The sequence below is a fragment of the Glycine soja genome, chromosome 11 (genome assembly GCF_004193775.1).
Source record: "Glycine soja cultivar W05 chromosome 11, ASM419377v2, whole genome shotgun sequence".
In the NCBI taxonomy this organism is placed as follows: domain Eukaryota; kingdom Viridiplantae; phylum Streptophyta; class Magnoliopsida; order Fabales; family Fabaceae; genus Glycine; species Glycine soja.
In genome coordinates this window covers 11,954,776-12,098,954 of record NC_041012.1, presented here as the reverse complement: position 1 = coordinate 12,098,954, position 144,179 = coordinate 11,954,776, and the positions used below count along the sequence as shown (strand labels likewise).

Sequence of the window (144,179 nt, the reverse complement as noted above, 5' to 3'; positions counted from 1 at the left end):
ATGCGTCTAAGAATGTTTTCTTTTGCTCAATTTGCCTTCAAATATTTCAACATATCACTTTATGGTCCTTTGATCAAGTCGTGTGGTTCATGTCCCCATAGTCAATATTGCAACCTAGGACTATAACACCCTAAATTCGGGATTACATACAAATAATATTTAATCTTATTTTCATTTCGTAAATGTGTCACTTTTATTTTAATTACTCAATTACTGTCAATTAGAAAAGGTAGATTGAAGTTTTACATAATTTTTCAAAATCTTTCTACTGATTAACTTCTAAAGTTGATATCTCATAGTAAATATAATGTATCATTTAAATTTTCAAAAAGAAAAGCTTAGTGTTGTCTCGCTTAGAAGCATACATTTAAAACAAGCAAACATAATGAAATAAAAGAGACAAATATGGTTTACAAAATATACGTTAAGTAAAATGTGTTATAACATCGATGTTTCCCTGAATAGGGTAATAGTTACAATACAACCCCAAAATAATAAAAAACACATATAGTAATAAAGTGAGATAACTAAATTTGCATATGCCAAAAGTTTTGAAGCCTAGTTCTACTTATATCAAAATACATAAAGAATAACAGATCCTAGACTTAGAGCAATTATCTCTAATCCTAATCATGCATGTCAACTAAACCTCAAAAGGAAAGCAATGGTGACAAGGACAATGAAAGTGAAGAAGACGATATCTCCATGATCTCCACAGGTGTTGTCGTCTGATCCTAAAAAATAAAAGATAAGGGTTGTCGCAACATGCCCTTTTGCGGGCAAGCGAGGCGAGGCTCATGGGTGCGTTTTCCAAAGGAGGAAAGATGCGCGGATTCGCCACCAACGTTTATTTGTGAAAAACGTCGGAAAAACCGAAGGAAACCGGTCAAAACGAAAATTCTAAGTTCGGGAGTTGTATTTACGCTTGAGGAAGGTATTAGCACCTCTCACGTTTGTCTCAAAGGACAACAACCTATTTTTAGAATTGTGAAATTGTGTTATTTTACCTTTTATTTCTTTTTTATTTTTGAGGTCCACAAAAGCGGGGCTCTTGCTCCTACGTACCCTCCATCGAAGAGGAAATCAGACCTACGTAGTTCTTCCTTAAGAGTGAATCAAGCGATTCTTTTTACTTGAAAGGTGATCATTTTAAGGCGTTGGACCTTAAAAATGATCCATTTACTTGGTAAAAAACTGAGATAATAAACTTTCAAATCCTTTTTTAGTGACTTTTTTGTGGACGAGCTTGACTAGGCGGGTTGATTTTAGCCTTAGTTTCACTTTAGTTATTAGTCAATTCAATTAAGAATGAGAAATCCCAAAGAGAAAACGTCCGATTGATTTTTTCGCTTCATTTTACTAAAAGGTATTTTTTGATTATTATATTATTATTTTACCTCTTTTTTGATTTCCAACGTGGTTACGGCACGACCGAACGACCGGAATTCATTTTAACAGAAATTAACGGATATTACAAATCAAATGATCGGTGGAAAATTATTTTATTTTTTGATTAGGAGAGAAATGACTTAAATAAATGACTGAAGCACGTCAAAAGGGGGTATGGAAAGTAAATGAAAACGAGAATAAAAGTTCATGAAACAAATGGGGACCACCACGGGTACATAGAATGAATTGAAAAGCTCGGTTTGGGGTACTTACCAGTTGAAGACTGAAGAAAACGAAGAACGAACGATGAATGTCGAAGAACGGTTGAAAATCTTCGCGTAATTACCCACGGAAATGTTACGGAAACGTTACGGAAGCGCCTCGGCTTGGATTTTCTTCACGGAAACAATTTTCCTCAGCAAATTTAAGAGAATACGAAGTGCCAAGAAGGCTGAACCCCTTCCCTCTTCATCCCTCCCCCTCTTTATAGCAAAATAGGGGAGGAGCTTGCCACCCAGCTCGCCCAGGCGAGCCAGGTTGCTTCCTCCATAAGCAACCGCCTTCTGGAGGAAGAATCTGGAAGGCCCATGTGGGCCTGGTTGCTATTTACACCCCTTTTTTACTAAATGCACCCCCTTTGCTTTTTTTTGTGATTCTTTTTCCGTAACGTTACGAAACTTTACAAATTTTGTAACGATACTCATTTTCTTTCCGTAAGGCTACAGAACCTTATGAATCATATATTTACTCTTTTTTAGCTTTCGAAGAAGTTACGAAAACTCACGGATTGCGTAACAATACTTCCTTTTGATTTCCGTCACATTACGGAATTTAACGGATCGCATAACCATGCTTCCTTTTGATTTTCGGCGCGTCTCGGGACTTCACATATTGTGTAACAAAGGGTGCTAAGTACTTCGAAGCGGTCAATCAAAGGTTGCATGCCATCAAGCAATAGTCCCCGGATGAAATTAGGGTATGACAGTTGCCCCTCTTTACTTACCTTTTATCGGAGATAAGAGGAAAGTAAAGATAAAAACACTGATTTCGTCTGTCTTTACCTTTTCCGTGATTAGTCTATGACGACTCTCGTCTTTACTTCTTCTTTTTTCTGCACAACACAAAACAAAATACAAACAACAACAAAAAACAACAATAACATAATATACGTATATACACATGTTTGGCGAAGGAACCAATCGGGAAAATAACAAAAACCACATTTCCCAGTCACCGGAGGCTCCGCACTTGACGGTGGAGGACACATGAACAGCGCTAGGCAATCAACTCATGGGTCTCCGAACAAAAAGGGAGAATGGAGAATTGCACTAGGCAATCACTTCGCGTGGCTCCAGACTCATTGGTGGAGGATGCATGAACAAAAATCAATTCATGGGGCTCCGAATAAAAGGGGAGAATGGAGAATTGCACTAGGCAATCACTACGCGTGGCTCCAGACTCACGGGTGGAGGATGCATGAATGACAATCAATTCATGGGGCTACGAAAAAAGTGGAGAATGGAGAATTGCACTAGGCAATCACTACACATGGCTCCAGACTTACGGGTGGAGGATGCATGAACGACAATCAATTCATGGGGCTCCGAATAAAAATGGAGAATGGAGAATTGCACTAGGCAATCACTACGCGTGGCTCCAGACTCATGGGTGGAGGATGCATGAACGACAATCAATTCGTGGGGCTCCGAATAAAAGTGGAGAATGGAGAATTGCACTAGGCAATCACTATGCGTGGCTCCAGACTCATGGGTGGAGGATGCATGAATGACAATCAATTCATGGGGCTCCGAAAAAAAGTGGAGAATGGATAATTGCACTAGGTAATCACTACGCATGGCTCCAGACTCACGGGTGGAGGATGCATGAACGACAATCAATTCATGGGGCTCCGAATAAAAGTGGAGAATGGAGAATTGCACTAAGCAATCACTACGCGTGGCTCCAGACTCACGGGTGGAGGATGCATGAACGACAATCAATTCATGGGGCTCCGAATAAAAGTGGAGAATGGAGAATTGCACTAGGCAATCACTACGCATGGCTCCAGACTCATGGGTGGAGGATGCATGAACGACAATCAATTCATGGGGCTCCGAATAAAAGTGGAGAATGGAGAATTGCACTAGGCAATCACTACGCGTGGCTCCAGACTCATGGGTGGAGGATGTATGAATGACAATCAATTCATGGGGCTCCGAAAAAAAGTGGAGAATGGAGAATTGCACTAGGCAATCACTACGCATGGCTCCAGACTCACGGGTGGAGGATGCATGAACGACAATCAATTCATGGGGCTCTGAATAAAAGTGGAGAATGGAGAATTGCACTAGGCAATCACTACGCGTGGCTCCAGACTCATGGGTGGAGGATGCATGAACGACAATCAATTCATGGGACTCCGAATAAAAGTATTGGCAGGACCGAATGGTCCACCAGGTTTTTTCCACCGAAGAAGGCAAACATGCTTTCTGCAAAGAAAAAAAATAAATCATTCGCGAGAGCACCATATCTTAGAGAAACAATATACTCATGCCAAGGGTAATCTTCCTTGTAACCGAAATTGAAGGGCAGGATGTCAACATTTAGCTTTTAAATGAACATTCAGGGGGAAACATCGGGTTAAGCTGAAACTGGGAATAAATCACTCATAGTGTATAAAAAGCTCACACAGGCAAGTGTTTTACCCTAATCCCAAACCATAACTGCACCATGACTTTATTTTGCACACGATTTCCTATCGAATCAAAGATCAACACGTACGATCAAGGATTAATAGGATTTTCTCGAGGGTAGTGTTTTTGGAGAGGAAGCTGGGTGTTTCGGTCTTTTCCTCTTTGTTTATGTGGGGTGGGATATCGCCAGTCGAGAATGACTTTGAGTGGGAATCCGAAAGGAAGAACCACCAAAAAATGGGTTTTCCTTTGCCGGCAGTTATTTACCTTGCCGAAAATTTATCTGGTCTAAAGATTTTCTGCTATCTTTCTTTCATTGATCGGGAATTACTCTGTTTTCCTCCGATCTTTTCCTTTTTACTTTCTTCCTATCTTTGATCGGGAATCCTTCTTTTCCTTTTTTTTTTCATTATTTTCTTTTCTTCCTTTCATTTTTTCCTTTTTCATTCCTTCCCGTGGGAAATCGGGTTTTAGTATTCTATTTGCTCTCCCTTGAGGAGATTCCATTGTCCTTTGCTTCGGGGGAAAGGATAAGGATTCTTTTTTGTAGGCCATGGTTCAAAATAGTCTAAGGTTGTGTCTCAATGGGGTCTTTTATCGTGGGAGCCCGATCTTGATATCTGGGGCAAAACAAATTCGTGTGTCAAGGTGTCGGTCTCGGGCCGAACTTCCATATTATTCCACAAGGCACGTGCAACAACGATGATTTGGAAACCACGTGCAAAATTAGTCATGGCCACAGCCAGGTGGGCACTCAAGCATCCCGTTCATGGCATTGTGATACTACGGTTGGGAATTTACACAAACAGACCCAACGTTTCCCAATTATGTTCTTTCATCAGTTCAACGAATTCATCCCTTCTTATCTCGCTTATTCAGGAAAATAAACTCTTAGCGTCAGTCCCTTGTTTCCAAAAGATACGTTTGCTCTCTACGAATGATTTATTCTTCCTAACCATAACATGTCGACCTTCGAGGTCTTTCTTTCTTTTTCCTTTTTGTTTCATTTTTATATTCACAAAATTATACACCCATTGCTATTTGTGAGAAAACTTTTCTTTGTACACTTTCATTCCTATACATGACGAACCCTTTTTTGTATACACATTAGAACCCTTTTTCTTTATGTCACACAATCTATATACAAACCCTATTCATGTTCGAAGATTTTTTCGTTTTTTCCGACATACACTTGTTGTTCATACAAAAGCTTCCTTATATACACTCGTTGCTCACACACACAAGAATTCATTTCCACGCATCATTTACACACAAAAATCCTTTTATACATATTTTCCTTTTAAAAGCATTTTTTCTTTTTCTTTATATACGTAGACATTTTATTCACAACGCTTCTTTCTTTTTATCATGATTTTGGTTCATTTTATTTTTATTTTGGACGACGTTCCTAAAAAATGAAAAATTCTACGTGATTCCGGAATTTCAGCAGACACTATTGACAACAACGAAGTAAATACTAACGGAACAGTTCAAACGAAATGTATGCACAAAACAAAAGTCAATCAAGACGAAACAAACGTTAGTCTCTCAGTTAAACAAAAATAAAATGATATGTAACAGATAAAAGAGGAAACATAAAAGAGAATATGGATCTAGGGATCTCCCAATCATGTGGCTCCGCTCCCTCCCAAGAAATCAAGCAAATCGGTCATCTCCTCGTCCTCGCGGGCCTCATCTGCCTCGCCAGGAGCCTCTGTGGGTGCCTCCCCTGCCTCTGCAGCCTGGGCCTCAGGTCAATCTCCAGGCCATGCGACCTCTGCCCTGAACTGATCCGGAGTAGGGCATGGAAAAGAAGCAAAACCCTGGCTCTGCAGGCTGAGGCTAAGCTGATATAGGGAGTCATGGGTCTGCACGTGCGCCCTGTGGTTGGCCGCCTGCTGGCGAACCAAATGCCGTAAATACCGCTCCGTGTCAAATGACTCGGCTGGGTCAGCCTGAGGAGGTGGCGACGGTGCATCTGGGGCCTGAGGGTCGCCACCCTGTGCCTGTCTAGCTGTGCAGTATTTCTCTATGAAAGTGCGGGTGATCGACGGTCGGATCACCTTACTGGGCGCGACAGGAACCCCGAATGACTGGCAGAGACCCGTGATCAATGCCGGAAAACCCAAGGCCCTGTTAGACTTATCTGGGTCTAAAGGGTGCCTAGTAGGTGGCATACCTGCAAATAGATAAATGGCATCAACGATCAACTGAGCCACATGAATGCTCATCCGTGTCAGAATGGCATACACCAGTTGACACCTCGGCAGGGGGAGGTCGGAATTATGATCGCTGGGCTGGATGTTGCTGAGCAGCAACGTCATCCATATCTGGGTCAGGGTAGTCATGTTGGTGCGCATGATACGCACCCGTCTCCCAGCAGCAGTCTGGGCAAAATCCTGCCCCGGTATACACAGCAACTGGGCGATGGCCTCCTCATCAAACCCATCGGCCCGATTCCTCCTCTGGCCATACTTGCACTCCTGGCCCTCCTCCAGCACTAAAGGGTATCCCAGGAACTGGCTGAGGGCATCAGCATCGAAAGGGATCCACTGACCCCTTAACCAAGATCGCATATCCCGCACACCCTCCTGTGTAGGCCAAGCATTGGCATAAAATTCCAGGACTATGTCTGGGTCGAACTTGGCCATGGGGGTAACCAGCGATGCCCACCGCCGGCGAACTATCTCTTACTGGAAGTCGGTATACTCATCGTCCCTGAGCTGGACGCGTCTCTCCTGGTGGAATGACCATCCTTTGATGGCCTCGAAACGTTGCTGATGCTCAGCGCTCCGGAAGCGATGGCTGTCATACTCAGGAGCGGCACTGGTCCCTTCAGCCGCTTTGTCCTTCCTGGATCTCTTTGCAAGAAGCTTTCTCGGAGCCATTTCCTACGAGGACAAACATTTTGGGAAGTTAGTCTTACAAGATAATGCTTATCTTAACACAAAAATGACATGCTAATCCTTCCAATTTAGAACGAACACATGCACACGTTTAATGTAACACATTCATGCACATGCATATGTGTAAAATATCCTATTATTTATGTCAACGTACAAGGATATCCAACACATTCTAGTTACCACACAATATATACATCTTTGAAAAGAACACACATTGTCGTGCTCAAGGCATTGTGTCAAAATTTACACTTAAACACATCCTAAATATTTTGCTATCATAAACTAACTACACATATTTGAAGTATTTATCATACAAATTTTGTTGTTTCACTCACATTTATTTATATGCACATTGGAAAGCTACTTACGTCATGCACATACTTGCATTTGAAAAGGAAATTCCAGGCCATCATATATTCATTTAGGAAGCGTCCTAGGCCCCTTTTGACATGGGTACACTTTCTAAAAGGCTCCTAATGCTACCTATCCTCAAATACGCATATGTTGAAAGACATTTTTCTGCTACTCATTCCCACTTTGCCAGGAAATTTTATGCCATATATTCACATATATACACACCATTGAAAGGTGTTTTCCATGCTACCTATATTTACACACATATTTACATACCATCGAAAGGTATTTTCCATGCTACCTAGGTGCAAAGTACCCCTCATGGGGCAGCCCAAATTCGGGTAAAAACTCTCACAAGCATATCCTAACTTTCATGCCTTTCTACTTTTAAAACCAAAATTCAGATTTTTAGATATAAACTATGTTTCCTTGCATCGAAACTAAAAGCTTGGGTTGTTAAGCTTGGAACTGCATGTGGGCATCTATTTCAAATCCTCTATGCTGTCCCTATGTACATAAAACAGTCCCACAACCCCAATCTTACAAAACTACATTCATATGTCATTGGGGCATTTCACCGAGCACTTGGTGGGCGCGTGTTTAGGCATAAATTGCAAGAGAATGGGGGCAATGTGGCATGCCCCATTGTTTCAGAATACCACATAGGCCTAAGGTCATCCCCTACAACCCCTCAACTCTAACAAATCAAGCATAAAAAACCCCAAAACTGCCCCACAAATATGAGCACATTCTTACAACTTAGAGCTCCAAAAGATGAACAAAATACACCAATGGAAAGCAAAAAACTCAAGGATTGAATACTTACTAGTTAGAGTGAGTAGGAATATGAAAAAATGAAACAAAACGCGACCAAAAGTGGCTTGGAAGACCAAAAAACACAAGCTTCGTGAGGTCTCTTTTTTTGAATGAGGGGGGGGGGGGAGTTTCTTGGTGCAGAAAACGTCCCCCACCCTCATTTTTTATAATCTGGTGCAGGGATTGCTCGCCCAGGCAAGCTAACCTGCAAATTTTTTTTTTTTTAAGGGAACCATAACCATGGCCCCCCCTTTTTTTTACAGTTTAACATTTGCCTACTCGAACCTACTTAAATTAGAAACAGGCATCGATTACTTATTTAACATAAACAATAGTAATAAATACTGTGAATTCAAAGGATACTGGGCTGCCTTGCAGCAACGTTCTCTGCTTGTCCAGCGCCGGGAAGGGACGAAGATTGGTCGGTCGTGACCCTATCCTCCATTTGCACCCGTCTCTAAGTACCTACAAGTGGGAAACAAACAATGCGCGTCCAATCGTGACCGGGTCATCGTCTTACTTTGGTTGATTTCTGCCGTCAACTTTGTCTCGACCTCTGACTATGGCCTAAGACGATTCTGCACCTGTTACTACAAGATATGCATGTGTACATGCATGCATGAATGTTTTTTAATGCAATGATTTTCTTAGTGAAGGCTGGTTAGGTTCAATTTTAATCTAAGCGCTTGGGGCACCCCATGAACCGAGTGAAGAGGGCTCAAGTTATTAACACAAGGTTTAAAACCAAAGGGAGGACTGAAGCCTCACCCATCTTCTCTTCTTTTAAAGAAACGAGACAATTACAATGAAAGGGAATCCCTGGAGGAAACCAAGAAGCACCAAAAACTCATAAGTAAAAGAACATGCAACGGTCCTCTCAATTGCCCCAGACTTCAAGCGTAATATCGCTTAACGACATCGGAGTTCACGGGCGAGGGTAGCTCCTCGCCATCCATGTCGGTGAGTATCAGAGCACCCCCAGAAAAAGCCCTTCTCACAATGAAAGGTCCTTCATAATTTGGGGCCCACTTGCCTCGATTATCCTTAACAGCGTGGGACATCTTCTTCAGCACAAGGTCCCCCTCGTTGAACTTGCACGGGCGCACCTTCTTATCGAACGCGTTCTTTATCCTTTGTTGATATAGGCGCCCATGGCTCATGGCTGTCAATCGCTTACCTTCAATAAGGTTGAGTTGGTCGTAGCGTGCTTGAGCTCATTCTGACTCTTTTAGGCCTGGTTCCGCTATTATCCTCTGAGAAGGAACCTCTACCTCAAATGGGAGTACCGCTTCCATCCCATAAACCAAGGAATACGGCATTGCCCCAGTAGAAGTTCGTACCGAGGTTCTATATCCGTGCAGGGCAAAAGGAAACATCTCATGCCAATCTTTGTATAACACCGTCATCTTCTGAACAATCTTCTTAATATTCTTATTCGCGGCCTCTACAGCCCCATTCATCTTTGGCCGATAAGGGGTGGAATTATGATGCTGGATCTTGAAATCCTCGCACATTTCTTGCATCATTTTGTTGTTCAGATTGGTGCCATTGTCAGTAATGATCTTCCTAGGGAGTCCGTATCGACAAATCAGCTCCCTCTTTATGAATCTGACCACCACACTTCTCGTGACATTAGTATAAGAAGCCGCTTCGACCCATTTGGTGAAGTAATCTATCGCCACAAGAATGAAGCGGTGACCATTCGACGCTTTGGGTTCGTTGGCTCCAATGACATCTATTCCCCACATGGAAAAGAGCCAAGGGGCGGACATAACATTCAGAGGATGCGGCGGAACATTGACATTGTCCGCGTCTGCCTGACATTTATGACACTTCCTTACATGGGTGCAACAATCGCTCTCCATAGTGAGCCAGTAATAACCATCCCTGAGGATCTTCCTGGCCATAGCATGCCCATTGGCATGTGTCCCAAATGAACCCTCGTGGATTTCCTCAATCATGAAGTTCGCCTCTTTGGCGTCTACGCATCGTAGGAGGGTCATGTCGTGGTTTCGTTTGTACAGGATGGTACCACTTACAAAGAAGCCAGTAGCCAATCTCCTTAACGTTCTTTTGTCATTGTCGGAAATCCCTGGTGGATATTCTTTGTTCTCAACATATTGCTTGATATCGAAGTACCACGGTTTCTCATCCCGCTCTTCCTCTATCGCACAACAATACGCTGGCCTGCCCTGAGATCTGAATTTGATGTACGACAGATCCCCATGTGGGGCAAGTTGAAACATGGATGCCAGGGTGGTTAATGCATCGGCCATTTGATTCTCTTCCCGAGGTATATGGTGGAAAGAAATGTCATCAAAGAACTCAACTAACTTCAAGATGTGAGTTTGATAGGGTATCAGCTTCGGATCCCTAGTTTCCCATTCTCCTTTCAACTGGCGTATCACCAAAGCCGAGTCTCTGTACACTTTGAGCAGCTTTACATCAAAATCAATGGCCGCTTGAACCCCAAGAGCGCATGCTTCATATTCGGCCATATTGTTGGTACAATCGAAACCTAGCCTGGCCGTGAAAGGAATACACTGATCATCCGGGGATACAACGACTGCCCCTACTCCATGACCCAAAGCATTAGATGCCCCATCAAAGCAAACAATCCATTTGTCTATGTCCTCGTGCGTCCGATTCTCTTCGAACAGGGCCATGATATCTTCATCTGGGAACTCAGGGTGCATCGGCCGATAATCCTGGAGGGGTTGCTGGGCCAAATAATCTGCCAAGGCGCTTCCCTTTACCGCCTTCTGGGTGACGTACACGATATCGAATTCAGATAGTAGTACCTGCCACCTAGCGATTCGTCCCGTGAGGGCCGGTTTCTCAAAGATGTATTTCACGGGATCCATTTTGGAAATAAGCCACGTGGTATGGCTGAGCATGTACTGCCTAAGCCGATGTGATGCCCATACTAGAGCACAACACGTCCTTTCCAGCATTGAGTAATTCATCTCACATGCGGTAAACTTCTTGCTTAGATAGTAAATGGCTTGTTCCTTTTTCCCAGAATCATCGTGCTGACCCAACACGCACCCCATAGACTCGTCCAACACGGTCATGTACAGGAAAAGAGGTCTTCCTGTTACATGTGGCATGAGCACCGGGGGGTTTGCGAGACTCTGTTTGATCTTCTCGAAGGCCTTTTGGCAGTCGCTGTTCCATAGGGCCGCCTGGTTCTTATGTAATAGCTTGAAAATGGGCTCACATGTAGAGGTAAGTTGCGAGATAAATCTCGTGATATAATTCAACCTGCCCAAGAAACCTCGAACCTGCTTCTCCGTGCGTGGTTCCGGCATTTCAAGAATGGCCTTCACTTTCTCGGGATCTTTCTCTATCCCTTTCTGACTTACGATAAATCCCAGCAACTTCCCCGACTTTACCCCGAAGGTGCACTTGGTTGGGTTTAGCTTCAGTTGGTATTTCCGCAACCTTCCGAACAGCTTACGTAGATTGACGAGGTGTTCGTCCTCAGTCCAAGATTTGGCAATCATGTCATCTACGTAGACCTTTATTTCCTTATGCATCATGTCATGGAACAACGCCACCATGTCACGTTGATAGGTTGCCCCAACATTTTTGAGCCCGAAGGCCATCACTTTATAGCAGAACGTCCCCCATAGGGTGACGAAAGTGGTCTTCTATACATCTTCGGGTGCCATCTTTATTTGATTATACCTCGAGAAACCGTCCATAAACGAGAAAAGGGCGAACTTAGCTGTATTATCTACCAATATATCAATGTGTGGCAGAGGAAAATTGTCTTTAGGACTGGCTCGGTTTAAGTCTCGATAGTCTACACACATTCGCACCTTGCCGTCCTTTTTCGGGACCGGGACAATGTTGGCCACCCACTCCGGGTATTGCGCCACAGCTAAGAAACCCGCATCGAATTGCTTTCTTACTTCTTCTTTGATCTTCAAAGACATCTCGGGTCTCATCCTTCGTAGCTTTTGCTTAACTGGGGAAGACCCAGGATTCAACGGCAACTTATGCTGCACAATGTCGGAGTCCAGACCGGGCATATCTTGGTATGACCACGCAAAGACGTCTTGATATTCTTCAAGAAGGGTTATCAAGCCTTGGCGGATAGGTGCGGTCATACTGGTTCCCACTTTTACTTCTTTCTTTTCCTCTTCGATCCCTAAGTTCACCAGTTCGGTTTCTTCTTGGTGAGGCTTCATTTCGCGTTCTTCCTGAGCGATCAACCTCTCCAACTCTGGTGAAAGGACGTCCTCTTCCTCTTCTTCGTTCATCATTTGGCTTACATCTCGGTCGAAATCAATCGTCAAACCCTCGTCGTTAGGATCCTCAAAGAATCGACCCTCATATCTATACCAATCAAGACAAAAGAAACAAAAACATGCAAAATGATACGAGAAAAGGTGGGACTGCAAGAACATATGAAACAAGATCTCTTTGTTTATTTAATAAGGTATGTTTCACAAAACAAGAGAGAAAGGAAACTATAGCCTCTAATTACATTGAATCAGTGGTATAGACCTCTAACTGGCTTATCACGCGCCAGTTCCCCACTTGGGAATCGGGATGGCATGGCCGCACGAAACTTGGCGGGTCTTGAGGGCACTCCTCTCCAATTGCTGCCACCTCTTCGTCGAACATGATTCCGGCACTGGTGAAACATTGGCTAACACGGCCGGGCCATGTCCTATCCGCCCGGAATCTTGACGGCGCATTCCTCCTTCCCGGCATGCCGGGTTCATACCCCAATCCATACTTGTATGGATTTCCCCTAATATCGACCACGTCGGCATTCCCGAGGCCGTCCTTGCCTAGACCCATTCCGGGCTCATATCCATGCTTGAGCATTACCCGTGCCACCATTATGGCCGCGTTGGAGAGAGAAGGTAGCAACGAACTTGGTTCCACAAAGGCGCAGCTCACCACCTCGAAGGATTGGAAAGTTGTTTCCAATGATTCTTCTGCCGCTTCTACGTATGGTGCGGAGGAGGGGTAGCTCACCAACATATCCTCTTCACCCAACACTATCACTAAAAGTCCACCCACCGCGAACTTCAATTTTTGGTGAGGCGTCGAAGGGACAACTCCCAGCGCATGAATCCAAGGTCTCCCCAAGAGACAGCTATAGGCAGGATTTATGTCCATCACTTGAAACACCACATTGCAAGTGTGGGGGCCTATCTGAATGGGAATGTCGATTTCCCCCATCACTTCCCGCCGAGTACCATCAAAGGCTCGTACCACCATCGAACTTGGTTTTAAACGTGACGCACTAAAAGGAAGCTTTTCCAAGGTGTTCTTCGACATCACATTTAAACTCGATCCATTGTCGATGAGTACCTTCGCAACGACATGGTCCATACATCTCACCGACACATGTAGAGCCTTGTTGTGTCCTCTCCCCTCAACGGGAATCTCTTCTTCCGCAAACGCGATATAATTATTGGTGGTTATATGATTAACGATGCCTTCAAAACCCTCCACCGAGATATCATGTGCTACATGGGCATCATTGAGGACCTTTATCAACAGCGCACGATGAGGCTCGGAGTTTATGAGTAGTTCAAGCAAAGAGATCCTTGCTGGAGTTTTATTCAATTGCTCGACTACTTTAAACTCGCTTTGTTGGATGAGGCGAAGGAATTCATGAGCCTCTTCCAAAGTCATTGTCTTTCATTGAAGACCCTCTTTCTTTTCAACCCTTTTTGCCATTAGAGGATCCACTTCCTTTGAGGGGGTGGCTATGTCTGTGGGCTCTCGGACCATGGGCGCTTTCCCCTTGGAGGGCAATTCTGCCGAGTGAGGGGGAGCGAACACCCGACCACTACGGGTTACGCCACTGAGGCCGGTGATGTTGGTCACCTTGGCTGACAGGGAGTCAACTTCGGTTGCAACTCTTTCTCCAAATGCGGGAGGGGTATACTTCCACGGAACGGCCTTATTGCTTTGATATGCAAACGACGTCGGCTTGGGCGCTGTCCAGGGGTATATGGGCGTGGAGCCGGTCCCTTTCCTAGTAAAACATATTACTAGGGCTTTGGGGGTTGGGGGAACCTTCTTTTCTTCCGACTGCATGCAAATCTGTGGTTCTTCCCTCCCTCCTTTGGACACTTCAAGCTGCCCCCAGTCCATGAGCCGTTGAAGCAATTCTTCCACCGCGGGACAAGTTTCCATATCGTGTGACTCCCCGAGGTGAAACAAACATTCGTCCCTTTCGTCTCCGCCACGGGAGACCATGCACGCCGCTTGCAGTGATTGGTAGATGAAGCGTCTAGAAGTAGCCACCTCTTCTAACCTCTTTGCCCGCGATGGCCCATCCTCTTCGATGGCGTTTACGCTAGCCCCTCCATGACTGGATAGTGGGTTGGTTTTAACATTGGGGCCCTCCTCTTGGAATGATAGTTAGCCGACATTAATTAGGTGTTGCACCTTATACTTAAACGGGATGCAGGAGTCAATGTTGTGTTCGGGAGCTCCACTATGGTATACACACTTGGCATCCGAGTTGTACCACTTGGGGTATGGTGGCTGGAAAACCTTCCCGGGTATGGCCACCACTAAATGATTCTCCAATAATGAAGGCCACAACTCGGAGTACACCATGGGAATAGGAGAGAAATCATCTTTCGGGGGTGGGCGCCGTGCATTATTATAGCTCGTGCCAGGAGCTGTATTATTGACTGGCCGGGGAGTGGCTGGAGCTGTGTGTTGGGCCGGCATTCTTTCTGCTGCGGGTGGTCCTTTCACTTAAGTTGGGAGGGAACTCCCGGCTCGGATTGAAAAATTTGGGGGGTTGGGCTGGTATGAGCTTTGGATATTTTGGGGTGCTTTCATCCACGTTGGGGCGGTGATGACCGCGTGGGTATCTCCTTTCTTTTTCCTCGCGCCCACCACTGGGGCTCTTCTGTTGTTGTTGGGGGCCACGTTGGAGGCATATTCGAACTTGCCTTTTCTTAGTCCGGATTCAATTCTTTCTCCGGCGAAGACGAGATCTGCAAAGTTAGCTGGCATGTATCCTATCAGCTTTTCATAGTAGAACGTAGGCAACGTATCTACCATGATTGTGATCATCTCCCTCTCCATCATGGGCGGGACGACTTGGGCTGCGAGATCTCTCCACCTTTGGGCATATTCTTTAATGGACTCATGTTCTCGCTTGGTCATACTCTGAAGCTGGTTCCGATCGGGAGCCATATCCGTATTGTATTGGTACTGCCTAATGAAGGCAGTTGCCAAATCCTTCCACGACCGGATCTGTGATGCTTCCAGATTGGTATACCATGCCACTGCTGCTCCGGCCAAGCTGTCTTGAAAGAAATGTATCAACAGCTTTTCATCCGCAGAATACGCCTCCATCTTTCGGCAATACATTCGAAGATGCCCTTTTGGACATGTCGTCCCTTTATACTTATCAAAATCTGGTACTTTTAACTTGGGAGGGATGACGATGTCAGGTACCAGACATAGGTTTGCTAAATCCGAGAACGGGTAATTGCCGAGGCCCTCTATCGCTCTTAGCCTCTCTTCAAGTGAATCGATCTTTCCCTTATCTTCTGCGAAGGGAACGGATTCTTTTACGGGTGCGGGTGAAGACGGGACATGGCGGACTATGTTTGGTTGGGGTAATTCATGGGGGGGCGGATCCTTGAGGGGAAGCAGAGGGCCTAGATGGGCATCTCCTTCGTCATCTTCTTACAGGGGATAGTCGGCATAAGGAGGGAGTTTGAAAGACAAGTGGCCTCAGATATCTTAAGAAGGGGGGGTTGAATTAAGATATTCCAAATTACTTCCCCAATTAATTATCTATTTCACTTTCTATTCAAGTTATAAATTCCCTTAACAATGAACTTCTTAAATATTAATTCAAATAAAAACAATTTGAATATGAATATAAAGCAATAATAAACAAAGGAGTTTAAGGGAAGAGAAAGTGCAAACTCAGATTTATACTGGTTCGGCCACACCCTTGTGCCTACGTCCAGTCCCCAAGCAACCCGCTTGAGAGTTCCACTATCTTGTAAATTCCTTTTACAAGTTCTAAACACACAAGGACAATCCTTCCTTTGTGTCTAGAATTTCTTTACAACAAGAGACCCTCGGTCTCTTAATCCCTTAGAGAATTAAAAGGAGAAGAAGAATGAATCTCTCTAGAAAGAGATAGATTTTACAGGTTGAGCACTCAAATAATTCCTTAATGAATTGCAATTGAATTGGCCAAGGAATTCTTAAGAGGATAAAATGATTTTTCTCTTTAAGAGGATAAACACTTTTGTTCTGAAAAACACTGAGCAAATTCGTGTTATAAGTCACATATATATAGACCATTTGTGGTCATGAAAAAAAAACCCTTTGAAAAGTTGTGACTCTTAAAAAGATTTTTCTGAAAATCTTGTCTGATAATCGATTACAGGAATTGTGTAATCGATTACAGCTTTTAAAATTTGAATTAAAACGTTTATTAACTACTGGTATTCAATTACCAAAATTGTGTAATCGATTACACAGTCTAAAATTTAAATTCAAATTTTAGTAGCTGTTGTAAAACATATTTGGCCACTGGCAATCGATTACATCCTCTGGTAATCGATTACCAGAGAGTAAATCCTTTGAAAAACACTTTTTAATTTAAATTACTTGGCCAAACCTTTTGCTAATTCAATTAGGAATTCCCTTCCTAATATACTAGTGATCATCTTGATGTTGTGACTTGTAATCTTGAAGTATTGTCTTGAATTTAATCTTGAAAAAGCCCATTTGCATCAATTGCATCATATCATCATGATCATCATCAAAACACCAAAGGCAATTGCATCTACAGAGTTGCCCCTCGAAGGTAAGAGATCTTCCGGAGCGACACGGGGAGTGAAGTCCGGAGGCAAGCCATAAGGGTAAGCTTGCGGACTATACCTCCGACCGAACACCGTTGTGTTTCTATCTCGGCCCAAGTTTATTGCGGGCTGTAGCACTGATTCCGCTTCCCTAACTGCATTAGAGGCGGTCGCCGTGGCATTATCCTCTATAGTTTTCTGGAGTTTTAGCATGGCCTCCGTGATAGAAGCCATTTGATCTTTTAAGGCTGATAGGTCGGCCTTCATCTGTTTTTGCACGCCCTCTTCATTATCCATTTTTCTGGATCGAGTGTTATAGGGGTGCCTTTGCGCTTTCTTAGTTATGGTGAATTCCCTAAAGAAACAAACAACGGTGAGTATGCCACCAAAACATGAATATGCAAATGAATGATCGGAGCACTTGGATCCACCTCAAGGTTTTTTAGATAACGTGATGAGTTCAGAACTTCTCGTTTTATAAAAAGAACAAAGCTTTCATCTAGCCAAGATTATACAAAACTGTTACAACAGAACCTAACGGTTTCTAATTATATGGGCCATCAAATCTATCATGTGTTGACAGTATTTGATTAGCCCATGAATTTCCTCAGGGGCTGTACACACTTCGGCGATGGCTTTTACTTTGGCTAGTAGTCTCGGGAGGTCTTGACTTCCATTCAAGGTCAAAGCGAACCTATCCATCCACATAGTCGCTTCTTGATGCAATGCATCAATCACCCTCCCTCTTGCTTCCTTTTCGGCGTACACTTGTTCGAGATCCTCTACTAGCTTTTGTTCATAGGTCATAGACTGGTTTAACTCTTCCTTGTAATGCCCTATGATAGCTAGCATGCTTTGCTCCGTGACTTCCAAGTGTTGAGCCAAACTCCTCTTGGATCTTGCGCAAGCAGCTAACTCTTATTTTAAGGTCATGCCATGCACCCGTGACTGGTCTCTTTCCTCTCTCCGGAGCTTGAGCTCATTGTTGCTACCCCACAAAGCTCCTCAGAATTTATCTCGGCCATGTTCCTCCTTGCGGGCCCTTTTGGTTTCTTGTTCAAGGGCTCTTGCAGTGGCCGCGTTTTCCTCTGGTAACTCGGTGCACTCTTTCCGGATGTTGGTAGCGGCAGACTTGAACTTTTCTTTGGCGAGTCTTGCCTTCCCTAGCTCTAATTTTAGAGCTTGGACTTCTTCATCTTCCTCTGGAGCTTCAAAGTTCTCCTCATTGATAACTTTCAACTTGGAGAGCCAATCTAACCCTCGCTTATGAACTCTTAGCCATCCATGATAACCACTGATGACGCCATTACGGATGCCCCTAAGCTCTTTGTCTTTCCTCAACGGACTTCTCCACGCCTTGTGGACTCTTTGTATAACCTTGAGACTTTGCGCGCCAAAATCTCTCACAAGGAAAGGCGAGAGACTCTCTTCTGTCGGCGCTCCCCTCATGGGGTATCCTAGCTGTCTTATGGCAAGTGCGGGATTATAGTTAATACAACCCCTCGTCCCTATCAACGGAACGTTAAGGTAGTCCCCACACGAGAAAAGAACTCCCACCTTTCCTTCCTTCCATCGAGGAAACCAATTGATCGCGCTGCCTCCTATCCCAGCCAAGTGTTGGTCCCAATCGACTCTTCTTTTTTCGACGCATGAGCGATAACTTTGAAGTGGACACAGATGTCTTATGTCTTGTTGGAATAGGTGCGAAACCAACCACACACAGAGAGCGGGTAAGCAACAAACAATCCGTGCGATGTTCTTCTCGCACCTTCGGTCAAAGGTATCCGCGCCAAGATAGCCACCACTGGGCTCTCCTTGCTATGGTGATAGGCAAGGAAAGCATCGATCGCGGCTAAATCCACCAAGCCGTCCACGTTCGGAAAGAGGACAACCCCAAAAATCAGCAAAGCTAGCATATCCGCAAACGGGACCCACTTCTCTTGGCTTGCCATATCCCTTGCTTTGCCTTCCAAGTATTTCCGCGGCAGGATGCCGTTCCGAGTTTGCTTCATGCGATCCAACTCTTTTTCCGAATCCCCGACCACAACTGCAATCTTACTCAAGGAGGGAAGAAAACCGAAGAAAAGGTACGGTTTTCTTCCCCCAAGAGGGCATCCTAATATCTCCTCAAACTCTTCAACAGTCGGTACCATTTGGAAGTCCCCAAACGTGAAGCATCTCAACGGCTGGTCATAGTATTGGGCGAGGGATACAACAGCTTCCGTAAATACCTCCACTGCGGTCAAATCTAGAATCTTTCCGTACACTTTGCGGAAGGCTTGCCTTTTGAGAGGTCTCATCAATCGTCCCAATTCCTTGAGGCTGGTGACATCTAGACCCTTAACCTTGACTTGATAAAATCTTTTTCCGTTTTGATTTTTCCCCATCATTTACCTAAAAAAGGGGTGGATCAAGACTCTAATATGAATGATGCAATGCGTATGCATGAAACGGAAAGAAAACAAAACAAAGGGGTAATTTACATATACGAGACCGCAAAGATCCATCTTTTTAATGCTACATTTTAGGCATCATGGCGCCTCAACGTAAGTATTAAAAAGTTACGTATTACTCTAAAGAAACAAAATATCACTAGCAAAACTAAAATTTAGTGCTATTTGTAAAAAAATGCATGAGAACAAATGGCACTGAGCGTGTTTGCTCTTTGCCCCTATTTGGGAACCTATAGGACAATATCTAGGGGTCTCTAATAACTACTCCCAACAATTCATAACTCACATGACTGTTTTCTAGAGGTATCATCACTCAAGATAATAATATTGTGGAGGTATGGAATACCAGCGACAACATATTATAAAGAGAGAAAGCTCTAGACGAGGTTTCACTATTATCAAGCAAGTCGGAGACCTAGCATGATGATAGATTCACCTCCACTCCTTAGATTCCCATGAACCCGGGTATAGGGCCCCTTTTTTTACTCAAACCCATGGGTGCTTAGAATGCAGTGTAAAGAATGTGAAATAGACGACAGTTATTTACATTTTACATAGTTCAACAAATGCACACACAAAGTTTCATAATTCCACAATTCCTTAAAATAGGCCTAACTCACAAAAAAGTCCCCAGTGGAGTCGCCAACTGTCGCAACATGCCCTTTTGCGGGCGAGCGAGGCGAGGCTCACGGGTGCGCTTTCCAAAGGAGGAAAGATGCGTGGAGTCGTCACCAACGTTTATTTGTGGAAAACGTCGGAAAAACCGAAGGAAACCGGTCAAAACGAAAATTCTAAGTTCGGGAGTTGTATTTACGCTTGAGGAAGGTATTAGCACCTCTCACGTTTGTCTCAAAGGACAACAGCCTATTTTTAGAATTGTGAAATTGTGTTATTTTACCTTTTATTTCTTTTTTATTTTTGAGGTCGACAAAAGCGGGGCTCTTGCTCCTACGTACCCTCCATCGAAGAGGAAATCAGACCTACGTAGTTCTTCCTTAAGAGTGAATCAAGCGATTCTTTTTACTTGAAAGGTGATCATTTTAAGGCGTTGGACCTTAAAAATGATCCATTTACTTGGTAAAAAACTGAGATAATAAACTTTCAAATCCTTTTTTAGTGACTTTTTTGTGGACGAGCTTGACTAGGCGGGTTGATTTTAGCCTTAGTTTCACTTTAGTTATTAGTCAATTCAATTAAGAATGAGAAATCCCAAAGAGAAAACGTCCGATTGATTTTTTCGCTTCATTTTACTAAAAGGTATTTTTTTATTATTATATTATTATTTTACCTCTTTTTTTATTTCCAACGTGGTTACGGCACGACCGAACGGCCGGAATTCATTTTAACAGAAATTAACGGATATTACAAATCAAATGATCGGTGGAAATTTATTTTATTTTTTGATTAAGCGAGAAATGACTTAAATAAATGACTGAAGCACGTCAAAAGGGGGTACGGAAAGTAAATGAAAACGAGAATAAAAGTTCATGAAACAAATGGGGACCACCACGGGTACATAGAATGAATTGAAAAGCTCGGTTTGGGGTACTTACCAGTTGAAGACTGAAGAAAACGAAGAACGAACGATGAATGTCGAAGAACGGTTGAAAATCTTCGTGTAATTACCCACGGAAATGTTACGGAAACGTTACGGAAGCGTCTCGGCTTGGATTTTCTTCACGGAAACAATTTTCCTCAGCAAATTTAAGAGAATACGAAGTGCCAAGAAGGCTGAACCCCTTCCCTCTTCATCTCTCCCCCTATTTATAGCAAAATAGGGGAGGAGCTTGCCACCCAGCTCGCCCAGGCGAGCCAGGTTGCTTCCTCCAGAAGCAACCGCCTTATGGAGGAAGAATCTGGAAGGCCCATGTGGGCCTGGTTGCTATTTACACCCTTTTTTTACTAAATGCACCCCCTTTGCTTTTTTTGTGATTCTTTTTCCGTAACGTTACGAAACTTTACGAATTTTGTAACGATACTCATTTTCTTTCCATAAGGCTACGGAACCTTATGAATCATATATTTACTCTTTTTTAGCTTTCGAAGAAGTTACGGAAACTCACGGATTGCGTAACAATACTTCCTTTTGATTTCCGTCACATTACGGAATTTAACGGATCGCATAACCATGCTTCCTTTTGATTTCCGGCGCGTCTCGGGACTTCACATATTGTGCAACAAAGGGTGCTAAGTACTTCAAAGCGGTCAATCAAAGATTGTATGCCATCAAGCAATAGTCCCCGGACGAAATTAGGGTATGACAAGGGTGAATCTTCAAGCTTCATCAAATGAAACAAAGAAAGACTTAAGAAGTCACATAATTCTACTAACCACCATGATGTGGTTGTTTATCAATTCTCACTCACATCCTACTCATTTCCATTTCTAATTTTGTAATCAGTTATCATTGGTCAGCTGTCATTGGAACTTCCAGAACTCAGTGGTCATACAACATTTTAGTCAGGATGACTTTTGGGAGTACCCCTCACCATAGTACAATGGCAGGCTCTCACCAACATGGTTATGCCTCACATTTGTCGGGATTTTCAAGTTAGCATTATGGAAAACACAACCACAAATGCACCACCACATTCCCAAGAAAGAACAAGTCAGCCAGCAAACCTCAGTACCAATCTGTGTGGTCACCCAAAAACTCTGAGGACTAATTCCTCAATGACTTTCCCCATGGGGATTCGTCTTTTATAAGTTTGTGTGGGCTTCTCTACCAAAGGTACTTGACGATGGTCCTAAAACAACACATGTCCCTGATATATCACATGGAAATTCAATTGTTTCCACTATCATAGTGGTTAACTTTACGACCCTGTCCCTCACAAGTATATAGTTCATTACAAATGAAGCTTCCACACGACCCCTTCACACTTATCCTTTCTTTGTCACTATGAAGTTTCACTGCTCCAAGTACCAAACATCGATGAACTAGCACATGAGCATTGAGACCTCGTCTCTAGTTACATAATCACTTCATTCTAAGGACACTTGCCTCCCCCACCACACTAGGTGAACAATGTTATTCAATCTCCGTTTAACAAGCTCTAACATTCTCACAGACAGAATGCTCCACATGACTCTCTTGATCTCATATTTTTAGCATTTTAGTGTGCACTCGTGTTTCCTTAAACGCATATAAAAAACACAACAGTTTACGTCACAAAATGTGACCACTAAAATCACACAATCATTCTCATTGTATAACAATTTCATTAAGTTTTATGTACATCTCACCCTCTCAAGTCTTATGATCATCTATACTTACCATTGGTTCCTCCAAACAAGGGTCCTAAATCCATTCTATGTCCAAAGCACAAACAAAGAGTTCATTTATGTGAAAATTTATTATTAAAATTAATAGCTTATAACCTAGGTATTTCCACATTCTATTTGAAGTTTTTTTGTCGATTATCGCCAAAAATCACTATTAATACTAGAACGTCGACACAAGTCCACTTATAGTGTTTGACATTAATGAGTTATACAAGTATTGATAGTTTTGTAAAAAAAAATCAAGTTTAATTAAAAAAAAACATAATTATCGAAGTCTAAACCCTTATGGTGCAAAAAACTCACTATTAACAATGACTAAACTATTTGTAGTACAGTAGTTTTGGTCAACTGTAAAAAAACCCCCCACGATAATACGAATGACTTATTCCACTATAATTTGTTATATGTTGTTGCACATGTCCACTTATACTCATCACTTATTAATGGTTAAGCCCTCTATATTTCTTGACGCCCGAATTACTAACGACTAAACTCAATATATATATATATATATATATATATATATATATATATATATATATATATATATATATATATATATATATATATATATATATAACAATTGAATTATAGTGGGTTTAGCCCAGGGACGGATCTAGGACTTCTCTTGAGGCACCCCGTGATCATTTTTTTTTTTAATTTGGTAAGGTAATGCTAAAAATATTAGGTAGTTATTTTATATAAAATTTAATTAAGTATGTAAATAATATAAGTGTTATGATATTTATCTTTTTTATATATTAATAAAATATTCTATTCTATTACAATATTTGTTGTAAAGATAATTGTATTTTTTTTTTGTTTTTTCTAGATAAAATATTTGAGTATTATTTATTTTTATTTCAAATAGTTTTCCTTTTATAATATGATATTATTGTTGTTATTTTAAAAGTCATAAATAGTTGTAGTTTGTAATCAAATGATTTTATCGACCTTTATCAATGGGTCAAACTTACAATATATACAAGATTAACAACTTAAATTTTTTATACAAAAACAAAATCATCTTTCTGTCACTATTTTCCTATATTTTATTTATTTCTTTTGTCTCGTATTTGTTCTTAAATATAACTATTGTAATCCATTGTGCATTTGATTCCATGATCCAAATCCTCTTGCAAATATAAATCTTATGAATGCAAATTAGGTATCGATTTGCACTAAAAATTTGCTTTTAAAGTTGTAGTCTTGGTGATGACAACTATTTTTCTTCTTCTATTTTCCAACTATTTGAAAGTTAATTTCAATGGTTGTTTGCTACTATTGTCCTAAAAGATAATTTAGTAAGTAACATAACTTATTCAAATTTATTAGAATATAATTAATAGATTTTTTTGTAAAAAAATATGATTAACATAAATACCGTCTTTTATTATAAATTCATTAAATTTCTTGATGACAAGTGAAATTGGCGATTATTATTTGTAATTTTAGGTCTTTAGGAATATGTTTAATATCTTCTATGTAAATGTATTTCTATTATATATTCGTAACTCATTTCAAAAAAATGTATAAATATTTTTTGAATTTTAATGCTTGATTCCCCCCGCCCGCCCCCCAATGAAATCCTGGTCTGCCTCTCCAAATTTATCGTGAAGATGACAAATAAAAAAAAATAAAAAACATAGTTTTGAAACCTAAGTGATCCAACCAATCGAATAAAAAATTGATTGTATAATCTGGTAGAGTTGTAGTTTGGATTGAAAATGTCACTAACATCATCAACCTAGTTTCTAACCACATTAAACCTCTCATAGTCTAGGTCTTTATTTTAATTATTACATCACATAGACCATGGCATCTCACCACATACACACAAGTAGCATAACATATCACACTCATTAGAATTCTCATAAGATATCATCATAACCCCCCGAATTAACAATAACAATCCGACAGAGAATTAATTAACATAAAACATTGAAGAATGTCATTAAGAACAAAGGAAGAAGTATAATTGGATAGTTACATCATAACCCCTGATCTAGGAGAGACTAGCTGCTCATGGTTAAAGCAAAACTAGAAAGCCTAGAAGAAATTAGCATAAACATACAAGTAGAGAAGAAACGATGAACACGATTGTTCCTCACGGTGTTGTCCACCCCTCAGAAACACTCAAAACACTCTCAAAGCTCTCAAAACTAAATAATGAATTTCCAATCTCCTAAGTATAGACTCCAGCTTCTTATTTATAGACTTCTAAAGATATTTACATTAATTAGACACAATATAGATAGATATTCTGATATGATCTCTAAAGATAATTACATTGATTAGACACACTATAGATAGATATTCTAATATGATTTCTAAAGATAATTACTTTAATTAGGTGCATTATAGATAAATATTATGATTAGATCCCTAAAGATAATTATTTTAATTAGACTTCTAAAGATAATTTCCTTAATTAAGCTTATTATGGCCATGGTGATATCCACCACTGTTATTATCGAAATCCTGATGCTGAAGCTTGAGATGTTTGAAATGACGAGGGCCCTCATGGTTGATCACAACCCTTGTGATTGACGAAGGCCCTCTTGGTTGACCACGACCATTGTCAGAAGTTGTGACATTGTGGGACATTGCAAACTAATCAGACTTTTATGATGTTGACCACGTCCATTATCAAGTGAAAATAACATAAGATCTTCATGATATTGTGCATTTTCCAACTTTTCCACTTGATTGAGCAGTTGTACTTCTGCAAGGTAAAAACTAATGTCCAAACATGAGTTTTGACTAGAAAATACATGAAATAGCACAAAAACTCACATAAAATATCACTCAAATTATGGTTTATTAACCTCTTCAAATTGAAGCATTGCTTGTCCTCAAGCAATTATTCTAACTCCTAATTAAACAAATTCTTTCAAGTCATAACTCATGCATAAAAAATCCCTATTTATTCAAAAGTAAAACTCACACATAAGGGTATAAGAGATTAACTTAGGAATCCATTAGGCTTTTAATTAACATGCAAACAATCTCAGAGAGCTTCAAGTTCACTCTGCTCACTATATCCTAGTGTTTGGGAAAATGAAATATTACACTCATTATCACAATTCAATAACACATTCACAACTTTGTAAATTAATCAACTCAACTGAAATAAATCCCAAAAAATTAAGAACAAGTGAGACATAATGGGTTGTAATGGGACCAGACATGTAATGTAAAGTCGTACTGAAAGAAACAGGCTAATCAAAGGGTTCCACTCAATCATATGAAAACACTCAAACAACATGGGAACTTTCGCATATTTTTGCACCTTTCTTTTGATTTTTTTTTTCGTTTTTCCTTCTCTCTCTTATTTCTTTGGGGGATTACTCTATTTTTCTTTTTATTTGCAAGCTTTTATCTCAATTTTTTCTTTTCTTCTTTCTTTTTATTTGTGAATCCCTTTTTTATTATTTTTTTTCTTTATTTCACTTAAGAGAATGAGTTGAGATTTACTTACTAGCATAACCTGCAAAATACATTCATTCTCCCTCTTTTTCCTCACATAATCAGAGTTTAAGGGACCAAAAGAATTAATCATTTGGGCTAAAAAATGGAAAACTAAGGGAAAGAGTCATCAAAAGAATCACAGGTCTCAAGAAAGCCTACTAATGTCATCCTTTCAGAAAAATTCAGAATTCATCCACGGATATGAATGTCAAAACATAGAATAGAATAATGTTACTGAAAGGATCAAATCATACACTCTTCAAGAGAATTAAGGCTCAAAACTCCCACCTCTGAGGGTAGCTCTTAAGAACAGTTCATAGTCATGCATATTAAGGTTCCTTCTAGAAGAAAATCCCAAATTTTAACCCGATTTGTTTTTACAAGGGAATAACTGAAAACACAAAATTCTAAATCCAAGATTTTTTTTTTCAAACAATGATGGAATCAGAATAATCCAAAAAACCACATATATCATATAAGCTTAGAGTTGGGGAGCAATTATACCCCTCCTCACACTTTATGCATGCAATGCCCTCAATGCATAAAACAAAATAAAAGACAGCCTAAAATAAAACACTAAAAATAAAAATGAAATACTAAAAATAGCCTAAAATGAAAGAAAATGCATCCTAATATGAAACTAAAAAGAAATTAAGGAAAAAGAAAATAAACTTACCTGAGAAAAGGTATTTGCGACACAAAGTTGTTGACAAAGACCCCAATTGTGAAAATCCACCACGGCCATAGTGAGATGATGATAGTCGTGATGCCAAGAGATAGTATCAAAAGAAAAGAAAATAATTTTTATACCACAATCGTGGTAAATTTACCACAACCATGCTCAACACTGACACTAGTTGCTTGAGCTATGGTCATTTTACCATGGTCGTGCTCGATTTTGACAATAAATGCATAGGCAATGGTCAAATGACAGTGGTCAATTCTGATGCTAAAATGCATGGTCCATGGTAAAATGACCATGGCCCTTGTACTAACAAGCAGTTTGACTTAACAAATGAAAGAAAATTATGTGAAAAAACTTAAATAAATGGACGCAAGTCATGGTTTGCCTCCCAGATAATGCTTGTTTAACGTCACGAGCCTAACGAATGAAAAAGGGAAGAAAATCAATCAACCTCGAACAAGGTGATTTCATCTTTTTTCACTGATCCTCTAGTATAATCATCCACTCCATAGCAATGAGCTTGAGTGGTGATGTTATTTTCCTTTTTCTTACTCTGTCCAGAGTCTTTTGGAATAACTTTCTTCCTTGGAGGGTTAAGAAAGACATATTTGAGATTGGAGGGGATAGGCTTCAACTCTTATTCAGGAGGTTCCTCAATGGAGGGCTTTTCCTTTGGACCATTTCCATACTCTAACCTCTCAAAATAAGATGTCCTAGGGCTAGGATGAGTTTGTAGCAGTGTTACTGTCTCCTCCATGTCTAGGTTTAGCTCCCTGTCTTGGTCCTCATCCGTGAGAACTGTCTCTGGAGGGTCAGGCATCCCCAGACTTGGGAATGCATCCTTTACTAGCTTATCAGATGTATCAACAAACTTAATATAATTGCAAGAAGCAAATAAGGTAGGTAGTTTCAATGTATTAGATAATTTAAAAACCATTTTCTCCCCCCTGATCTAAGGGTGAGTCTACCAAGCCTGTACTAAGGAAAGTTCGCCCCAATATGGTAGGGACATCCTCATCTGCCTCCATGTCTAAAATTACAAAATTGGTTGGAAAGATGAACTTTTCCACCTTAACCAACACATCTTCAATCACCCCTCTAAGATACACAACTGAACGTCAGCAAGATGAATGGTGATGTTAGAAGGTTCTAAGCCTGTTATGCCCAATTTCTTACAGATAAAATAAGGCATCAAATTTATACTTGCCCCCAAATCACATAGAGATTTATCAAAATAAGATCTCCCTATTTAACAAGGAATGATGAATCTACTAGGGTCTTTCATCTTAGGGTGAAGTTTCCTAAGGACCTCGGTGGAATACTTCTCATTTAGGCCGATAGTACCAAAGTTTTCCAATTTTCCTTTGTTTGATAAATTTTATTTTAAATGTTTGGGATAAGATGACATATGTGAGATAGCCTCTACAAATGGGAGGTTGATGTGCACTTTCTTCATAACTTCTAAAAAATTTCTAAATTGCACATTTACTGATCATTCTTGACTCTTTAAGGAAAGGGTATACTTACCTTAGGAGACATCAATATCTCCTTCTTTTTATCTTCTTCCTTGTCATGCACCTGGTTCCCATCAGTAGGGGTCTTATCCTTCTTAGGTGCTTGGTTCTCTTCAATGAGGATGTCATTTATAGCTTTTAGAGAGGTGTCATCCTTCTCTATAGAATCCCCTTGCTTCTAGTCATTATCGCACTTACATCCTCATTCTTAGGGTTAAGTTCAAATTGTGCAAGACGGTTGCCCGATTGTCTTTATGACAAGAGAGATTGCATAGTGGTCATTTGGGACTCTATCTACTTCATTTATTTATCATTCTTAGCCATATACTGAAGCATGATTTCTTGGAAGGTGGGTTGTCTCTCTTCTTGTCTAGGCCACTGATTTTGCATGGGTGGAGGCCTATACATCCCTTGATTCTGATTTTTCCTGAAGTCTTGTCCTTGACTGTAATTGCTAGGGTACTTATTATAGAAATTATTTCCTCCCCCAAAAAATTTGATTTTGTCCGTGGCTGCAGCTAATTCATCACCCACCGTGCATTCTCATGTCCGTGTACAATCCCACATTTCTCACAGGTTGGGAAATGAGGTGTGTTGATGGGCATTTGAGCATGGGAACACATGACGCCAATGCTTGCATCTGTCTTCCCAACTCAGTTTAGGATTCATCTTTCTCTATTTGGTTGACGCCCCCTTTCATGATTTTTGGGACCTAGTTTGCATACACTAAACAGAGGAGAAGATCAAATGCAATGAAAAATAAAAAAATAAAAATAAAGCAAAAATTGAAGAAAAATAAATAAATAATAAAATAATTTTTATGAACAAAACTGTTTGGCTTAACAAAATTAAACTACCTGGGAACTCCACAACCAGTCCTCGACAACGATGCCAGAAACTTGATGCGTAAAATATATTTGCACAAGGACAAGTGTATCCTACGCAGTAGTAACAATGGACCTAAGCTTGGATATCATACCCAAGGAACTAGTTGTGTTCCCCAATAGCTAAAATTATTAAACTAAATAGTTGGAAGGAATATTAAAAGGAAGTAGAATTATTTTTTATTTTTGTTTTTATAAGAAAGTAAGTAAAATCAGATAAACGAGAAATTTGAGTCATATTAAAAGCGACTGAGGATTCTGATTCACTAGTAGCAAATTTCCCCCAGCCTATTCCTATGAAATTCCTACCACCAAGTTAATTGCTAATTCTTAAAGTCAATACTCCAATGATCATGAATATGTCAATTGAAGGCAAAGGATAAAATAAAGCCAAGAGTTGACTAATTTAAAGATAAACCAATCTATTGGAGATTACTCAAATAGTTTGATCATGCATTTTGGTATAAAACATTCACTACCTAGATCCACCAAATACACGTGGATGATCATCATTGTATATTCGATTAAGTTAAGATTGATGAAGTCTAAATTAACAATAACAATAAGGTAGAGAATTAATTAACATAAAACATTGAGGAATTTCATTAAGAACAAGGGAAGGAGTACAATTGGATAGTTACATCATAACCTCTGAACTAGGAGAGACTAGTTGCTCATGGTAAAAGCAAAACTAGAAAGCCTAGAAGAAATTAGCATAGACATACAAGTAAGGAAGGAAAAATGATCATGATTGTTCCTCACGATGTTGTCCACGCCTCAAAAACTCTTAAAACACTCTCAAAGCTTTAAAAAACGTACACTAAATAATGAATTTCCAATCTCGTAAGTATAGACTTCAACTTCTTATTGGTAGACTCATAAAGATAGTTACTTTAATTAGGCACATTATAGATATATATTTTGATATGATCTTTAAAGATAATTACTTTAATTAGGCACACTATAGATAAATATTCTAATATGATCTCTAAAGATAATTACTTTAATGAGGTGCACTATAGATAAATATTTTGATTAGATCCCTAAAGATAATTACTTTAATTAGACTCCTAAAGATAGTTTCCTTAATTAAGATCGCTATGGCCATGGTAATATCCACCATTATCATTATTGAAATCCTGATGTTGAAGCTTGAGATGTTGTGAAATGATGAAGGCCTTCATGATTGACCACAATCATTGTCAAAAGTTGTGATGTTTTGGGATGTTGCAAACTGATCATGACCCTCCTAATGTTGACCATGACTATGGTCAATGTACCACAAACATTATCAAGTGAAAATAGCATCAGATCTTTATGAAATTGTACATTTTTCAACTTTTCGACTTCACTGAGCGATTGTACTTCTGCAAGGTAAAAACTAATGTCCAAACGTGAGTTCTACCAAGAAAATACATGAAATGGCACAAAAACTCACATAAAATATCACTCAAATTATGGTTTATCACGGAATAAAATAAAGGTCTAGTGTTCCAATACCTTGCAAATTCCAACAATCCCACATAACACAAGTGTGACTATAGTGGCACCCCTTCACCACTACAAAGAGTTTAAGCAAATTTCAAGGTAAACACCTTCATAGAGTGTAGGCATATAATTTGGAGTCACGAAGCTTCAAAGGACCTTCCTGAGGAAGATATGAAGGATGAAGAAGACCATTTTGAGCCTCAGAATGAAGTGGCAACAACTAATGAAGGTGATCAATCTGCTCAGAATGAGGATGGTGAAGCTCAGAATGCAGAAGCTCAAATAAGGAAATACACCTTTTGAGGGTGTGGAGGCCGCTGATATTCAGAATACTGAAATAGCTTAACAAGCTCTAAAAGGTCCAAATGTTGAGACAATTGTTGATGGTTTGGCCAAGCTGAGGATTGCTAATTCCTGCTTTGAGAAAGAGGAAGATGAGAAAGAAGAAGAGCCTTTTGAGAAGGTAGAAAAGTTTGAAGCTATTATAGTGATTGCTCAGAATGAACCAAAGGTTGCAAATGGTGAGAAAATCCTTATTGGGCCAGTGAAGGATTCCTTCTTCAACACTGAAAACATGAAGAAATTCTTCAACTCTCCTCTTTTTGACACCTCTGTGAAGAATTCTTGTGGCCTTGCTCCCCTTTATGGTGAACCCTCAGCCATTTCCATTATATTTCCTTCTTTCCCCTATGAGACAACTACTACAAAACTTTCTAAGGTTGGGGAGGAGGTTCCTCGTGTTTATACTCCCTCTCTTCCACCTACTAATGAACACTTTGCTAGGTCAATAGAAAGTAAGTTGAAATCAATGGAGAAGCAAGTCAAAAAAATCAGTTTTGTCCAGAATTTGTTTTTCTCCAATGTTGATCAACTTCGAAAGACTCTTAATTAGTTCTTTGAGAGATTCCTCCACTTTGAGGAATTGGTTTCTGACAAGGCCAAACTTGCCTTGATTTCTGAAGTTTCCCCCATGTAGCACGAGCCCCTACCACCACCAAGAGCAACCACTATGTCTTCCTCTTCCTCATCCTTAGAAAATTCCTCTCCTAACAAGCATGACTAATGGTCACCCTTTATTCATCCCTATTTGTTTTTTGCTTGATGACAAAGGGGAAGAAGTTTAGGACAGAGTGGTTGGGGAATAGATCAATTTTTATACGACCATGTGCTTATTTATATATTTTTTGTTGGTTGATGATATCTATCGAAATCTCCTTTGTATGATCCTATTGATTAGTGAAAAACTATTTGAATGGTTATACCTTTCTGTGTATTTGTTTCAATTTCTACATTATGATTATGTGTTGTTTAAATTTTTTAATCATTCTCATAATGCATAAATTGAAGGGGAGCTTCCCCACTAATTGGTAAGAAACAAAATTGATGCATACTCTTGGGGAGAGTTAAAACTGAAAGATTCAAAAAGGTATTGTCACTCTTCAAATTTGTTCCTAAGGGTTTGTCATCATCAAAACAAGGGAGATTGTTGAATCCACATCCCTAGTTTTAATTATGAAAACCCATTAGCAATGTAAATTATAAGGATGATGAATTTTATGGGATGACTAACATTATGCTTAAGTGTTTTAGTGTTAAACTTTTTAAAAAGTAGATATGTACATGTATTCTAAGGTTCTTAGAAAGGTTGTCTCAAACTGATTGTCAAGAGTAAAGGACATAGAAGATCCCTTGAAGCACATCTCCATGATGAAGAATGCTTCCTTCTGAATACTTTATCTTTGAAAAAATGCAAGATAACAAGATCTTACATAGAAGTTGTATCAAAGATTACAAAAAGAGCATCCAACATCAGAATGAAGTTGCATTAGAGTCGATGAAGATCTTAAGTTTGAAGTTTGAACTTTAGAATGGTTCAAACAACACTTCAAGGATAATATCATGTCTTCCATATTTTGCCACACATCAAAAGACTATGGTTGATAGCATCACTTTCCATATGCTGCCATACACATTAATGACACATTAGAAAGTGAATGCTAATTGCATTAGAAGATACAACCAAGTTGAAAGTTGAAACTTTACATGAGAAGATATGATGTGGAACATCGAAATGGAAGACTGAAAATATTATGCAATCTAACCTTGGACAAAACACTAACACACTAGCAGTACCTTCACTTTCTTTTTATAAAACAATCTACTTCATAATGCTTTATGATGTGAAGATGTGTTACTTCATAAAGCCATATGAGTTGAACTTCATCACAAGGATCTACTTCCATATGGATCCTTTCTCAGCTAACATTAGAATCACTAATTCATTGTACCTTTAGAATGCTCATCAAAAAAGATTCCTCGAAATAAGAACCTCAGAATAAACCTACAAGCTATCATAGGTTGACAATTGTCTTCTTTTTTTTTTTTTTTTTGCTTCCTCTAGAAGTTTGTCAATTGAGTAGGCTCCACTTCAATGGTCTTCTTTGAAGCTTTAAGAGATCAACAAGGAGGATCCTAAAGCTAAGTTAAAGCCTTCCAAGTGAGAAAAACTTGAGTCAATATCTCTATGTGAGAATTCTACTATTATTGCTTCAACCCTCTCAATAGAGAGTGATCGACTTCTGTAAAAGCTTGTGAACTAATATAGATCATAGATAGAAGTGAGATGTTGAAATTTCTTGAGTGGAAACCCTCTTGTGAGGAGAAATATGTATTTATGCAATCAAAACATAGAAATCCTTTGTTGTTGAAAGTCCAAAATTGATTGGCAAAGGTTGTAACCAATGGTGTTATCGGTCTAGCAATGGCTAGGTGTGAAGTCTAATGGGATTGCTGACAAGTTGTTGAAATCCAGTGATTTGCTGATCTAACAGTTACTGATTTTGTTAGTAAAATTTCATTTTGAAGAGTGAGGACTGGACATAGTCCAAGGTTGGGGTGAACCAATATAAAAATCACTATGCATCATCTTCCTTCTCCCTCTACATTGTTTTTGTGTTTAACTTCTCTGTTGGTTGTTAAGTAATCACTAAGGCAAAAAACCTTTTTATAAAGCTTCCTAAAACTAAACATTTTTATCAAATCTTTTATAACTTGATAACTCTTTCTAAATAGAGCTCTAAACTGTGAAAACTTTTTTTTCATAAACTACTTGCATTTTCATTCTGAACTCAGAATAATTCTTCATTCTGAACTACCTCTTTTTGAACTCTTGAAAATACTCTTTATATTCATATAAGATAAAAAAAAAAGTTTTTGAAAACACAATTCAACTCTTCTTTTGTAGTATATTTGTCACTTCAGTCTCAACTTTCTTTGGGGGCATGGTTGCTTCAAGAAATTTTGTGGCTGCTGCAATTACCTTACACCTTCATGTGACAATATAAAGGATGTGCCGGGAGGATGCGGTCATGGGGAGGATGAGCAATTTCGAGAGTTAGTCGCGAACTTCATTTTTTGGATTCAGAATGAGTCTGAATAAGTTGTGGTCTTTAGTTTATGGGCTGTATTTGTATATACTAAAATATATAGCAGGTGATAAACTTCGAAAAGTTACATGGTTAGGGAGAGCTATGCCTTTTGCTAGGTGCTTTTTTGATTCGCTATAACAGACGCTTCATGGAATCACGTTTTTTGATTCGCAGTAATAATGATTTGGCTTTAAGATTGTGTTTAATATTCTTAGTGCTGGATGTAATAAATGAATTCATTGTATGACGTGATATCAAAATTGTAATCTCAACCTCACATAAAATTATCAAAATTCTTGAACAAAAATCACGTTATGAACCCACTGAAAATAATAATAAAAAATAGTAGTATTATATTCTAACACATTCTTTTTAAAACTCCTCATATGCTAAAATTTATTAAAAATTAAGAAATTTATAAATTTATTTTTTTTATCTAATTAACTCCAGTCATGATTTCTTAGATTTTTTGTTTTTAATTCTTATAAATTATGTTTGTTTTATTTTTAGTCTTTAAGACACTTTAAATAACACTTTAAATAATAAAAAAATATTATTTAAAGTACCTTAAAGACTAAAAATAAAATAAACATAATTTACAAGAAAAAAAAAACAAAAATAATTTTGTAAGCATAAAAAAAATACTAAATTACTCGGAATTAAACTTAGAAAATGTATTACACAAGCAACGTGGTACATCAAAATTCAACGTTGTCTAATTTGTGGTGCGACACAGATTAACAGGCAAAACAAATAAATATGATGGAACAGAGTTTTCACACAATTTGGGAATGAAATTCGATAGTGAGAAAAATGTAGAGAAATGGCATTATAGCCCATACAAAGCTTCCAAGTACTGATAATGGTGGAATTCTGTGCTTACTTTATTTTATTCCTTGTATCTGGTATGGAAAGACACATAATGAAGAAAGTAAGCTACTCTTCTTTACCCTTCTTGTTTTCACCAGCTTTCAGAAACCGTGAAAACCAATATGCAGAAGACTTGGGGTGCCTGCTGAGCCCATTTTTATAATCTACATAGACCAATCCAAAGCGTTTTGTATAACCTTGAGCCCATTCAAAGTTGTCTAGTAATGACCACGCAAAGTATCCCCTTACATCTGCTCCATCCCTGTGCATTCAAATCATACACAACTAATTAGGTATGTTTGGACTCATTCTCATTCTGTCTTCAAGGTCAAACGTTTTTCTTGTTTAAATATATTTTTTATTCTTGCCATTTCACATTTTTTTCATTTGTCTCTATAATTATTTTTTTTTGTTTTAATTCTTATAAAATGTATTTACTTTGTTTTTAAATCTTAAAGTATTCTTTAAATAATATTTTTTCATTATTCAAAGTACGCTTTACTATTCAAATCCTATTTAAAACACTTTAAGGATGAAACAAATTTTATTAAAACTAAAACAAAAACAAAAACAAAAATTTAGAGAGACAAAAATGAAAAAAAAAACACTAAATTAAAAGTATCAAAATATATTCAAGCCTTTTACTTTTTACCCGTTGTTGCGCTGGTGCTAAGTTGCATGAATAAAGGTACAGTACCGGATACTTGTAAATTATATGATATTTTTCAAAATCTAGGATACGAGTATGTTAATAATTTCTTTTAAAAAATACATATATAAAAAATAGAAATTTATATAAACATGACTAAATTCTACAAATGATAAAAAAAAATAATACAAGCATAATTTATATCTCAAAAACAAAATGGAGACTAAATTCTTTAACATGGCAAAACAAATTGTTAAAAATAGTATAATTCAAATGTAATTGTCCAATTTTGTAAGTATGTGAAATGCATTAGAGGTTAGCCATAATAGTTGGGTTGTTAACTAACTATGGTTAAGCCTTAGTGTATAAAAACAGCATGTAAACCCTAGTCATATGTGTGTGATTTTTGTGGCCTAATTCCTGTTTTCCAGAAGTTACTATTTTCTGTTATTCACTCTCTTTCTCCCTTGTTCAATCTTTTCCAAAATACTACCAAGAAATCTTGATCCTTTCCAACAATTGGCACCAGAGCTACACGATCCACGATGGCGTACAGCGGGGAACAATGGCGATGTTGAAGAACAACGACCAAATCCCAGCGAAGCTACCAATCTTCGATGGAACCAACTATGAGAGGTGAACGGCGCAAATGAAGGTGGTATTCAGATATCAAGGCATGCTTGATATCATAAGCACCGACGTCACACCATTAGAGATGAATCCCACGGAGGCACACAGGGTAACTCACCGTGAACAGATCAAGAAAGATGATAAAGCGATCTTTCTAATTCATCAATGTGTGGATTCAAATGTCCTGGAGAAAATCATTGACCATGAGACGACCAATGAAGCATGGGATGTGTTGGCTACAACTTACGCCAGTGACAAGCAAACCAAGAAGGTGAGATTGATGGCACTCCGGCGTCAACTAGGTTTGCTTCAGATGGAATCAAACGAAACGGTGGCGCAATTCATAAACAGGTTGGTGATTCTTGCAAACCAAATGAAGAGTTGTGGTGAGGTGGTGACCGATTCGATGAAGGTTGCAAAGGTACTCACTGGCTTAACACCAAACTTTGATCATATTATCTCTGCAATTGAACAATCAAAGGACCTAAAAACGTTGAAATTGGAGCAATTACTGGATTCTTTTGAAGCACATGAGTTAAAGATGAAGAATAGAGAAGGTATCAAGAAAGAGGAGAAGGATTTCGAGAAAGCCTTATTTGCTAAAAATCAGAAGAAAGGTGGTGGTGATTCTTGGAAGAATAAGAAAGGGAAAGGCAAGTGGAAGTATAACAAACAAGAAAACAAGGGTTCTACAAGTGAGAATCAAGAGAAAGAAGGAGAAAACAATGGAAAGAGAAAGAAGAAATCAAAGGAGCATATTCAGTACTATAATTATCAAAAGTATGGCCATTATGCAGATGAGTGCAATAATCCTAAAGTGCCTAGGAAGAGGGGTGAAGAAGCACAACTCGCGCGTGACTCTAATGATGAAGAAGCAATGATGTTAATGGCCACTGTTAACAGTGAAACAGGCAATGAGGAATGGTGGTATTTGGACACTGGTTGTTCAAACCATATGACAGGACATAAAGATTGGTTCTGTGAAATTGATGAAACAGTGAAAAGAAGCATCAAATTTGGTGATGGCAGGTCAGTAATGGCTAAAGGAATTGGCAAGGTGGCCATAAGAAGAGTAGATGGGAGCAAGGTGATTATCAGTGATGTCCTATATGTTCCTAACATGGAAAGCAATCTGCTAAGCTTGGGACAATTGCTAGAGAAAGGATTCTCAATGCATATGGAAGGAGAACACATGGAAGTAGCTGATTCTAATGGGAATGTGTCTTGAAAGTTGTTATGTCTAAGAACAGAACATTCAAGGTGGGTGTGAGCACCATTGAGCAGAAGTGTTTGACTGCTCAAAGCAATGACAGTATGTGGAAGTTGCATAGAAGACTTGGACATTTGAACTTCAACAACCTAAACAAGTTGCAGAAGAAGAACATGGTTGTGGGACTACCTTCAATTGAAGTACCAAGGCAAGTGTGTGGTAGATGCTGTGAAGGAAAACAACCAAGTAAGGCTTACAATGCAGCAGTTCCAACTAGGGCCAAAGAGAAGCTTGCAGTGATTCACTCTGATGTGTGTGGCCCATTTGAAATCAAATCTCATGGAAGTAACTTGTATTTTGTTTCTTTTATAGATGATTTTACAAAGAAAATGTGGGTTTACCTGTTACAAAGAAAGAGTGAAGTATTTGTAACATTTAAATCATTCAAGTTACTAGTTGAAAAGCAATCTGGTTGTTCAATTAAGATGCTTAGAACTGATGGTGGAGGAGAGTACACTTCACTTGAATTTGAGAATTTCTCCAAGGAAGAAGGAATAATTCATGAGGTAATGGCTCCATACACTCCTCAACACAATGGAACTGTTGAGAGAAGGAATAGAACAATGCTGAATATGGTTAGATGCATGCTGAGAGAGAAGCATCTTCCACATGATTTAAGGGCAGAGGCAGTATCCACAACTGCTCACATCTTGAATAGATGTCCTACGAAGAGGCTTGACAGTTTGACACCAGAAGAAGCTTGGAGTGAACTCAAGCCTAGTGTGAAACACTTCAAGGTATTTAGCTCACTCTGTTATAGGCATGTTCCTAAACAGAATAGAAGAAAACTAGACTCAAGGGCTCAAACTATGATCTTGGTAGGTTATCACAGTACTGGGGCCTATAAACTTTTTGATCCCTTGAGCAAGACAATTGTGATAAGTAATGATGTGATTGTGGATGAGACAAAGGAATGGAACTGGAACATTGGTATGGAAAGACAAACCAATGAAACACTAGAAGTTGAACTGGGAGGAGAAGAAATACAGGATGAAGTTCAGATTGACAATGAGCAATGTGAATGATGAGCAAAATGTGAATGATGGACTAGATGTGATTGGGGTTGTACCTTTGAGAAGGTCACTAAGACAGATATCTCCACCAGTGAGATTTCAAGACTATGATGTCTTTCCTGATGCTGCTATCAATATTAATGGTGAATTGATGAACTTAGTGCTCTTAGCAGAAGCAAAACTAGTTTCACTTGAAGAGGCACTAGCTAGTCCACATTGGAGAAAGACCATGGAAGAAGAACTGAGATCAATTTAGAAAAACAACACTTGGAAAATGGTGAATTTACCAAGTAATAAGAAAGCCATAGAAGTGAGGTTGGTTTTCAAAACCAAAGTCAAGCCATCTGGTGAAATTGCCAAGTATAAGGCAAGGCTAGTTGCAAAAGGTTTCTTGCAAAAGTCTGGTCTTGATTTCAATTAAGTATATGCCCCTGTAGCTAGAATTGAAATTGTGAGACTCATAGTTGCAATTGCTAGCATGAGGAAATGGACAGTGAGTCAGCTAGATGTGAAGTATGCTTTTCTCAATGGTCCATTAGAAGAAGAAGTATACACAAGGCAACCACCTGGCTATGAGAAGATAGGCATGAAAGATAGGGTAATGAAGCTGAACAAAGCCCTATATGGCTTAAAGCAAGCTCCACGAGCTTGGAATAAGAGGATTGATGGATTTCTGCAGAAGCAAAAGTTTCTGAAATGCACCACTGAACATAGAGTGTACTTGAAGGACTGTGGAGTAACTGGTGTAGTGATGCTATGCTTGTATGTGGATGATCTTCTTGTCACTAGTGATAGCAAACAAGAGATTGACAGGTTTAAGAAGGAAATGATGGATGAGTTTGAAATGTCTAATATAGGCAAAATAGCTTATTTCCTAGGTATGGAATTTGTGACAACTAAGAGTGGCATATTCCTTCACCAAAAGAAATATGCAACTGATATATTGAAAAGGTTCAATATGCTTGATTGCAATTCTGCTACTACTCCTTGTGAACCAGGAATAAAACTGTCTACTGGTGAAGACACAAACTTGGTTGATTCAACACTATATAGGCAACTCATTGGCTCATTGAGATATTTGTGTAATTCTAGGCCAGATATCACCTATGGAGTTGGCTTGGTTAGTAGATTCATGAAGAAACCTTGCAAGGATCATCTACTTGCAGCTAAGAGAATTCTTAGATATGTGAAGGGCACACTAGAATGTGGAATTATGTTTCCTGTAGCAAAATAAAATTCTGAGATAGAAATTGTTGGCTACACAGATGCAGATTGGAGTGGAGATGTCGGTGATAGAAAGAGCACATTCGGGTACATGTTCATGCTTGGAAATGCTCCTATATCATGGTGTTCAAAAAAACAAGAGGTGGTGGCATTATCTAGTTGTGAAGCTGCTTTTGGGGCAAGCCAAGCCCTTTGGCTAGGAATGTTACTGGAAGAGCTTAACATCAAGTGCAGTAATGTAATGAAGCTCAGGATTGATAACAAATCAGCCATACACCTTGCTAAGCATCCAATAGCTCATGGACGCAATAAGCATATAGAGGTAAAATATCATTTTCTTCGTGACCAAGTTAACAAGAACAAACTAGCACTTGAGCATTGCAGAACTGAGGAGCAGTTTGCAGATATGCTAACCAAAGCTTTGAAGCCTAAAAGACTTGAAGAAATGAAGAACAAAATTGGGATGCACAAATTGACAGATTTGAATTAAGGTGGTGTGTTAAAAATAGTGTAATTCAAATGTAATTGTCCAATTTTGTTAGTCTGTGAAATGTATTAGAGGTTAGCCATAATAGTTGAGTTGTTAACTAACTATGGTTAAGCCTTACTTAGTGTATCAAAACAGCATGTAAACCCTGGTCATATGTGTGTGATTTTTGGGGCTTAATTCCTGTTTTCCAGACGTTGTTATTTTCTGTTATTCACTCTCTTTCTCCCGTGTTCAATCTTTTCCAAAATACTACCAAGAAATCTTGATCCTTTCCAACAAAAATCTCATAACAAAAAAATATGTAAATGTTAATCAATTAATCAATATTATTTTAGAACTTGGGAAGATAATAAACGAAAGAGATAAAGGATATATAAAGAAATTACAAATAATTTTAATATCAATGCGGCGGGCGATTAATTTCTTGTGTGCTAAACTTTCTATCAATCATTAACTCCTCAAAGGTATACCGATACAGTGAAAGACACGCATAACTTAGGTCAAACTTGACAAGAAAAAATAAATGCATTAACTTCATATCCATACAGACAAGACAAAAATTAAAACATAAATGCAAAAAACCAAAATGGCATACCAATATTAAGTAAAAAAGGAGAGATGCACGACCAGATTTATCATTAATTGGTGAAATAAAAAAAGGTTTAATTCAAGCATATTGTGTGTATGATTATGGTCGACAAGACATTTCAGTTAATTTCTAATTTATTTTTACTAGTTGAAAAACTTGTTTGACTATTCGGTAAATATATTTGTTTTAGTAATTTCTAAAGTTTTTTGAAATATTATTTAAAGTAACATTTTTTAAAACGTTAGTTTTTACCTTCTAGTTTTTAATAATTTCTTTCATTTTTATCCTTAAAATATTTATCTAATTTCTCTTTAAATAAATCATGATTTTATTAATTTTCTATCATTTTATATTTTTTATCTACTTCGACAGTTAATTTTACCGAAAAATTATAATTTAATAAATTAACTTTTCATGTTTCAGCTATCAAGTTCCAATTAGTTTTCAGATTATTTTGCCAAAGAAGCCTATGTAGAAAGTGGCAAACTCACTTTATAGCCTGAGCAACTGACGCAAGATATCCTTTGAAATAGCGAACTCTCAGTTTGTCATCTAGCATCTCATGTAACGGCAAGTTATCATTATCTTCATCATCCATACCTGCCAAATGGAAATCCGGCCTCAGATCATAGAAGAGAACAATTTCATAATGGATTTGCACATACGTATACTGGATAGAACTATCATTGTGGTTTCTCTGTGAACCTCTCTCCACTTGTGTTTTTTCTACTTAAGTTTGTTACTTTTCCATATAATTTGGAGAGCTTTTTTTTTTTCTGTACTTTCCTTTAATTCCATATTAGAGCAAAGGTATTGGATTTTGATGTGGGGTTTATAATATAGACTTGCGCTCTCGTATCATTATAGATAGGCATTGTGGTGGGAGACTCTCAAGGTTCTTATCAATTGGTATCAAAGTGTTCCACCTTGTCTAATGCAGGGGGCAACGTCAACATTGCAATGTTTACCTAATACTAGTTAAGTAGTTATGGTAGAGCCACATAGGTGCCAGGGCAGCAGAGCATGGTGGAATATTTGAATCCAAAAGCAAAATATGGAACTTGAACCCCAAATTGGAAGAATGGGATTTTGTAGAATTCAAGGTTCCGATCAAAATTGCAAACCATAAACTTGACCACATTACATTCCAACCCTTTTCTTTTTCTTTTGACTAACTATTAACTTATCATCGTTTAGTGCATCGAACAATTCTTAATTGCCACTATATAGTCAGATTCAATACATGGATTTAACCAAACAAATAACAATACTAGTAATGCCTTTCACTTGACATCTGATTTCTTCATCACTTTTTCTCTTTATCTGTTTATACTCTACCTGTTTTCTTGCCTAATTTATAGGAACTAGGAAGGATGAGTATAGTTACGTACCATTCTCTGTGACAAATATCGGAGTAGCATATTTTTGTGATACATAATTGAGAATCTTCCGTAGACCCCAGGGAACAACATAGAGCCACTCTGATGCTGCCTGTTATATCCACACAGAATATAAAACTAGAATGTTTGGCCTTGTATATGCAAATGTATACAACAAGCACGTTGAGAGAGAGAGTACACACCTTCTCACCTATGGCCTGGCCACCTTCCCATTCCACTGTTGACAGAACACAATTATCAAGGAGAATTCGTTGTGTAAGATATTTTAGAAAATGAGAAAATGTTCCAATTATTATTTATTACCAATTCTCTCCATCTCTTGCACCTTGTAGTAATGGTTTTCTTCGGCGCATTCTGTCACATGAGAAATAAACCTTGACGTATAGTGATTTAGACCAATAAAGTCCAAAGCATTCAAAAGAATTTTCTTATCCTCCTCTGAAAACTTGGGAAGCTGATCTCCAAGTCTTTCACGCATAACTTCAGGATAGTCTCCATAATATAGTGGATGCAAGAACCTGAATTAAAAATATATTTTAACATAATGTCTTCAACCTGCTATCCTATACAAGCCTCATATTCTATTTTGCGTAATTTTCTTCACCGTCAATTTATCTTCAATTTCCAGTGTGCATCAGGGTCAAAGAAAAAATGAATATTGGTTTGTCTTCATTAACTTTGTGGTGTTAAGTAGAAAAATAGAAAGAAAAGGTTTCAAATCAAGAACATCAGTTGAATTGAGTTCAACAGTTTATAACATCATGATAAGGAATTCTAATGGAGGTGCTCCATTGAAATAAATTTTAAGTAAAGTGATTTGGTAGTTCGAGACTATAACAGCCAAAGCTTTCGGGAGACAATGATTGTACTTCACTATGAATGATTGATTACAATGCAGAGGTATAAATAAAAAAATTGGTCAACATCTGTACACAGGCCAAAATCAGAGGAGATAATATCCTCTTAAATGGCAGCAAACTATTAAAGGAAAGAATATACAGGTTATCCTAAAAAATTAACAAAGGGATATTATCCTAGTTGTACAAATCATAATTGGATGATTCTGATCGGTGCTAGATATCAGGAAACAATCTTCTAAATTAAGAACAGATCACCAACACGCCCCTCAAGCTACGTTATAGATGTCTATCATACCCAAATTGGATTTGAATCTAATGATTTCATAAGTGCAGCTTGGAAGAGCTTTGGTTAAAATATCTGCAGTATGGATGCATGAGGGCACAAGACAGATGATTCCATGGTCAATCTTTTTTTTATGAAATGATAGTCAATTTCCACATGCTTTGTTATGTCAGGATTCAGAAGGGCTCTTTTCTTTCCCCTTCATTAGAGTGAGCTTTCCACCCAAAGCATCATCCTTTCTTTACATCTTTAGATGAAATGAAAGACCACTTCCCTCTCTTTCTTTTGAATACGCCTTGTGTCATGATTAAGATACTTTCATTGCACCATCTAACAATCTTGAAATCCACCCTGGATGCCTTTTTCTTTGAAGAAAGCCTCTCTCTCTCTCTCTCTCTTCATTCAATAGCTATGGTTGTCCATTTCAATAAGGATAGTCCTCGCCTCATGAGCTAGCTTTTGAGACTAAATTAGGCCCAACCAAAATTCAAGAAACTCTCCCAGAGTGATCTATTCTTTGTCATCAATTATTGAATTACAAGAATAAAGCCTTGACCCTCTTCTTGAAAAACCTTCCTCGTGCTTTGAAAAGGAGCAATTCTCGTCTGTTCAATTTCTCTGAACAATTTCTTTTGGCCTCCCAAGCTAATCCTTTTTGTCAAATCTTCAAGGTTAGATTTAATGTCCCCAAAAGAAGCCAGTCAGTCAAGCCCTAACACCACATCAGCTCCTTCCCCAATCTCATTTCCTTTCCTTTCCTCTTCAACCTCTCCTAGTATTTGGATTTGGACTTAGGGCCTAAGTCAACCGCACAAATTAGCTTGTAAGGGAATGATTGTCTAAGCTTTATAAGGACTAGTTTAGTCATATCTCTAATCGATGTGAGATCTCAACCCCTAAGAGTCAGCATCCTAATGGTTGTACTCTACGATACTTCACTCATTTCTGGTCAGACCCTCCATAGGTTGCCCTTTCTAAGACACTGGAAACCAACTCTTATAGGCCGCAATTAAGACAACTTTCTAGCATACCATCTTAGAATTTGGGCTTTAGGACCTAACTCAATCACACAAAATCGCTTTGTAAGATAAGGATTGTCTAAGCTTTATAAGGACTACATTGGTCATATCTCTAGTCAATGTGAGATCTCCACTTCAACATCCTGACAGTTGTTCATGAACTGAACTATACCAGTGTAACTTTTTTTTTAGTCAGCCAAAAGAAAATATTATTAATAAAGAAAAGGGTACCAGAGGTACCTAAACATTACAATAGAGTCTACTAGTTTAACTTATACCCACAGTTATACACTCAATTTTTTAAAGAATGTGATTTTTTTTTTTTGTTACAATAGAATGTGATCTATGTCAATGCAACCGTTGAATGTGTCAATCTCTTATTATTATAATAATAATATGGAACAAATGAATGAGGAACTACCAGCCAAGCTGAAAATCCAGGCGTCTTGCAGCAGCAGATTTATCTTCAATCTTATCGGAATTAGCCTCTGCCCATTCACAATCTACCACAAAGCCCACTTGTCCCCCTTGCTTATCCTGGAATGTCAAGACATATTTAGAAAGAATAAATTATACCTTCACAACATTTTTCTAACATGGTTAGCATTAAATTATATATTTAAACAAAATTCACAGATAATTTGATAATTAATAACAACAGCAATACCCTACTGGCTACAACCAAGTGGGATTTGGATATACGGATCGATCAACTCCATTGGCTCCATCAAAATCTACCTTTTCACTCAAACATTTTTTTTTATAGTTTCTACTAATGTTTTCTTAGATCTGAGCTTACGCAGATAATTGAAATACAGAAAATCATGCTGGTAATTTATAGATCGAAAAAAATAGCAAAAATAGGCAATTAATGGAAAATCAAGAAAATACACAATAGGGAGGAGTGGCAGAAGCAACAAAGTAAAAGTAATCCAACTTGCAAAATAGAAAGTTTTGTGTAGAAATGAATAAGTGCAGTCCTGCACCTTGTATTTGCTCCGGTATATGGAAACAGCTGCTGCATGGGCCAAAATCTGATGATGTGCTGCCAAATATGGCTCTATAAGAGAATTTTCTCGTCTTCCTGGAGCAAAAATTGCAACATCATACCCATTGACTGCAGTTTGAAGGGGCTCATTAATAGTAATCCAGTTCTTCACTCTATCCCCAAAACTTGCAAAGCAAGTATCTGCATAAACAGCAAAGTACTCTCTGGCATATGCCACATCAGAACCACACCATTCAATAATAGAATATTGAAAAATCAACTACACTCATCTTAATAAAGGTACTAGGAAACAAATTTACAAGGGAGGACCAAGGACCAAGTATAGAGATGAGAAAAGGTGGTGGGTTTGATGAGCATAATGGGTCAAATACAGCATTTGGTGCTTCAAAAGAAATATGAGAGCTACTAGACTACAAGGCCACTAAAATAAATATACCACAAATAAGGGGTGTAAATTAGTTAAGTCTCACTGGGCACTTGAAGTCAGGCTTGGTTAGTGGAAAAAAAGAAGTGTTAAAGCTTGGATCATTTATTTAGTAGGATATTCAGAAATTGATCAATCTTCCTTTGTGATTGATTTTAACTCAGATCAAAGATGTCTCGATTTAGCATTCATCAACAAGTGGAAGAACTTATGAATCTCCCCCTAAACTTGCAAGGAATGAATGCAGCGAACCACTCAAGGTAGCATTGATTCAGAAAAGTGTTGAAAGCAGCCATGTTAAGAACAAGGAGTCTTGTTGCTCCCATGCTGGATATGCTGGACTAACAATGTCATCTTGGCCAGAGAAATATCGTGGAGGAATTGAGGGATAGACATTTAATTTGTGAAGCTTGTAGCCTCTGATCACCCCTTCTACATGTTGCTTCCATGAAAGAAAATTCGTAGGTCTTATTTGAGTGTAATTTGAAGAGAAAAAGGTAGTAGATACATGATTTTCTGGATTTGCGGAAGACATGCTTCAGGATCAAAGAGAAGTTCTGGATACCATGTGAGAATTCTAGCAGAGGGTAGAGAGAGACAGAGGACAGTGAGTTGAGAGAATAAGAAAAATTGTATATCTGCTGAGATATGCTACACAGGGTTATGTAGTAACCATCTGCTGACTCGGAAATAATGCATTAAGAAAGCTAACAGGTAACAGAACCCAGAGTCTAACTAGGAACTACTACACAGGTACACTATGATAACAATTGATATACTCTAATGAAAGTAGTTTCATTTCATGATCTTACTTGCAAGCCAAAAATGATTGATACCCACTCATCACCTTGAGAGGGAGTGTCACTGAGTCTAATTATTGTAATTAATAGTTTTATTTTTCATCATTCAATAGCCTGCTCAAATTCTTAGACTCTTGAGATTTGTACGGTTTTTTAACCCTTGAAATTCCTAAATTAAAAGCAATAAAAGACCATATAGATTAAAAAATAAAATTTCCAGTCTCTTCATTTCAAATCTTTTTTGTTTCCAATTAAGGTGAGTAAAGGGATTTACATTTTAAACACGGGCATGTGTATGTAATGCTGAATAGCTGATACCTACTCTTACTAGAGCCTATGTTTTTTTCTTTTTGCTCAGCAAAAGTAATTATATATATGTGAGTACCAGTGGTACTAAAGTTACAAGATGAGTTTAGGTAGGCAGCTGGTTCCGATAGCCAGACTTATTTCAGTCTGATAAGAACCAAGCTAGTCACCGTATATAGTACTACAATATCCAGCTACTGCTATCCTCTCCTAGTTACAAAAGCCTACTGTTAGGTTGCTGGACCACTGGTTAAAGTGCATTACAAAATCTTTCTCCATTGATCTGAGCCATGTCCAGACTAGGAATAATGCATCATCCATCAGCCTGCTTTCATTGAATGTTTCATTCAAAAAAATAATCCTATTCCTTTGCTGCCAAATAGACCAAGTTAAAGCTATCCACCAGCACTTCCATCTATTGAATATTATCCCTCCATTCATCCCATTTCCGTGCTACAGAAAACGTTGCCTCGGATTTAGAGGGAATGCGCCCGAAGTGTTGACCCAAGATAAGGACTCCCACCATAAAGGTAGGATTTTGATGCAATTGAAGAATAAATGGGCTGCATCCTCCTCCTTGTTCCCGCAAAATGGGCACATCAAGTCATTTACCTCTACATGTCTCCTTCGCAAATTGGACTTAGTTGGCAACCGATCTCTAATTAGCCTCCAAGCAAAGATTGATGTTTTAGCTAGGATCCTTAGCTTCCATAGGTCCTCAAAAGCTCCATCCAGGTTCTCCGTTGTTTCTCCCAGCAGCAGATTATACGCGCTCTTTGTGGAGTAATGGCCATTGGGATCAGATTTCCACACCCAACTATTTGTTGTGTGTTGCTGAACTGTTGTCTGTGCTATCTCTCCCAGAAAACCGACAGCCGAGTCAACTTCATTATCAAATAAGGGTCTTCTCCATGTAAGATTCCATTCCCCTGCTGTTTCTATGTAGTTACCCAACTGCTGAATGAGTTTTTGTTGCTGACAGGAGATTTGATACAGCCTGGGGTATTTTATCATTAATGATACCTCATCACCAGTCCAGCAGTCCTCCCAAAATCTAATCTTATCTCCACACCCCACCCTCCAAGTTGTTCCATTTTGAAGGACATTATTCAGCCGCTGTTCATGGGTCACCACCATTAGGTCCTGCCACCATAGTGATTCGTTGTTGCCTCTTTTTCCTTCAGCCAGTGATCTCCAACCACCATATTTGGAATCCAGTATTCTAGCCCATAATTCCCTATGTTGCTGAAACAGGTCCCACCTCCACTTTTCAAGTAGTGCTTTGTTAAATGTCTTGAGATCCTTTATGCCTAGGCCCCCCTTTTCTTTTGGAAGACAAATTGTTTCTCATTTGACCCACACAATCTTCCTTTGCTCCATTCCACCTCCCTATAAAAATCTGCGTTGAATGATGACCAGCTTGTCCACTATTCTGCTGGGTACCCCGAAAAATGAGAAAAAATAAATGGGGATAGATGTTAGGACTGACTGTATAAGGGTCACTCTACCCCCAAAGGATAGGTGTCTTTGTTCCCATCTAACTAACTTTCTCTCACTTTCTGATGACAGGATCCCACTCGCTACGCCTTGGGTTTGCCCCAATAGGAATGCCCAAATATGTGAACGGCATGGACAATATTCTACAATTCAGATATTCAGTAGCCTCCTTCCTCCATTGATCAAATTTCCCGACTACCCCGAAACAGCTTTTTGCAAAATTTATTGAGGCCTGATGCAAGTTCAAAACTCCTCATAATGGTTTTGATTGCCTTCACATTTTGCATTGTGGCCTCACCAAAATATATAGTGTCGTCAGTGTATTGTAAGATGTTGACTGCAACATTGTTTTTCCCCACTAGAAATTCAGTAAATAGCTTCTTGTACACTGCTTCTCTCATCAGTCCGGTTAAGGCTTCCGCTACAATGTTGAACAATAGGGACGCTAGTGAGTCTCCTTGTCTAATACCTCTTTGTGGAATAAATTCGGAGGTGGGGCTGCCATCTACCAGTATTGAAACCGAGACAGATTTGAGGCAGCCCTCAATCCAATGAATCCATTTGGTACAAAAGCCCAATCTCCGCAACATGTATGTTAGAAAATCCCACGAGACAGAGTCATATGCCCTTTCATAATCTACTTTGAACACCAAGCATGACTTTTGACACCTTCTTGCTTCCTCCACCGCTTCATTAGCTATAATTACACTATGCAGCAAATGCCTTCCACCTATGAAAGCAGAATGTCTTTCATCTATTATGTCTGACATGACCTTCTTCAATCTATTTGCTAACAACTTGACCACAATCTTATATACACAGCCTATTAGTGAAATAGGTATGTATTCATTGAGGCTTTGTGGATCAGGCACCTTAGGGATTAGGGCAATAAAAGAGGCATTACAGCCCTTCGGGAAAATTATATTTACATGAAATTCATCAAGGAACCGGAGAATATCAGGTTTTAATAGCTGCCAGAATTGCTTGATGAACTTGAAATTTAGTCCATCAAGACCTGGACTTTTCTCGCTTCCACACTCCCATATGTCCCTCTTTATTTCTTCCTCATCGAAATGTCTCACCAGCACATCATTTTGTTGTTGTGCAATACTGTTAAATCTGATGCCATTCAATTCTGGTCTGCACTGCTTGGATTCTTGGAATCTTTGCTGGAAGAACATACGAACTTCCTCTTTCACTCTTGTTGGTTCCTCAACCCAGGATCCATCAATGAACACTCCTTTCACTGCATTATTTCTTTGGTTAGAATTCAGCAGCAGGTGGAAATAGCGTGAATTACAATCCCCTTCTTTAATTCATCTTGATCTCGCCTTCTGTCTCAGTAACGACTCATGTGATTGAACAGCTATCCACAAATCTTCCTGTAGCTTTTTCCGGTTCATCAGTTCTTGGGAGGTGAACTGCCTATCGGTTGTATCGTCTTCCAGATTATTTAGGTCAGCCTCTATCTTTTGAACCTTCTTGAAAGTGTCACCAAACTGCTCCTTGTTCCATAATTTCAACCTCTCCTTAAGACGTTTTATCTTTTCTTTGAGCACAAAACCCCCCCAACCCCTTTGTTGTGTCTATGTCCAACATTCCTTGACTATATTCCCAAATGACTTATCTTTAAACCAGCAGTCAAGGATCCTGAATGGTTTGGGCTCCCAATCAACATTTTTAGAACTGAGCAGAATAGGACAATGATCCGAAAAGTTTCTATCCAAGATAAATTGTGTACTTCCAGGCCATTTAGTGAACCAATTAGCAAATACAAATATTTTATCCAATTTGCTTTTAGCAGCCCCATTTGGTCTGAACCAAGTGAATTTTCTCCCGACACATGGTATCTCTTTTACTTCTAACCCCGCTATCCAATACTCACTGACAAGCTTATCATCCAGCCCCTTCTAGGACGTGCCCACTCTTTCTGATGGGTTTCTGACACTGTTGAAGTCTCCCAGTAAGCACCAGAGGCCACCTAACTTAGGTTTTTCAGCTGCTTGACAGAGTCCCAGAGAGCTCTCTTGTTATGAACATCACATGGAGCATATATGTTAACTATGTGAACCTTCTGAGCCTCGTGAGTCAATACTCCTTCCAGCAAAATAACCCCCCTGCCAGTAACCTTCTTTTCCACTTTGAAAGTTTTCTCACTCCATAGGCACAGTAGTCCACCTGTTGTATTTGATGCGGGTTACATTTCCCATCTCACTTCAGCGTCTCCCCATAGAGCTTGGCACATTGTGTTGTCAATTTGCTCCTTCTTAGTCTCCTGAAGACATAGCATGTCTATTCGGTGTTTCTTAACCATTCTCCTAATTGCTGCCCATTTCACCCCCCTCCCTAGCCCTCTGACATTGTAGGATATGATATTCATAGGATAACATTCTTGTTCCCCAATTTCTCTGCCTCTTTCCTGTCTCTTTTCTCCATGGCCCAAATTCTATCAATAATGCTTTCATGGTCTGTGCCACATGTCACCCCCATTTCTTTTGTCATATTCCATTGATATTTTGCCTCCTGTAGGTGGTCTGTGCTGACATCGTTATTAGTTGGTGTTTCCTCCCCCTTTTCAATTTGACATACATTATTCATAGGTGTTGCATCCGTGGGTGGTTAACTTCCTTTATTGGTTGTAGTGTCTTTCTCAGAATCCACATTGGGCTGCTTTAGGTTGTTTTTATCTGTGTTTGCACCCATTAAACTCACATTTACACTATTGTAGGCCTCCTGCTTTCTACACCCCCTACTTCTCGAGTACACCTTCCAAGGTCCTGGGGTTTCCATTTTATTATAATTTGGGTTGTGACATTGCTGGTGTGTTGTTTCAGCAATGGTGTGACTAGTAAGGCGCCCACAATATTCGTGTACCCACTATCAACCACTCCTGTGTCACGTGCTTCGGTGCTCCTTGCCAGCTGTGACCCATTGAGGCATTCGTCATCTTCTAGCTGTTGACGCCGTACGAGGTCAATATTTCCTATTTTAGGAACCCTTCGTGCCATTGCTTTCGCCTCTCTGCTCCCATCACATTACTGCTTTTGTGCTCTGCATGTTCCTTCTTTCTCGCAACATACCACTGTCTCCAGTCTAGGTTGCGCCACTGGTTTCGTCCCATTTCCAGCCCCCATTCCTAACATGCTTGTTTTGTGGTTTGTGCAGAGTGCCAACCTACCAAGGTTATTACCCACTGGTACCTCATCAGCGCTTGGACCGTTGGATAACAACAAGTTTCCTTTGGTCACTACCCCACCGGTCGAGTTGCCGGTAGTCCTTCTCGGCGCATAGTCGATTCCCGGTGCTCCGAGCAGCTTCGAGATCGAAGTTCCGGTGTTGCTGTCACCGGAATCGATCTCCTCAGATGATCCGAGGGTGCTTTGAGGTTGGCAGCTGCAATTTCCATTGCCGTTCCCGTTTTCTTCCACGATGTGGACTTTGTATATCTCGCCGCCAATGTGGATGTTGACTGTGTGTAGGAGTGTGGGCCTCCATGGGGTTCTGATGAGCACCCTTGTCCTGTCCAACCTTCGAAGCTCCTCAACGTCATCGTCCACCTCCACCAGGTCCCCTATCGCTGCCACGATCTTTCGGATTTGCACCATCTCCCATGCTACTAACGGAATGCCCCAACAATGAGCCCAGACCAGTCTATGGCCCGTTCTCATCTTTGGGTTCCATTTCTCCAGCGAGTGAAACAGCGTCGACCCATGCCTAGTTTCTTCCTTAGCCAACTCCTTTGCTTTGGTATCAATAAAGCCAAGAAGTATGACCATGACATCCCCTAGATATTTTGGCACCACGTCTACTCCTACAGCCTAGGAGATGTCGTCTTCAACTCTGTCGAATGTCACCAGGTTCTTTAGTCAACCCACCCAAGCATCGGTGTACCACTGTTTGTCCCCCGTCGGAATCTCGAGGTGTACCGATGACTGTGACCCATCATGTCTGAAGCTCGCTTTCTCAGGATTTTGCCATTGCCCTGAAGTCATTGTGTTTGTGGCCACTACCTTCGCGTATGACATTGAAGGTACCCTGTGTTGTGATTGTTTCTGTCGAGCTGCTATCGTTCCATGGTTGTCGTCACCCCATTGGATTTTGAGTTTTGTTCTGTGTTCTACGTGTCTCTCATTTTCTCTTTCATACTTTGGGATATTCACGTACAACTTTAATCCTCCAACTATAAGGTTGTCTAGCTGCCTTTCCAGTTTACGCACGTCCGACACCCCTCTAAACCTCACAAAGCCGTACCTCCTCCCCCCTTTGTTTCTTTGTTTGGAGATGAAGATCTTCCGTACATCCCCCCACTTTTTGAACTGGACCCAAAGGTCCTTCTTCGTTGCATTGCATCTTCTGGGAACCTCGTGAAGTAGAAAGTTGAGATGTCTGATCTCTCCCTCCAGTTTGCGTGAGAAGCATGGAGGTGCTGTCCAGGCTTGGTGCCGGCGTAGCTTCGCCGGGGATCCCCTCTAACTGTCGCTCCATTTCTCTCTCCTTTCCTTCTTGTCCTGGCCTTGACCTTTACCCACTCACTGTCTCTCTCTCTCTCACTGCCTCTTTCTCTCTCTCTCTCTCCATCATATGTGAGGCGAAACAAATGTAAAGGTAGTGTATTATTGACCCATATGAACAGGAGAATTGAGGAAAATGGGAATATACATTGGCATAGAGGAGATTTTCTTGTACATGCCTAAACGGCCAAACACATGGCAGGAGAGAGGAAGAGTGAGGAAGGTGTGAAGTATATTAGAGTGATAAAGCATTGTGAGGGGAGAGGACAGGCAAGCAAGAAATCAGATAGAAGAGAGGCACTTAAAGCTAGCCCGTCAAAGAGCTACCCTAGTTTCTGTAATGCTTCATTTCTGCTTCTTTCTCATTTTAGTTTCTCACGCTTTCTCTAAAAAGAATGTTCTGGCATACCGGACAACAGTAGCACAAACAAGGCTCTGCAACATGATTTCACTATCCCTCAATCCTACACATGGAATAAGATAGTTCTGATTCTGAAGTTGTTAGCCACTTCATGGAATTTTCTTCCCGATGGAAAAAGTTCTAGAGACTACTTGATTTTGCCTTTTTGGCTAAAGTGAGAACAGATCACTGATGTATCCTTTGGCACACTCATCATATGCATCCATTTTCATTTTCTTATTACTTAAATAGTCATAAAATATATATGATCACCATAACCATTCCAGCTCCTCATAAGTAGGTTACTACCTCATAAACTTTACTGCTTTCAAGCACAATATAAATCAGTTTTATGATTATATGAAAAGAAACAAATTCTAAAATGAAAAATAAGTTACATGATACCTACATGATTTGTTTATTTAACCATCCTCCCATCGACTCGTGAAGATGCAGCGGAAGATCCCAATGGTACAAAGTTACATAAGGTTGTATACCTGTCAGAAAAGAGTAACTTAACATATAATTTTAATGAAAGAGATAAGAAAAATAAAGGTAAAATAGCTGCATACAGATCATACCTCTTTCAAGAAGACCATTAATAATGTTGTTATAAAAAGTTATCCCTTCGTCATTGATTTTCGTTCCTAAGCCATCTATACCCAAAAACCATCACAATACAATAAAATGATAAATCCAAAGAATCCCTATCATTTATATTATATGCACTAGAAAAAACAGGTCAAATATCATTTTCAGAAAGGTATTTATGTGCAATACAATAAAATGATAAATCCAAAGAATCTCTATCATTTATATGCACTGCAAAACAAGTAAAATATATTACTATAAGTATGATATAACAGGCTCAGAAAGAGTTGGTTTTATTTAACAAAAGAGAGAAATTTCTTTAACAATAAGAAATATCATTTTCTTCTCCTAAAATTACATGGTATCAAAGCTTCAACTTTGACCCTGTGTTCAGCCAGCATGTCTTTTGTGCATTCTAGAGGCACCGAAGTTGCACCACTATCATCTGTGGTCGATGCTCTGTCCTCAGGTTCAGTTTACAGCTTATAATCCAAAAGCTGAATGGAAGAAACTAGATTGAGTGGGCTCAATCTATGAAGCTAGCCCTCGACAGAAAAGGTAAACTAGACAACTTAACTGGAGACACTCCTCAACCAGGAAAGAACGACCATTCTCTACAAAAATGGAAATCAGAAAACTCTCACCATCGCTTAGCTGATAAATTCAATGGAGCCAACAATTGGGAACCCATATTTATTTCTCCCAACAGCTAAAGATGTAAGAGAAGCAGTCCGCAATTGCTATTCTGACTTAGAGAACTCATCTCAGATTTTTTATCTCAAGACTCGACTTTGGCAGTCCGGACAAGGAGACCAAGATGTCATGACTTATTACTTCACAGTATAGCCCCCAGGACAAATTGTTCATAATTGTTCTCCACTTATAGTCCCTGTGCAGGTCATGAAAAGATTAGAGTTGCTGATGGTACCTTTTCCACTATAGCTGATGTTGGTTCCATTCCTAAATCTAAATCTCTAACTCTTTGCAATGTCCTTCATGTCCCAAATTTGTCATGTAACATTTTTTCCATTAGTAAATTGACACATGATCTACACTGTTTTGCTATTTTTGATTCCTCTACTGGCAAATTTCAGGAGTTGAGCTTGGGGAGGATGATTGGCAGCTAAAGAGGTTGATGGACTCTATTGTCAATGGAATTGATTAGCAGAATATTAGTTATTAATTGGCACAAATTGCAGAATATTTGTTATTATTGACACAGATTTGTTGGTCATTCAAAACAACAGATATTACATGATTATACAGTTGTAATTATCTCCTTAATTAGTTATCCCAGCTGTAGGATAGCATTTATTGCAAATTGGCTATTTAATGCACACATGTAGAAATCAAATTGTATGAGCACTATTTAATGCAAAATTCTCCACAGGAGAAGACACAGTTTTTCATAACTTTCTTGGTCTAATATGGTATTAGTCTAGGTTGCAATCCTATCATAGTTCCATTCGAAATTCCTAGCCTCTTGGTTTTGCAAGACTATCCAGTTCTTGCTCCTTGTTCCTTTTGTGATTTCTCCCTTGTGATTACCTTTTTTTTTCCCTTAGCCATATGTCTAGTGACAAGTATGATGTCTTATTCATTTGCCTTTAATGGAAAGAACCATTCTATCTGGGCATTCCAGTTTCAGATATTTGTCAAAGGTAAGAACCTTGGAGGTCATGTTGACGGCACCAATTCTGCTCCTAACAAAGAAAACCAGCTGAACGAATATACTGTGTGGGAAGTCAAGGACGCCCATGTCATGGCATGGATCATAGGCTCTGTTGATCCTCATATTGTTCTCAATCTCCGACCAATGGCAAGATGTGGGCCTATCTCAAGAAGATTTATAGCCAGAATAATATTGCTAGAAGGTTCCAGCTGGAACATGAAATTGCCATATTTCAACAGGATAGTCTCTCAATTTCTGAATTTTATTCTCAGTTCATGAATCATTAGGCTGAATACACTGACATTGTCTATGAACATTTGTCAAATGAAAGTCAAATTGCAGTGCAAAAAGTTCATGAGACTACAAAAAGAGATCAATTTCTTATGAAATTGATATTTGACTTTGAGGGTATTCGGTCCAATCTCATGAATAGAGCTCTTATCCCATCCTTGGATACATGCCTCAATGAGCTTCTTCATGAAGAACAACGTCTCCTAACTCAAGCATCCATGGAACAACAAAAATCTCGCTTTTTTCCAGTTGCATATGCTGCACAGGGAAAACCTAAACGTTGAGACCTGAGTGATGTCCAAACCTTCTGTTGCAAAGAACTTGGACATTTTGCTTCACACTGTCCTAAAAAGTTTTGCAATTACTGCAAAAAAGACAGCCATATCATTAAAGAATGCCCCATAAGACCACCAAGGAAAACTGAAACAGCCTTTACTGTTGCAGCTGGTCCTTCTACTGCTGGTGGTTCTGCAAATCAACATGCTTTGCCTCTACGCAACCAATGACCCCTGAAATGGTCCAACAAATGATAATTTCTGCATTTTCTACTTTAGGACTTTCAGGAAAACCTTTTTCTTCTTGTACTTCGTGGTATTTTGACTCCGGTGCATCCAATCACATGACCAACAGTGCTGAATCCCTTAAAAATGTCACAAGATATTCTAGTAACCTTCAAATTCATACTACTGATGGAAACAGTCTACCAATCACAGCTATTGGTGACATTTCCTCCTCTTTAACCAATTGTTTTGTTTCCCTTGATCTCACTAGTAATCTTATTTTTGTTGGTCAACTAGTTGACAATGATTGCAAATTTACATTCTCAAAATCTGGTTGTCTTGTGTAGGGCCAACGATCAGGGAAGATGATCACGAAGGGGCCTAAAGTCGAACGTCTTTTTCCTCTTTATTTATCTCAGCCTCAATGTTCTTTTCCCCCTTTGGATTCTTGTAATTTAACTATTGTTAATTTTCAAATATGGCATAAGCGCCTTGGTCACCCAAACTCCTATGTACTTCATGACTTACTGAAATCTGGTGTTCTTGGTAATCAAATTTTCCCATCTCTTAGTGTTGTTCAATTTGATTGCAACTCTTGCAAACTTGGGAAAAGTAAAATTCTACCATTTCCAATTCATAAATCAAAAGATAAATCAGCCTTTTGATATGACTCATAGTGATCTATAAGGGATTGCAATGGTTATATCCCCTGATAATTACAAATACTTTATCACTTTAATTGATGACTATAGTCGTTTCACTTGGGTCTATTTTTTGCGCTCCAAAGATGAAGCATTCTCTGTTTTCAAAAAATTTCATGCCTATGTTCGGACCCAATTTTCTTTCAAGATTAAAATTTTGCATTCCGACAACCGGGGGGGGGGGAATATACATATCATTTATTTCTTGCAGACAAATGGCATTTTACCTCAAAGGTCATGTCCTTCCACACCCCAATAGAATGGGGTAGCTAAAAGGAAAAATCGTCATCTTATTGATGATGTCCATGTACCCTTTTGTTGGAATCTTTTGTGCCACCTCGATTTTGGTGTGAGACTCTCTCCACTGCTGTCCACCTTATTAATCGCCTGTCTGCTTAATCATTAAACAATGATTCTCCTTTCTTCAAGTTATAGGGTCACAAACCCATTTATTCCAACCTACGCACTTTTGGTTATACTTGTTATGTCCACCTTCCCCCACAAGAACACACCAAGCTCATAGCTCAATTTGTTAAATGAGTTTTTCTTGGTTATTTTGCCCACCATAAAGGACTTGTGTGTTATAATCCTAATCTACATAGGCTTCGAGTTTCTAGAAAAGTAGAAATGTCATCTTTCAAGAAGATACATTTTTTTCCAACTAACCAAGACACTCCCTCTTCTACATCCACTTCTGTTTTGCTATTGTTTCCTAACAATTCTGTAGGAAAATCAGCACCGCAACCTTTATTGGTGTATCAAAGACGTCAGGCTGTTCCACCAAATCCACCATCCATACCTCCAAGGCCCCCTCCCGATCAATCTCTAGCTGCTGATCCGATGCTTCATCCAGCACCAACTCCTTTACATCGCAATACTCGCGTTAGTAAACCACCAGAAATGTATGATTTTTCTTCCCCTTTATCATTGACAGCAACTATAGCATTTGTTCCTATTCCTTCTTATAGACAGGCCACGGAGCAGAAATGCTAGAGAGAAGCTATTGAAACAAAACTACAAGCACTAGAAGAAAATCAGACATGGGATGTTGTAACTTGTCCTTCTTCTGTCAAACCCCTTGGCATCAAATTTGTATTCAATATAAAGGTTCATTTGAATGGATCAATCAACCGATAGAAGGTCAGGCTGGTTGTTCTTGGAAATGATCAAGAATTTGGCCTTAATTATGAGGAGACCTTTGCACCTGTGGTCAAAATGACTACTATGCGCACTATTCTTGCCATTACTGCATCTGAATCTTGGCAAATACACCAAATGGATGTTAAAAACGCATTCCTCCATAGTGACCTCAAAGAGAAAATTTACATCAAACTTTCTACCGGTATGCCTTCACCTTTGCCTAATGCTGTTAACAAACTGAAGCGTTCTTTATATGGATTGAAACAAGCACCAAGTATATGGTTTGAAAAGTTTCACACAACACTGCTTGGTTTTTCCTTCATACAAAGCAGGTATGATCCGTCATTTTCATTCAAAGGAGCTTAAAAGGAATTGTCATACTTCTGGTTTATATGGACAATATTGTGGTCACCGGATTAGATCAAGAGGCTATTTGTACGATCAAGAGACTTTTGCATTCAACTTTCCACATGAAAGACCTTGGCTAACTCACTTATTTCTTGAGATTAGAAGTACACTTTCAACAGAAAGGCATTTTTGTCAATCAGCACAAATATATTCAAGATCTAATTCGATTAGTTGGTCTCACTAATTCTGCTCTTGTTGACACTCCAATGGAAATTAATCTGAAATTGTGACGAGATGAACGTGACCTTCTACAAGACCCAACTTTCTATTGTAAGCTAGTTGGAAGTCTTATTTACTTAACCATCACCAGACAACATATCTCATTAGTTGTCCACACGATAAGCAGATTCATACAATTTCCTCGGCATTTGTATCTTTCACCAGTACACCGTATTATAGCACCCACTGAAGTAAAATATCACGCCATGTCTGCTGCATGCTCTGAGATTATTTGGCTACGTGGTCTCCTTTCAAAGCTTGATTTTTCACAAGCAAAACGAACTCCACTGCATGCTAACAATACAAGTGCCATTCAAATTGCCACAAATCTTGTTTACCATGAAAGAACGAAGCACATAGAGGTTGATTGTCACTCAATCCGAGACGCGTATGACCATCGAGTTATCACCTTGCCTCATGTTTCTACATCTGTTCAACTCGCTGAGATTCTCACAAAATCCTTGACACGTCAATGCCATAATTTCCTAGTCAGCAAATTAATGCTTTTAGACTTACCAGCATTAATTTGAGGGGGGATGTCAATGAAATTGATTAGCAGATATTAGTTATTAATTGGCACAAATTGCAAAATATTTGTTATTATTGACACAGATTTGTTGGTCATTCAAAACAATAAACCTTACATGATTATACAGCTGTAATTATCTCCTTAATTAGTTATCCCAGCTGTAGGATAGCATTTATTGCAGATTGGTTATTTAATGCACAGATGTAAAAATCAAATTGTATGAGCACTATTTAATGCAAAATTCTGCACAGGAGAATACAAAGTTTTTCATCTGTAACTTTCTTAGTCTAATATCTATCTCTTTGAGGATGACGTTATTTTTAAGGATAAAACTCAGGGTAATTGTCTCAATTCAGTTTTGTTCATGAAAACGAAAAAAATAATGGTATGGCATTGTAGGCTTGGTCATTTAAGTTAAGGGGTACTTGAAACATTTATTTCCTGATATTTTTAAAAATAAAATCCAAATATGTTTTCGTGTGAAGTTTGTCAACTAGTAAAGCATCGGCATTCCTCTTATTCTCCTCAATCATATAAATTATAAGAAAATATAGTCCATTCACTTTAGTTCATAGTTATTTTTGGGGACCTAGTTGAGATCCTACCAGTTACGATCTTTAATTGATATACAGCCTTTAAAAGGCACTATTACTAGAATAAGAATCATCAAAAATTATTTCCTTTTCCTAAGAAAATTTTCGGTGTTAGTTTAGGAGTGGTTCAATCAAGGAAAAGTCTGCTCTTTGCTTTCATTATAGATCGCAAGGAGTCTTTTTTTTCTAGACCTGTGACTCAGTCTTACGCAAGGGCATATAACATGCTCCTTCCCAGCCAGTCCCTCCCTCTCAAGCTGTAAGTAATCCTTTAGTCAACACTTGTGGATATTTGGAACAAAAAGTTAACTATATTAGCTACTGACTGGGTAATGATGATACAGAGAAACAGACAAACTTTCAGGATTCATGACTCATGGACATGGAAATTCATTTATAAAACAACTAACTATATAGAAAACAGATTTAAAATTCATTAGTAATAAAACATACCGGGGAAAATCCGAGACCAAGAAATTGAAAATCTATAAGCATCAAATCCCAACTTGGCTATAAGATCAATATCTTCCTGTTACCATAATTACATTCAGAAAAGTTAAGATTTGAAAATTTGTACATAAGGCAGAAGCCAGACAGTTAATAGAAATAATTATAAGATACCCTAAATAAAATTTAAGATATCTCTTCATACTCTCATTCAAAAATAGAGTCAATGAATTTCCATCTGAAAGTATTTGGCTTCAAAGAACAAACAGGAACAAAAAATTTAATGAGGGGTAAAAAGAAAAACTGATGCATGCATTCATATGAGCAAAAGCCAGTCATTAAGGAAGAAACATTGCTTGAGTAATGTAGTTTAGTCCAAAATATAATCCACAACAGCAATATATAAACAGAAGTAAAAAGAATATCAAAAACATTAAAAAAATGATGTTACCGACCATGTACCGATGATAATGATTAACTGCAACATCACCATTGCTTTTGTCAAGAATTTTTCCTAATAAAACATAAAGACAAACCAAGTTATGAAGCATCAAGGAGTGCCATTAAGAAAAATGATAGTGAAGGGTTTCGCAATTTATCTATTAGTATTAAGGAAAAAGTTCTCATACCTTCCGTGTGTGTAAAGGCATCCCATATGCTAGGACCTCTACCACCCTCCTTACAAGCACCTTCTATCTAGAAATTAGCTACAAGCAGTTAAATGTCTAATTGAACAATTTTCACATCAGTTATAATCACAGCATTACTTAACTAAATATATGCCATTCTCCTAATAATTGGTCAAAAAACATTTATCTAAGCTGTCCTATCATAGAATTTCTTATATCTTAATTACATTGTCTTTATGGTGATTGCAATTTACAAGCTATTTTGAATAAATGGTTACCTAGTTTGGCTCTATAGCTATCATGAAATTCCACTTGATCAAAGCCAAATTTAGCTGAAATCTAAGGAAACATATGTTTAAGAAAAAGGAGAAATCAAGGTACAAAAGATAGTCAAATAGAATAATACTATGTGTGATGTTTTTTTTGATAGGAGAGGAACAAGCGCAAAGCATTCCAGGAAGTTTGCAATAATTTCAGGTGTCTTTCCTATACTTATCTTTTAAAGGACCAAGAACGCATAAGAGCTATATTAAGGTAAATCTGTGCGGAGGGTAGAGAATGAGAGAGAGAGGTGAGAGAGAGAGAGAGAGGGTGGTGAGAGAGAGAAACGTCAATCTGAGAGTGAGGGAGACAGACAGGGTAAGAGAGAGAGAGGGTAGACCGGGAGTGAGAGTAGACACAAAGAGAGTAGCTGAGGGTGACAGGAATGACTACCATCGAAGGGGACGTCGGAGCAAAACACGGAACTACTGGTGGACTGATGATGACTACATGCGACGTCAACGAGGATCATCCTCATGGATTGCATACGATGACACGTATCAGTCCGGTTGCAACACAAATCACGGAGATTGGGTTGAAGTGACACGCAAGAAGAAATCGAACATGGTGACTAATAGAGGTAGACCGGAAAATACTAGCCATCAACGAAAAGAAAGGAAGGTGACATGGAGAGATAAGGCCGGCGTCACGACATTCTACTTCTCTAGATTCCCTGAAGGGATGATGGAGAAGGACATGTGGCGGATTTTTCAGAAGTGGGGAAAGGTGTGGGAAGTCTTCATTCCCAGAACCAAAAACAAGCTAGGCCATAGGTTTGGCTTTGTTAGGTTCAAAGAAGTGGTGGATGTGCAGAGGCTAGAGAGGCAACTCGATAACAATATCTTCCTTGGTGGGGTGAAATTGCTTGTTAACAGACCGAAGTTTGATAGGGGGAAGGTGGTTGGAATACGTGAGAAAGGGTTCTCTAGTTATGGCGACGGGGATAAAGGAGCCCAGAAGGAAAACAAAGCCAGTGACAAACCTCGATCATATGCTGAGGTGGTGAAGGAACCCATATATCGTCAAATGAACTCTACGAATTCGCGGGTAGCTATGCCTGGGGTTGTAAAGGCGAATCATAGCCCGGTCATCTTGCACTCAAACGAGGCGACCTCTGAGTGGCTTTCTAAGGCATGGATAGCAAGACTGAAGAATAGAGGAATGTTTGAGAGGGTGGAGGAGGAACTGAAATGGGTGGTTGAAGATGACAATAATCCATGTTACTGGGTCGATGATTGGGTTATTTTTCCTTACATGGATGAATCCAAGGCTGCTCGACTCATACATCAAGAGAAGGAGACTGGGGCTACTCCTATATCGGAGCTCCAGAAATGTTCTCCGGAGTTACGGCCGACATATAGGCTCACCTGGGTTCTCATCTAGGGTCTTCCTCTGTCAGTATGGGAAGAGGAGTCCATGGCGAAGGTGTTGGCGGAAGTTGGTGAGGTGGTGGAAGTAGACGCGTATGTGGAGGCCAAGCAGCGGTTGGACGTGGCGCGAGTCCTAGTTCGGATGCAGATGAAACCTCCATTTCAGGCGACGATTCCGGCCACCATAGACGGAAGTGACTACGTCCTCCACGTTGCTGAGGATACGACGAGTCTGGGTGTGTCGAAGAAGATTCACTGCAACCCAGCCTGGTTCCCCCCTTCACCATTTTCGACCCAGCCAAACACCCCTGTAACAGGGGGTGTACTCCACCCATGGGCTTTCTCCGGTGACGAAGTCTCTGATGGAGCTTCCGATGACCTCATCGGCGGTTATCCTGAAGACTGGGACGCCTTCCCTGCATCTACCTCTCGCAAGGACCAGTGGGTAAGGACCCTTGCCCGAAGATGCAGTGACCAGTCCGACACTCTTGCTGACGTGGACCCAGTTCAGAGAGACAACGTTCAAATTTCTCAGGGCAGGGAGGAAGAGGTGGCGTTGACACTCCCCAATGACAAACTTCCCCGAAATGGGGACATTCTAAATGGGGTTGAAGAAAGTGTTGTGCAGGGAATCACGCGAAATGAAAAGCACTCTGTCAAGGGCAGGCTTATAGACCAGGCCCCTTTGACTTACACTATGGAGGATATTCAATCTAGGTCAGAAAAAAGTTACGTAGGGGATAAAGGGGAAGTTTTGCCCCACCATTTAAAGGTCACGGATAAGGACAATGATGCAAGTAGTCAACAGCTTTCAAAGTTGGTAAATGACGAAATGGGCCATCTACCTAGCCCAATCTCCTCAGTCACTAAGGTGTATGTGAGAAGAAAAGAGGTGATGACAAGTAAATCCAAGGCCCAGCAGGTGATGGATCCAATGGTGGATTGCTCTACAGATCCTAATGTTCTTTCTTTGCCTCCTTTACAAGAGAAGACAGAAATAATCCCAGCCTCTACAGATGATCCTTTGACTCCTATATCGAAGGACTCTATACAAATGCAATATGCCCTTTTAAAGGAAATGGGCTTATCCTGTGGGGAAGATGATAACAAGCTTAAAGGGATGTTATTATGCATGGAGAACAGGGATGTTATGATGGCAGCAGCAGAGAAGGGAGCTAAAAAACCACAACCATGAACATTCTTTCCTATAATTCTAGAGGTATGGGGAGGGGGGTTAAGTGGACTGCTATAAGAAGGCTTATTTCAAAACACAAGGTGGACATTGTGTGCATTCAAGAGACTAAAAGGGAGAATGTTAATAAAAACATTTGTCATGCCATATGGGGGGATTCGACTGTTCAGTGGGATTATATCCCTTCTGTGCAAGTTGCGGGTGGTCTACTATGTATGTGGAATAATTCCACTTTTGAAGTAAGTAGGAGGGAGAAAGGTAGGAGCTTTTTAATGCTTGAAGGGAGATGCATCATCAACAATCAGAGGTTGCTGATTGTAAATGTGTATGCCCCTTGTGACCTTGCTGGGAAGAAAGTGTTATGGGATGAATTAAGGCAATTGAAGGCCTCTAACCCAGGGGGTCTGTGGTGTGTTCTTGGGGACTTTAACAACATTAGGAGTGCAGAGGAAAGAATAAGCTTGTCCCATAGTAGGGTAGACCCTCATGACATCTCAGCTTTTAATCATTGGATTTCTGATATGGAGCTCCAAGAAATTAAGGCTGTGGGATCAAGATATACCTGGATAAGGCCTAATGGGTATGTGAAGAGTAGGCTTGACAGATTTTTGGTCTCGGACCAATGGTTGTCTTTGTGGCCTGAGAGCTGCCAACATGTTTTGCAAAGGGATATATCTGATCATTGTCCAACCATTCTGCAAACTAACATGGTGGACTGGGGTCCTAAGCCCTTTAGGGTTTTTGATTGGTGGCTGCAGCAGAAAGAGTATCAAAAAATGGTGAGGGAGACCTGGACTAATGATCAGCAGGGAGGTTGGGGGAGTATTGCCCTTAAAAATAAGTTGAAAAACTTGAAAGCTGCCATAAAACAGTGGAGTAAGGGAGAGGGGAATATTGATGTTAACAGGATATCCAGCATTCAGATGAAGTTAAATGAGGTGGAGGACTTAGCTTCTAATCGTATCTTGACTGATCAAGAACTCAAAATCAGAAACTCCCTTCAGCAGGAGCTATGGAATGTATCAACTGCAGTGGAATCTCTTTTGAGACAAAAATCTAGGATATCTTGGTTGAAGGAGGGGGATTGCAATTCTGGGTATTTTCACAGAATAATAAATTATAGGAGAGCTTTCAATGCTATGCCAGGTATCTCTATTGATGGTTTGTGGGTCCAGCAACCCAACACAATCAAGAATGCAGCTGTTAATTATTTCCAGACCAGATTTACTGAACAGGATTATTCAAGGCCTTATTTGGATGGGGTTCCTTTTAGAGCTATTTCTCAAAGGCAAAGAGAGCAGATGACTGCCCCTTTCTCTGACCAAGAGATCAAAGAAGCTGTGTGGAGTTGTGGAGGTGACAAATGCCCTGGGCCAGATGACCTTAACTTCAATTTTATCAAAAAAATTTGGGATATCATGAGCCCAGAGTTTAGAAGATTTGTAGATGAGTTCTATGTCCATGGCAGCTTTCCTAGAGGCAGTAATGCTTCCTTTGTGGCATTGATTCCTAAACTGAATCATCCTCAGTCCTTCAATGATTATAGGCCTATATCCTTGATAGGTTGTATGTATAAAATTATAGCTAAGTTGTTGTCTAATAGATTGAGGTCTGTTATGGATGGGTTAATTGATGAAAGGCAGTCAGCCTTCATTAAAGGAAGACATATCCTCCATGGTATCTTGATACTCAATGAGGTGGTTGAGGAAGCAAGGAGAAACAAGAAACCAGTGATGATCTTCAAGGTGGATTTTGAAAAGGCCTACGATTCAGTGTCTTGGTCTTTTTTGGACTACATGCTGTTTAGATTGGGGTTCTGCCCAAAATGGAGATCATGGATATCAGCTTGCCTCCACTCAGCTTCTATATCAGTTTTGATTAATGGTAGCCCATCCAAGGAATTTACACCTACAAGGGGTTTGAGACAAGGGGATCCCCTAGCTCCCTTGCTTTTCAATATTGTAGGAGAAGGCATTACTAGTATGATGAGACAAGCAGTCCACAAAAATTTCTATAGAAGCTTCTTGGTTGGAAAGAATAAGGAACCTATCAACATTTTACAGTATGCTGATGATACTGTTTTTGTTGGAGAGGCTGTGTGGGACAACATTCATGTTATTAAGGCCTTATTAAGAGGATATGAATTAGTTTCTGGTTTAAAGATTAATTTTGCTAAAAGTCAGTTTGGGATTATTGGTGGTGGTGTCAATTGGGCTTTGGAAGCAGCTAATACCCTGCACTGCCGACAGCTGGAGTATCCTTTCCTCTATTTAGGCATACCTATTGGGGCTAATCCCTCAAGCCAGCTGGTGTGGGAGCCTATCATCACTAAATTCAAGTCAAAATTAGCCAAATGGGCTCAGAAAAATATATCCATGGCTGGGAAGATTACTCTGATAAATTCTATCCTCAATGCCCTCCCAATTTATCTCCTCTCCTTCTTTAAAATACCTCAAAAGGTTGTCAAAAAACTGATATCCCTTCAAAGGAATTTTCTGTGGGGTGGAGACAATGATCATAAAAAAATCCCTTGGGTGAAATGGGCTGATATTTGTTTGCCTAAGACTGATGGGGGACTGGGGATAAAAGATATCTCGAAATTCAACTTAGCTTTGATGGGAAGATGGTTATGGGCTTTTGCATCTGATCAACAACAGCTCTGGGTTAGAATTTTAACCTCTAAATATGGTGGCTGGTCAGAACTTCAAAATAATAGAGACAAAAGGGGCTATTCCCATTGGTGGAGAGACATTAGAAACTTGTATCATCAGCTGGACTGCAGTATTTTTAAAGATAACTTGTCTTGGAAGGTTGGGTGTGGGGAAAATATCAAATTCTGGACTGATAATTGGCTAGGGGAACAATACACCCTGCAGCAGAAGTACAACCAGCTATTCCTCATAAGTAGACAGCCAAAGGCTCTCATCTCACAAATGGGCCATTTTAACAATAATAGCTGGTGCTGGGACTTGAGGTGGAGGAGGAACTTATTTGATCATGAAAGTCAGATGGCTGTATAGTTTTTGGAGGAAATCAGCTCTGTGCCTATTCAAAGTCAGGTCAAGGATAATATGTTGTGGTTGGCTGAACCTAATGGACAGTACACTACCAGGTCAGCTTATAGTTTATGTATGAACACCAGCTCAGTAAATTCTGAAGACAAGATTTTTAAGACAATATGGCAGTTGCATATTCCCCCTCAGGCAGTCATTTTCTGTTGGAGACTTCTTAAGAATAGACTCCCTACCAAGGTCAACCTCTTAAGAAGAAATGTTTTTACTCAGGAAGCCACTTGCTCCTTATGTGATTATGTGCAGGAAGATGTGGGTCATTTGTTCTTTAATTGTAAAAAGACAAATGGCCTGTGGTGGGAATCTTTGAGCTGGGTCCGGGTAGCAGGTCCACTTTCCATTAATCCTGTTCACCACTTCTATCAATTCTGTGATGGGTTTGGGACAAATGTGAACTATAGTACAAGGTGTGGGTGGTGGATTGCCTTAACTAGTTCTATATGGCAGCATAGGAATCAATTGATTTTCCAAGGAAAACCTTTTGATCCTTGTAAAGTCATGGACCATGCTATTTTTCTAGCTTGGTCTTGGTTAAAGGCTAAGGATAAAGATTTTAGTACTAGTTTCAATCATTGGTCCTCTAATATATCCAAATTCGTTGCTTAGTGGGGTTGGATCTGGTTGTTTTTTGGCTGATTTGTTGATGTTTTTTTTTGGAGGGTAGCACCTTGGTGCTTTGTAATCTCTTTTTCTGGTACCACTGGTACTGGTTCTCTTATTAATAATATATATATTTTCAGCCTTCCAAAAAAAAAGGTACAAAAGATAAACTGAACAAACTAAACACTGCAGAGGATCTGCAACCAAAGAACTACAAAATTTAAAAATAAAAAGACCAAGAATTTCAAAGTTCAGACAGCAAGAACAATTAGGTGAGGTCAAGTCAAAGTTTGCAAAGCCAAATTAAGTGATGATAATGTAATTTTTTTGTTAAAACACATCAAAGTTAAACCCTGATCATTTTGACAGTATAAAAATTCAAGTATTCTGTACCAAAAATTGTGCCCAAGCACTGAAACCTTAGAACTAGCTCCGTAGGAAAACAGAAAACAATAAAAATAAAGTAAATCAAATAAAATAAACTGCAACATAAACTTCTTACAGTATCCCAAACACCAACACTAATCCAGTGAAAACCAAAACACATAGAGCTCTTGAACCAAATTTTTAAAATAATAAGTTCAATAACAACAACAATAAAATTACTCTATTGGCCGAATATTATTTCTGCAAATTTTCACACAATGCCTGGGGGAAGTTAACTATCATAAAAGCACCATAGGAACCCAATAATAAAAAAAAAAATTAAAACTAGAGCAACTCTTATAAATTTCACATTAGTCTCTAAATCTAAAGAAATTCAAAATAAGTCCTAAAACATAACTAATTACTGTCAATTTGGTCATTAAACATTTGTTTATAGGGTTAAATACATTTTTTATCCTTATAATTTAATGTTATTTTCATTGTTGTCCCTGCAAAATATTTTTTTTGTTTTAGTCATGGTAAAATGTGTTTGTTTTGTTTTTGTTACTTAAAGTGATTTAGATAGCATTTTTTTGAATGTTCAAAGCATTTTTTTCGGAAAAACAAAACAAACATATCTTATACGGATTAAAGCAGAAAGAAAAAAAAATTGCGTGACGAATATGAAAAAATCGCTAAATTGTGGGAAACAAAAATAAGCCTTATTTATATTATTACTTTAAGTCACACTTTTTTTTTTGTCAAAAAGAAAGCCCTCATGACAGTACTATACACTCTCATGGATCCAATAGGGTCTCACTCTCACCCTGGATTTTAAATTTTGATTTCTATTTTTCTTTTGCTAAAAATGTAGTAGAACAACAGAATAAATAATGTAATAGGAAAAGAAAAAAGGCAAAACGAACAATCAAGGCATTGATTGATGCTTGGGTGATGAAAAATTGGACAGTTAATGTGGATTGGCAGGAACCTGATATGCAGAAGTGGCAACTCCGAAGATGAAGTTGGGAGGGAAGTCACTCCGCGAGACGGAACGGTTTTCGTTGTCGCCGTTTTCTCTCAAGAACTCCTCCTTCTTCACCATTCTCAAACTCTCCCTCTCAATCGCCGTTTTCTTCAGTACAGAGCTGTTAAAAAATAAAAATTAATTTATAACAACTAAAATTTTAAAGATTAAAAAAGTCTTAATTGCAAAATGTGTCCTTTTGCCTATTACCATAAATTGATCTTCCTACTTTTTAATTTATTATTTGAGTTTCTTTATATTTTAAAATATATTATTTAAGTCTCAGAATTGGTTTTAAGGAAGAACTAAAATCATGATCTTTAAAGTAAAAAACAAATTTTTTTATCACTACAATCAAACACTTATATGAATATTTAGTGTAAAATATAATATTAATATAAGTTTTATACAAAAATAATTCAAAATTCAAATTTTATTCTTTTTTAATTTATTATATTTTTATATAAGATTAAATTCTATTTTCATATAAATTAGAATAAATATATTTATATAAGTTTTATTTTTATTTTATATATTATTGAAAAGGATTATAGTTTAAAATTTAATTGTCAACGATTAAAATGAGACTAAGATAATGTATTTTGAAATATAAAAGACTCAAATAATGAATTAAAAAATAGGAAAGTCAATTAATAGGCAAAATAGGGAGACAAATTTTGCAAATAAGCCATTAAAAAACACACACTTCAAATTTAGAAGTAATTAAGTCTCCTTTAAAACTAGTTTTAATATTAAAGATCAGTCTTTATATTTAAGTTGTTGAAACCAGTTTGACAAAAAAAATGAATTGATTTTCCAAATTAAATAATAATAGTGGTTCATTTTAAATTTGATCGATGACTTTGGGATAATTAATATATAGTGGTGCAAGTTTTTAGTTGTCATACATTAATTTTTAATAAAAAAAACTATCTTAAAATACTAAAAATTTCCATAAAATGCTAAAAATATTCATAAAGTATTAATTTATTATGTCAAGAATTAAAGAAAGTTTAAATACATTTTTAGTCTAGATAATTTAGTTTTTTTTGTTTTTAGTCATTTCAAATTATATTTGTTTTATTTTTAGTTGTTAAGGTATTTTAGCTAATGCTTTGAATAATGAAAAAATATTATCTAAAATGTCTTATGAATTAAAAACAAAACAGACATAAGGACTAAAAACAAATAAAAAAGTTTAAACTTAAAAATAATTGGTCAAAATTCAGAGATTAAAAAAATTTAAATTTTAGAGACTAAAAAATGTATTCCTTCAAATTCATGAACTAAAACAATAATTAAATCATTTTAATTTAATAAAGAAACATTTTTTACGGAAATTTGTTCAAAAAAACTTAAATATTTATTGTAAAAATCATTAAAAATATTAAAAGAATCATGAAAGCACAATTTTAAGCATCCTTCCCAATTATTTTTCTTTAGTTCTTTAACCTGTTTCGTCCTGATTAACATTTGCCTTACAATTATTTTTCTTTAGTTCTTTAACCTGTTTCGTCCTGGTTAACATTTGCCTTACAATGTAAAAGTTTTATGTAATGATAATGATTCTCCTCATATAAAAACGACAGACACTACTATGGCTTTACGTGCAGACAATACGCAGGGAAATCAAGATCGAGAAAAACAGCGTGAAATATGCCATCGTTTATCAAATACAAGAATCACACGTGACGTGATGTCTCACCAACCCCTCTTAAGAGATTGTTATATTTTCGAAATCTATTAATTAAGACTGTCAATTTAAAAAAAAAAAAAAAACTTCAGGTTTTTATATTTGGTATGTATTTTAGAAAAAATAATATTCTTGAAAAAGAAGGTTTTTTGAAATATTTTATAATTAGTTTTTACAAAAAAAAAATAATCACAAAAGTGAGAATTTTATTTTTCTGAATTTATTTTTTTATTATGGTAAAAATATGATGTCATTTTTTATTAAATTATATAATATAATAAATAATCAAAAGATAAAAATATATGTAACTCTTTAATTTTTAAAAAATGTATCTAAAGATTCTCATTTATCAAACAAATAAATTTTATTCATTCTTAAGAAACATGATTCCCATGATTATTACTAGGAATCATAATTTCAAAAAATGAGAAAATTTCTATCCTAACTAACACCCCCTAGTAGTCATATATTGTTTTACTTTGACATCTAATATAAATCATTTATCATATTAGGGCATCTAACACTTGGCCTTATGCCCATCAGATTCAGATTTGGTGTAGCGGGGCAGAAATAATCCATATCTAAGTTTTTGGAAGGAAATCTAGTGGAGTTGAGGATGCCACAAAGCGATTGAAGAGGATGGTGTGTTGGCCATCATGGATAGCGAAGAGGGCGGTGGGTCACTGTTTGAGTTTTGAGAATTGAAGCAAGAAACATGATAGGCAGAGCTTTGGCGCAAAAACACAATTATCAAAGCTACTCGAAGAATAACAAAGTGTGACAAAAATGAAAACGCAAGATTAAATGGAGAAGTGCATCTTGGTTGAAATGAACTATGGGAGTGGTGGTCATGAGGTGATAGATGGCGACGCTGATCATTGCGAAGTCAAAAATTTTATCCTTTGACATTTTGATTTTTAGTATTTTATTTTGGGCGTGGTAATGCTAATTTTTGAAAATTGCAATTCTGTTTTTTTTTTTTGTTGATGATAGTCCTTTCGAAGGTGCTATGATTTTTGAAATTAGAATCTTAATTTTTGAATTTAATCATTTGATGAGATTTGTGGATTGTGTTATTAGGGGTTGAATTTGTTTGTTGTTGGTTCAAGAAGTGAATTAGTGGAATGAGTTTTTTGTCATGTTCTTGTAATTTCACAAATTATTAACCCTTTCAAAAGAAATTTTTTCAAGCAATTTTTAAAGCGTAAAAAAACTAATCAAATACAATAATAACAAAAATAATGTCACATCATCACTTAACAGTTAAAATGAATAAAAAGAACAAAAATATTGAACGAGTAAAGTGTAAGGACCAAACTCATAAATGTTAAAAAATTCAAAAACTAATACTCTTTTAATACAATTATCATATAAAAGTGAACAAACTTACTATACATGATAAGTTATTATTGAATAACGATGTAAAATTGTTTTATGTTGCCAGCCCATAATCTATTTCATATCTATTATTATATAATATAAAAATTATAATATGAGTTTAATGATTATATGTGTAAAGGCAAAAACCACAAGAAGGGAGATTGAATTGTTATTTTAAAAAAATCACAAATTTTGTCAAAGTGCAAAGCTATCTATAAAAACAAATTTTAAAAATAGAGTTTCACAAGCATCTACGTTAGATGAAACACTTCAACGAATTTTAAGAAAAAAAAATTACAAAGCAAAATCACAACTCAACATCAATTAACAAGATAAAGCAAAAATCATAATAACACAAATTTTATACTAATTTGTCTCTATCACTCATACTAGGTTCGGTTATTGACAACTCATCAAATTTTCACTAACTTTCAACAAAGTTACATGTGTTGTTCTACTAAAGCTTCCCTAAGCTTATAACCCAAGTATGTTTCCTTTTGATACACTCTACAACTGCCTTTAGTGGTCAAATCACCTTTTGCTCAGGACAACCCTCCACAAAGAAAATGACACGTCTTTTTATGTGAAGAGAGGGTTTAAATTTGACTTTTCTCTTACTTTTTTCACTTTGACCGATTATAACTGAACATTGCACTGTGAGTTTTCTTTTGTTAACCTATAAAAAAATTATTTTTGGTAAGGCTTTTAAGATAATTTATATAGGTCAACAAACTTATTGTTGGCACCTAAAAAACTATTAATGATTTATTAGTTAATAATTTTTATTAACTGATTAACAATTAACTAAAATGATCATAAATCAGCCTTGGATTGACATAGTAGAATTGGCTTTGGATTATGATAAATTGAGCTAATTTTTTAATACTAAATGGATTAATTTGTGAAGATTAATTGAATATTAATGATAAAATAAGATTATTTTTTCCAAAGTACCCGGGTTGTAGGGATTTGGCTCCTCTAAAGTGAGGAGGTGCACTTACGATAAAGGGTAATAATAATCATAAATTCAAAAATCAATGATGAGATTGGTGATAACATAATATAATATGTAACTAAATCTAAAATTAATTATAATATCAATCATTTATTTTCAAAGTAATTAATTTTATATTTTATTACATATATAATTTATTTTATCACAAATCTTGCCGTTGATTTCCAAATTTATAGTTATTATTGCATTTTATCCTTTATAGTACACCTCCTAAATTTAAAGAAGTCAAATCCTAATAGAAATACCTAATTAAGAATTTTGGAGATTTAGAAAGAAAAAAAATGTTAAGTCAAAAAACATTTATGTCTTAACATGAATCAAGGTTTCTGATTATTTTGGTTATATACAAATAAATAAAAAGGTTAAAAGTTGTATCTTATACCATATCAAACCATGCTTCGTGATCCTGTGTCTGAACTATCAGGCAGGAAGTAGGTTTAAGTCATGATCTAATACAACATTAAAGAATGACATTTAAGACTTCGTTTATTTTTCCATTTCTGTTGAATCCTATCAAGAATAAATGAAGCTCAAGTTCTAAAAGTGTCAAACAAGCATCAAAAGACGCGTTCTATTGTGATAGATGTGCTCTAACCAAAGGGAAGTGATTTTCTATTGAAGTGTTCTACACAAAAGCCAATCAAAGGAGTTTCATTACATGAGAAAGAACATGCATTTTAATGCGTTAAATGCTCCAACGACCATAAGCCTCAGACACAAATTTAAGTGGAGAAATCCATCCGTTGTGAGATAACAAATACTTGTAAAGGCCTATAAACACCAAAAGCTTTGAAGAAATATAGACATGAACCTACATGTACACATTCATATTCTTTCTATAAAAAGCTCTCTATATTTTTTTGTATAGCTCCAAAATGCTCTCAAAACACTTTGAATATTTTGAGAAAAAAGACTAAGTGTTCAAATTGTAAATTTGTTTGTAAGACACTTAAGAGTTAGTCATTGTGCAAACATGTCAACAAATCTATTTGATTTATGTAGAACTAGTAGTGGCTTGGTAGGACATAAAATATTAGATTGTGTCAAGTTGGGGTAAAGCTTGAGTTGTAGAGGCATAAGTGATCGTGGCTTACCTATAAATTATTATACTTTAAACTATATTATTATATAAATTATTAGGTGAAATTATACCTTTTAATTTATTATTATAATAATTTAAATATAAAAATATATTCCTTACTCTCTTATAACTATTTATTATTTTGTAACATATCAAGGATAAATAAAATATAAAAACAGAGAGGGACATTTTTCATGAAAAAAAAGTAAAGAAACACTTAAGTCATATGATGAACAATTTAACTTAAATTACATTAAGATTTGGAAAACTTAGAAAAATAATACTTTTAATTTTAAATTTATTGTTGTAATAATTTTTATGAGTTTTCTTTTTTCTTACTTACTATCTCTTAATTAAACTAATTAATGTATTGACACAAGTAATTTATGAATATTTTAATTTTTATACGAACATTTTTCATGAAAGAACAAAAAGAAACACTTAAGTCATAGGATGAATAACTTCCCTTAAAATTATTTTAACACTTGAAAAATTTAAAAAAATTATTTCTCATAATTTTTAGCACTTTTAACTTTATTGGTTTAATAATTTTAATATAAAATTACTTTTCTCTTGCTTATTATCTCTTAACTAAACTAATTAATTAATGCATTGACACAACTAATTTAAAAATGCTTTATTTTTGCAACATGTGAAATATTAAAAGAAAAACACACGGGGATGAATATTTTTCATGAAAGAACCAAAAGAAACACCTAAATTATATGATGATTAATTTATCTTAAATAGTGTTAAAATTTGAATAACTTAACAAAAATTAAGCTTTATTATATTTTCATTACATATAAGTTTGGTGTTGTAATAATTTAATATAATTTACTTTATCTTCCTTATTATTTTTTAACTAAGCTAATTAATGTATCGACTCAACTAATTTACGAATGTTTTATTTTTGTAACATGTGAACTATAAATAAAGCATAACAATCTGTGATGAACATTTTTCACGAAAGAATGAAAATAAACACTTAAGTCATGAGATGAGCAACTTACCTTAAATTAATATTTGAATAACTTAGAAAAAATTATGCTATTATAATTTTAGCACTTTTAAATTTATTTTTGTAATAATTTTTATATGAATTTTTTTTTCTTGCTTACTATTTTTATCTAAACTAATTAATTAATGTATTGACACAACTAATTTATGATTTTTTATTTATTTTTGTAACATGTGAAATATTAAAAAAAAATAACACACGAGGATGAACATTTCATGGAAAAACAAAAAGAAACACCTAAATCATAGAATGAACAATTTATCTTAAATTGTGTTAAAATTTGAATAACTTAACAAAATTTAAGCTTTATTATTTTTTCATTACCTATAAGTTTGGTGTTGCAATAATTTAATATATTTTACTTTATCTTCCTTACTATTTCTTAACTAAACTAATTAATGTATTGACTCAACTAAGTCACGGAATGAACAACTTATCTTAAATTAATATTTGGATAACTTAGGAAAGATTATATTTTATTATAATTTTAGCACTTTTAAATTTATTATTGTAATAATTATTAATATAAATTTGCTTTTCTCTTGCTTAATATTTTTTACGTAAACTAATTAATGTATTGACACAACTAAGTCATATGATGAGTTTATTTTTGTAACATGTGAAGTATAAAAAAAAGAACACGAGGATGAAAGTTTTCCATGAAATACGATAAGAAATGTTTGTCATAAGATGAACAATTTACTTTAAATTATGTTAACATTTGAATAACTTAAGAAAAATTATGCTTTATAATTTTAGCACTTTTAAATTTATTGGTTTAATAATTTTAATATGAATTTAATTTTCTCTTGCTTATTATCTCTTAACTAAATTAATTAATGTATTGACACAACTAATTTATGAATGTTTTATTTTTGTAATTGTGAAATATTATAAACAAAATAACACACGGGATAAACATTTTTTATGAAAGAACAAAAAGAAACACCTAAATTATAAGATGAATAATTTATCTTAAATTGTGTTAAAATTTGAATAACTTAGGAAAAATTAAGCTTTATTATATTTTCATTACCTATAAGTTTAGTGTTCTAATAATTTAATATAATTTACTTTATCTTGCTTATTATTTTTAACTAAACTAATTAATGTATCGACTCAACTAATTTATGAATATTTTATTTTTGTGGTATGAAGTATAAATAAAATATAATAAATGGAGACGAACATTTTTCATAAAAGAATGAAAAGAAACACGTAAGTCATGTGATGATCAACTTAAATTATGTTAATATTTTATTTGAAAAACTCCCTTGTTTTCCAAAATTTGATTTCATTGCGTGAATGCATTTTCTGAAGATCTGTTATCTATCTTATAAAGCTTTTATTTAAACGATAACTTTGTTTGCTAGAAAAAAAACCTTAAAAATTTTTAACATCGCAATTCAGCCCCTTCTGATATTTGTCTTTACAACTTGACAACATGGTTAGGAAGCTCTCAAGGGACCTATACTATTAATTAAATATTATAGAAAGAAAAAAGAAAAAAGAAATATAGGAAAACCTACATAGTTATATTGGTGAATTATGTTAGATAAATTAATATAACCCTATTTTTCAAGAATTAATACAACTTTCTAAGTAAATTATATAATCTTTTTTCCCCCAAGAATTACTATTAACTTTTTTTTCAACCATTATGAATGAGAAACATTAAAAAAGGGGGGGGGGGGGGCAAATCATCTCCATTTCTTTCATTACCAAGCTTAAGAGAATAAATGTCACTCTCTATAAAGTGTGTATCATATTTATTTTATTTTTCCAATAATTAATGAAACGGAGGAAAAGAAACAAAACTTTAAAATATAATGATGAAAATAGCTATTGGATGTCTTCCCTGACTTTGAAAAATCCCCACTCTAGGATAAGAGGCATTGGCTTCCAATGTGGTGGGGGCAAGAAAAATCCGATAGATACACTAGTACACTACCACAGGAGCCTGAGTTATCGCGTACTACAACTGATTAAAAGATTGAGCAAGAGTAGTCCATTCAAAGAAACCTTTCTTGACGAAGGCTAGCGTGGGAAAGTTAGCCAAGTTTCCCACAATGAGAAAGTTATTTTTAACTGTTGGATATACTATTTGTTTAATCAAAGGCTTAAGATTTTTTCATCTTTTTTTTTCTCCCTTTCCTACTTTGACCCTGAGTCCACATCTCCCCAGCCACTAACAGTCCAGCAGCAATCACACTGCATCATCACCACCAATGTCAACGGTTAAGACACCACCGCAACCACCAGTGTTTTTATATTTTTAATCAGGCCAATGAAGACCAATGACTGAGCTGATGAAGACACTAATTCAAGGTTCAATGGTTCAACCGTAATTGAAATCAAGGTTAAACGTTTTTATATTTTTAATATTATATAATATTTTAAGTAATAAAAAAATTTAGACTCTTAAAAAATTAAGATCTAAAGAATTATAAATTAATATATATGACTAAATTATTGTTTTATTGAAAAAAATTTAATAATAGTAGACAAAATAATTGATACATATTTGAAATATTTAAATTAAGTATTTTTACTTATCTTAACAAAAATTAGATTAAATAAAAACATAAAAAATTAGAAGATTGATTCGATACCGGTTCTTTGTGCTGGTTCAACTTCGATTTTCACCGATTCTTTACCGGTTCCCACAAGTTCTAAAATGTTCTGGTTTTAAAGAGTATCAAGACCGGTCATTAGGCCGGTTCTTGGTTGGACCAATAGAACCAGCCGGTCTAGTTTGATTTTCAAAACATTGGCTGAAACTGTAAGGCTAAGATAATCCACTTGTGCACCAAACAAGCATTTTAGATAGCTTAGCAAAAAGTACATTAGAATGGAGAATCTGTAGAGCTACCTCTAAATCTTGGAGATGTGATAGATAGCCAAGGACTTCACAATAATATCATAAAAAAAGACCAACACACTTCCATAGTAATCTCTGAAAAATTAGATTAATCGATTTTAGAAAAGTTAATGGTGCGTTAAGCCATTCATAATGGCTATGGTGTGTCCTGAATGTTGTCTTATGTCTATCCTCTAGTGTCACTAACATTTGGTGGTTACGCGGATTGCAAATCCAATTTAGACTTTAGAGAAAAATCATTTCACATAAAGCTCATCCAATAATTCACGTCTAATGAGCAAGAAAAAGCCATCTTTAATAGTGATGGCATTTAGTGCCCTATGATTAACACAAAATATCACTACACCAATCTTGGAGATTCTCAACAATTGTCAGGGTTACCAAGTCGGTTACGTGATCAGATACATGAAAAAAAATCCAAGGAGAATGACATGCGCTCCAAAACTTGGGTGATATGACCAAAAACACTCACCAATACACCAAAACATCAAGTTGTTTAACTAAGATATATGACTCTTGGCATATATGCCCAGCATAGAGGCAAGCCATTCCCTATTCAAGCCATTAAACATGAGCCACTAGTTTGAACCCAACCCATAGACTCTACATGTACCTTCACGACCCTTTGAAATCATCATTCCCCCTCCCTTGGAAAAGGTTTTCCCTGAACCTTAAGATAATCAGAAACAAGTTGAACCTGGAATTCAAACCCGTGTTGGCTCATTTTGATACCAAATGGGTATAACTAAGAAAGTTTACCACTATACTAAGTTTAAGCTATTAGTAACATCCTATATAACATCCTATATAACATGCAGACTCTTACATATTTAAGTCACATTAATCATTGGCCACCTTGCTAACCCAACATTTAGCAATGGCATAACAATAACATACAGCCACCTAAGCCTAGTACTTCGTATTCTATTGAAAAAATCAGCTAGCTGCAGCAGACAAACCAAAGGAAAAAAAAAAGAGTGATATCTCCGAATATCAAATAAAGCTAGGTCACTTTATATAACATCCATTGAATATACATTGAGTGAGAAACCAAACAACAATTCTGAGATGTTCACCTCAACAAAATTAACTTCATAAATAAAGCAGATCAACCATAAGAAAGGGTTTGCTGCATCAAAATAGAGCGAAAACCAACACCATATCCATATTGGGTCAAGCATCCAATTGATCTAGAGAACATGTGAATTCAAAGATAGGATATCGAACATGTCAAAGAACATTTCATAAAATTGCAAATGCAGAAGTGATTAGACATAAGAAAATTTAAAAAAAAACTTCTGAAGAAACTGTAAGTCTACACAGTTCTACTATTGCCCATCAGTGGTTACAATCTTCAAAGAGGAAAATTAGACTATAAACCAAAATAATGCAGCAAATTATCTACTTTGAAATACTTTAACTTTAACTTTTCAGACATCACACCCACCCTCAATTTTTACTGCACTGTGCATATCACTAATATTGCACTAATCTTCATAAAACGCACATAACATCCAAGGATGAACAATTCATCCAGGTCAGATTCCAGTGATTAAAAAGGCATTCATACTTCTCGTAAAAAAAATGATCCAGAAGCAAATTCCCATTCTTTGTAGGTGTTGGTGATAGTCAGAAATAAAATGAGTATAGGAAGCAAAATTGCAAACACACACCAATAACAAATAGAAGTAGCTATCTTTTCTTTATCAAGATCCTTTTATCCGATTTGCATCAGAAATGAAAATACTCATTCTTACCATTCAGTTCATCTAAAGCAAGGCAATAACAGTTCATTAATAGGTAACTTGGTACTGTACATATTCAACCTCATTTACTATCATCCCTAGTACTCCCTCCGTCCCTCTAATTATAACACTCTTTCAACCAATTCATGCCCATTAAGAAAAGTAGTTAATTTAGTTAATCATATTAAATCTGTCAATTAATTGTACTATCATTTCAAAATTATCACTTAATTATTTCTCATTAATGTTTGAAGAGAGAATAATTAAGAAACGGTATGTAGGAAAAAAATAATTAATGCATCTAGAAATTAGAGAATGATTTTATTAATGGACAACCAAATTTCTGAAAATGGTCTTATAATTAGGGACAAAGGGAGTAATTAATTACAAATAGCGGCATGAATTGCCCAACTCAACACGCTGCTACAATGGTGGCATAAAGCTGCAGCTATGCTGGGATTGTGGTGCAACACAAATGAAGCTCCAGTAGAAGCTGGATGCCACACCACACACCACACACTAATCTATAGAGCGTGCAATTAACTAGTGTGCTCACACCACCAACCAAGTTGTTGTGAAATGTAATCAACAAACATAACAAGTTGTGATAATTCACAGCAACAAAACAAAAAGGACAATCATGTTATCATTGAAGGAGTGCCAATATTAACCAATACAGCAAAGCAAAAATTCATATATAACGAGACAAATCGGCCCAATAAACCTACAACAAGTTTACACAACAGAATTCAACCAAAGCTTACTATTTATTTTTCCAAGCTAAAAGTCTCCTAGTTTCTTTCAATCAGGTGGCTTTGGCAGGATTCCCCTTGGCCTCCCCTGAACAACAGCCACCACTGTGCTCGTGGTGGTGGTGGTGATGGTGATGGTGATTATGGTGATGATGGTGGTGCTGCTTCCCCTTGAGCTGCTTCCTCATGTCATAAGCATCCTCCCCATCTGCATAATACTTGGCCTCCACATCATGAATCTTGTAGCCAAGGGTCTCCGTGTACAAATTGAAGGCCGCGCGGTTGCTCTTGCGCACGTGGAGGGACACGTACTCGGCACCAAACACCTGCGGTCACAGTGAGTGAGATATTTCATTCCAATCCAATCCATACTTGAGGTACTAAAAGCATAATTAAGTGAGGGTTGACATGACAAAATTTCCTTGGACAGCGGCAACCACATGCCGAAAGAGGGTGGATTAAGTGAGGATTGATGCAATAGTGTAAGGCTCCACTAAGTTCAATGGGGGAACGATCTATTTAACGTGTTCAATTCGATTCCCATTCGATTCACACAGCATGCAAAATTTCCTTGGACTAGCAGCAGTCATGCATCGCGAGCGGGAGCGGGACCCAATGAGTTGGAGAACACCCATGATCTCTGATGCAGGACAAAAAGAAAGAGTGGAAACTAAAGGAAAAGAAAGGGGGATAGGGGGAATGGCATGCCTGTTCCATGGCGTTCTGGGCTGCGGTCATGAGCTTGGTGGCGAGGCCGAGCTTGCGGTGGGTGCGGAGGACGGCGAGGGAGGTGATGTGGCCGTGGCAGTCGGTGGTTTCTTCCTCCATCTTGGCGAGGACGTAGCCGACGATGCGGCCGTTGTAGTCTTCGGCGACGTAGAGGAGCTGGGGCCAGGAGAGGATGTGATAGAGGTAGTACTTCATCTGGTAGTTCTCAGGGAGGCAGAACAGGTTGCACGCCTGCATCGCCAGAAGGTCCTTCACCGTCGCCTTCCTTATGCACACCATTTTCCTCTTTTCCCTTTCCTTTCTTCTCACGATTAGGGCACCAACACCTCTCTCTTCTCTAGTCTCTATTGTGCTCTTTTAGTTTATCTCTAATCTCTAATATATAGAGAAAAACTATAAAAAATAAAATAAGGATAAATAGTAAAATTTGTGCAAAAAGTAAATTAACTTTTTTATAATTAATGTGATAAATTAATTTTACAGATAAATTAATTTAATGAAAAATTAATCATCAAACTTTATGTCTTAATATTAAATTAGTTCTTGAAAAATATAATTTATTGTCAATTGGTGATCAATGATAACATTATCTCACAAATTTAACGGGAAGACTAATTTATCTTATGTTTTGCATATTTAAAATTAAATTTAAAATTTTCATCTTTTAGGATCAATTTGTAATTATATCATACTTTCAAAGATGAATTTAGTTATTTACCCAAACTAAAAAGGAATGCACTCATGAAAATGAAATTATTTCATAATATAATATATATTTATAATTGTAATAATAGAATTGTGAATGATGTTGAGTATTATTTCCTTTCAAAATAATAGTCATTTTAAGTTATTTTACACAAATAATTTTTTTTTTAGTTGACATGATCCTGATATGAAATAGTCTCTTTGTTGGGGTCTCAAGCGCATACAAGCTAAGTATTTTTCTCCTAACACTATTTATTTCATGTCTAACTAATTAATGGGACGTTTAAAAGATAAAATAATAATTATTTTGGAACAATTTTTTCTCTTATATGACAATTATAATGAGACAAATGTAATATTTTTTCATATTCTAAAATATTTTTTGAGAAAAAATTAAAGGGAATTGTTAAATTAGAAGTACCGATAATTAAATAAAAATTATAAAAATATGGAAAATTTACTCACCTTTATGTTACTTTAGGGGGACTTGAATTAGTTATGATTTTCTTATTAAAAATATTTAGATCAATCTATTATCTTTTTCACCTTTTTATTCTAATTCTTATAATTTTCAATCAAGACATCTTATAAGCATGTCTATAAGATTAAATATGTGCTCAAATTTACTTGTTTTGATATTAGATTTTGTGAATTTTAATCCATTAAAAAAAATTGTGAATTTGTGAGGTTTTTTTAACATAATTAACTATTTTCTCACATTTAAGATGAACTTAAAAAATACAATAACTTATCCAATTTATCTAATATTATAACAATTTTAAATTTTCTCAATTTTTTAATTTTAACATCATATAATAAATAAATAATGTTAATTTATTTTTTTTCCATTTTTTTAACCATCATACTTAGAATTTTTATTTGTTTAGTGTGATAATGAGATATTTCCAAAAACTTAGGGGTGTTGCTAGGTGCACCCAACATTTTTTCAAAATGCCAAAATTGCCCCTCATATGTGTTGGGTGTGCGTGAGAGGGTGGTTCATAAAAGGCTTATGTAAGGTTGATACGGATCAAGTTGATCCGTATATTGATCTTTTAAGCATACGGATCAACTTGATCCGTAAAAGCCTTACGGATCAACTTGATCCATATATTGATATTTTAAGCATACGGATCAACTTGATCCGTAAACCTTTTACGGATCAAGTTGATCCGTAAGGTTGATACAGATCAAGTTGATCCGTTGACATGTTAAGCATACGGATCAAGTTGATCCATATGTTGATATTTTAAACATATAGATCAACTTGATCCGTAAAAGTCTTTTACACAGGAATATTTTTTACTTTTACCATTAGGTGCTGGGTGCACCAGCAATATGTTGGGTGCACCTAGCAACACCCAAACTTGAGTCTAATTCTTTTTTTCATTTCTTAATATAATAAATAATCAAATTTGTCCCTAAAAGTTTGAAGGTGCTAACAAATTAATCCTTAAAGATGACAAATTCAAATTTAATATTTGAACGTGCAAGGAGTGCGACAAATTAATCATGTAAACAATTTAATGACAAATTGGTTCATAATCTTTGCAACTTAATGTCAAGTTGATCCTTAAAAAAATATAATTTATTATCAAATTGATCTTAAATATTACAATTTAATGATAAATTGGTCTCACAAATTTAACGGTAAAACTAATTTATTGTACTTTTTATACATTTAAAAACTACTAAATTTATATTTTCTATATTTATCAATTTATCACCACATTATATCTTCGGAAATAAATGCAATAAATGTAGCTATTTACCTTTGTCAATATTTACAATAACTATCTCATTTTATTCCTTTTATTTCGGTTTAGATGCCCTTGCCTGGATCAACATTGAAACGTGACTGTAAAATAAATTGCATAATTTCCCAATTATTACTGGCACAAGAACCTCTCTTTTATAGTTTATACAGAATAACCACTTAATATTATAGAAGGAAAAAAAGACAATTAAATTTTTTTACAACTATTCAATGTAATATTTTACAAGTAAATTATCATTTTAATCTTTGAAAATGTGGAATGCTGTCATAATGATCTATGAAATAAGAAAATGCCAAATAAATTTATGAAATTATAATTCCTTTTATCTAAATTTTTAAATTTAACTATGTACTGTAATTTTTATTCCTAAATAAATGTTTAACATTTTTACTTAAGTCACAGTTAGATTAATGTAAGTGGCAAATTGCAATTTTGAAATACTAGTTAAATACAATTTAAATGATTTTGGATTGTACAATGCGCCAAAGAGACCTGAGGCTGCCCGAAATTTTTACCCAGAGCTTTTACGATGAACAAGAACATGATTATAGCCGGAAAAAATTAATGGGTTATACAAGCGAGATTTTTATTCTAGGATATTAGAAAGACAAATTTCTCTTCCTCACGCCAGAATTCTCCTACAAGATAATTATGATAAATGTAATCAATCATATAAAGAAATATGGGAGAAACAAGATTACATTTTAATTCTACGGTTTAATTCATAATTACAACATTTATAAACAATAGACAGTAAATTTAGAAGAACCTGGATAGGAAGAAGACATTTGATCCATTCACTTGTTCTGTGATGTAGGAGAGAAAAATAGATGAGAGAAGACTATTCATATTCCACTGTAAGTTTTGTTTTTTTTTTTTTTTTTGTCTGTAAAGTCTCAATGGGGCAACTAACACTGTACAGTGGCTAGAAATAGGGGTATGAGCTTACTTACCCATCATAAAAAGCCCAAACACAAGTCTGCCACATCAACATATTACTAATAGTGCTCAATAATAATAATATTAATCCCAATACACATTAATATAATAATCACATAATTGGGACTAATAAAACCACATAATTTTATATATTTTTGACATCCTGTTAATCTGAGTTTTAGGAAAAATAATAACACTATGATGTCAGCTATAAAATAATCCAACAAATTATTCAGTGTACAGGGTATTAAATACTTAATTTTACAAAGAAATCTTGCTTTTGAATTTCCATAATCTGATATCATTGGTATTGTGTGTGGTAACAATCTTCTTCATTCCAACAGCGAGGCATGTAATAGAAGGTCTTGCAGTTTTAGGAATGAGGTCAATATTTATGTAGATATTTTCAGGCAACCTACTCCCTTTTCTTCTTTGAATGGACCCAGAAGGACTTTGAAATGTTGATAACAATTTATCTCCCATAACACAACTCGAAACAACACTGCCATCGTTCTGATTTAGCAATCTTAAGATACCATCTATTCCGCCAACAGCTAATGTTGATGTGTCACTATGCATGTGCTGTAAGGAGTATATAACATTAGGACTCACTCGGTTGCTCCACAGCAGTTTCCTAGTTCTGCATGAAGTGAATAAACAAGTTTGAGAAACTCATAAATCAAAGGGATTTAATATTTTGTAGTGATTAAACAGAAACAGATCACTACTGGTTTCTGCTTGCAGTAGAAATCATTTCTGTTCCAAATCAAAATGACTTACCGACACTGCCCTCAACTGAGTGTTGTGGTTACCTTCCTAAGAGGGAATGGGATTTTTTTTAAAACTCTTACCTTGTCTAGAAGACATGAAGGTTCCAGCACCTTATTGCCCATCAGAAGATATTAAAACAAGAATGTAATTTTCTAAATTTTTGGTAATGATACAACCGGGCCAGAGTCAGAGGAACATATAATACAGAAGTCTTAATTTGTTACTTCCTACCATTTTAGCATGTTCGTAAACATTATATCGGCTTCAGATAATTTTCTTTTTGTAATAAGTCATTACATAATTTTTCTATTTGGTTCCCCCAAACAAAAAAGATTAAAGCTACTCTCGATCAAATTCATGGAAATGATCAATAAATTTTGTTGTAGCATTTGTCTACGTAGCAGCATGTAACACCTTGAGTGCATGAATGCACTGAAGGAGCAACCTTTATTACCCTATTGCCACATACCTAAGGTCCCAACAATATGCATATCCAACAGCTGATCCTGCAAACAGTAGCTGAGAGGAGGGATTGAAACACAAGGTCCTTATGCCTGTGAGATAAACATTGAATCAGATGCACTTTCTGCATCAGAAATGTATAGTACTTTTAAAATATTGGATAAAACTAATCATGGCACTCCATGTCATAGAAAACTAATATCCTCACCATATAGATATCAACAAAATATTTCCTCAAATAGAGCTGGTTACCAAAACAAAAGAGCATATATAAACTTCAACTAAAATGCCAAAAGTACTGGAGTATACCAACAGAACCATGTTAGCATACAGGACAAGAGAAGTGCTAACCATGCACCTAGAAAAGTAAGAAAAAGTTGTGTTTGCAAGATCAAGTGCTGAAGCAGAGAAAAAAAGGGATGGGATCAGCTATGTGTGAAATCATTTAGCTCAAACAGTTACTCGAAGAACTTGAATTTGGGGAGATTACACAAATGGCATTCAAGTCTGATAATCAAGATAGGTCTAAGATATTCAAATCTATGCAGCTCAAAATAACTATAGTGCAGTAGTTGCACTCTGGGCTCCTGTACTTTTGGTGTGTATGTTATATATCCTGGTTATGATTTGGAGCCTCAATAATGAGGAGTTCTGCTGGCTCTGTTCTTCGCAAGGAACTGAAGGATCTGATGATGCATTGAAGTCTGCGTTCAAGTTTTCATCTGCTAAAAAAAAATGTGCGCCAACGAGAGAGAGATGAGAGAGAGAGAGAGAAACATTGGGTGGGAGAGAGTTAGGGCTAGGCTTAGTTATCCAGCAATAGAGAGACAGAGAGCGACCTTCAGGGAGGAACCCCGACGGGTATACCCAGGGAACAAAGACGGAAATCAGCAACTCGCCATCTCAAACTGGAGGGATCACCGGGACATATCATCCTTTTACTTCACTCGTTTCTCTGATGACATTACGGAGAAAGAGTTATGGCACTACTTCAAGAAGTGGGGGGATGTGAGGGAAATTTTCCCACCAGGAGGAACTATAATGGAAGGAGGTACGGGTTCGTTAGGTTCAAAGGGGTCACTGATACCCAACTTCTGGCAAAATAGCTAGACAGAATCGTCATTGGAGGTCTGAAACTCCATGTCAATATTCCAAAGTATGGTAGGGAGAAGATGAGAAAAGGGGCTTTAGAAAACAAAGCACGGGTTCATGCTGTCAAGAACCAAAGCGAAGTTGATCGAGTTCCAGAACAACACCACACAAAACCGGGCTCATATGTTGCGGCTTTGAAAAGGAATATCAGACCTCAGGGACAAAGGATGCTTTCCACTAATCATACCCAACGACAAGAGATATCCAAGTCCTCCGTTGTTCTTGACATTGGTCCCGAAGATTACAACTGGGTGAAGGATGCGTGGGTAGGGAGGTTAAAAAACCCTGCCATGTTTGATAGACTGGAGGAGGAACTCCTATGGGAGACAGGCATGGATATATCACCCAAGTACATAGGGGATGACCTAGTTCTATTACTGGGACTCACTGACGCTGGAGCAGAGCAACTCATCAATGGCGGAAAACAAGGAGGTGCAGCGCTGTTCAACTCAATGGAGAAATGGAACCCAAACATACGCACTGATTTCAGGTTAACATGGGTCCAAGTTTGGGGTATTCTGCTCCAGGCTTGGACTATGAAACACATTCAGCAGATAGTAGCAGCTATGGGGGAAATGGTGGATTTGGACGATGACACGGAAGATAAACGAAGATTGGACAGGGCTAGGGTGCTCGTAAAGACCCCATGGAATCCGCCAATCAAACACACTGTCGAGGTCCACATAGGAGATGAACGATTTAATGTGTTTGTAGTGGAGGAATGCGGCGGCGGCAGTCATGACTACCGTAGAAGTCGACGTAGCCTTAGTGGATCGTCGGAGGAGATTGACTCCGACGAAAGCTACAACGGGAGCTTTACCCCGAGGTCGATAAACAGTCTTGGCCTGGAGGAGGAAGGTCGCGACGCAACAGTGCCGACGACCACAGGACCACAAAGGATGGCAAGATCAACCACCGGCGACGACGAGAACCTACGGACAAACCTTTTATCCGGCGGTCAACATGACCATCATTTCACACCGGGTAAAAGGAGCAGCTTGCGGTCTATGGGTAGCAGTTGTCAAGACGCACCACGCGGTCAGACGCCACCTGCAGCACCACAGCCAACGGTAACCTATTTTCGCGATTCGCTACCCAAACAAGGAGAGAAGCAGTGTATCAGGAACGCTACCTCTGCGGAAAAGACGAAGCTCAGTCACAAAAATGGAAAAAGTGAAATGGGAGAGTGTTGCGCTGAGGTAGAGGCTCAAAGGTTAGTAGACAATGAGCCATGTGAGGGGGAAGCAAGGTATGACGTGGCAGAAAACCATATCCCACTTAACGCACGTGAATGACAAGGGGATAGCATTTCAACTCAACATAAAACTCACGTGCCTCCACTTAAAACAGCAACGTGTGAGGAAGGAGAAAACAGTATTGTGGATGGGGTTGGGCCTAATAAAGAGATGGGGCCATCTATTTGCACCCCCACACAGGCCATACAGCATTCAGGTTTCTCTCCGAAAAATAGCAAGGGAGGACTGCAACGCACATGCAAGGTGTATTTAAGGCAGAGGTGGTACAAAAAGAAACAACACATGGGCCAGATTCATCCTGATGCTTTGACGGAAAAAGGAACGACCAGCTTGCATAGCCAGCACCTTCACAACACAATACAGAAGGGGATCGCTTTCAATACCAACTACGACCTTTCAACAAGGCCAGCACCACAAGTTGATGACCCGGAAGGAAGTTTGGAGACACAACATCTACAACAGGCAAGCAACATCTGGAATATGGCTCAACACCTAGGGGTCACAAGAGGGGATGATCATCACTTAATTATTGAGAAAATAAAGGAAATGGAGGAACGAGATTTGAAGGAAGCAGAGAGGTTGGGAATTAGTGGCAGGTGTCCATGAATATTATCTCATACAACATAAGGGGTTTAGGGAGGGGGGTAAAATGGGCAGCCATTAGAAGACTGATCAGGAAGGAGAATGTTGACATGATCTGTTTGCAGGAAACAAAGAAGGAGGTGATTGATAAAGCCATGTGTCAATCACTATGGGGAGATGCTGCGGTATGTTGGGAAATGCAACCTGCTATTAATACTGCAGGAGGCATCTTGTGTTCGTGGAGTGAAAAGACTTTTAAGCTTCACAGGAGAGTCGTTGGCAATGGTTATATTCTTCTAGCAGGGGAGTATATCAAGGAAGCACAGCCAGTCAATATAGTTACAATATATTCCCCTTGTGATATTCAAAGTAAAAGGGTATTGTGGGACCAGGTCAAGCAGCTGAAAAACACACTATCTGGGAAATTGTGGTGCTTTTTAGGTGACTTTAACAGCATCAGGGATACAACGGAAAGATTTGGAGTCTGCCAAAGGAAATCAGGAATCAGGGACCAACAACATCCAAGAGTTCAATGATTGGATAGATGATTTGGAGGTTGTTGAGGCCCCATGGATGGGTAGAAAATTCACCTAGTTTAGACCAAATGGGTCATCAAGGAGCAAGCTTGATAGATTTTTGATGTCTCCGGAATGGCTAGATAGATGGCCTGCAAGCATTCAATCAACTCTTCCAAGGAATTTCTCAGACCATTGTCCAATTATGCTTAGGTCTACAGCTATAGATTGGGGTCCTAAACCATTTAGGATTCTAGATTGCTGGTTATTAGACACTTCTTTCAAAGAAACAGTGCATAATTGTTGGTCATCTAGTCAGCTGCCAGGCTGGTGGGGTGGCTACGTTCTCAAAGAAAAAATAAAGACACTTAAACAAAAGCTAAAAATCTGGAATAAGGAGAAGTTTGGAGACACTCTGAAAAAGGTCATCAAGATTGAAGAGGATTTAAACATATTGGAGGAGGAGACCATGCATAGACAGTTATCAGCTCAAGAAGAGTTGAAACGGAGACAATTGCAGGAAGCTTTATGGGTAGCTGCTCATGCCCATGAATCGCTATTGAGGCAAAAGGCGCGCATAAGGTGGATCAAGCAAGGAGATTGTAATTCTCGGTATTTTCATTTGATGATGAATGCTAATCGAAGAAACAACTCTCTAAATGGAGTCATGATAGGTGAAACATGGACTGCTGACCCAGCTAAGGTGAAGGAGGAAGTTAGATCGTTTTTCTCATAGAAATTTCAGGAATCAATTAACCACAGAATTAGGCTGGATGGAGTCTGTTTTCAGTCAATTAGCCAGCACCATAATGACATGCTGATTGCCCGCTTTGAAGAGGAAGAAGTAAAACAGGCTGTATGGGAATGTGGGAGCGACAAATGTCCAGGCCCGGATGGATTGAATTTCAAGTTTATAAAACAATTCTGGCAGCTTTTGAAGCCTGACGTTCTACGCTTTCTTGATGAATTCTATGTTAACGGTGTTTTTCCCAAGGGGTGTAATGCGTCTTTTATAACTTTAATTCCCAAGGTGGCAGATCCACAATTTTTGAACGATTACAGACCTATATCCCTAATAGGATGTATGTACAAAATAGTATCAAAAGTGCTGGCCAACAGAATGAAGAGGGTGATGCCTGTTATCATACATGAGACTCAATCCGCTTTCATTGAAGGAAGGCACCTACTTCATAGTGTTCTTATTGCAAACGAGGTGATTGAAGATGCAAAAAGAAACAACAAATCATGCCTTCTTTTCAAAGTAGATTACGAGAAGGCATATGATTTGGTTTCTTGGGATTTTGTACTATATATGTTGGAAACAACAAGTTTTTGCTCTAAATGGGTTAAATGGATTGAGGGCTATTTGAAATCAGCATCTATCTCAGTTTTGGTGAACGACAGCCCTACGGCGGAATTTCTCCCCAAAAGGGGTCTTAGGCAAGGCGATCCATTGGCACCTTTCCTGTTTAATGTGGCGGCTGAAGGCCTCAATGGATTGATCAGGAGGGCTAAGGAAGAAAACCTATACAAGGGTTTCCAAGTTGGTGCAAATAATGTGAATATTAGCATCCTACAGTACGCTGACGACACAATTTTCTTTGGAGAGGCAGTCAGGGAGAACCTAATGGCAATCAAAACTATCCTCAGGACGTTTGAACTTGCCTCAAGATTAAAAATAAACTTTGCAAAGAACAGTTTTGGTGCTTTTGGTCAATCACAACAATGGAAGCAACAGGCAGCCAATTATTTGCATTGCGGATTGCTGACGTTTCCTTTAGTTTACCTGGGAATACCATTAGGGGAAAATCCAAGGCGAGGTCAGATGTGGGATTCCATTATCCACAAGTGTGAGAGAATGCTGGCAAAGTGGAAGCAGAGACACATATCTATGGGGGGAGAGTGACACTAATAAAATCAGTGCTAACATCGATTCCTATCTACTTCTTTTCTTTTTTCAGGGTACCTAAATCAGTGGTGGATAAATTGGTGAGATTGTAGCGCAGATTTTTATGGGGAGGCAGGCCCGACCAAAATAAGATTGCATGGGTTAGGTGGGAGTTAGTGAGTTTATCAAAAGAAAATGGGGGATTGGGCATTAAGGATATCACCAATTTTAATCTTGCATTGCTTGGTAAATGGAGGTGGGATCTGATGCAACACAAAGGTGAATTATGGGCCAGAGTAGTGGAATCCAAATATGGAGGTTGGCAGGGTATGTTGGAAGTAGATAGAGCAGGTTCTGAATCAGTTTGGTGGAGAGACTTGAAGAGGGCCCTCATTCATTCTCAACAGGGTCAGCTTATCCATAGTGGTCTGAGGTGGAAGGTTGGCAGCGGAGATAAGACTAAATTTTGGGAGGATAGGTGGATATGTGGGGGGATGTCATTGGCAGAAAAATTCCCTAGACTGTATTTAATCTCATTACAGCAGCATCAGTACATCCAACAGATGGGAAGCGACAAAGACAATGGGTGGGAGTGGAGCTTTATTTGGAGAAGGCCGTTGTTTGACAACGAAATTGATATGGCTGGTGTTTTCCTCAATGAGGTTCAGGATATGACCATTCAATAACATGGATCTGATGTGTGGGAGTGGACTGCTGACCCAATAGGTCAGTATTCAGCAAACAGTGCCTATAATGTAATAATGGAAGGAGCAGCAGCTGTAACCCAAGAGGACTGTTTTGTTAAATTATGGAGTATAAAGGTTCCAAGCAAAATAGAAATCTTTGCATGGAGACTAATTAGAGATAGACTACCGACAAGACAGAATTTGCAGCAGAGGCAAGTGCAGGTCGCCAAAACGTCATGCCCATTTTGCAGGGACAGTGAGGAGAATGCAGGCCATCTATTCTTTCATTGCAGCAAAATCCAGCCTATATGGTGGGAAGCTATGTCATGGTTGAATCTAAAAGGTGCTGTCCCCCTCACCCCAAAACAGAATTTCACCCAACATATAGGACTTCAAGCTGATGGTGTTAGGAGCAACAGGTGGCAGTGCTGGTGGCTGGTCTTAACCTGGTCCATTTGGAAGCTTAGAAACAGCATAGTGTTCTCTAATGCAACTTTCAATGCAAACAAATTGTTTGAAGATGCAATTTTCATTCTTTGGACCTGGCTTAGGAACTTTGAGAAAGGCTTCACAGACCATTTTAATCGCTGGTCCAGTAGTATTAGACAAGCTTTTCTGTACCAGTAGAGGATAGAATTTTGGCTAATAGTTGTACTTTTCTTTTGTTTCCATAGATTGGTTCTCTCTCAGACTATTTATGTCTGATTGTGGAACCATTACCATGGTTACCTCTTTACTGTATCTCAGTACCTCTGGTACTCTTTTCTACATACATAATATATTATCTTTGCTGATAAAAAAAAAAAAAAAAGTCTGATAATCAAGCTGCTTTGCATATCTCCTTGAATCCAATATTTCATGAGAAAACCAAACACATTGAGATAGATAAACATTTCATTAGAGAGAAGTTCTTATCTATACAGGTATCACCACTTGCTTTGTTAAAAGTTAAAATAAATGACCCGTTAGCAGATGTTTTTCACCAAGTCTTTGAGAGGCCTTCGGGTAAAATAGATATATAACAAACTAGGTGCATGCATATGACCTATTAGCTATAGCTTGAAGAGGAGGGTTGAAGAATATGTAAATAGTGTCTAGGTTCATTGTATGGGCTAACCAAATCATGTAATTACAATAATTTGGGTAATTATAGTCTATCCTTTTAGTGTATATAGTTCAGCTTGTGTAGTTTAGACACACAGAATTCATGCATTGTCTCTTGTTTTTCTCTTCCCATAACATTAACCAAGATGCCAATTGAAAGGGATAAGTTGTTACCTCTGGCATCACTTGATCTAAGTGTTGCTACCTGCTGAACAGAGGAAGGATCTGACATTGTTATACTCCCTGAAGTGGAGCCACTCATGATCAATTGATCTTCACTCAAACATAAGCATGTTATTGGTGCATAGTGCATTCTACAGATAGCAAGTTGTACACATCATCAATGATAGATGACATCTTTAAGTTATTCCTCAAGCAATATACATGAATTAACTGACAAGAATGAGATTATTTATTTATGATACCAGAAAAGATTACAGCACCCTTCCTTTTCAAGTTCAGAATCTTATCTTGGTAAACTTCATAAAATGCTGCTGACTATTTTTGGACAGAAATCAAAATAGGAAAATCTACAAAATACCTTATTATTTGAGAACATTTCCTACTGTACATGTCAAAAACACGAACAGCTCCATCATCACATCCAACCACAGCTTCTGGATCAAAGTAACTGAAAGCGCAGAACAGAAAAAAACTTTCAGATATCATATGTGATACAGGACTAAGGGGGAAGCTTCAGCTTCAAGCTTTTATCTTAGATTAGGAATATTGTGTAATGGGCCTTTGTTGGGCTTTTGTGATTTCTTCTATTATTGTGTAACTAGAACCTTGTCGGACGAGGAATGGTGAATTTTCTGTAGAGTAAGCTTATGAGTCTCTCAGTCTCTCAGGCCTTTTAATGCACAGCCTACTCACCCAGTTTTTAGTGATAGTCACTGGTGGAAAGGAGCCAAGAGAATTCAAGGATTTCTTTGGCGGGTAAGTCACAAAGGCCGCTTACAAATGCTAGAAGATTGAGATTGGGATTATCTAAAAGTGATTTGTGCATTGGGTGTGAATCCCATAGTGAAAGTCTCATATGACACCAATTCGGAACCATTTTTTGGTTGGTCAAAATTTGGAGCTGTTCTTTTGATTACATGATTGGCTTGAATGGATTCACTATAACTTCCAGAATGTTGCCTCTGTTGGGGATAGCTTGAACAGGGACAGATCTAGAGGGGGGGAGGGCAGGGGCCCAAGCCCCCCCTCCCTTGGAACATTTCATGTATATACATATATATTTTTAAGTTAATTAGTATAAAATTATATTTAATTAATTTTGTATGTTGTTATGATAATAATGGTTAAGGTTAATTAGTGTCAAATTGTATAAAATTAGTACTTTGTTGTTTTATTACAATGGTTACAGTGATAACTAATGTAAAATTGTGTAAAACTAGTTGTGTGTTTATTGTTTTTATGCTAACAATTAAGGTTATTATCATTTAATATAAAAATTAGTTCCAATTTTATGTGTAAAAATGGTATTTTTTAAAAAAATTATTATTTATTAAAAGTTAGACATTTAAACAATTATAAGGGGAAAAAAAATTCTAACCCCCCCTTCATAAGGTTTTCGGATCCATCCCTGAGCTGGAATATCACTTTTTGGAGTCATTTTGGATGTTCTCTGGTGGTGTAGGAATGCTTTTATTTTCAATAACTGTAGTTGGCTCCCAGGAGATAATATTCAACGCAAAATGAGAGCCAAAAGTGATCTTTTTGCCAGAAATTGACGGAGGACTACCAATAAGAGTCTCCTACGTGATGAGGAGCTTCTCATAGCATGGCAACCTCCTTTGCCAGGTGAAACCGCACTTAATTGTGATGGTGTTGTATCCTATCTTTGATCAAAAGGTTCTTCTGAGAGAGTAGCCAGAGATGAAAATGGTTCTTTTCTTTGTGCGTACTCAGTGCAGTTAATAGCATATTTCAGTGCTTATGGAAGAATTGTGGGGTATCTATTATGGCCTACAATTGGTTTGGAGGAGAGGCTTTAGGAAAATTTGGGTCTATTGTGACTCACCTGTAGCTGTTAAAATGTTGAATCAAGGTTGTTGCTTGTCTCATTCGTGCTACCAGCTACTGAAGAAAATTCATAGTATTCATAATTATGAAACACAATTCAGTGGGTTCATGTGTATAGAGAAGCAAACCAAGTTGCAGACCTGTTGGCCAAGCATGGTGCCAGTTTGACCGAACCTAATCATGTTTTTTATTTCGCTCCTAGTTTTATCTGTAATATGTTGATGGCTGACGCCGCTTGTATTGTCTTCCCTAGAAGCTTTTAGTCCTTAATGATACCATTCACAAAAAAAAAAAGTGTCGGAAACTGTTTCTATTTCTTGGAAATTAATGTCTAGGATAGCTAAAAGAAAGATTCATTTATAGTGGATTATCATTATCCTCTGGAGTTAAATTTTCTGATTATTGCTCTTAAGTGTAATTCAAACTGATTCTAGATGATTATAAATAGTGATGCTACTGAGTGCTTCTTCACTCAAGCAATTCACCAAATATTATTATTCAACTATATTGATTCCCAACTTATTTCATGCCATCACTCCACACAAAGAAAACAAGATTCTAACTAAGTTACGAAAGAGAGATAGGAAGGGAAAAAAAAGAGCACTGGTTTTGTTTACCGCATGCATGAACCTTTTACAAATTTGCCTTCCAGTGAAGGAAATATGCTTCTTTTCCCATTCCGCCTCCATATGCATAAATGACTACCAATTAGGCCAACAATCTGAAAATAATAATTTAGAGATTTCAGAACCATAAAGCATATGAAACTTAAACAAGCCAGCAACTTTAAGAAACTTGAATTGACCCCAGCATTTTTTAGATGAATTAACAGTATGAATGAAAAGATATAGCAAATTAACACTGGCCTACATATGATTTAAATCACAACTAAATTACATAGAAAATTTCAAACAAATTACAAGATAACAACATTGGAGATTGTACTCCTTTATCTCCCAATAAATTTTTTTATTTTTTAAAAATTCTATTTTATTGGGACTCTTTCTAACCCAGGCCTTTTATTGTACTTCCAAAGAAATATAATAAAAACCCTAAATTGAATAGACTTTTCAACATTGTTTCCAAAAAAAATTGACAGTAGACAAAAACATGCTATATTCAAAAATTTTATACAGACAACAGACTCATTGCTGAAAGGAGACATCATATTATTGTTTGAGACTTCACAAGACAAAATGAAGTTTTAAGCACCCATTTATAATTTCTCGAGGGAGGGGAGTGCAATTTACTCAGATCAACTTATCAGAGCCTAAAACAATGTTTAGAACTATAGTAATGAAAGGAAAACAAATCTGAGCAGTTTGAGAGTGCTCAGTCTCCCAGATCAAGAGTTCAACCCAATTTCTGCCTATCTTCCTCAATCACATTTCACTCGCTACACTTCTCTCCCAACTACATCACATTTGTCATGCCACACTCCACAGCCAGCTAGGCAGTTAGTTGCCTATTCTCCCTCCCTAGTTCTGATTAGGTGCATCTCACCTATTCTTCCTTCTCCTATACATTAGCTTAATCATGGGCTTTCCACGGTGAGCCATATGATACTAATAGTACATCACTGAAGTCTTAAATATGATAACTAATAAAATATGAGTTTAAATTTGATAGTAAGGCTTTTCACTCCCAATAAAAGCTTTGAACAATATTTTAAAAAGGTGGCATCATATGATTTACTGATACAATGGAACTTCTTATACGTTCAGTGTGGAAAATTAAATCCATAAAGCATTCATTCAATTACTTCACCTTGCTCTCATCAAAATCAAAGTCAACTAAAGAAAACATATCTGGCATTGAGTATTCTTCTATGCATTTGTAGCTGTCTAATGACCAGAGACGAATAACCTATCATAACACCATGGAAATAGTTAGTACAAGGTCTAACCCAGTTAGAAACTATATCATATTTAAAGCAAGAAAATAAAAACTCAAAGCAAAATATATCTCTTATATTTATACAAATACAAATATCGATTCTGTGAGCTAGCCCATTACAGATGATTTCTGCCTAGCACTTCCAACCCAAAGATAAGACACCAGGGAAAAATGACTTAAAAAAAAGCGAAAATTTCCACAGATCTGCTTACATAAAGAGTAATAAAAGAAACTGATGAATTTGTCAGCTCAAATAGCCAACTTGCAGATATCCTGACTAAAGCCTTAAGGGGTCCTTGGGTATAGTTTATATGTTCCAAGGTCGGAGCATAAAATTTATATGTTCCAGCTTGAGGGGGAGTGTTAGAGTAATTGGTATTTTGTCCTTGTTCTCTAAATTTTGCTTTTGTTGTACCCTAAAAGAGGCTATGTATAGGGCATGCTTCCTTAGGCCTGAACCTGTCACATCCTTCCTTTCTCTTGTACCTTATCACATAACATTAATATAAGTGGGTGCCAAGTGAGACAAGTGACTTGAGCACTCTTTCAATACAAGTTTTCTATCTCAAGCAACTTATAGAAACAGAATAAGAAAAACATATTAGAAATTTTAAGAATCTATTGATAAAATTTTCTCCATCCACCAAAGGATAGGTAATAGAAACAAGAACTTCAAGGAAGCAGTTTAAATCCTTAGCAAAGAGTTTTTGCACCTTGAAACATTAGTGTTTTTTTAATGTTCAACCAAAATCACTGCAAGATCCCTACAAATCTCTTCAAATTTTAGCTTTTAAATAATTTTTCAGACCAACCATCCCCCCCCCTCCCCCCTCCCCCCTCCTCCTCTTCTGCCCCCACCCAATAGAAAATAAAAATAAAAATGAGAGAACAAGGTGTTTAGAGTGTTATCATCCAAACTTCCATAAGCAGAAACTGTATCAAGGAGGAAGTGTAATATATATATGCCAAATGATATTCACTGATAAAAACATATGCATACCAAATGATAAAAACAATACTATTCATTTTTTAAATAACCATCTTTCTCCAGCGCTGTAATTAATGTCATATTAATCCCACTTCCCTTGATTGATAAGCATAAACAGATCTACACATAAGCTAAATAAATTTGATCTGCAAACCATAAAAAAGTACTAAGTAACTTTCCAACTTGAGACCTCTCCTCGTTAGTCACTTATTTTTTATGAGCATCTTCCAAGAACAGATCAGGAAACTTTATTTTTTATGTAATGTGTAACAGCAAACAAAGCAAAGTTTTTTAGGCACCAAATTCCCAAGACAGCCACCCTTCCTGTTAGAAGCCCAGAACACACAGCAACAATAGCACACAAATGAAAGAGAAAACTGAGTATTACTGTAATGAAAGGGATACAGTGGAAGGGAATTCCAACTGCCACAGAGCAAAGATCCTACAGAGGAACTAAGGCCCTCTGTCCATAACATTGACACTGCCATGTCACCCTGGCCCCCCTCCTATTTTTTCTAACATTGACCCACCACACTATGTGCTTGGGTAATTGATCAACTAACTGCTCGTTTGGGCACAAATTCCTATTTGGGGTCCTAACACTTCCTTTCCAATCTAAAAGTTAATTTGTCTACACCAGGGACAGGAACCCTCTTAGCTGCTCCAAACCTCAACCACATGAAATTCCTGGTGATCTTCCGAATTTGATCAACCACTCATATAATAATCATAAAGAGGAAAAGCTAGCACATTTGAATACTAAAAAAAAAGCCTAAATCAGAATGATACCCTCTGTAAATAAGAAGCTTCCTTCCAGACATCTAACACTCCATCATATATTCTAAACCATTAGGGCCCAACACGAGATAGCAATACCGCCCAATGAAGCTTCAAATTGTAGATGTTGTAACCAAAGTCTTCACTCCTGTTCTACAATGTATTTTTATCATTTTAATTATGAACAATGTTATCTCTCAAACACAGCACGCAGAAACAGTTGCAAAAGTGCAATTAAATTCAAGATCCAATCATATATTTTGTTTTCTGATACTTAACATAAAACTAAATTTGCACTTCAGAAATTATCAGATAATGCCATAATGATGTCAAATTGAAGAATAATTGCTAGTTGATTGCTCTATAACATTGTCAATTTGTTGCTACCTACAAAATACAGGTTCCTTAATCAATGTAAGATCTTACATATTGTCTTGTGAAGAGTAGGAGATGTCTATTGATGTACTGCTACTCGTGTTTCATAAAACCAAGTGATAAACTTACTAATCGTACATTTGTACTTGTTACAAGATAAGCAAGTCTTAAGGGAAGAGAAACCAAGAGGTGAGACACAGAAACAGTTATAATCCACCATTCAAGAAGTTGATAATCTCTAGAATAGACAATAAAACAACATGTATCAGGCCATCAGCTTAGGGGAGGAAGCTTTTAAGGATCAAAAACTGGAAATATATGAGATAAAATACTTCCCATACCTTATGACCCACGCCAGTAACAAGCATGCCCATTTTCATTCGGCACTGAGCAACCCTAAATTGAAAGAAAAAAGATGACCATCAATATACACCTTGCGCATTGACTTGATGTGCACTTAGTTATCACACAGGCGCATACAAAAGGGCATGCAATAAAGCACTAGGTATGGATTCATCAATAGTATGTCCAACAAATTCTTCATATATAATCCATCAAGTTATAGTTATGAGAGGCAGTGATGGTTGCAGCACATACTGAGAGCATGGGACTAATGCTACAGCAGTGTAAGCAAAAATAATGGGAGTATGGCTGCGTACTTACCAGAAAACTCGGAACAATCATGCCAAATAATAGCCCCAGCATTAACATTCACTTCAATAAAATTTCAAAAATGCTTGAGTTTGACATTTTGAAAAATATGAAATAGCTGTCAACAGAGCATTAAAGTTCTATTTAAGGATTACAAACTAGAACCTGCTTTGGACCATACACAGATCCATACTGATAAACCATCAATTCCCAAATATTCAATCAACAGCATTCAAATCAACCATTTACTATCAAGTGAAAAAGCACCATTTGATGAGTAATGCCTCCCAAATGAATAGATAATGAATATTGAACCAACGCTACGAAAACTATCCCAATGACAGATACCACAACGTCTCATAATGTCTCAATTTTCTCATTTTATGTGAGCAATGTGTAATGTAAATTTACAGCTATGCAAAGTAGTATTGTCACAGAATTGAAAGCAAGTGATCGAAAACATTACTAAAGTCAAAACTCTAAAGGGAAAAATCAGTTACGTGGTTGAATGAGCCTTCCACTGATCAACGTAAAAGCCACCACACTGAAGAGCCAAGCTATGCTGTTCCATAGCCACTTCCCCTAAAATCACCCTCAGGGGCTTTTTGGTAAATTCAGCAAAAGACTTGTGCATCTTCCTCTCACAGAATTCTCGCAGCGACCGGGACTCAACGATGGCATTCCTTCAAGAAAACGCACGCACGTGCGAGTTTCAGAAAGGCACGTGACAATTGACGATGAAATTGGTTGCATAAGAAAAATGAAAGACTGGAAGTACCAGAGTTTACAAACGAGGGAGCAGCGAACGAGATCGAACATGTCGAGGAAAGCGAAGATGGTGGTGACGATGTCGGGGTCCAGGGACAGTATGGTTGTCGGAGTTTCCCGTCGTTTTTTTTTAATCTGGTCGCTACTCGGTGGAGAAGGACCCCTTTTCGCCGCCGCCGTCGCCGCAAAACTCTGTTGCTGTTTGCTCATTGTTTAGAGAAGAGAATCAGAGAAACAGAACTCCGAGCAAAGGATAAGCGAGGAATTGTATGGTATCCTTGGTAAGTAGGAAGGAAAGAAAATAGTGAGAAAGAAAAATTCAGATAATAATATAAATTTTTTGTTAGATTAAAAGAAAATGGAAAGAAAAGAAAAATTCACTAATGGAAATAATTTTTTTTTTCTTTCACTTCAATATTCAATTTTTTTTTATTTTCTGTATAATTTCCTCATCCCAAACATAGGAATAAGGAAGAGAAAAGATCCAAAATGAAATCATTTTTTTTTAGTGGAGAGAGCGAGAGAAATGAAAAAGGAATTTTAATATTTTTTTCCACATTGTATTTAATGACTTTTTCTTCTAATTTTATAAATTTTAACTAATTAAAGAGAGAGTGTTAAAAATTGTATTCCTAGTACTTTTCTTTTTCTATCTAACCCCTTAATTTTTTTTATTCATTTGTGAATTTACTTTTATACTATTAATCTTATTTTAATTATTCTCATTCTCTTGCTACAACATTTGCTTGGTTAAGCAAGTCAACTCAAGGGACACTCAAATCTTTATATCCTATATTTGCTCAAGTGAGATCTAATCTGGCTTGAGTAATTGGTTTTAAAGACTCACTTAATCTGTGTCATCCTTTTCACTTGTGAGGTTCATGTTTACTTGAGCAAGTTTATTCACAAAGGTCACTCAACTTCGATGAGACCCTTACTCACTTAATTAATTCACCTAATCTTTGTTCCATTGGTTTGCTTGAGTTGCTTAAGTTTATTCCTCTTCATATTGTTCTTTCTCATTGAAACCTAAGCGATTTTTCCTAAAAGTGCGTTTGGATAGAAAATTTTAACTGAGGAAAGTAATTTATCAGAGAATTTGAATTTCTATAATTTAGAATTCATTGTTTGGATGCTTTTTATGAAGAATTTAAAATTTTGGAATTTTAAAACAGAATTTTAAATAACTAAAAATATGGAATTTCAATTTCCTTCTAAAAGGTTAGAAATTGAAATTCTCTTATTACCGTCTTCTTCAAGAAACACCGTTTGAGCTCTTAAAATATCGATCGGGTGTGAGCATAGAGGAACACTATAACTAGCACACTAATCATATCTTCTCTTTTTTTTTCATCCTCATAATTTTAATTTTTTTATCCAAACACAAAATTTTGAAAATAAAAGAATTTCAATTGAAGTATTTGAAATTCTTAGAATTTAAAATTTCTCATAATTTTAAATTTCTCCATCCAAACATACTGTAAGGGAATTTTTTTCCTTTTCTTTTTCTTTTTGATTTAAGTTCCCTCTCTTTTTGATTTTGTTTGTAAATCTTTGCATGTTCTGCAAAAAAGTGAGTAATGTACCATTTTTGTTCTCATTAAATTCATTATGTTGACTCAATAAATGCCATAGGAAGGAAGAAGTTAATGAAAGTCAAGTTAAGAAATGTATAGTTGATGTGAAATTCCATGATAATCATAGCAAATGAGGAAGTTGTATGTGATCTTACTTAGAATAACTTTATGACACTTATATTGACATATTGCATGTTTTAACACTCCCTTTCTCTTTAGTTTAGTGTTTTATGTTCAAGATTGAACAGGTTTGAAGGATGGCAACAAAAAGTCTTGAAGACATTATGTTTGACTTTATTATATAATTGATCCCTTAATTATATTTTAATGTTTAATTTGCTCTCTCAATTATTACAAGGTTTTGCATCAGTTGTCAACATTATTGATGTAAAACGTTATATTTTTCTTAAATTGGTTGCTTGGCAACCAATGTAAAAGGCTCAATTTAGGTAAAAAGGGAGAACATTTTTTTTTTACATTTTTCCAAAAAAGTAAAAAAAAAATAATTGTGAAAAATATTTTTATGAAGTATATAGAATTTGCTTCATAAAAAAAAAAGCAGAAAACTGCAATCATTTATCCAACATCAATTATAGGGTGGGGGTTGTGTAAGTATTGTTATATGCTCTAAGCATATCTTTTATCCAATAGCTTGTGCAAGATTGAACATTATCAATATTCATTTAGCCTATGATTCAATGGAATCGTTTTGTGTTTAACGTTGTTCTAACTTGTATTAATACATGAGATGAATTTTGAATCATGGACAGAGTCTTGGGTGAGGTTGAAAGGAGTGGGGAGCATCTGGGTTGTAGGAACCCGAAATTGCAATGGCTAGTCACTTAAACGAGTGAGAGTACTCACTTAAGTGACTTTTAAACTGTTGTCGCACAAAAATGTATAGTTAGACGTAATATGTTTTGGTCAGCCCTGCTTCAACATGATCCCAAATCATGATCAAATGATTTATGCCAAGAAGGAGAATGTGTTCTTGGCTATGGGTTCCAAAGCTACTCCTGAAAGCGCTTGGTGTAAGTGAATGAAGAATGGAGAAGATAGAATTTTTGCATGAAAAGTAAAGGTTGAAAGATTGTAATAGAAAGCGATAAAGGAAAAAGCTTTAAATGGAGACCATAAAGAAAAGTTGTAAAGGAAAGAGATAAAATAAATGCAAAATAAAACAAACTTGTTATTTGGAATGTTGTCTTTTAAATTTGAAGTACAAAACCTATTTACTTCAATAAGCTTATTTTGGATGCTGAAATCAATTGGTAATGTAGTTGGCGGTTGTTGATAATCAATTGACAATTGTTGATACTCGAATTTTAAATTAACTAGAAACTACTTCCTATTTGTAAGGGAGCACTATATCAGTCTGTTTTAATTGTCATAAGTCATTTAAATATCATAATATTAGCGAGAATTTTATCTTATATTTATTAAATTAAATATGAATTTATTTAGTTGATTTTCTTATTTTCCTAGTAAGCCAATTTATGTTATTTTGATAGACCATGTAAGCATTTGATTGTTGATTTTTGTTATTTCAATAGACACTATAAGTAGTCAATATTGTCATTTTGGCAAACATTATAAGGAGTCGATTATGTCAATTCGACAGACATTATAAGTAGCTGATTTGGCCTTATCCTCATTCAGTTAACCTTCTCGTTTGACTAATATTGAAAAATAGTCATCCACGCATCCAACTATGTTGACATTATCCTTATTAGGCTAACTCTAAAATCAGCCTATATTTCATGAATCGACACCAATTCAGCTAACTGAAATTTGATTTCAATTGATTATGGGAAAATTCATCATGACTCAAAGTTAAGCCTATCAAATGGACAATCTTCAATTAGCTGGTTACCAAAATTGCAAAATTTGGTTACCAACATACATACACTTTAATAGATGAAGAGAGATCTACAAAATAATAAAGGTAAAGAGAATGAACTTAGTTAGAATCAAAATATAGGAAAAGAATACCTTTGGGAGAAACCCTTTCAGTTGTAGTTCAAAGCAGCCCAAATGATTTTGAAGCAATTCAAAGCAACCATTTTCTCTTATTGCATACATTTTTTGTATACATGAAAAACAATTAGAAATAAATGAAACTTGTATATGGAAATAAAAATTGCAACTATGCATGACCATTCAAGGTAATAAATAAAAAATACATTTTTGAAGAATGAAAACAGGGGAATACACCCCCAACATTAACCCAAAAATATTAAAGAATATCTTTTTTTACAATTCAAACCATGACCTTACCCTTGATTTCTAGATACATCTAGGAACCATATATAAATAGAAAAAAGAAATTTAAGCAAAAAATAGAAACAATAGAAAATGATTTGTGAGAAGAAACAAAGAACACCTTTGTGTGTCTCTTTCTCAAACCTTGAATATGTGGAAGAGGAATCCTAAATCTCTTTCATGATTGTTTCAGTAGCCATACATAAAAAAGTAAGGAAATTAATAAAACAATAAAAAGAACTTAAAAGGATTCAGACAATTAGAAACATTGGGTTGTGCTATTTTTTCACAAAGTCATTGAACTAAACATACATTTTAAGAGTAGATGGTAGAACCTAACAAAATCTGAAACATGAAGAAGAAGGGATGCAAGGTTTTTGAATTAGATAAAAGGGTCACAAGTTCAAAAGAATGAAATGGAAAGGTGTAGGCTAAATGAAGAATCACAAGGTTTTTGAAGCAGATGAAAATGAAGGATCGCATGCTAACTAAAGGATTATGAATATAATATTGTGAAGAGGTAAGACATTTAGGGAGAGAAATGCATGCTTAAAACATTTGTGCAGATCAAGAGTCTAAAATTTTCTCAAGGTTAAATTACTCATTTGGTTCCTATAGTTTCATGATTTTTACCTTTTAGTCTCTATAGTTTGAAAATGATCTGTTTAGTTCCTATAGTTTACATTTTAATTCTCTTTTAGTTCTCGTAGTTTTGAAAGTAGTTTTTTTAGTCCTTATAATTTGTATTTTAATTCTCTTTTATAGTTTGTAGTCCATATACTTTATATTTTAATTCTCTTTTAGTCCTTACCATCAAAATATGAGTAATATTATCAATTATTATTAGCTACAAAACTATTAGCAAATAATTCGTAACTAATTTATCGCAAGATAATTTGTAACAAAAAAATAGTTGATAATTTATAACTAATTTGTAGCTAATTATTTTTATATATTTTTTTGTAGTAAGAACTAAAAGGTAATTAAAATACAAATTATAGGGACTAAAAATATCACTTTCAAATTATATGAACTAAAAGAGAATTAAAATACAAACTATAAGGATTAAAAAGAACACTTTTAAACTGCAGGAACTAAAAGAGAATTAAAATATAAACTATAGGAACTAACAAAACCACTTTCAAACTATAAGGACTAAAAATGTAAGAATCATAAAATTATAGGGATCAAAAAAGTAATTTAACCTTTTCTCAATAAGTGACATGAACATTAATGAGCACCATGATCAAATTTTGCACCGCTTTGTTAGGTGTTTGGATAATGAAGAAGAAAAGTCTTGATAGATATAATTAATAGGTTTTTTTTATAGGGAAATAAAAAAATTGAAGATAGAACATGCACAAGAATCGTAGAGAGTAGAGTAATTAGTGAATATTAGCTAGATATTTTCTCGTTTAGGATGCAATTTTAGGTGGGGCTAGAGACTATTCTTGCTTTAGTATTACTAGTTAAGTTACCCAACCCATGTGATGTATATGATAAATTTTTTTTTAATACTAAATCTAATTATTTAATTAAATTATATGTACTAAAAAAATAATTATGCATAAAAGGTTTAAGAGAACTATTAGCAACATTAAATTATGAAACATATGCAATATAAGAAATATTATTATATTGATATAAGTCATAATTTATTGAAATGATAATATGAAATTTTATGTCATATATTAAAATCCATAAAAATAGTATGAACTTAAACTTGTTTCATTGAGTCTAAATTGAAGTCCCTACAAAAAAAAAAATCCACATTTTATTTTAGACATTTATGAAGACTTCTTTGTAAGTCACATTGATTGTACATGACAATGTCCATAAGGAACTAATTTGTGACTATTTAGTACAAAAAACAATCAAAACAACCAGTAACGACTATGTTCTTGCCAATTACTTATACATTTTTTTAGACATACTAATAACATTCTTTCTAACATTTTCTAGCTAACTACTAGTTAAGTTTTTAGTATTTAAAATCATTAATTTTAGTGAGTTTTTTTTTTTTTTATCTTAACTAGGGGTGAGTATATAAATCTAGATCCACATAGTAGAGTATTAAGCCTGCGGATCTTACAGATAACAAACCTGTTTTTTGGGGTTGTTGACCGGCCTGGGGTGTTGCTAGGTGCACCCAGCACAAATACTTGTGCACCCACCAAAATATGTGAAGTGACAAAAATGCCCTTCACTTAAATTTTAAAAACCTTACCTTCTCCCTCCTTTCCGTACGACATTGTGGTGTTGCCCCTCCTTCGTTTCCTGGTTCCTGTCACGCTGCCACCACCGTTTGCGTTTGTTGTCGCCATTTAGCCAGTCGACGCCACCACCGTAACATTTTTGCCATTAAGTGCCTCTCCTCCTTTATCTCGTTGAAAATGGGTGTGTGTGTGAGTTGTTTGGATTCGAAATCCGTATAACTCTTACGAATTGATAATCCGTATAACTCATATGGATTGTCAACCCGTATAGGTAATACAGATAACCAATCCGTAAAACTCATACGGATTGCTAATCTGTATGTGTTTTATGGATTATTAATCCATATATTTAAGTAATTATTTTTTATTTTGTTAAATAATAATAGAATTAATTTTTTATAAATAAAAAGAATTAAATTATTTATTTGTAAATTTTCTTTATAAGAAAACAATATAGTTGTATATTTTTTATGTGTTTATATTTAATTAATTATATTTTTTTTGAAGTTGTTTTTAAAAAAACTTAAACTATTTTGTTTATTTAATAATGAATTTATAAATATTATTGTTATTTCTTTATTTGTAAAATGTAAGTAGTTTATTTATATTTGGCATGTAAGTAAATTATTTTTTTATTCATATAGTGGTGTATACTTTAGTACACTCATAGTATTAAATATTTGTATAAATAATGGTTGCTAGTTAAAAAAAATATTTTGTTGTTTTGGAAAATTAAAATTTGTTGTGTTAGTAATTTATTAAAAAATGAAATAGTCATTTGTTAGAAATAAAAACTAAAATTGTACTTACATTTTGGTCATTAATTTAAATTTAATTCATTATTGTTGTGAAGTTTATATATTTGGAAAAAAATCCATATACATTTAGAATTTATAAAAGTAATAAAAAAGTAATTTTAAAATATTTTTTATTTAAGAATTATAAAATAGTAATTGATTGTAGTATTGTTTGAATGATGACTTTAGTTGTTATTATTGCTCAAATGTGCAGATTATGGTTAGAACTAGAGGTTTGGATCGGGCTTTAGGCAAGGTTATAGGAAAAGCTCTAGGGAGAGGAGTAAATCGTGATTCGGATAAAGCTCCCCAGCGGCGAAGACCTACAACATCTGCTCATAGGAAATGGGGAATTGCACCTGTTGCTGAGGATGTTCAACACGTGGATCATGCAGCTGACAGGGTCCATGAACAACCTGAAGAACCAGCTGCTGATGATGTAGTTCCTAATGCTAAGGGTTTTCCAGGCAGACCCCATGACACATCAGTTCTGATTGGCTATGTTTATCATGTTGTAGTGATTGTTTGGAATGGAGAGGTGTTTATATTTTTAAATAAATAATATTTTCATAAGTATTTGTTATTATTGTTGAAATGATTTAAATTTTTATTTTCAGGAACGTCCTGAGTTAAAGTTATCCTCCCATGGAAGGAAGGTTGAGAAATTTGGTTGGCCTGCTCTAGAGATTGAAGGCTTAGTCACTGCCACAGGATTAAGTTCTCTGATCACATGTTCCTTGGACACTGGCGATCAAGGACTTATATCAGCTTTTGCGGAGAGGTGGCATAAGGAAACTAATAGTTTCCATCTTCCTGTACGAGAGGTGACTATCATCCTCGATGACGTGGCATCGTTGCTTCATTTGCCCATCACAAGCACCTTCGATAGCTTTGAGGCTCTTCATATGGGCGAAGCCGTGTTGTTGTTAGTTGAATTGCTTGAAGTTAGTGCAGATGAAGCAAGAGCTGAGACAGTACAATGCCATGGGGCATATGTTCGGCTATTGTTGCTGCGAGACATTTATCGTAGCAAATGTGATGCCACACAGTGGATTGTAGTAGCTCGAGCATATCTATTGCATCTGGTAGGTTACATTCTCTTTGCTAACAAGAGCTCTACACACGTCCATGTGGTATTCTTGGACGCCTTTCGTGACCTCACCCAAAGTGGAAGCTATGCATGGGGAGCTGTCGCCCTAGTCCATATGTATGACAATTTGAATGATGCGTCTAAGAGTAGCGTCAGGCAACTTGCAGGATATATCACACTTTTACAAGTAATTATAATTGAATTCAATTTTTTTTGTTTTTTTATGTATTTTATGTTAACTATTGTTTTGATTTTTGTTTTTTGTTTTCAAAATATGTGTATAGATCTACGAACATTTTCCTTTTGTTGCTGAATCTATTGTTGCTGAATATTATGATGAAAGAAAACCATGTGCCTGCCACTAGAAGATTGGGAAGACATTACCAATGTCGACGTATCAGAAGTGGCTGGATAGATTGACGTCTGATGTTGTGTGCTGAATTCCTTATGGTGACCACCGTGCAATTAGAGAATTCGAGCTGATTTCTTTGTTTTTCAAACATATTCGATGGGCTCCATCTTTTGTCATACACCGACCAGAGAGGGTTGTGCGACTGTTTAAGTATGTGCAGACCATTCCTCCATACTCTGCTTCATCAACATTATGCATAGAAGATATCGATGATAGATGGATTCAGTTTTTTAAATACCTTGCACCGGTGGGTCAGATATGTGTTGTGCTTGGACAGTGTGCAACAAACTACATGAAGTGGTTCTACATAATTTCGTATCCCTTCGTGAGTCTGACACAACCTGGGGATCCACCTAGACATCCACCAGTTGTGCATGATGACACATTTATTGAACTAGATATTCCTCAAAACCCGGTGACAACAAAAACTATGAACGAAGCACTTGCAAATGCACCTATTCATGTAGAGCAGCCTCGACATGTAGCGGTAAAATATAGTTTCAACTTACTCTGTTATTCATTTTATTTAAACATGCAATAAGTATAAACCTTTTCCGTTGTTGTCAATGTCATAAGAGGCTTACCAAGCAATAGTTGAAAGGTTGGAATAGTTGCTCAACCTAAGGATAATGACAGAAGGTACAGAAGCATTCATTGTCATGGAAGACTGCCTAAGGATCGCCAGAGGTGTGACTGTGGAATGTAATGTATATGTGTGGTCGCGATGAAGGCGGCATATGGAAGACACATGAAGACTTTTAGAATTTCTTAGGCTTTATATGATTTTTGTATGCAATATAATTAGACAATGTTTATTATTTAATTTTATTTAAGAACTTTTTAATTTATTTTCTTAACTACACAATGTTTATTATTTAATAACTCTTGAAACCCTAGACCCTATATTAGTCATGTAACAATAAACCCTAAGTTTTGAATTAACAGTAAACCTTAACTTGTGACAATCAACCAAACCCTAGGTATTAAAACACCCTTTAAACCCTAATTAGTAACGTACCAGTAAACCCTAACTTGTGATGTAACACTAAACCCTAAGTTTTGAATTAACAATTAACCTTAACTTGTGACACAACCCTAAACCCTAATTAGTTACATACTACTAAACACTAATTATTCAAGTAACAATAAACCCTAATAACGCACGCAACACTAAACCCTAGGTATTATAGTGACCCTAAATCGGTTGAAAGTTAAGTAAAATAGATAATTATATGAACGTCCAATGAAACACGTGTATATTATCGCGTTGAATGACAATTACACAAGTAACTAAATGTTCAATCTTCACTTAAATCAACATAGTCTGTTTTCAGCATCAACAAATTTTTGTATTGCTGCATTCTACTAATATATGGTGTTGGCCACTACTTTGCCTGAGAATGATAATGTGTAGACCATAACAAAGTTAGTGGCGGTAAGGGACAACGGTCTCTTAGAAATACCTATTACATATGGACATACACATGACTGATACATATTACGTGATGTACAAACCAATCTGTTGGGGGCTGACTTCTAAGAGGAAAAAACGTCATGCTTTGTTGGAGAGAAAGAGAAACAAGGATCACATTATACCTCGATGCAATCATATATCCTATGTTGGTTATATTCATCCACTCATCCATGGTAACCTGCATGTAACAATTATAATTACATTTATTTAAACCAAATTTAATCCAACAAAACATAACAAAAATTATATACCATGGATAATCCATCAACAAGTAGGGACCACTTTAATTCCTCAAATCTACTTATGCCACCAAGCACGTTGATATACTCATCAAACCATTTTGCAAGTTCTTTAAGCAAATGGTTGCGCACTGATGTGTCATCATTATTTTTAGGTTTTCTAGGTTAATTTTGTTATTTTGGTTTTATGTTTTATGTACAACATTGCATGTTTCTCTTTGAATTATAGGTTATGTACAGGTAATGGGTAATTGTTTTTGAAATAGGAGTTTCTTGGCATTTTGTGAATTGAAATCCTTGTTTTTCTTTGCATGTCAAGTTAGTTTTGAAAGTTCGAATTGGAAGTGATAGATTTACCCTTCGTGAGAATTTGAGCCATCATCATCTATTTTATTCGGTGTGTTTTGTCCCATTGATTGCTAGCACAATAGCCTTGGCTTGACTCTTGTTGATACTTCTTACTTCACATGCATGTTGGGAGATGATTTAGGCATTTTGTTCTTATAAGCCTCTAGCCAAATGAGCCTACCTTGAATTAATTCCTTTGATAGCCCCTTTGAGCCTATGTTCCCCTTTCTTTGTTTTGAAGCTCATTACAAGCCTTAAGTGAAAAATCATGATCTCACCCTACCCTTAAGGAATTTTGGAGCTTTGGAATTGTTTTGGGAATAAGTGTGGGGGGGTATGTTTCATTGGATGATATGTTTTTGTTGGCCATGCTTGATGATGTATTTTGGCCATGCTTGATGTATATACATATATTGCCTAATTGTTGCTTTATTTTTCAATTGCTTTCAATTGCTACTGTTCACGTTAAAAAAAACGAAAAAAAATTGAAAAAAAAGAAAAAAAAACAGAAAAAGAATGAAGTTGAATACATGAGGTCTTGGTTTGAAGACTTGGATTGGTTTGAGGACTTGGTTGACTTTGTTTTGGGTTTACTTTTTATGCTTAATTTTTAATTTTGGTTTTGGGGTTTGCTACTTTTTCTTAGTTCTCACTTATTCCCCATTGTTCCTCTATTCCTTTGGGTTTTAGCTACTTATCTCATACTTTCCTCTACCTTGTCCTAGGCCCCATTACAACCTTAAAAGACCTTTTGATCCTCATATGCATGTGTTTGTGGTATGGTTGTCAATTTTAGAGTCTTGCCAAGTCTGTGTGGTGTTTGTTTTCATGGGTGCTCTGAGAGTAAACAGTAGCCTAGACACTTGAGAGATAAAGTGCATATCTTATGAGACTTTATCACTTTTCATTCTTGAGCTGATTGACTATCTTGCCATGTTTAAGATGCTTGGATGATTTTCATAACTGTCTTGATTCTTTAACTCTCTACGTCTTGGATGTTGCCCATTCCTTTCATTCCTTGAGATTCATTAAGAAATATGTAATTGTTTTTGTATTTGTTTGTTTCTCTTTAATGTCTCTGGATTTGTTCCTTGCTTTGCTTTTTTAATTTTGCCCAGGAGTGCAAAAGGCTAAGTGTGGGGGGATTTGATGTGTCATTATTTTCTCCTATTTCTTAACCCTTTTTGTCACCATTTTAATTACTGATTAGCCTTAATTGTCAAATTAATTATGCAGTTTTATCATTTGGGTCTACTTGACTAATTTTGTATTTTTAATTTAATTTCAGGAGAATTATAAGCAATTGGGCTTGAATCCGGAATTGGGCTTGGACTTGAAGAGAGCAGACAATTTTATTTTATCAAATCTTATCTTATCTAGATTATATTCCATCTAGATTTTATTTCGTCCAAATTTTATTTCATCCAATCTTATCTTATCTTGTCCAGATTTTATTTTATTTCGTTTATGGGCTTGGACTTAAAATAGATTTTTAAGCTTTGGGGCCGAGGACCTATATAACAACACCAAAGTTTTAGTTTAGAGAGTTTTTGAGAGGAGAATAATTCTAGGATTTTAGAATTCCAGTTTTTACTGTTCATGCGCACTGTTCGCGTAGAATAAAATTTGTTTTCTACAATTTCGTTTCTACTTCAATCTACAATTTCATTTTCTACTGATTAATGGAAGACTAAGTCTCCAACGTTGTTTTCTCTTGAGGATCAAGCATAACTCTCTTTGAGGTTTTGTTATTACTATTGAATTCTGATCAGTTTTTCCTCTTCACCAATTACTCTGTATTTGTTGCTATTAATCTATGCATGCTTAGTGTTTGATTAATTGTCTCTGCGCTTAATTTACGTTCATGGTTAATGATCAATTTTGTTCATGATTAATTGGTGCATGTGTTGCTTAATCACATAATGACAACCTTATGTTAATTTTCACTTAGTAAATTAATTTAGGGTTGGATTAAGTGGTTGAACTGATTAGGGATAAATTCTGGTAACCTTGGATAAGAGACTTGTTTGTGAATCAAGGGGAAACAACATGTTTTAATTTTGTTATTTTCTAATTAAAATTTGCTTGCTGTTTAATTTACAAAAACAAACCCCCACCCCCAATTCGTTACTATTTTATCATTATCTGTTATGAATGTTTGGTTGACCATTGCTCGTTAGGAGATGACCTAGGATCACTTCCTAGATACTGCATTTTTAATGTTTATTTGATTCGGGTACGGCCTCAATCATGCACCAAAGAACATGAATCTTCACTCATACCTAATAAGGCAGCAATTGCACGATATCCATAGTTACCGTCAACTTTGACATCAACAATATTTTCAATGGAATCATGAATGCATCAATGAAATTGATCCAACATTAGCATAGTCCTTCAGGAATTGCTTGCTCAGATGATGATACACTACGTTTTACTGAAAAATTACTATTTTGCACATAATGTAATGCATTAATATACTCCTAGTAAGACAGATCATACTTTGTTGATCTTTGATGTTTAGTCATCAATTTCTTCTGAGCACCTTTTGTTTTGACATTTTCTAGAGGAAACATAGAGTTTAGATCAAGGTAGGCAATTTCCCAAAGTTTACTCTTTAGAGTAACTTTGCCACAAACACCAAGTTCTAAACCGCTTGGATATGGTTTCCATCTTTTCGGTTATGTTGACTTTGGGCTTAGATAACCCTTGGTTTGAAAAACTTAGCCTTTGCCAAAACATATGGATTACACCCAAAGGTATGCTACCGACAACATATCTAACTAGCTCGTATGCACAAGGAAGACCATGACCAGTTCTCATTACACATCCACAACGAGAACCATCAATACCAGCATAACTCACACGCTCATACTCAACAACAATTTGGTTTAAAGCATACCCTGATATCATGCCAAGTAGTTTCTTGTATAAGGTAACTTTAAAGACATGTTCAACCACATGTGTACTTGTCTCAAAGATGCCTTAATTTTAGTATGTTGCTGCGTGATCATGTTGTTCATGGCTTCCTAAACACTACATAGGTCTCTAAGGCTATTTTGTAGTAATATTTTTAAGGTCCAATGAGCAAACTCAACCCTGCATATGAAATACACAAAAAAATAAAGATAACTATTTTTATCCATTAAGTCCTAAACCCTAAGCAAAAGAAAATGTTTACAATTTTCATACCTATTAGTTGTTGTGTTTCCTAAGTGCATCACCTTATTCGTCCAGGCTTTAACAAATCTTTCTTTGTGGGGAATTATCCACGTTTGGTTGACATAGTCAACAAACATTGGCCGCGGTGAACAAGCAATTTCAAACTTCTTAAAGCACTCATTGAAATCTTCCTTAGAAGGACAATCAACCAAACTCCCCCAGGCTTCCATGACATAATCCCATGCATTTTTTTGACCAACCAAGGATTTACACTTTGTCTTCACATTCTTATCAATGTGAAACCGATACAACAAGTTGGTACACTCAAGGAATACAATTTTCACTATATTTATGAATGTTAGATCTCTATTGGTAACAATAACTCTAGGGAGGGCATCGGGTATGAGAAAAAGACCTTGAAATCGTTCTAAATCCCAAACAACATTATTTACACATTCTCCCTCCAAATAGGCAAAACTAGCCGAGAATATCATCCCTATTAGTGTGACGCCAACAAAGTTAAGTAACGGGAACCTATACATGTTTGTTTTGTACGTACTATCTATAAAAAAATATCAAATTACAGGCATTGCATAGCTTCACTGCATCAGGATGACACCAAAAGATATCACGTATAACATCTTGATTCTTTAATCTATGCCAATGAATATACTAATCACGTTCAAGAAGTTTCATTAGTTGTTGCATTTCAATATCACTGCCTCTTATGGAAGACGGTATGCACTTCTTGCATTGTATATTTGCTTGATTGTTGTATAACTATTAACATTGTGCTCCTTCAATGTTAGCCGAATATTTCTTAGTTTCACCATTGACTTTGATATATCAGCAATAATAATCTTTTCATCCTTAGTCAATCGACCAACGTATGGATGTCCAACTAATAACTTGACCAATTTATGATTGTGACTCCCACATATTAACTTCACCATCCATCCTTGGTCTCCAACCACTAGTTTCCCATGTAGCTTAAAGGGACACCCACATTTTTTACTGTCAGTATTTGTTCTTACCAAATCTTTCTTCCTCGCCCTATACTAACCACTCCTTTCACAACCAATTAAGACAAATGAAATCCTTCCTCTCATACTAGTATTTGTGTCTGACCTCATAATGACTGCCACAAAACCAATTTCATAAGCAACAACTCGAGCCCAATTCAAAACATCATCACGGGTAGTAAACACCTACAATGCAATCCATACATCTTCAGTCTTCAAGAGACATTCATTAACTTACTTTAAGAACAAAAAATCATATTAATACCTGAGAAGTATTGAAGACATTTGAACAATTAACATGTTCTGATTTCACACTAGCTTCATCTTCATTTTGTTCATTCATATCAGCTTCTTTAGACACTATATTGTCATACATCCACTGATCTTCGTCCATCTTAACAAAACATTGAAAAATTTCAATGACAAACAAACGACCCCTAACCACACCATACATATACTATTACACAAATTTTTTATTTTTTTTACTGCATTTAATAATATAAAACGTCAAAATTGGTAACCACATATATTAAAAAACCATTAACATCAAGTTTTTCTACTTAAAATTCATAACCATATAATATATAAAAATTGATAACCTAACCATATATACTAAAATAAATAATATTATTGAACTTAATTGTAATTCATCAAATTATAAGCACTAAAAATAACCAATTTTAAAGCACAACGACTCAAATAACTTATAAGTCTAAATTATTTTACAATTAATAACAATTCCAAAATATAAATACAAATACTTACAAATTAATTATCAAACTATATTTATTTAAAAATATTTAAAATAATAATAATAATTACATTTAAAATAAACAATAAAATAATTTTTTTAAAAATTATCTTACAGATTAATAATTTGTAAGTAACATACGGATTAACAATCCGTAAGTGCTATATAGATTGACAATCCGTAAGTATTATACGGATTGACAATCCGTAAGGTTCTTATGAATTGACACAATCACAATCCGTAAGAACCTTACAGATTGCGAATCCGTATGATACTTATGGATTGTTAATCCGTAAGTTACTTATAGGTTGTTAATCCATAAGTTATATAAAACTTATGTATTATTCATCCATAAATATTGTATAACTTATGAATTCATAATCCGTAAGTTTTAAACACACAAAAATAACTATCAAAGACAGGTTAGCTTACCTCTGCCGTTAACAACCACACCAACCACCCCCATAATCACTTGTTGACGTACCTCCGTAAGACTTTCACCTCGACCAAAGCAGACACAATGGACCTCTCCTCTCACAAGAATGAAAGAACACGACAAAACCAACAGAATGAATGAATGAGTGAAAGAAAAAGTTAAAAGGAAGAAGAAGAACACACAGGGGTATTTTCAGAATATCGTAATATTGCTGGTTGCACAAGCAATATGCCTGGTGCACAAAGCAACAACCACTGCCCTGTTTATCCGGGGACTTTTGCGGACTGGATATAGGCAGTGAAAAAAGTTCATTTATTTGAAAGATCAGACTTATCCGACTCGTCTAGAACACGAGGTTCACAGGTCAAGCCTTAAACAAGTCAGACCGGGTATACTCAGTCCTAGTCTTAACCCTCTGGTTCATCAGGAGAATTGAACTATAATTAATCCATAGTTCGATCGAACGATAAGTAAAATCTGTCCAAGAATTATTTCTCCCGAAAACACATCACATACTATTATAATGCACCGTGCCCATCTTATCATCACTTTTATTCTTCTCCCCTAGTCTACCATTGTCCATTGTTCACAGGCATTCAGGATGATTTTCGGCAACAATGCATCCTCCACACAGAACAAAAACCTTTGTTTCTTTCTTGTTTGTTTAATGTGGCTACCATCGAGTGTCTGAACCTACCTATCCCAAATCTCCCTCCTTCTTTCATCGCATCACCATCTCATCCTCCCTCTTCCGCTCCTTTAGCAGCCCTTGCACTGCCACCTTTGCCATCGAGCCTCCGTCGGACTCTGATCGTGTCCCTGCCGCTGTCTACTACACCAACCTCTGTGTTGATTGTTGCACCTTCAACGATTATCGGGCTATCATATCCATCCTTCGCGACTTTTCCATCAAATCGACAAGCGCAGCGTCAACGTCGATGAGCGCTTTCGTGAGGAGCTGTAGCGGATCCTCGGCCGTCGAAGAGTGTTGTTGCCTGGTGTCTTAGTCGTTAATGTCTACATTGGCGGCGCCGATGAGGTGAGGAAGCTCTATGATAGCGACAACTGCTTGAGTTGATCAAACGATTGCCAAAGTCACAGAGAAACATGTGCGATTTATGCAGAGGGCTGAGATTCGTCTAGTGCGACGAGTGCAATGGAAGCCACAAAGTGTTCTGAGAGAAAAGTAGTGGATTAAGAAGTTGTTCGTCTTGCAATTCCCACGGTTTGGTTAGGAGTCCTACGTGCTTTGTGGTGCTGCGGCGACACAACAAATAATTCATTCCTTGTAATATATGAATATCCTTTCTCTTCATGTTGAAACTTAATTAGATATATTCCTTTAATCTTTCATTGTAGATGATTCTTGGTAAATAAATCAAGTTAGATTCCTTAAAAAATTTCAATTAAACCTTATGCATGTTAGGTTCCATTATTACAGGTCCAGTATGATAATGTTATACAACTTTAATGCTTAAATTATTTTATGTTGGCACCGGAGAGTAGTAATCTGCATTGGAGATGGTGAAGCCGAAGGGTCCGATGGCGGCAAGTGGTGGTGGCCGGTGATAGACTAACTAAGGAGAAGAAAGGTGATGATAAAATATGAAAGATACACCATAATACCATAGAATAAGATCAATCTAAAGATTCTTAATTTTGTATATTATACAAAAAAAATATTTTCCTACTCTAACCTATGGGCCAATCAACCATTTGGGGACATTTTTTTTTAAAAATTTATCATTTGGTGATAAAATTTAAATTAATAATCCGAAGGAAGTAACATAATCTAAAGCCTTAACATGTGTTACGAATTTTTTTTATTTTTTTACATTGAAGTAGTAAAAAGTTTTATGACTTTAATATTTTTTAATATGACTTTAAAGTTATAAAGGATTTTCTCATTGAAGTCGTAAATTATTTTATCACTTTAATTTTTTTTTTGTGTAAAGTATTTTTTAAATGGTAAATAATTTTTATTTTAATTGTTTAATAATTTAATGTATGTTTTTTGTTTTATTTAATATATTTTCTATATTTAATATTTTTATATTTTTATATTTTTTTTATTAATGTTAAGGATTACTATTAGTTTTGTAAATTAAAAAAAATAATATAAAAGACTTAAATTTAAATAAAAATGTTAAAATGTACTACATATTTATTTAAAAAAATATTAAAATATTTTTTTACTAATATTAAAAAATAATATTAATTTATAATTTATCAAATAATATTAATTTTTTTAAAAAAAATTTAATTAATTTTTACAATTATCATTAAGTAAATTAAGAATTTCATATAGTAGTGTTAATTAATTTTATCTTATAAATTATTTTAATATTAACAACAGAAAACAATTTAGTAATAAAAATAGTTGTTAAAATAAAAACAACATAATACATTAATATAAAATCAAAAATACAAATTATGTATTAAACAGAAACATAAAATTAAAAAAATAGAAATAATATTAACTATCAACTTGTTTACATAAACAAATACTATGATTATGTCCTTTATTTTTAAGTAATAAGCATTGAATAATTAAAATATAAAATTATTTACCATTTAAAAAAAATACTTTACACAAAAAAATGAAAGTCATAAAATAATTTACGACTTAAATAAAAAAAACACTTTACAACTTTAAAGTCATTTAAGAAAACCTTTACAACTTTAAAGTCGTATTTAAAAAATAAAATAAAAAATTGAAATCGTAAATTTTTTTAGACTTTAATGTAAAAAAAAAAAAAAAAAAAGTTGTACCGACTTTCAATTTAAAAGCTGATATATGTTTAGACTTATCTCCTTACGAATTAATTTAAGTTTTACTTCCAAATGATAATTTTTTTTTAAAAAAAATTATCCCCAAATACTCGTTTGGTGCTAGCATCCACTGTTAAATACTTGTACCGATTTATTGGAGTAAATAGACATTTTGATCCCTATCTTTGTAGTTATTTTTTATATTAATCCCCTATCAAAATGTAAAAAATAATCTCTATCTTTACATAAGTGTTGCAAAATAGTCCTTGTTATTAAATTCGAAAGTAACATCGTTGGTTAGATGCATTGTTGGTAATTATAGTGTCACGTAGACTATCCAACGTGACACTATTGTTGGCGGTGTTACAAAATAGTCCTTCCATGACAAAACAGTTATGGTTTTCTAAAAAAGGCAGATACCTATGTGACCAATTTTCGTTCCTGAATGAGCAAGGGCTCGAAGAGCTGATTGAGCACCAAGACCTGTTGTTTTTGTCTTGTTTTCACCCTGGCACGGAGCTTGATATGAAGAGCAGTTATGCCCAGTTCCTGCTCCACAATAATTTGAAACAGTGCATTAAGCTTGACAGCTTCACAGAAAATAGCATCCCATACTACAGTGATTTCACAGAGCATGCACTGGAAAAACTATACAGAACAATGGATACTAATGGATTTGGGCGGCGAGAGGATATTGCTTATTTTATTTTCTATGGTTAAAACTTTACTCACGCAAGCAACATCATCCTTCTTTCAATTTCGAGGGTCCATTATTGATACTACAAGTTTCTGGTAGTATCCTATGCACAAATTTAATAATTTCTAAATGAATTTGCAAACAATCAAATGTCCTTTCATTGTTACTTGAGCAACTTTTCTTCTTTCACGTATTATTTCTAATATTGGAACAAAGAAAAATATTATCAAATTCATTGTGGCAATGAAATCATCAGAATTTTTTAGTACACATACGAATCATCACCGGCCCAATCTGCCTTTTTGCTAATTATCAAATTCATAAAGAAGAAAGATGCAAAATCACTGCAAAAGCTAAACAGAACCGAAGCCAAGGAGGAGGTCGAGGTTGCGGAGGCCGATGTCGGCGTTGATGGCGACCACGAAGAAGCCAAGACGGGTGAGGGAGAGGCTGATGTTGGCGGTGGTGGTGGTCTTGCCCACGCCACCCTTGCTGGAGGTGATGACGGCGACGCGGGGGGTGGAGCTGGAGAGCTCAGGCTTGCGATTCCACTGGAGGAGGGTAGAGGGGGGTTTGGGATTTTTGGGGGTTAGGGTTTTGGAGGGGAAGAGGGGAGAATGGGGGCGATGGTGGCGCCGGGAAGAAGGTGGAGAGATGACATTGGGAAGGGGAGAGAGGGAGAGGGAGAGGGAGAAGAAGAAGATGAATGATGATGAAGAAGAAGCACAATGGTGGAGTGAATGAAAGGGAAGAAGGTTGGTTCTTTCGGCTTCAGTTCTTTCCAGGACTATTTCGCAACACTACCAACAACAGTGTCATGTTGGATAGTTTACGTGGCACTATAATTGTCAACAATGCATCTCACCAACGATGTTACCTTTGAATTTAACGATAATGACTATTTTGCAACACTTATGCAAAGATATGAATTATTTTTTACATTTCGATAGAATAAGGACTAATATGCAAAATAACTACAGAGACAGAGACCAAAATACCTATTTACTTGATTTATTGTGATATTTCTTTATATTTGTTCTTCTAGCAGAGACAAAAAGATACAACATCCACGCCGAGAAATCCTCTAGAGGCGCAAATTATGGGATTTGAGCAACTGCTAATATTCTTCCAATTAGTGGTTCTCAAACAATTATGGATTAGGGTCAACACAATGAACACAAAAATGACACTCAAAGTGAATTCTTTTTTATTATTTGAGTTTAATTACTCAGTTGGTCCTATAATTTTATCATTTATAAATTTTAGTCTTTATAATTTTAAAGTGATTCTTTAGTCCTTATAATTTTTATTTTAATTTTAATTTTCTTTTAGTCCTTATAGTTTAAAAGTGATCTTTTTAGTCTCTATATTTTATATTTTAATTTTCTTTTAGTCCTTATCATCAAAATATGAGTAATATCATCAATTACAATTAACTACAAAAATATTATAAAGTAATTCGTAACTAATTTATTGCAAGATGATTTATAATAAAAAATAGTTGATAATTTATAACTAATTTGTAACTAATTATTTTTATATAGTTTTTTTTGTAGTAAGAACTAAAAGTAATTAAAATATAAATTGTAGGGACTAAAAATATCACTTTCAAACTATAGGGATTAAAAGAGAATTAAAATATAAATTATAAGGACTAAAAGATCACTTTTAAACTATAGAGATTAAAATGTAAACTATAAAGACTAAAAGATACAAATCGTGAAACTATAGGAATCAAATGACTAATTTAACCTGGGTCTAAACCTCACTTATTGAGAAAAAAAAATTAGCTTCTTAATTTAATTCAAGTTATAGATTTTTTTAAAGGAGTTATATATTTATTAATCTTTCGAACAAAAAAGAATTATAGATTTATTAATTAAAAGGTTCACAACTTAATTAAGACAGGAAACCTATACATAAATTATTGTTCTTATAATACTTTAAAAAAATACATAGCTTATTAATTTATTGTATTATTTCATTTTTTAGAGTAATAGTCCGATTCTATAAATTTTTAGGATAGTAAAAAAGTTGCATATTATTTTTATAAGAAATAATTAAACAAGTTTTTGAAATTTAGAATGACATTTAACCCGATGGACTCACTCAAACTAACCTGTTTTTTCAATATATATATATATATATATATATATATATATATATATATCTTATGAAAAATTCTGTTTTAATGGATAGAAATAAAGTAAAAGAAAATACAACTTTAAAAGCTGAGGAAGAAATTAGGAAATATAAATTATTTAAATTAAAATATATTTTTAATGTTTATTAATTTGATGCTATGAATCAAGTTTTAAATTCAAATTAATATGAACTAAATTTAATTAGTATAGTAAAAGAAAAAAAACTGACATAATAAAAAGAAAGTTAATCTTAAAAATTTTTCTCATAAAAGGTGAGTCCTTATATACTCGCTCCGCTCCTTTTCAACTATAGGATTTTTGAAAAAAAAAAATCTATTTATCTATCATTAACAAAGTTTAATATCACATTAATTATTGTTTTGTCAATTAAGGGTGAGAATAGGTTAGATTAGACTTTAAAAGACTTGAGCCTAACCTACGATTTTTGAAGCTTGAGCCTGACTTATAGTTTATCAAAGACTTTTATTTTGGTCTGACCTTTTTAAAAGTCTAGTCTAGTCTGATAGCCTTTTAAAAGCTTTCTTCACATTAAATCTTTAATATTTCTTATTTGATGAAAGCCAATAAAGATAATTAATGAGTAATATAAAAGGGCACATGACTCATACCTAAATTGTAATTAAAGTCATTATAGGGATGAAAGTTATGGAGTAGTAATGTGTAATCAAAAGTCTGCTAGTTTCAAAAAAATAATTAATTGTACCCAAAAATTAATATAAGTATAAATTGGTACCCAAAAAATAATATAAGTATATATATATAGGCCGACCTATCAGACTTATAAGACTTGTTAACAAGCCTAAGCCTGATCTATTTAATTTAATAGGTTTTTAAAAAAGTCTGGTTCTAACCTTTTAATTAAATAGACCAATTCAGGTCAGGCTTTATGTAGGCCAGGTCGTAGGCCCTGTAGACGGCCTGGTCTATTCCCACCCTTATTGTCAATGATATCTTTACTTATTTTATAATTTTTAATTAATTTACACATATATTTAGTGTGGAGTGGAAAATAAGTAGACAGGAAATTCCACAACTATTTTATTGGAATTAAAAAAAATTATTGTATTTATTGATTTCTATATAACAAAAACAACAAATAAAAAGCATAGGAGGAAGTAATATAAAATAATACTTCCTTCGTTTCTAATTATAAGATGTTTTTTAAAATTGGTTTGTCCATTTTTATAAGACTTTTTTCTCATTTTTAGATGCATTAATTATTTTTATCTACATATCCATATTTAGTTATTATATTTCTAAACATTAATGAGAATAAATATGTAGATATAGAAAGAATAAAAAGGTAATTTTGAAATGATAATATAAATAATTGATAAATTTAAAGTTATAATTATTTTTTTTAAGTGGTATAAATTAGTTAAAATGATCTTATAATTAAAGATTGAAGAAGTATATTAAGAAAGAAAGAACTATTAGTTGAAAATAATTTTAGTAAAATATTATTTATCATAATAACATGGTATTCATTTTTACAAGAGCATATCTAGCTAGTAAGAGGGCTTTTTGTTATTAAGTGAGGGAAGTAAATCTAATTCATAGATAGTTAAAATTTAATGTAATGTAATCATATGTCATGAAATCATTTAAAACATTATGTTAATTTTCTAAAAAATTGACAAAAAGTTTGTATATTTTTAAATTTTTATATTTTAATCTTCAGCATTCATATCTAATAATTAATATTAATTCATTTCACTCTCACCAGGAAAAGACCCGTTAAATAATTTTAATTCATCTTCCTACTAAAATATGATAAACTTAGAAAAAGAAAACAATTTTAATTCCTTCTTAATTCTTTAAATGACAGTAAATAAATTTGACTATTTAAATAATAATTTTAGAATAAGAATGTTTAACCGTCAATCCCAACATAATAAGAAATTTTTTTAACATGTGTTTTAGAAATAATAATTCTTCTGACTTTTTTAACCTGGTATTTTAATATGTACATTACACAAAATCAAGTTTATTTTAAATAATTAAAATTTATAATAAATAAATATTTTTAAACATATAAATTATATTTTAAATTTATGATAAATAATTTATATTGTGATACATTGTTTTCTTAAATTAGTATTATTTCTCTTAAAAATTATTGAAATTCATGTTAAAACTAAATATATTTAAAATGATAGGTTAAAAGATATAAGAAGTTAAGAAAATTTTCTTAAAATATTCTCATAAACAACAACTAAAAACCCTCCCGTTGAAGAAGAACGATAGCTAAAAACACTCTCGTACCGTCGTACGTTCTAAACAACTATTTTTTTTTTCGTATCATCTAGATAAGTAATTTAATTTATATATAGAGAGAGAAGGAAGATGGATGATAAATTATTTTAAACGATAAATTAATATATATAAAATAATAATTCTAAAAGAAGAAGAATATTTAACCGTTAATAACAACATAAGAAAATGATTAATGACTGTAAATAAAAAGAAAATAATTAATGACATATCGATTTTTTAAGATGATAAATGATTTAAAGGAAATTAAAATATTTAAAATTAATAATTTCAAAAGAAGAAGAACACTTAACAGTTAATAAAAATATATTCAGCAAAAAAACATAAGAAAATAACTAATGACTTCTTAATTTTTTTTATAATGATAAATGATTTAAAAGAAATTAAAATATCCAAAATTAATAATTTCAAAAGAAATGGGATATTTAACAGTTAATAACAACATAAGAAAACAATTAATGTTACCTAATTTTTTAAAATAATGAATAAATTAGAACACACTAGTGAAGAAATTACATTTTACAACAGTGTTTTACATCAGTTTTACAAGAACTGTTTTAAGAAAAATGCAGTAATATTTTTATAAATAAAAAAATGTTTTTAGATCGATTATACTGGTAAAATTTAAGAGTTTTCCAACGTAAGAAAATAATATACGAGTGCATGTATAATTATAACTCTCCTGAGAGAAAAGGGAAACCACTAGATGACGAAGGATCATAATATGTTGGTTGAACAACTCTTGTCAAGTGATGTCTCCCTCGTAATTTGAAAAGCGAAAGAATGGGAGTAAAATGGCGTCATGCGTTTCTTTTACAAACTTATTTTCAAAAGGGATCTCTTTTTAAATATATTTCTCAAGGGGTCTGTTTTGTAACGTGATATTACCATTCCCATCAACGTAACTCCACTTTTCATGTCAGCAAAAAAAATCACGTGTGCCAAGTGTGTTTCACCATCACCACTGGCGAAACACACTGCTTGCGTGACATGCATATCGCCAACTCCAATTGCATAACACCATTGCAACAACACTGTTCATGAAGAAAAAGCATTCACGTGCCATGTGGGTTTCGCCAATGATAGTGGCGAAATACACTATGCATGTCAGCAGCATCCCCATGGCCATGCCATGCATCGAGGCACCATCCAGCATAGGTTCCGCCAACAGTATTGGCGAAAACCATCCCCATAGGTTCCGCCATCTGCATTAGCGGAATGCGTGTCACTGTACGCTTATGTTTCCCATGTTCATTTTCCCTTTTGATGAAGCCTTTGATTTTTACAGATGTTTCTTATGTTTCGCCTTCTCTTACATAAATTTAATTGAAATCTTAGAATGGCGTTAAGTGTTAACTTTAACTTTTTCTAGTCTTTTATCACTTTGACAAAAGATAATCCAATTGATAAAAAATTAACTCATATTTTTTAAAAAAAATAAAGTCTAATAGTCTTTCATATCTGGAAAGAATGTAGGAAATAAGTATTGAGTAAGTAATTTTATTAAAAAAACATTTTTAAGAGTTTTTCTTTATTGAAAATGTGTTTATATTTTTTTAAATTTCTTATTTTTTATCTATCCTTTTCATTTTTATTTTTAAACTAAATTTTAATAGAAGGTATTAATAATTAAAAGAATCTTATATTACAATATATATATATATATATATATATATATATATATATTTTATCAATCTAAAATATAATTCATATATCTAAAAAATAAGCTTACAATAAAATAAACATTTGACCTGGATTAAAGCACAAGTATATTTAAAATTGCGCATGTTTACATTTTGGGCGTATACAAAAAAATAAATAAATAAATAAATAAAATAAAATAAATAGTGTGTGTTTGGATGATCAATGACAAAATTGATTTTGAAGTGATGTGATTTATGTTTGGTTGTTTTTTATTGTAAAAGTAAGTTAGTAGTAAAGCCTATTAAGTTATACATAGATCAAGACAGGGATGAGAGAGGGTAGACCGAGAGAACGAGTGAGAGAGGGAGGGGGAGTGCGAGGGAGAGATAGAGAGACTGTAAGAGGGCGAGTTCGAGTTAGAGAGTGGGTGAGAGAGGGACAAGGACGTCATCCATCTCCAAGAATTCAAGATGGGGAGAACTATGCTGATAGAGAAAGGAGATGGAGCATTAGACATGGAGGACACAGGGGTCTTGCAGACAGATGGAGAGTAAACCACGTGGAGGACAACAGCCCTACCAGCAATGAAGAAGGATGGGCGGAAGTATCCCACAGGAGGAAAAGGATAACGACAGTAAATAGAGGCATTTCTGAGTCCAATAATCATCAATGGCAAGATAGGAGAGGAACATGGAGAAACAAGGCTGACGTAACATCTTTTTACTTCTCAAGATTCCCTGATGGGATAAATGAGAATGATCTATGGCAGACATTCCAAAGATGGGGTACAGTGTGGGAGGTTTTTATTCCCAAAGCTAAAAACAAGGTAGGCTGGAAAGGAAGTTAGATAACAATATTTTCTTTGGAGGGACGGAAATGTTTGTTAATCGACCAAAATTTGAAAGGGGTAAGGTGACTAGAAGAAATCAATATGGTATCTCTATACCTGGAAAGGAGAGAATGCAGGAGGTGCTTCAACGTGACCAAGGTGATATGAAAACAAATGTCAAAGGTGGAAGACTTCGGTCTTATGTCAAGGTGGTTAGGGCGGCGTCACCAGGAGAGGATAGCTTAAGTAACTAGAAGGTTGACGTCCAGGGAGACAATAGGGCTGTCCAGAGACCAGTGGCCTGAATCCCAACATGGTACAAAAGGAGTGGTTACAGAAGGCTTGGGTGGGTAGATTGAAGAATAGAGGCATGTTTGAAAGAGTGGAGGAGGAACTGAGATGGGTGCTAGACTCCGATATTAACCCTCGCTACTGGGTTGACGATTGGATTATCTTACCTAATATGGACGATGCTAAGGCGATTCAGCTTATGAACGAAGAAAAGATGAACGGGTCCACACCTATCTTAGACCTTCAGAAGTGGTCCCAGGATATTCGACCAACACACAGGTTGGCCTGGGTCCTACTGTGGGGTCTCCCGCCGTTTGCATGGGAGGTAGAATATATAGAGAGAGTGGTGGCGGAGATTGGTGAGCTGGTGGAAGTGGATGAAACGGTGGAGTAGCGACAAAGGTTGGACGTGGCGAGAATATTGATTAGGACAAAGATGAGGTCGGGGATCCAGACGGCGGTGCCGACCGTTATCGACGGTGTTGGTCTCGTTCTCGACGTCGGTGAAGACATGACTGGTGTCAGAGTGAAGATGAAACCAAAACGACCTAACAGTTGGTTTTCGCCATCCCCTTACTCGACGGAGCCAAACAACCCTGTAATAGCTGGAGTTCATAGTCCAGGGGTCGACATCGACGGAGATTTCAGCGACGGAGGCTCAGACGACATCGACGGTGGTTACTCCAACTAGTGGAGCCAATCCCAAACGTTCCACGCGCGTCACGACCAATGGGTCCAAGTCATCGGTCGTTGTTGCTTGGACCGATCCTCCACTGACAGAGAGGATGTGGTCCAATCACATGACGACAATAAGCTCACGGACCAACAACCTATTGCAGAGGATGGCGTGCCCCAGGAACCCAACAACGGTCACTTGCTTCAGGAAAGGAAAGCATTAAATGCTATGGCTCAGAGTAGGAGGAGTGAAGACATGCAAGTGGAAAAAGAAAGTAACAGGTCACATGCTGCAGTGGAGGATTAGAAAGAAAAAGTTAACGAGGAAGCAGAGGAGGACCAACAAGAAAAAGAATTTGTGGATATCCCTGGAGTCAAAGCCCGAAATATAGAGGGGGAAAAGACCAAAGAAAGACCTTTTAAGGAAAGCCTAGCTTATAGTAGTGGTCAGACCAAATATACGGTCAACCAAACCTCTTTACCCTTAGGATATAACGATATCCGTAAGGAAGGGGGGGATTTGGGCCAGCGGTCACATGGCCCAACTCCTGCTGCTATGAAGTTCTATGTTAGAAGAAAGGAGTCTATGGAGCTTAATGGAGAGGCCCAATCTAATCCGGAATTTGCCATGGATCCAACTACTCAGTCAAATGAGGTTGGAAGGATAGCTTATAAGGGGGACCCGAGAGGTATATCAACCTTTGAAGTCACAGATTATGATCCAAATTGCAACCACCAAGACAATAGCTTAGGCCCAACCAATAATTATAAGCATGCTATTTTGGAAAAACAATTTGCTTTAGTCAAAGACATGGGCCTGACTTATGGGGAGGACACTCAGAAGGTCAAGGGCACGATGCTAGAAATGGAGAAGAGAGACAACTCTGTGGCAGTTGAGAGGGGTATTAAAAAACATCAATCATGATTATCTTATCCTATAACTCTAGAGGTTTGGGAAAGGGGATTAAGTGGGCTGTTATTAGGAGGCTCAATTTAAAACACAAGGAGGACCTTGTGTGCATTCAAGAAACAAAAAAGGAGAAGTTTGATAAGACCATATGCCAGCCTATGTGGGGGATTCCACTGTCTCTTGGGATAGTGTTCCCTCTGTCCAGGCAACTAGTGCTTTGCTCTGTATGTGGAATAACTCAGCTTTTCATGTGGAAAGGAGGGTTAAAGGAAGAAACTTCCTAATGCTGGATGGGAGGTGGGTGATAGAAAATCAGAGGCTTTACATAGTTAATGTTTATGCCCCCTATGATCTAGCTGGGAAAAGAGCCTTGTGGGAGGAGTTAAGGCAGCTGAAAGTGTCTAATCCTAATGGTTTATGGTGCTTCCTTGGGGATTTTAACAGCATTAGGAGCCAGGAGGAAAGAATTGGCTCATCCCAAAGGATGGCTGACACTTCTGACATTTCAGATTTCAATGAGTGGATATCTGATATGGAACTTCAGGAAATTAAAGGCTTTGGTGGCAGGTTTACTTGGTTTAGGCCCAATGGTACTGTCAAGAGCAGACTTGATAGATTTCTGGTTTCAGATCAATGGATATCTCTTTGGCTTGATACCTCTTAGCATATCCTTCAAAGGGACTACTCAGACCATTGTCCAGTCATCTTGAAAACAAGGATGGTGGATTGGGGTCCCAAGCCTTTTCGGGTTGTGGACTGGTGGCTCAATCATAAAGGGTACCAAAGAATGGTGAGGGAGGCTTGGATCAATGATCAGCAGGGTGGTTGGGGGGAATTGCTCTTAAAAACAAATTGAGGAATCTAAAATATACTATAAAACAGTGGAGTACAACTAATGGGGATATCAATGCTAGTAAGATTCAGAATTTGAGGCAGAACCTAAATCACTTGGAAACCATAGCTGGTGATAGAAACTTGTCCGAAGATGAGGTTAAGGCCAAGAAATCCATCCAACAAGATTTGTGGGATGCTTCAAATGCATATGAATCCCTCTTGAGATAGAAATCTAGGGCTAAGTGGATCAAGGAAGGTGATAGCAACTCAGCCTATTTCCACAAAGTTATAAATTTCAGAAGAAACTACAATGCTTTTCAGGGAATCTTCATTGATGGTGTATGGGTTCAGTAGCCTAATTTAGTCAAGAATGAAGTTCTCAATTTCTTTCTCCATAGATTTTCTGAAGATAACTTGTTCAGACCTTCTCTGGATGGGGTATTTTTCCCTTCGATTGATTAGAGGCAAAGGGAGGGGATGACTGTCCCTTTTTCAGACCAAGAGCTTAAAGATGCTGTTTGGAGTTATGGTGGAGACAAATGTCTGGGGCCAGATGGCTTTAATTTCAATTTTATTAAGGAATTTTGAAGGGTTTTGAAACCTGAATTCAGGAGATTTGTGGATGAATTCCATATTCATGGCAGCTTCCCTAGAGGCAGCAATGCCACCTTCTTGGCTCTTATTCCTAAATCAACCCATCCACAGTCTTTAAATGACTATAGACCTATTTCTCTCATTGGTTGCATGTATAAAGTAATAGCCAAGCTCTTGGCAAATAGGCTGAGGAGTGTGGTATCTGGGATAATTGATGAAAGGCAGTAAGCTTTCATAAAGGACAAACATATCCTACATGGAATTCTGATCCTTAATGAGGTGGTTGAGGAAGCTTTGAAGAGAAAGAAGCCAATTATGGTTTTCAAAGTGGATTTCGAAAAGGCCTATGATTCTGTATCTTGGTCCTTTTCGGATTACATGTTGTTAAGGTTAGGCTTCTGTCTTACAAGGAGAAAATGGATTGCTGCCCGCCTCCAATCAGCTACCATTTCAATCCTAGTTAATGGAAGCCCTACAAAGAAATTTGCCCCCACTAGAGGTTTGAGGCAAGGGGACCTTTTAGCCCCTTTGCTTTTTAATATAGTGGGTGAAGGTCTCATCGGTATGATGAGAGAGACCCTTCATAAAAACCTTTATAGAAGCTATCTGGTTGGGAAGCAAAAGGAGCCTATTAATATCCTTCAATATGCTGATGATACAGTCTTTGTTGGTGAGGCTTCTTGGGAGAATGTCCTTGTCTTGAAGGCCATGCTTAGAGGTTTTGAAATGGCCCCTGGTCTAAAGATTAAATTTGCTAAAAGCCAATTTGGGATTTTTGGGGATGAAGTCAATTGGGCTCATGATGCTGCCCAATTTTTGAACTGTAGGCAGATGGATACCCCTTTTCATTATCTGGGTATTCCTATTGGGGTCAGACCTTCAAGTCAGGTGGTTTGGGAGCCTTTGATCAGTAAATTTGAAGGTAAAATTTCCAAATGGAACCAGAAAAATTTATCCATGGGTGGCAAGGTCACTTTGATAAATTCTGTTCTGAATGCACTACCAATTTATCTTCTATCTTTCTTCAAGATACCTCAAAGAATAGTTGACAAATTGGTGTCTCTTCAAAGGAATTTCATGTGGGGGGGGGGGGGGGGGAATCAAGATCATAAGAAAATCCCATGGGTGAAGTGGGATGTCATCTACCTTCCCAAAAAGGATGGGGGCCTGGGAATCAAGGATCTGTCCAAATTTAATGCAGCTCTGATGGGTAGATGGATTTGAGACTTATCTTCCAATCAAAATCAGCTTTGGGTCAGGGTTTTAAATTCCAAATATGGAGGGTGGTCAGCCTTACAGAATGGCAGAGTCAATGGCTGGGATTCAAAATGGTGGAGGGATCTTAGAAAGTTAAATCAGCAGAATGACTTCAGTATTATTCATCAAAATATGGGATGGAAGGTTGGATGTGGGGACAAAATTAATTTCTGGAAAGATAATTGGCTGGGGGAGGACTGCAACCTTCAACAGAAATATAATTAGCTTTTTCTGATTAGCAAACAGTAGAATGATCTCATTTCCAGGATGGGCAGCTTTTCTCAGAATACTTGGAGCTGGGATCTGAAGTAGAGGAGGCACTTATTTGACTATGAGGATGGAGTAGCAGTGGCTTTCATGGAAGATATTAGTGTTATTCCTATTCAGAGCCATATGAAGGACACCATGTTGTGGAAAGCTGAACCTAGTGGGCTGTATTCCACTAAGTCAACCTATAGGCTTTTGATAAATCACAATAGACCTATTTCAGATGGGAGGATTTTCCAGTTAATATGGAAGTTAAAAATCCCCCCAAGGGCTGCGATTTTCTCCTGGAGACTTATTAAAGATAGGCTTCCCACTTGGGCTAACCTCCATAGAAGAAATGTGGCTATGTAGGAAGATGTCTGCCCGCTTTGTCGGAACGAGCAGGAGGAGGCAGGCCACCTTTTTTTCAACTGCAAGCTGACTATAGGCTTGTGGTGGGAATCCATGAGGTGGATTCAGGTCATAGGAGTCCTTCCAGCTTCACCAGAAAGCCATTTTATCCAATTCTGTGATGGATTTGGCGAAGGGAGAAACCATAGCAGATGGTGTGGGTGGTGGATTGCGTTAACTATCACCATTTGGTAGCATAGGAATTTATTGGTTTTCTAGGGCACTCCTTTTGACCCTTCCAAAGTGCTGGAAGATGCCTTATTTCTAGCCTGGTCTTGGCTAAAAGCTAGGGACAAAGGTTTCAACACCCTTTTTAATCATTGGTCTACCAATCTTTCAGAGTCTTTTGCTTAATCTGGGTTGGTTTTGCTTTTTGTGGTGGGGTTTTTGGTGGGTTTTATCTCTGTTTTTGGGAGGGTGGCATCATAGATGCCTTGTATGTGTTTTTTTTCATCAGTACCCTTGGTACTGACTTGTCTATTTAATAATATATATTTTCTGCCTTCCAAAAAAAAACATAAAAAAATAAATAAATAAAGTTTGCAGCAGTATGTACCAAAAAAAAGTTTGCAGTACTAAAGGTGTAAAGGATATCTCCATTAGGGTAGTTTGTTTCAAAATATTATCGTAGGATGAGGATAGGTAACATATGCAATCAATTAAATCAACTCCTATGGGGATGGTTTTCGCCAATACTACTGGCGGAACCTATGCTGGATGGTGTCTCGATACATGGCATGGCCATGGGGATGCTGCTAACATGCACAGTGTGTTTCGCCACTACCATTGGCGAAACCCACATGACACGTGAATGCTTGTTCTGCATGAACAGTGTTGTTGCAGTGGTGTTACGCAGTTGGAGTTGGCGATATGCATGCCACGCAAGCAGTGTGTTTCGTCAGTGGTGATGGCGAAACACACTTGGCACACATGATTTTTTTTGCTGATATGAACAGTGGGGTTACGCTGATGGGAATGGCGATATCACGTGATTTTTTTTACAAAACAGACCCCTTGAGGAATATGTTTAAAAAGGGACCCCTTTTGGGAATAAGTTACCAAAGAATGTGACACAAGGCAAAGAAACAGTTGTACATGTGCTTGGGTGTGGATGCAAGTGTGTGTAATGCATGCTTTCAAATTAAAAAAAAAAGCGCATTTGCGTAGCATTTAAAGTGCAATGAGACATGATGCATTTACATATTACCATTGAAAAATAAGGATTAGATTAGATCCAAGATTTTAAAAAATAGTCGGTAATTGTAATTTGGATTGTAATATCAACATTCTTTAATTATTCGTGATGCAATTTTGACTGCACTGGTCATTTTTGTCCACGATATCAACAAATGTAACGAAACCATGATACATGCATGATCATGATGGATATTTAAAACCTTGATTAAATTTTATAACAAGTGATGTTAAAATTATAGGAACTATAAGAGACAATGTTGAAAGGAGAGGGTGAAGGGTTGTGGGTCGACTATTCTCACAATCAAAAAATTAATAATTAACGATTAATATTTGTCAATAAAAAAGCTAAAATTATATATACCTCCGTTCAGCCAAAGAAGAAGAGACAATGTTGTTTGAGCTTCCACAAAGTAATAATAAAAGGCACGCCCTGCCAATTTATCCACCGTGACATATCCTCCATTCACATGGGGTTGCCCTGGCAGCTTCTCAATCCTATCTTTCTCTTTCAAACCTAATTGAGAATGAACCACAATAAGATCTTGTGCCTCAAAGTGAGTACTCCTATCATTGATTTGGGAATTTGCTTTCAACTTGGAGTACTTATGCAACTTACCAAGAGCTCGACCTTGGTTGTTGCCATGAATTTCAGCAACAAAACTAGAAAGAATAAGAAATAACCCAAGAACTAGCTTTGCTCATTGTTTTTGTTGCGTCTCTCTAAAGAGTAAAGAGCTAGAATTAACCCAAAAGATATAGGCAGAGAAAGGGTGGATGATGATGAAAATTTAAGGAAAAAAGGTATTATATTGTGCTTATGGTATATGCATGAACATAATTAAACTCGGTAGCTAGTTGGTATTTTAAAAAAAAATAAATATCATGATCATATATAGTAGAAGATAAATGATTAATTGATTGTTAGAGATTTTAAATTGCAACCAATTTAAATAGGCAAGATTAATTGGATGTTGACCCAAATAATATTATATATAAAATAAGTAGGGGTGTCGCGGGTCGGTTTGAGTTGATTTTGATCAAATTTAAGACCCAACCTAATTAAATTTGATAAGTTTGGTTCGGTTCAATTTTCATAATTTTTTTTTTGAAATCAAACTCAACCCAACTCATTCATGAACGGTTTGGTTCAATTTGAACCAATGGGTTATCCATTTAAATTTGGTCTTTTTTTTCTTAGAACTAGTATTTTATATCATGATTCATTCAAGTATCAAATATAATTAATACAATATTATCAAATGTCTGAAAGTAGTAAAATTGATTCATTTAATACCATCAACATAATATTCTAAAATAGACTAATACAAATTAAAACAAAATATTATTCAATAAGATTTACTATAATAATTTGAATCACAACTATTTTCTATAAATTAATTTCTTGCAATTAGATTTGCTACAACCAGATTTGCTGAAACAAATGAACAAAATATGATCCATTAATATTATAAATATGGCAGAAAAAATAAATATAAAAAAATGTGAAACAAATAACAATATACCTAAAAGTAATACCTTAAGAAGTTCTAACACTAGTAGTCCCAACACTTGCAGTTCCAACACTTGAAGTTCTAATATCAGCAATATTTAAAGCCAAACCAAACAACTCTAAAATTTTTGATCGATTTTGATAAGTTTGGTTTGAATTTGATCGGATCTATAAATCTAAACTCGTGACCCAATTCGTACATGAATGATTTTGATCAGTTTGGTTTGGTTTTAACCCAAATACATAAATGATCCAACCCAAACTGATCGGTTTGGGTCAATTCGAGTTTGCGGGTGACCATGCCCATGAAGACCTTTACAAATAAGAACGTATATGGACCAAATTGAACGTTAATAGTGTGTTCATGCCTCTTTGGCCACCAATCATGTTCTATCATGTGAGTAGTGTTTAGGGATTCATGGTCAACTAAGAACTGGGTTACATTTGAACTGTGTTGAGTGAAATTCATCAGATTTAATTTTTCTTTTATCCATGGAAATCAAACTCAAGTAATTAACGAAAAAAATTTGAACTGGGTTACATTTCTTTTTGTTATTTAGGTTAGACTATAGATTCTCTCTGAGTGAGTTGTTTCTGTCCTAGTAGGAAGATTTGTTATATTTTTCCCCAGAATATCATATGTTTCCAAGTTTACTCAAACAATATTTTTCCTTTTTTGGTAAAATCCATAGCTTTTATCACAAATTCACACAAATCATATCATCACCATGTTTTCTGTCAAACCTTATCCACCTCCTTAACCATATAATATCAACCATATATCCAGAATGAAAACACAATCAACCATATCCCCATAATCCCACCTTTTCCTCATTCCTTTCCCATTTTAATCCAAACTATCCTCACCCAATCTAAACCTAAACCTATCTAGCGTACCTCTAAACCTTTACCTCGCTTATCCTTATCAACCAACACTTTTCTTGTCACCCTACCTAGTGGCTAGTATTATGAAAATCAACCTGGCCGATGTACTGAGTCAAGGGATCAAAAGTCCAAAGTCCAACTGGTGGATCACTTATTGACCTGGTTGATCTTATATATATAATTAAAGAATATATGTAATGCATCTAACAAATTATGATTAATCTTTATTTTTATACTCCAAAATTAAATTCATTACCATGATCAAACTATAAATATTATATAATCATTTATACTCTAAATTATTTTGTGGGTATTATCATTAAATAACCAAGAAAACTCTTATTTTTCAGGATTAAATACAAAAGTTATCAGATGATCATAAAAAATCTAGTGAAGATTTATAAAAAACATAAATATTAAATCATATCATAATCAATACGATAATAATTAGTTATTATATATTGTTATCAAGATAAAAAGAAAAAAAATAATAGAAGCATATTATATGTTATTCAATAATTAATTATTATTAATTGAACATGTTGTAGGAGTTGTAAAATAAATAAAAATCAAATAACACACACACACACACACACACACACACACACACACACACACACACACACACACACACACACACACACACACACACACACACACACACACACACACACACACACATATATATATATATAAACACATACACACACACACACACACACACACACACACACACACACACACACATATTAAAAAATTTCTCAGCCCGGGTCGAACTGAGCCAACTTGGTCCAGGTGACCGATTTTTATCAAACTCGGTCGGGTCAAAGTAGGCCAAACTGGGTCGTTTGCTTTTCCGGTCCTACATCCTAATTGGACTGCCTAAGGCACTATAAGATATGGGGAGCAACATGAAGACTTTGCCTTGAAGCTTAAAGAAACTTGAAGAAGTTTTGTCTTTTACATTCCAAACTTTCTTGAGTGACATTTGTATTAATTGTTGTATTGTGTCTTAGTCTTTATCTTTTCATATGTGCATCATGCATCATCATGTAGTAGTAAGAAGAAAGGTTGTAAAGTAAGAAAATTTCTCAGTGCTTAAAACTCTCTGTTTTAATCGATTACAAGCGTGATCGTAATCGATTACACAAGTGTTTGTAGCTTATAGATAAGTTTCTTGTATCGGTTACTAGGTGATCATAATCGATTACTTCTCTCTTAAAAGTGTTTAAAAAATGATCAAGAACATTTTAATCGATCACATCAAGAATTTAATCAATTATATTGTTCTTTAAAGTTTTCCAATTTTTGGAAGGAACACTTTAATCCATTGAAATGATAATATAATCGATTACTTCTTCGAAATAATCGATTACATTGTATATTTAATCGATTATAGGTGGTTATAACCTTTTTCTCTATAAATAACCACCTTGTGATCTCACTTTAGAGTGGAAAAATAAGTGCAAAATTAGTATGAGCTGAAGTAAGTGATACAAAAAGAGAAGATAAAGTTCTTAGATACAGTGTGACTCACAACTTCAAAACTTTGACTATGAAGATCATATTGTGAAAAGTGAGTTGTGAATTTATATTGAGTTTAAGAAGGCACTCATTCATTCATGCAAGGTTCTTGCGTATGATTGATCAGGTTGTGTCTTTCTATGACTCTGTTTTTCGTGTACATTATTAGTATATGCATGAATTTCTGAAGGCATGCTAGAATAGGTTTTCCTAGTTTTGGCTAAGGATAGGTTTCTCTTAGGCTCTTATTCATAGAGGACCCTAGGATTGGGTACCTTAGTCTCTTTTTCTAGGGTAAGAACTGATATTGCTTGTAAGAATTCTATATGCATAGTGAAAATCTAATTTGGATTGGATTAGATAACTAGATTAGCTTCTCTAGAGATAAAGAGTGAACTAATATAAAAAATTGGTGTACATCTTCTCTTGATCTCATCTTTCGTTCTCATTCTGGTCTTGATCAATTTACTAAGGTTAAAGAAAATATCTTTTTGAAGAAAGAACTTTAACAAAGGATTTTGTGTAAGGGTGATTGATTAAATATTGGTTTATCAAAAGTTTGTGATATGATCCATGAAAAAAAGTTTTTTTACTCTAGTTTTTAAAAGTCTATTTTGATTTAGAAACCAATTCACCCCCCTCTTGGTTTGTGAGTTCCACCATCTTTTTCAGGCATCGGGCCTTGATTGAACTGATTTGACTGGTTGGGCTGAACCTATTTTTATAACTATGACCCTACCCCTATCACATGGAGAAGATGTTGAAGTTGAGATTCCTTTTGTAGTCGTAAAAAAGGATCAAGTTGATTTTTCCCTAAGCCTTGTTGGAATATTCTTAACAAACAAAACCATATGTTTTCATATCATGTAAGAAAGGTTGTCTAGCATATGAAGGCCAATTAGAGGTCTCATCATCACAGAGATGGAATGGAACTGCTTTCTTTTTTGTTTCTACCATCAGGTTGGCATACAGAGGATCATCAAAGGAAGACCTTGGAGCTTCGATAAGCACACCCTCATCCTAAGCGTCATCAAAAAAGGATAATTACCAAACAACGTGCCACTTTTTTGTGTACCTTTTTGGGTGCAAGTCCATAACCTACCCATAGGCTTCATGTCAAATGCAGTAGGAGAAAGCATTGAAAAATCCTTGGGTAAATTCTGTGAGTATGACACCAAAAATAGTAGCAACGTCTGGAAACTCTTAATCCAAATTAGGATTCTAATTGATGTTCGTTTTTTTGCTTCAAAGGGTAAGGAAAATCAAGAGAGCTGGAGGTGAGCTAGTAGAAGTGGGCTTAAAGTATTAATGCCTAAGAAATTTTTGCTACCTATGTGGTCTCATTGGACATACAAATGAGTTGTGTGAAAAGATTTTATCTATTACCGAGGATGAAGGAACCTGACAATGGAGTTCTAACATCAAGGCAGATGTTAGAAACGTTGCAAGAATAGGAGGAGGACATTGGTTTCGTGATAACGAGCAAGACAATCAGGGCTTTATGGCAACATTTATGGCTACCAAGTCCATTGTGCAGGGAGACAACAACATTAACTATGGTGGGATAGATGACTTTAGTGTCAATAATAAGGAGAGTAATAAAGATATGGAGTATTCGATGGGTGTCTACAAGAATCCGAAACTGATTGTTCCTAAATTAGTTACTCAATCATTTAAAACGCAACCAATAAATCATTTTGAAGTAACGATTACGGAAGATGATCCAATTATTGCATTAAATGTTGCAAACAAAAAGATAAGGTTTGAAAATGTCATCAATGACAACAACTAGCCACTAAATGCCCACGTTAATACCCCTATCCCATCTACCACACCACTATCTCTCTCCTTAGCCACATCCCCCAATCTAAACATGTTGACCTCACCCATCCAAACCCTACAACACCATACACTTAAGCATTTATATCCATACCTTAACCCCACAACCATCCCAACCTCTCAAACAAAACACCTTTTTAATAGCGGGCCCTGGCAAAAAGGTCTGTTAGGGCCAATGAGTTTCCTCAGTTGGAATTGTTGGGGTCTAAGTAGCCCGAGTGCAATTCAGTCCATCCATGACCTTGTTAGAACCCACCATTTAGACATAATTTTCTTTTTTGAAACTCTAGTTCCCCACCACATTGAGGAAACAAAAAAACCTCATCCTCTTTGATGGTTGTTTTGTTAACCCTAGAGGCAGAAGTGGTGGCCTTGCTATCCTCTAGAGGCAACCCTATGTAATATCAAAAGCTTCTCTACAAATTTTATTGACACTGAAATCCATAAGATTGGAGAACCAACTTAGCATCTCATAGGTATCTATGGTATCCAAGACAGACACAAAAGGTGAGATTCTTAGGACATTCTAAGGCACATTTCAAGCCTTTCTCCTCCCCCCTAGTGCATCTTTGGTTACTTCAACGACATCTTTTCACAAGATGATAATTGTGGTATCCATGACTAGCCAAACTGGCTTATACAAGGTTTCAAAGAGGTTGTCTCAGATTGTAACCTTCATGATGATCCAATGGAAGGCTACAAATACACTTGGACTAGAAGAAAAGGCAAGCCAAATGGTGTTGAGGAAACAATTGATAGCGCTCCAACAAATATTGAATGGTTTGATAAGTTCCCAAACTTTTGCCTCGTTAATGCCATTTCCACCAAGTCTGACTACTCGTAACGGTTGCTTAAACAAAACTTTCAGAAAGCGCTTCCATTTTGAGAACTCGGATCTTTCCACACTCATTGAGCATGGTTGGAATGCTCCCCCAAATTCTGATCTTATCTCCAAGATAAGAAGCTGTACGAAAGAGATGCACCAATGGGGAAAAGATCTTTGAAATGAGTACAAGGAAGAAATTGAAAAATGTCGTAAGGAACTTGAATGGATTTGTGAATTCAATGATGAGAATTTTGTCCAGCAACATGAAGCTATGTGTGAAAAGCATAGAAATTTAATTGCTTAAGAGGAGGCGCATCGGAAGCAAAGAGCAAAGGTTCATTGGCTAAAACATGGTGATATTAACTCTAGATTTTTTTTTCACTTTTTTGCCACAACCAGGAAAAAGATGAATACTATCTCAACCATTACGAGTGGCAATGGTAATCTTTTTAACAACCACAAACAAATTAGCAATGTTGCAAAACACTACTTTGAAAATATTTATTGTAATGATGTTGTTGATTTTACTTCTGTTATCAATTTAACAATGTTCTTTAAACATGCAAGACACAATTGATTGCAACAAAATAAATAAGATAAGGGAAGAGAGAATGCAAACACAATTTTATACTGGTTCGGCCACTTCCCGTGCCTACATCCAGTACTCAAGCAACCCAGTTGAGATTTCCACTATCTTTGTAAAATCCTTTACAAAGTCTGAACCACGCAGGGACAACCCATCCCTTGTGTTCAGATGCTTTACAACAAGAGACTCACAGTCTCTTAGCCAATCTCATTGAATAATAAGAATGGAAGAAGAATTCTCTCTTCAAGAGAAGAATATTACAATGAAGATCATGTAAGAATCCTTATAGATTTTGCAAGTGTTTGGCCAATAATTTCTTTTGAGAGAGCATTTGACAATGAAGTTCTTTTGGAATCTCTCTCATTGTCTTTTGAGAGGATAAGACATTTTTGCCAAGCAAAAAATCTCTCAATCTTTTGAGAGGATAAAAAATTTTGATCAATCAAAACTCTCTCATAAAATTCGTGTCCAAGTCACCTATTTATAGGCCTTTGATGGCCATTCACAAATCTAATGAAAAGATGTGACTGTTGGCAGATTTTCTGAAAACTTTCCACTGGTAATCGATTACAATGTTTGTGTAATCGATTACACAATTATAATTTGAAGGGTTATGACTTTTGAATTTGAATTTCCAAAGTTTCGTTGCTGGTAATCGATTACAAACATATATGGTAATCGATTACATGTTGAAAATTCAAATCAAAACCTTTTTCAATAGCTATTTCTCAACCCTGTCTTCTGGTAATCGATTACACTTCCTGGTAATCGATTACCAGAGCCTTGCATGTCTTGAAAGCACTTTGTTTTAAGGCAAGGCTTGGTCTTTAGTGAATCTTGAAACAAGGCTTTGTTTGTTGAAGCAATCTTGAATTATTCTTGAAGCAAATGCTTATCTTTTGAAGCAGCTTTGTTAGATTCTTCTTTGACATCATCAAAATCATGTATACATACATTCACACCTTCTCTATATTGGAATTCAAAGCAACCCTTTTTGAGATGGATTCTAATAAATAACATGGACTAGATGGCCTCAATCCTGCTTTTTATAAATAAGGCTAAAATATGTTTTTCATCCCTATAAATATCGAAATGTTTGAAATCTATCTCTACAAAATTTTGAGTATGTTTTTCATCCTTACAAAATGAAAATATTTGATATTTTGACTTGGAGTTGGATTTAGGATATCTAATCCTTCGTGTTAATATCAGGTCCTTGCCACATGTCAACTAGAACTTGACATGTCGACCCGCTGACATTGACACGAAGGATTGGATCTTTTGAATCCAACTCTAAGCTAAAATGTCACACATTTACATTTTGCAAGGACAAAAAAAATACTAAAAAATTTTGCAAGGATGAATTCCGAATGTTTAGATGCTTATAGGGACGAAAAACATATTTTAGCCTATAAACAATTTTGGCACTTCTGTGGACCTGAGATTTTTCCTATGTAAATCACTGACTAGAAACTGGCCATCTACCCAAACAAATAAACGAAACCTCTATAGCCCTTATACCAAAAACCATGAAAGACTACAAACCCATCTCCCTATGCAATGTGATCTACAAAATTATATCCAAAACCCGTGCCAATCGCCTCAAACTCCTCCTTCCAAAATGCATCTCCCCCGCCCAATAAAATTTTATTGAAGAATGTTCAATCCTTGACAACGTTATGATGCATATGAAATCAAACATCACATAAAATGCAAGACAAGAGGCAAAAGGGGTGAACTAGCCTTTAAGATTGACATCAATAATGTCTTTGATGGAGTCTAGAGGTACTACCTCCTAGCAGTCATGGCCAAAATGGGTTTTGCTAAAAAAAAATTGTTTTTTGTTTTGTAGGATTTAAGACATGGAAGTAGAAAATTTGAAGGCCATACTTGACACTTATGGCAAAGCATTTGGCCAATTGATAAATCTCAACAAATCTGAATTTTCTTCATTCTCTTAGACAAAGGCTATCACTAGAACCATGAGCAAGAGGCTCCAAGAAGATTGGGCTAGAGCTGCTGAAGAAGGCCCTAGGGTTCTCATGAACCTTAGGGTAGATTTCTGAGCCCATGGGCCAAGGTTGGGTCCAATTATCTTTGTACATATTAGACTAGGATGTCATTATATTTGGTCCTTGTATATAGGGCTCCATATTGTAGGTAGGGTACCCTAGAAATATAGGATTTTTCAGCCCTTGTATTTTTGGGCACCTAGACTAGTTTTTGTATTAGGGGTAGTTTTGTAATTTCACATGCACTAAGTGGATATTTGATGTGTGTGGTTGGAAATAAATTTAATTGAATTGGTAGAAGCCCAATCCAATTAAATTTTAGAGGGGGAGGTGAGCATTTGCTTACTACACCCCATTGCCACATCATATAGTCACACTTTGTGCATGTCCTTCATGCTTTTCATGCCTCATGACACCTAAGCACACTTAGTGGAGAATCTTGTAATTGATCTTGGATTAGTGGGCTGAACCATAACTAAAATTCACTAATCATAATTAGTGAAATTTTGGCTCCAAAGTTTGGCTCCACAAATTCAATTTCAAATTCAAGTGAAATTTGAATTTCCCTCCAATTTTGTGTGACACTTAGGCTATAAATAGAGGTCATGTGTGTGTATTTTTTTGAACTTTGATCATTTGAATATTAACTTCAGATTTCAGAGCTCCTTTTGAGCACAAAATTTCGTGCTCTTCTCTCCCTCTCCCTTCATTCATCTCCTTCTTCCTCCAAGCTCTTATCCATGGCCTCCTATGGTGGTGAGCTTCTTCTAGACTCATCTTCTCCTTGAAGTGGCGTCTCCTCTCTCTCTTCCTTCTCCATTCCGCTGCCATTTATCTTCCAAGAAGCAAAGGAATCCATTGATGAAGAAGATCCTAGGCCTACAAGCTCCAATGGAGCTTGCATCATGTGGTATCAAGAGCATTTTCATCTAGGTGATGTTCTTTTGCTTCCTCTATCTTTTTGTTCGGTGAATTCTCTTTAATTCCTTGTTTTTCATCTTATTCTCCATGTATATCCTCCATTGTCTTGTGGTTTTGTGCTGTTTAGAGTAGATTCAAAAAAAAATAAACCGATTAAATCTTAGATCTACACTTGTTCTTGCATTTCTATGGTTCAAATTTTGTAGATCTACTCTTGAATCTTGTTTTTGTGTTGATTTTAGGTTCTATCAATTTTCATTCATAATATTCTTGTGCTGAACCTTTAGATCTAAATTTTGTTCCAAAATATTGATTAGAAAAAAAAAAACACAAAAATCTAAGTGTAAATCACTTAATCCATGTTGTCTTAGAGTCATGTTTAGTCATAGTAATTGTCACATTATGCTCTAAGTTTGTGTTGAATTTTTATTTTTTTATTGAATTCTAGATACATTTGTTCATGTATTCTTCTCATTCTTAGCCTATCTTTTGAATTTTGAGTCTAATTCATGCATGTTATTTAGTTCATAACATGTTCTAAATCAATTCCTAGAAGTAGTCTTGTTCTTGAACTTTTTTTTTGCTTTCTAAGTTTCCTACATGATGCCTATGATGAAGTTGAGTTGTGGTGCTGAGTTGTGGCTGGATTTGTGAATCAAAATAAGTCTTAAGCTCTCTTTAATTGTGTTATTCAAGATAATTGAGCATAAGCAAACACAAATTGTAACTATCCAAGCCTTAAGCAACATAAACACTACTCTTGATTTCTAGGCT

General features: G+C 36.2%; 3 protein-coding genes across 5 annotated transcripts; all 3 read right to left on the bottom strand.

Annotated features, from left to right (window-relative positions):
- Positions 1-34,837: 34,837 nt before the first annotated feature.
- Positions 34,838-69,234, bottom strand: LOC114376135 (beta-glucosidase 42). The gene is made up of 13 exons (XM_028334078.1): positions 69,064-69,234; positions 61,153-61,219; positions 60,979-61,037; positions 60,530-60,605; positions 54,014-54,088; positions 53,842-53,929; positions 45,472-45,697; positions 44,907-45,022; positions 42,627-42,841; positions 42,506-42,540; positions 42,315-42,414; positions 41,415-41,523; positions 34,838-35,320 (listed from the first exon to the last, which is right to left on the bottom strand). The coding sequence occupies exons 1-13, from the start codon at positions 69,175-69,177 to the stop codon at positions 35,125-35,127; spliced, it is 1,476 nt and encodes a 491-aa protein (XP_028189879.1). The 5' UTR covers positions 69,178-69,234; the 3' UTR covers positions 34,838-35,124.
- An 11,268-nt stretch (positions 69,235-80,502) lies between these two features.
- On the bottom strand, positions 80,503-81,745 carry LOC114377256 (N-terminal acetyltransferase A complex catalytic subunit NAA10-like). The gene is made up of 2 exons (XM_028335692.1): positions 81,376-81,745; positions 80,503-80,993 (listed from the first exon to the last, which is right to left on the bottom strand). Exons 1-2 carry the CDS (start codon positions 81,673-81,675, stop codon positions 80,721-80,723), a joined length of 573 nt encoding a protein of 190 aa, XP_028191493.1. The 5' UTR covers positions 81,676-81,745; the 3' UTR covers positions 80,503-80,720.
- Positions 81,746-84,924: 3,179 nt separating this feature from the next.
- LOC114377056 (F-box/WD-40 repeat-containing protein At3g52030) lies at positions 84,925-101,022 on the bottom strand. 3 transcript variants are annotated; one of them, XM_028335433.1, is made up of 9 exons: positions 100,731-101,021; positions 100,453-100,635; positions 99,643-99,697; positions 97,033-97,131; positions 95,883-95,986; positions 93,776-93,865; positions 93,409-93,548; positions 86,059-86,143; positions 84,925-85,458 (listed from the first exon to the last, which is right to left on the bottom strand). In XM_028335433.1, exons 1-9 carry the CDS (start codon positions 100,928-100,930, stop codon positions 85,080-85,082), a joined length of 1,335 nt encoding a protein of 444 aa, XP_028191234.1. In that variant the 5' UTR covers positions 100,931-101,021; the 3' UTR covers positions 84,925-85,079. The 3 variants fall into 3 exon arrangements, with proteins under 3 accessions (XP_028191234.1, XP_028191236.1, XP_028191235.1); XM_028335435.1 differs by lacking the exon at positions 86,059-86,143 and having other exon boundaries at positions 100,731-101,022; XM_028335434.1 differs by lacking the exon at positions 97,033-97,131.
- Positions 101,023-144,179: the final 43,157 nt, after the last annotated feature.

What these genes read in the sequence shown, in the direction of transcription:
- LOC114376135 (XM_028334078.1), bottom strand. Translation starts at nt 69,177, where the DNA reads ATGGTGAAGAAGGAGGAGTTCTTGAGAGAAAACGGCGACAACGAAAAC. An exon ending in ATCATTATCATCGGTACATG is followed by an intron (nt 60,606 to 60,978) that starts GTCGGTAACATC and finishes TTATGGTAACAG; the next exon opens with GAAGATATTGATCTTATAGC. An exon ending in CTGGATTTTCAGCTTGGCTG is followed by an intron (nt 42,842 to 44,906) that starts GTAGTTCCTCAT and finishes TTTTTAATTCAG; the next exon opens with GTTCTTGCATCCACTATATT.
- LOC114377256 (XM_028335692.1), bottom strand. Translation starts at nt 81,675, where the DNA reads ATGGTGTGCATAAGGAAGGCGACGGTGAAGGACCTTCTGGCGATGCAG. An exon ending in CCCAGAACGCCATGGAACAG is followed by an intron (nt 80,994 to 81,375) that starts GCATGCCATTCC and finishes CTGTGACCGCAG; the next exon opens with GTGTTTGGTGCCGAGTACGT.
- LOC114377056 (XM_028335433.1), bottom strand. Translation starts at nt 100,930, where the DNA reads ATGAGCAAACAGCAACAGAGTTTTGCGGCGACGGCGGCGGCGAAAAGG. An exon ending in TGGAAGGCTCATTCAACCAC is followed by an intron (nt 99,698 to 100,452) that starts GTAACTGATTTT and finishes CTTTCAATTTAG; the next exon opens with GGTTGCTCAGTGCCGAATGA. An exon ending in AAATGTTCTCAAATAATAAG is followed by an intron (nt 93,549 to 93,775) that starts GTATTTTGTAGA and finishes TGCTATCTGTAG; the next exon opens with AATGCACTATGCACCAATAA.